This window comes from Oryctolagus cuniculus, chromosome 16, assembly GCF_964237555.1.
Source record: "Oryctolagus cuniculus chromosome 16, mOryCun1.1, whole genome shotgun sequence".
Taxonomy (NCBI): Eukaryota; Metazoa; Chordata; class Mammalia; order Lagomorpha; family Leporidae; genus Oryctolagus; species Oryctolagus cuniculus.
In genome coordinates this window covers 3076879-3221057 of record NC_091447.1, presented here as the reverse complement: position 1 = coordinate 3221057, position 144179 = coordinate 3076879, and the positions used below count along the sequence as shown (strand labels likewise).

At 45.1% G+C, this 144179-nt stretch overlaps 2 long non-coding RNA genes across 2 annotated transcripts; one reads left to right on the top strand and one right to left on the bottom strand.

Annotated features, from left to right (window-relative positions):
* Positions 1–5454: 5454 nt before the first annotated feature.
* LOC127486985 (uncharacterized) lies at positions 5455–7060 on the bottom strand. Its single transcript, XR_011382939.1, has 2 exons — positions 6302–7060; positions 5455–6094 (listed from the first exon to the last, which is right to left on the bottom strand). It is a non-coding gene; the product is annotated as an uncharacterized lncRNA (long non-coding RNA).
* A 31191-nt stretch (positions 7061–38251) lies between these two features.
* Positions 38252–131555, top strand: LOC138845845 (uncharacterized). Its single transcript, XR_011383034.1, has 3 exons — positions 38252–44858; positions 65407–65596; positions 131336–131555. It is a non-coding gene; the product is annotated as an uncharacterized lncRNA (long non-coding RNA).
* Positions 131556–144179: the final 12624 nt, after the last annotated feature.

Genomic DNA, 144179 nt, shown 5'->3' with positions numbered 1-144179 from the left:
GTGATTCTTTTTCATTTTGACTTCACAAAAGTAGACACAAGGTTTTCCATGCTTCTTAACATACAGGAATGACGCAAAGAAGCAAACATGTTAAATCAGGCCTTTGTTATGTGGTGACTTGAGGGTTATTCTTGTTTTTAAGATTTATTTCATAGGCAGAGTGAAACACACATACACACATGCCACACACACACACACACACACACATAGTGGATCTTTCATCCATTGACTCACTCCCCAAATGCCTGCAGTGGGCTTAAGCCAGGAGCCAGGAACTCCAGTTGGGTCTCCTACCTGGGTGGCAGGGGCTCTGGTACTTGAGTCCTCATCTATTACTTCCCAGGTACATTAGTATGGTGTCATCTGGAAAGTGAAGGAGCCAGGATTCTAATAGGCCCTCTGAAATGGGGTGTGAGTGTCCCAAGTGGCGGCTGAACCAGCTCCACCACAGTGCCCTCCCCTGAGGGCCATTCCTTTTTTTTCACACAGTTTTTGCAGAAATATATATATTTTTTTCACAACTGTAATTGTAGATGCAATTTTGTATTCTTTAAAAATCAGTATTTCACTCATGGATATTTTTCTGTGATGTCACTAATTATAATTTTTATTGCATGTAATCCCATCTAATTACATACCATAATTTATTTAACCATTTACCCGCTGGATAATTTAAATGAGATTCTAGTTTCTTTGTTTAGATAACTTTTATTTAATAATATAAATTTTGAAAGTACAACTTTTGGATTATAGAGGTTTTCCCCCCATAACCACCCTCTCACCCGCAAACCATCCCATCTCCTGCTCCCTCTCCCATCCCACCCTTCATTAAGATTCATTTTAAACTATCTTTATATATAGAAGATCAACTTAGTATATACTAAGTAAAGATTTCAACAGTTTGCACCCACACAGACACACAGAGTATAGAGTACTGTTTGAGTACTAGTTTTATCGTTAATTCTCATAGTACAACACATTAAGGACAGAGATCCTACATGAGGAGAAAGTGCACAGTGACTCCTGTTGTTGATTTAACAATTGACACTCTTATTTATGAAGTCAGTAATCACCCAAGGCTCTTGTCATGAGCTGCCAAGGCTGTGGAAGCCTCTTGAGTTCACAAATTCCGACCTTATTTAGACAAGGCCATAATCAAAGTGGAAGTTCTCTCCTCCCTTCAGAGAAAAGTACCTCCTTCTTTGATGGAGGGCCATTCCTAAATGTAAGCAGATGCCACATTATGATCCAGAATGGACGATTTCTTGCTATTTTTCTATTAAGATATAAAAACACCATTGTGAAATTCATACAGACTCATCATAATTGTCTAGTTTTTTCATCAGTTATCAAATTATATAGTGACTTACTGAACAGGCAGGAGTGTGCTTGTTGTGTGTTTGTCATTTTAGAACAATGATCAACAATGATGAATTACTTGAACTATGTATTATTATTATTTTTTTTTACCAGCAAGCACTTGAAAGAACACAAACACAATCTTGGTTTCTCTACTTCTTCTAGCCATGGGAAGTTAACATGTTCACATCCACGTGATCACTAGCATCACAGAAAGCAGAGCCTGAAATAATACCTTTTTGTATCTCTGGGATCTTGTTCTGTTGGGATGTCTAACACCACTTTCCATTCTAAAGCAGGGTCAGCTGAAAGGGATCAGGATGGAGTCTGGGTTGATTTTGTTAGTTTGGGAGAAGTTCCTTCGCCTCCAGGAGCCACAGTGTCAATGTCTCTGTCTCTGAGACACTGGAATGACTGCTCCTTTGTGAGGTTAAAGGAGAAGGCTTCACAAGCAGGGGCTGAGCTGTGCCGACTGCCTCTCTCTGGGAGAGGCTGTGGAAGTTCAGGAGACTGGCTTTTTCTCCAGGTCTTCCCGGCTCCTCAGTTGATTGCTCTCTCATTGTAGAGCAAGAACCACCTCTGCCAGCAGTTCCAATGCCCCACCAAGCAGGGGTCTTTCAACAGTAGCATCAGCCATGTTATAGTATTTTCTCAACCATTTTGATCAAACTACCAGCTTCATGTTCAGAGCCTCCTGGATTGACAATGAGAAGTTTCCGTGAATGGCTGATGGCTCAAATGTTTTAACTGAAATCATGGCAACATGAGAGGCCTCACAGATTTTTCAGGTCCTACTTAATTATTCAAAATGTAAAATCTGTTGTTCTTTTGTTGAATAATTTTTACTAGTATCAGTTCTCTTTGAAGCCAAGTTTACATAAAAATTTATTAATCATTTTGTTTTTATGCATATTTAAATCAGTTACTGTTGTAGGACTTTTTTGCTGTAACTTCTTTAATTATTCTGAAAATGTTACAACTCACAAAAAGCTCATAAACTCCTAAATTCATTAAGTATCATAATTATTCTGCCCCCTTACACATTTCTCTCTCCTCAAGTCTTTGAAAATAGGATGCATAATCATGATACTTGTAAATTTTATTTTATTTTTCAAAGATTTATTTATTTTAAAGAGTTACGGGGGGGGGGGAAGAGAAAGATGTTTCATCTGCCAATCCAATTCCTGGATGGCCAAAATGGCCAGGGCTGGGCCAGGACAAAGCCAGGAGACAGGAGCTTTCTCTGGGTCTTCCACATGGATGCAGGGGCCCAAACACTTGGCCCATCCTTTGCAGCTTTACCAAGGTCATCAGCAGGAAGCTGGATTGGAAGTGGAGCAGCCAGGACATGAACTGGTGCCCATGTGGGATGCTGCCTTTGTAGGTGGCAGCTTTACCTGCTATGCCGCAATGCTTGCCCCATCACATTCCATAACTTCTAATGTCATTCTTTATGTTGACATGACAGGCTGGCCTTTTTACTTTCTTGATCCTTGAGTCTCTCCCTTAATACAGTGAATGGTTTCTGAATCACATCAGCCCCGCTGAGTTCAGGGCCCATCCATAAGTCAGAGAGTGGACACAGATGCCACATGGACAGGGATCATGGCAGGTCACACCAGGAGAGGAAGCCACAGCCATGGGCACACAGAGGGATAGTGAATGTTTGCTCAAAGATGAGTGAATGAATGAGAGAAGAATGGAAGCAAGAGAAGCAGTCCTGGGTGGGGTCACAGGGCTCCCAGCACAGAGTGCACCCCAGTCTATCCCACATTAAGCCCCTTCTACTGGGGGGAGAAGGGATGTCACACTGCACCTGCTCCACTCCCCCTCCAATCATACAGAACATTCCTGGGTCAGCAGAAGGAGGAGACCCCCCTAGGGAGGGCCTTCCTTGTCCCTGGGCCCCAGAGGACCTCCAAACTGCTGCCACGTGGCTGTTCATGGGCAAATGTTACAGGGCAAGATTCCCACATCTGTTCTTAGGGAGTGCTGTGCACAGCTGAACAGGAAAGCCTGGCTGTCTCCCATTTCTCTGATGGGGAAACTGAGGCTCAGAGTCTTGTCTGTAGTCAGCAGCTTGAAAGAGTGGCCATGACCATCCTGTCTCTCTGACTCTGCATCCTGAACTCAAGGCCCTGCTGAGGTCTCCATGGGACTCGGGGTCCCAGCGTCCTTCAAGGGCTGCACCCTCCCTGCCTGCAGCCTTCCGAGAAGTCAGGAGTTAGAGGCACCCCCATCTCAGGCTGTGTGTCCATGCATGTCAGGACCAGGAGTTCCGGGAACTGTAGGCCACAGAAACCTCTCCCAAGGCATCTGGGTGCAGTCTCATTATCAAGGGAGTCCCAGGGTTTATGGCAGCTTCTTGTCTTAAACCTGGCTCTGCTGCTAAGTAGACTGCAGAGAGCAGGGCCTCTAGCCTTAGTGGGGACCTCACATGCCCATGTCACTGAGTGGTCAGGACACAGTGAGAGACCCACGTGAGGACAGAGGCCTGCAGGGGCTCACCTCTCAGCTGTTCATACTCACATCTCCCCACAACAGCCCAGAGCTCACATCTCTCTGGCCCCTGCCCCCTCTGTCCCCTGTGCTGGGGCAGCCCGCCCCTTTTGGACCCTACAGTTCATCAGGGAATCAGGCTACACCACTAGTCATGGTGAGATAACCCTCAGCTCAGCTTCCTGGGGGTGGGCTCCAGCCATTAGACCCCAGGACCTGGAACTAGACATGACCATGAGCTCATGACCTTGTGATGGGGACATTGGCTGTCCTGAGTGGCGTACACTCCACTCTGTGCATTCCCAGTGCCGGGGAGCACAGGTCTCTGGGGCTGTCCAAGCCAAGGCAGCCAAACTGAGCTGCCTGGGACTCTGCAGGGGAGGTGCACCCACTGCCACCCACTCCCTCCAGTTGGCCTGACCTGGGCTCCAGGCTGATGGGTGTGCAGGGTGCACAGGCATCAGGTGATCTGGGACATTTTCCAGAGGGACAGTCATGGGGCCAGTGCTGTCACTGGGTGTGATCCAGGCCATTCCCAGGAATACACACAAGTCAGCATTCCAGTGCCCCAGCTTCCTCCTCCACAGGCATCCCTCAGCCCTAGTGGGTCAGCTGAGAAGCCCATTAAGAAAATCCCTGTGGCTATAATCTCTTGATGAAATTCATAGCCTTCATACTCCCTCCTAGCTTTCTGTGATGTCCTTGTGTGCCCACAGGCCACACAGTCTGGCTCATGCTGGGGAGGGGAGTCCTCATCTGGGATCAGCACAGCCATGACCTGGGTGGGGCTTCCCTCTCAGGGGGTTCCTGATCTGCAAATGGGGAGTGACAGCAGTGCTTCCCCATGGCTGAGATACGGGGCCCAGTGCACCTGGCCAGGGGCCCAGAAATCGCAGGAGCTCAGGGAAAGAGCAGTCACTGTCCTTGGGGACATCCTCTGTGTCTCCATCTTCCCAGCCATGACACATCCATCTCATCTGCACACCAGACAGTCTGGATCACATGGGGTCCTGGACAAGGCTCCCCTGTCTCCTGTGCAGTGAGCCAACCCCTGCTCTGCTTCTCTGCCAGTGACCCATTGTTGAGCACAGGGACAGAGACTGTGACAGCTTCTGTGTGTGGCCCATGGCTCTGAGGCTGTGCCCTAAGAACCACCTACCCTCTCCCTGTACACCCCTCATCCCAGAAGCTGGGGGGCTCCCAGTGTGTGCAGGGAGGTGCAGTGCATCGCATTCCTTGTACCAGTGATGGCTGTGGGCAGGGCTGCCATCCCATTTCACAGATGAGGACATTGAGGCTGCAGTGAGAACACCCACTGCAGGTCAGTTCTGTCTGACCTTAGAGCCCACGTCTATGACCATGGGGAGGTGCTGCCCTATCCATAACAGTGTCCCCATGTTCATTGCTTTCCTTGGCCTTCCCATTATTTGCTGCTCTTTGTCCAAAAAGGCAACCCTGGCTCTGCCCCTGGGAGGTGTCAGTGTCGTCTTCAGAGTATCCAGAGCCTTGGCATTGGGGCCACTGTGCAGTGAGAGTGGGGAGGGGAGGGCAGGGCCTGGGGAGTTTGCACAGTGCAAATTGTACATACACACTGGGTAAGGAATTAAATTTTATTATAGTATAGGGACAATAAGGTGGAGAAAAGGAACACAATGGGGAGGAGTAAAGAGAAATACAGGATCACGGGGATGGGGAAGGACAGGTGTGGCACTGGGGCTGAAGCAGAAGGGACTGCAGGAGCTGGGGCTGAGGCCGGGGCCAGTGCTGTGTCTGGTGCACCCTGCTCAGTCCCTGGGGACACGGCTGTCCCCCGCGCATCCTTGTGCCAGTGCTCCTCCTTGGAGGGCCAGCACTGCTCCAGCAGGAATGTTGCTTGAAGGTCAGTGGTCTGTTCTGCTCCAGCCGTGAGGTCAGGTGCCGGGCCTGGCCCTTGCCTTGCTTCACTTCCAGCACAGGTGGAGCCGTCCTCAGGCCCCACTGTCCCAGCTGTGAGATGGGCATTTATGGAACCCCTGGGCTCTCTCTGGGCAACGGTTACCAAGTGACTGAGTGGGACCTCAGGTGGTTTGTGCATGCTGGGGAACATCTGTGATGGTAGCTTCAGAGCTGTGAGCATGTTTGACCTCTGCCCCACCACACAGAGCTCATCAGTTTTAGGCAACTGATGCAGGTCTGGGCTGCTGGCGATCCCCAGCCTGCTGTGCTGCTCCAGGGGCGAGGCTGACTGGTCCTGGACCTGGGGGACAAGAGCGAGAATGGCAGGGAAGAGGCAGTCCCAGAGATCCCTCCACAGCCAGCAGCTCTGGGCCTCAGGCTGCCCCCACCTCTGAACTCCAACCTCCCTCCTCCAAGGGTGAAGAGGCCCCATCCCCCCACACCCAGGGCCCATGAGGTCCCAGTGGTGTCCTGGCCAGCAGAGACCTGCCCTGGCTACCAGACTCACCCTGGCCTTTTTCTGTTTTAAGCGCCAGGTACGTCGGGAGTGAGGGTTGGCCCAATGTCCCCACCACTGGGCAAGGCGCCCACAGCAGGGTTTCTTGGGGCCTGGGCTTCGGCATCGCGGGATGCAACAAAGGAACATCTTCTTATGAGACTCTTATCCAAGTGAGCTGGCTTAGACTCAACTCTGGAATGTTGGGGTGGTTGCCGGGGCAGCCAGTTCAATAGGTCATCACCAACATAGTGAGGCCACTTCCTGTGGCTCCTAAGCTCAGCCCCCTCCTCACACAAAATATCCCCAAATTCTCAGTGGGCACTACCTATTCCACTACCCCATGCCATGTGCCCACTGTCCACAGTTGCACCAACACAGGCAGCACCTGCCACAGGGCTGGCCTGGTGGCAGACAGTGTCACCTGGCTCAGACCTGCTCTCTCATCCTTGTACAAGTTTGATCCTGCACAGATCATTGTCCCTCTCTGGACATTCTCAGTCTCTCTTCTTGTCTCTGGGGATCATTCTAGCATCTGCTTGAAGGGATGCCATCAGTGCTGTAGTGCCAAGGAACCCCTAAGCCTGGCATCACCTGTATGATGCAAACACCCTAGGTGTGGGAGATCCCAAGAAGGGCTGGACAAGGAATGGGGCATGCTTAGAGTTCTAGGAAAAGGAGGGGCTTCCCTGGCCTCTCCTGCCACATCTTAGGCACTCCATAGGTCTGGCTGTGGCATAACAGGAAATCTGATTCTCATGCCATGGTTGTCCTTTCTTCTCTCTCTCTCTCTCTCTCTCTCTCTCTTTAAGTTTATTTGAAAGAGTGAAAGAGAGAGAGGGAGAGACACAGAGCATTGTGTTACATCTGTTGGTTCACCCCTCCCCCATAAAAGGTTGTCATTCCAAAGTGAGCCTGGCAGAACTCCATCTGCATCTCTCCCATGGGTTGCAGGAGCCCACATATGGGGACAGTTTTCCACTGCTTTCCCAGTTGTCTGAGCAGGGAGCTGGGATGGAAGTGGGGAACCAGTGCTCAAACTTACACTGAGGTATGGGATGCAGGAGTTGCAGGTGATGACTTAACCTGCTGTTCCATGACACAGGCCCCAGGGAGACAATTTTACCTCCCTGTTTTTCTCTTACTCCTCACAAGTTTGTAATGCTCTTCTTTATGCTCCTTCTGATAGAGGCTGAGCTATAGCCAACACTCCAGCAATGACAATGGTGACCTACGTGGGATGGTTCCTAGCCTAGTGTTGGGGCTTCTGGGCACTGGGAGTTCAGCAGTTGGCAGTGTCAGATTAAAGAATGCCAGGCAGCTTGTGGGTAACACTTGCTGCATCCTGGGTCAAGATGTCCATCACCAAGATCTGAGCAATGGTGGCAGCAGCAGATCCAGGAGCACTTACTCTTGGGGACACTTACTCCACCTTATGGCACTCAGGTGTGGCTTGGGGCCTGGCCATTCTGAGCTGCTGATGCAGAGAGCTGAGAAGTGCATGGTCACCTGCACTCCTGTTTGTCTAGCATCTTACGGGAATCATGGCTGAGTCATTGGGGCAGCTCTGATAAGTGTCAAATACCCCAGACATGATTACCAAAACCGGAAGTTCAGCAACAGATCACAGTTGTGGAGGAGAAAGGGACAGCCTTTCCCAGGATGCCAGAATGCTGGGGTGAGGCTCTCCCCTGGGAGACAGAGGAGTGCAAAGCGAGAGGTCTGAGAAAGCCCTGAGCCTGGTCTCTGGGTTGCTGGGTCTGACCTTCCCTGCTTCACAGCATGGGGCCACTTTCTTCTGGGTTAGAGACCTCTACCTTCTATAGGTAGAAATTGAGAGGGAATTTCATGGTTCACAATGGATGACTCTGATGTTGGGTTCACCTTCCCACCACTTGATGTAAGTCTGGGATTTTATTCTTCTTGCTCCCCCAGTCCCTAGAGGCTTTCATGTTTCACCAGTTTTGTGTACCTTCCCACAGGGGGGAGGGTAGAATATCCTTTCCAAGCTGGAATCTGGACTTAAACCATCCCCCATCCGACTCCTGTAACTCTACAGTGGCCTCTACATCCCAAAGAGGATAAGGGGGTGTGTAAGACAGCAGGCTTCCTGGGACCCTGATGCCCAGGAAAGTCAGGGGTTTCTAACAGCTGCTTCCTATCTCAGAGTGTCCAGACAACCTAAACACTATCAGTCCTGAAGCTAATCCTCTTTATTGGTGGACACTGCCTTCTGTGTTTCGTGAGCCATAACATGGAGAACATCAGCATGGGGGGGGACAGAAAGATGTGGACACAGGCTACTGGCTTGCTTATTGCTCTTCAGTTTATTCCAGGGACCCCAAGAGGATGAGGGACACTGACACAGGTGGGTGACCCGGAAACCACAAAGCGCCCATCCAAATGTTAGCAGCTAAGTTAGAGCCTCGCCCATGTGCCTACAGCAAGCAGGAAGGACACTGGTGAGGAGTGGCAAAGGTGTCCCCAGACGGGAAGGGCTCAGCTCCCCTCAACAGAAGAAGACTGATGGGTTACTAGCTCTGCAGATGGCTCCTCTAGATAAAATCCAAATCCTCTGTGGTGCCCCTGGATACCCTAGAGATAGGACAAGCTGGAGAGAGAGAAGATGGACACTGGAGTCACAAAACGAGCTATTAAAGGAGTTTCAGTGAAAGCAGACACAGAGAGGGGTGGAATGTTTGCCCTGTGTCCTGGTTTTAAAGTTCTGACTCACTGATTCCCTGAGCTTCCCGTCCCACCCTTGGGAAGAGACTGGTTATGAAATCAGATGCTTCTGTTTCTAAGCCAGGATGGAGCAGCAGTGGATGTCTAAGTCATTAAAAGCCTTCTCAGGGTGGGATTTGAAGCAGGAGTTTGGACACTGTGGGGGATACACACATCCTACATGGTGGTGCTTAGATTCCAGTCCTATCTCTACTTTGATTCTAGCTTCTTGTGTATGTACTCCTGGGGAGGCAGCACATGATGGCTCAACTGGTTGGGTCCCTGCCACCCATGTGTCAGACCTCAATTGAGTGCCCAGCCCCAGTAGTGGCATTTCAGGGGTGAATCAGCAGATGTGTGATATCTGTGTCTATGTCAAATAAGTATTGTTTAAAAAAAACTGTAGAGGGAAATTTGATATTTGGTCTGCTTATGATCATCAAAGTGGTATTGGGGTAGGTTTTGGTTTCCAAGATGGCTGGAGTCCCTAAATTTTAGGCATAAGACACATATCACTTGCTGCCCGGAGACCCCAATTGTCTGGAAACCATCCAGTAAGTCCCTAAATATGAATCAGTTAGCCTTTTCCTAGAAATTCATGAAAAGTGCTTAAAGGTCTTTTCCAAATCCTTAACCTGTGTTACAGCAACCATAAAAAGAAATTAGGATTCAGCCCATGTGAATTATCTATGGAAGGCTCTTTCCCAATTGTGCTGGGCCCTTGACCTGCCAAAGGTGGAAAATGAGAACAAGAAAACACAATGAGGGCAGGTAGTGGCTGCTCTCATCTGGTGTGCAAATAAGACCTACTCTCACCTACACAGGTAGAAAGCCTACCCCCTTGATTGTAAACTGAGCTCTCTTCAGGAGCAGTTTAACCCCATCTGGGCAGGACCACACCTGGCCCTGCTAACGACTGACTGTTCTCTTAAACTACCACACGGGATTCCTTTAAGTCTCCACACCTGAGAGCAGAGAAGTTCTGTGTTTCACCTGAACCTTACATGGCTCCTTGGAGAGCCTCTGTCAGACCTCAAACTGCTGCTCTACTGGGCCCCACATATAATGTCAGGAAAGGACGCCTATAAACGCCTGCCCTGTTGCCCATAGCCTCTGGGGGCTACACCCGGTGTCTCAAGTCCTTTGTGGGTGTTGAGTAGGAGAGTCTCTCTCCACCAGCCTGGGCCATGTCCAGGATCATCAAGAAGTAGTTACAGCAGCTTGACTTCCTGCCTTACCCCTCAAGATGGGAGTGAAATGTCTTAGGGGGCATCTTGTAGCCAAATGTGTAGGATTTGGGGGAAGTGGGGAGGGGAGAAATGGACCAGGGGCTGGGAATGTAAACCGCCTAGAGCTTGTTTTCCTGATGTACCCGGGGAGCTGAAATTGTTACATTGAACTCAGAGTGTCTGGACTGCTACAAACCACCACTGAAGCAGCAGCAAGAAGCCAGTTCGAGTCAGATCTTGCAGACCTGAGCTAGGCTTTCCTCATAGCGCGGTCCGGTTCTTCACCAGGGGAGGAGACGGCCGCCATTTTCTGAACTGAGAAAGTATGAAGATTGGCCCGGGCGGAAGCAGGAGGGCCCTCCGGTCTGTGGCTGGCCTTGGCCATGCCCTTCCCCCTGCTACAGAAGCCCAGGCAGACGATGGGGTAGTTTCTTTGGGGGAACCCTTCTTCCCATGGCCTACTTTTCACTAGGTTATGTGGGGACGCCTGAAGCCAGTGGACCCTGGCAGCGGACACCCGGATGTGCGGCCTTCCCAGCGGCCCCGGCGAGGCCCGAATGGTCCACAGCTGCGGGAAACGGTAAGAGGCGGCCGCCATGACGACGGCGTCCTCTCCTCCCCCTGGGACGCCATTTTGGAAACATTTTCTTCATTCAGGCATCCTTGGAGGTATCCGAAACCCTCCCCCTAGATATTTTATTAGAAGTTTCTAACAGCAAAGTCGGCATTTGCAGCCCAAACGCAGGCCTCCTAACTGGGGCACTCCCTCTCCCCTCCCGCACAGCGCCCACAGCTGAGGGGCTGGGATTCAGGCTCCAGGTGGCTTCCAGAGCCGAGTCCGCCACTGCCGCTTGCATGGCCTCAGCACCGCCGTAGATGGGGGCTCTCCCACCCCAACCCTGCTTTGGGGACGGAGGAGGACGCGGTTTTGGACTCCTGAAACCGCTGCTTGCCCGCGGGTCTGCCTAAGGGTCAGGGGCGAGCGGGCTGCGCAAGCTTCAAAAGCAGACGCCCGGCTGGCACCGTGGCTCACTAGGCTAATCCTCCGCCTTGCGGCGGGGGCACACCGGATTCTAGTCCCGGCCGGGGCGCCGGATCCTGTCCCGGTTGCCCCTCTTCCAGGCCAGCTCTCTGCTGTGGCCAGGGAGTGCAGTGGAGGATGGCCCAGGTGCTTGGGCCCTGCACCCCATGGGAGACCAGGAGAAGCACCTGGCTCCTGCCATCGGATCAGCGCGGTGCGCCGGCCATTGGAGGGTGAACCAATGGCAAAAGGAAGACCTTTCTTGTCTCTCTCTCTCTCACTGTCCACTCTGCCTGTCAAAAAAAAAAAAAAAAAAAAGGCCGACGCCCCCTCGCGGTCGAAAGCTGGTGGCGGACGTTGGGCACAGGACCTTTATGTTATGTGCCCAGGGAGCATGGGGTTGCTCTCTTTTGGGCTCCTGGGCGCTCGAAGCCTCTGATGGCATCCCAGACGCGGAAGCCGCCATAGCACCTTTGAGTCTGCAGTGCCCGCACCTGGCACCTGTCCCTGGCCCGCGCTGCCCCCTGGACCACGGGTAAGTGCTGGCCGACCTGCTGGGCTCTTCCTGCACAGTTGTGGTGGGGCAGAGCTGGCTGCCCCTTCCCTCCAGGGATCCCTGGGGCCTTTCTCTCTGCGGGCAGGTATGGATCCCTGAGGGCTGGGAGAGAGGTGGGGTTCTCAGGTGCAACCGGAGGCTGTCTCTCCTGCCAGGTGTGCAGGGAGGAACAAATGCCAGGCTGGCTGTCTGAGGAGGGGGCTGGGTGTAGAATGAGGCCCAGGGAGAGGGTGGGGCAGGGGCTCAGCCTGGATTCCAGAAAAGCTCTGGCGCCTCTCAGCGGCAGGCGGGATTGGGTGGGCGTTGTCTTCTTTAAGGGAAGAGCAGCTGTTCCCAGAGACGTGGGGACATGCAAGCAAAATGGCCTTAGAGGTTCGGAGTGGCAAGGAGGCTAATGGGTGGTCTCCGTCAGACCTTACATTTTACAGTGGGGGAAAAGCAAGGCCGTGGGACGGAGGTTCTTTTTCTGGGTGGGAGCAGAAAGAGGCCTGCACCTGGTGGGCATCTGCCTCCCCCCACTGCAGAGCGGGGGTGATGCGGCCGGGCTGGAAGGCCTCCACGCCCCTCCTCTCTGGGCAATTGGCTGTGCTTGGGAAGGGGCTGAATTAGCCCCTCGGAGGCCCATCTGCTCCAGAGCTTCTCCCTGGGAGGGTGGGGATGAGGGGAGGGGACTACAGTTGGCTCTTTGTTTTTCTTAAAGCAATGGTAGACTTGATATTGAGTGCTGGGCCTGATTGAATAAAGAGACACAGTGAAGTGTATTTCCCTGTATACGTGGGAGACTGTGAAGTCGGTGATGAGCACTGACAGGGTGAGCTGACCGCCCTGATCCGCGGTCAGGCCATTTCGTTCTCTTGGTGGCTCCTGACTGCCCAGGGAGGACGTGGTGTTGACAGTGGGCTTGGTTGAGGCCCTGGCTGCCCCTCAAGGGTGGGTGTCTTGACCACAGCTACTTCTTCCCAAGCATCTTAGATTGAGCCCTCCACCTCCCCATTATGTTACTAAAGGATGGTCTCCTCAGTTTGGATCCTAAATATAAAAATGAACCCTTGGTTTTTTTTTTTCCAAGTAGCCTGGAGCAGTTTAGGGGACAGTGTGCCACAGCACAGCAAATGTACTTGACTTTGGAGCTCCCTTGCTGATCTTTTCTCAGCCATGGCATTGCCCTACTTTCACTTGAAGGGCTCACTTTCCTTTATAAGCAATGAAAGAGGGGGAGCAGGGCTGTGGTTGAACAGCTCATGAAAGGCAGGGAACTGGTTTCCAACAGGGCTCAGTCCATACAAGCTTTCGTTTCTAAGTGTGGCCCTTTTGGTCTTATGGCTGAGGTCACAGTGGACTCAGTGGAGAATCCCAAAGTTTGTGTTGCTAGCAACAGACATCTTTCTGTTTGTCATCTGGTAGGTATGAATTGGTTCTTAGGTTCTCCAAGGCCTGTTCAAACGTGAAGGTGTTTGCTTCTTATAGGTTCCTGGTTACAACTTGTGGTTTCAGTCGCATCTGAGTTGAAGTCTTGGCCCAGACATTTGCTAGCTGAGGTGTTGTTGGCAGGACGTTTTACCATCCATCCAGGTGAGTGGTCTTTTATTTGAGGATAAAAGTGGGGGTGTGAGCATTGTGTTTTGTGGTTGGGACATCAGAGTATCAGAGTGCCTGGGTTTAGTGCCTGTCACCTTCTTGCTAATACAGATCCTGGGGGGTTAAGGCTCAAATGCTTGGGTTACTGCCACCTGTCAGGGAGATACGGGGTGAGTTCCTGGTTCTTGGCTTCTGCCTCGGGCCATTGCAGATGTGGGGGGTGGAGCAGTGAATGAATGAGAAACTGAACTCAAACACGCGGAATGTTCCTTTGCTGGGGTATTCATCTAATGGTTTCCAGTGACTGAGGACTGAATGCTGGCATTTTCTGGTTTGCCTATTTCCCTGATGGTTGGTTTTAGACTATAGGCACAAGACAAAGGGAAGACAGACTACAAACTATGAACTCAGTAGCTAGAGCTGGTTTATTCAGAGACAGACCTGAGAAGGGCCCCCTACCAGCGAGGGTTGGGAGCATGTTCTGGTAGAGACTAGGGGCTTATCTATCCTGGGCTACTTTTGGTTCAGGGTGGACAGGGATTAGGCAGAGCTGAGCTGGTTTGCCCTGGCCTTTTCAAACTTCTAGAGGGTTGGGGCTAATGGCTGAACTCTTGAGATAGTGGTGTGGCTGTAGGAAAGCATCACTTCTGCCCATCATGTTGCTCAAGGTCCTGCATTCTGACTCTCAGGATAGATAGAAAGATGGGTGTGGTATCCTATTGGCCACTTCCTGCTGATGCAGGACTGTAGTCCAGTTTTACTGGAGAAGAAGAGCAGTCTTGTGATGTTCCTGCAGGATGTCTTGGGATACAGCAGTCACTCGTTCCTGTGAGCACTTTTGAAATATAATTATGTATCACAAGAGTAAAAACACTGTGATTATGAAGAAAAAAGGAGATGGTAGAAAAATTACCCAGAATGTCAAAGATGGCCAAAATGTGACAAGGGTCTTGTTGTAATGCATTCTTACATTTAATTAGCATGCTTTTTTTTAATGTGTTCAGTAGCATCTCTCACAGCACCTGACTCCCTGGTGTACAAGCCACACTCTTTACCCAAAGAGGCAAAGTCCTCCTTTTTTGGAGGTGAGGAAGTCTAAATCCTCAGTGATTTCAAAGGACCACTGCTGACAAGAATCTACCTGGTCTTGGAAGTGAGACAGTTGTGGTGCTGGGTCATTTATGTTTGCTTTGAGAGTGAGAGAAAATTCTTTGTATTTCTTTGTCTTGTCCCCTGAAATTTCCAGTCTTGCTGCTCTTGGCCCAATTCCTGGCAGAAAACACCCAATGAGAATAGCAAGGGGAGCTAATTCCAAGTCACTCTTGACATGGTGGGTTAGAGGGATGGGACACCAAGTCTGGTTGAGAGTATAGGACAAAGGGTGAAATAGGAATGTGAGAGGACTCGTTCCTGTCCAGTTCATGGGAAGACATTTGTACACCTGGATGCCACAGAGTAAGAACTCTCCTATTTATGGTCCCACGTGTGCTCACCAACGCATCCTTGGGCTGGGTCCTGACAGTGATGGTTCAGTTAGAGTGGTAGTATTTGCCTTTGTGGCTAATTTCACTAACTTGTGGGAGTGGTGGAAGGAAGTGGAGGAAAGGAGGGAGGCTGGGAGAGTAATTGTCCAGCTGCAGAGCACATGGGACAATGATCCTACTTTATGACAAAAGGGAAGAGAACACATAGGATGCATTTAAGGGCTTGACCTATCAGCGAGACCCCAGAGAAAATGCCATTGATAGGTGTGTAAGGTTGGTTCAATTCTTCCTGTTTTGGGGAAAGTACAGGGTATCCCTTCAGTCCTGTGGCCTTTGTCCAGACTGCCTGGGAGGTGGGAGGAGAGTGTACAGATCCCGGATGAAGCGATAGTGGGGTTATGTTCAAAGAAGAGATGAGAGAAAGCATTGATAAGAGCTGTGTAGAGGCTTTGGGAGGATGTGAGGTATATAGATTTGGGGACCACAAAACGGGGGCAGGCTAGAAGCAGCAGACCGTAGTAAAGCATGCAACCCAGAAGAGAGAAGAGGGCTCAGAGACGTCCTTTGCTATGAGTCATTCAGTTGGATCAGTTTCTGACAAAGTCTAGAGCTAATATCACAACAAAAGATAGCAACAGGGTACAGTGCATTACAGTAAGAGATGTAAACAGAGGATAAAAAGGGGTGTCTGAGTAGGATGAAGTCCTAGAGATTGCCCTGGAGCTGAGGGTCCAGGAGTTGGAAGAGTGGTCTGGTAGAGTTGAAGACCACTGCCTTTCTTTTAGAATTACTTGGAGGAGTCTGTAGAAGTGGCAGGGGTGTGCGGAGATGGTTCTTGCAGTAGTTGGGGGAGCTGTGTCCACCTGAGAGTTGTGGGACCTGTTGAGTAGGGTGTGCAGTAGAGGTGTTACTAATTGTAATGGAGCGAATGTATAGTGTGGGTGTCTCCTGAGTTTAGCAGTGGTCATTTCGACAGGGCTTAAGGGTGACATGTCGGTGCACAAGGAAGAAGGAACACATGGACACAACACTGTCTTTCCGGTGAAAGGCTTTTTATTGCTCACTCCAATTCACACTAGGGCTTTCCCACTGCATACCAATCTCTATAGTTATGTTCATTACTCCACAGATCATAACACACACCTAGCATCAAAGCAGTCTCAAAGGCAAAACAACTGTAATAAGTACAGCAAAGCATATAACGTTATTCTTAATCATAGGGTCGAGGCACATTCCTTCCTATTACATATGGCTAATATCATTATGAATGCTGTGTTCTCAGGGTTCCTATCACGGTCACGAAAAGTGAAAGTTCAAAGTCGAGAGTCTCATTACCACTCAGAGAGATGGATCTCAGAACAGTCACTTACAGGCAGGAAGTTGTGGGATGGCTGTCACTCTGGGCAGTAGGCTCAGAGTTCCCAGGGGGATGACAAGGCAAGGAGTTGGAGAGGTCCCCTGCTGAGAGGTCTGGTCCAGCTGTGTGGTCAGGTCAGGCAGCAGGCTGATAAGGGGTCCAGGCGAGGCACTGGCTCCACTGGAGTTTGGTCCTGTAGTCGCTTTGTGTCGCTTAGCAAGGGGCTAGCGAGCTGGCTCTTCAGTTCCAAGTGTGAGGAGATCCGGAGGTTCACACGCACTGGGCCCTTGATCGGTTGTTGCCTTGTGCCGTTACAGATCCATCTATAATGGGCTGCCTCTTCAGCTCTGAATGTGTGGAGATCTAGAGGTTCACAGACACCGGGACCATGATCCTTTTATCCTTGTCACTCTGAAGGGGGAGTCTCCAGGAGGAGTCCAGGTGTCACCAATCAGTTGTGCTCCCTCTCGGAGTATCCCAGGGTGCCACCAATCCATTGTTTAGGACAGTGTATCTGGAGTATTCCTTGGGTGCATCCAATCCCTGTGTGAGTAGGAAGGTAACTTGAGGTTATCATCTATAGCATACAGACTGCCCAGGGAAGTCTGTTCAGTCTGATTAGGAGCATCTTTCTGGCAAGCGCTGAGCTTGACATAAGTGATGTCATCAGCTTCTGGCTTAGCATAAGTAACTCCATTTTTATTTCTTATTTTTGCTTCTTTGTGGGAAGCAGTGAGCTATAACTCTTTTTTGGGGCTACCAGTGGATTTCTCCATGGTCCACAGCCTTTTAATCATTGGGTGGGCAGTGATCTGTGACTCATTTTTAGGAGTCCTGTGGGATTCCCCACAGTGGTAGTCCATAGCACTTCATTAGAGTCTGTTGCATTTCTGTGTGAGTGCTTGCCTCAGGGCCAGGCCATGCTAAGGGCTGTGCTGTTGTTTGCTGTGGATGTTTTGCCTGAATGGATAAGTGAGGCAGAAGGAGGTAGCAGGGCCTCTGGGAACAGCAAGCCTGGTGTTGGGGAGAGGAAGAGGAGGGGTCTCTGTTGAAGGGTGGGAGTACTCATCGGGGAAGTAGTCAGTCTGGATAGGAGCACAGGGCCATACAGGGGTGGCCTTGGGAGCTGGGCTGAAGGGGTCCACCCAGCATGCAGGGAGCCCTAGCAGGGGTCAGAAGGCAGTGAGTGCAGTAGGACGCTGGTCAGGTGTGTGTGAGTGGGGAGCAGGGCTTCACTTGTGAGCCTTGGCTCAGAATCTTCCCCCTTCAGACCTCAGACTCTTTCCCATCTCACCAGGACGGTCACTCCCCAGCCTCCACTGTGGTCCCTGCCTCCAGCCCACAGCAGGAGATTTGGGGGCCACCACCTAATAACTTGTGGGTTCTGGGTAACCAGGCTCAGTTCCTGTAGAAAGCAAGCCTCCAGGGGAGTGGAGCTGCATCTCATGTGTGGACACTCAGGGCTGCTGCCTCCTGAGTCTCTCACTGTTGTCCTGTGGGCCATTTGGCATCTTTGGCCTGGGCGTGGAGACACGGGAATGATCTGAATGTGCAGGGTTTGTGGAGAGAATGATTGGCAGAATAGACCCCAGTGTTTGGCCTTTGTCCACCTGCTGCATTACTCAGGGAAGGGCAGGTGTTGATGTTAAAGTACAGGGTGCACTTGGAGGAGCTAGGCCATGGAGGGAGCCTGCTGAGAAGGCAGGGTTGGGCGTGTAGAAGGGGCAGGGGGTGAGTGCCGGGTGTGCATTGTGTTACCAATGCCCGGCTTCCTCCCGTAGGGTTCTCCCTGAAGGGGTAACAAGAACATGGCTGCACTGCCCCTGCGCTCTGTGATTTTACATTTCCTTTTGTTGTGCTGAGAACACTGCATGAGAGATCTGTCCTCTGAGGGTTCTCTCCATTTTTAGAATTTATAATCTTATTAAAAAAAGATTTGTTTATTTTTTGAAAGTCATAGTTCCAGAAAGGGGGGAGAGACAGAGGGAGAGATCTTCCATCGGTTGCTCATTCCACAGATGGTGGCAGTGGCCTCCCTGGTCCAGGCTGAAGCCAGGAACTTCTGCCCAGTACCCTGTGTTTGTTGCAGGGGTCCAGGTACTTGGGCCATCTTCCTCTGCTTTTCCCAGACCATTTTCAGGGACCTGGATTGGAATTGGAGCAGCCAGGGCAGGAACTGGTGCCCACATGAGATGTGAGGGTTTGCAGGCTGTGGCTTTATCCACTACAGCACAACATGGGCCCATCTCTAGAACTTCTTCATCTCCCAGCCTCCTGCTTTTGCTGGACCCTGGAAGGAAGTCTTTGTTGTGTAAGACGACTGCCTCAGTCGCCTGAGCACTGGTGTTGGTTGAGTGTCCCCAGTGTGCTTTCCACGGTTGTTTTGCCAGCATGGGAGGATGGATTGCATTTGGGATTCTCTGGGAAGATTATCCAGGGTGATCTCATACCTGTGAAGGAGTGAAGTGAACGAAGGGTTAAGTCAGTCAGGCATGCAGTGAATCCTCATTTGTCCGGTGGACACCTCTAGAACATTTTGGGGGGAAAAATGACCTGATCCTTTGCAGTATTCTTAAACTCTGTGTGTGTGTGTGTAGTGATTTTTCATCTCTGTAATAGGGAAAGCGTTTATAAAGGGGCATGTATTTTTATATAAATAGATTCAAAGGTGCCCAAGTTAAGGATTGTGTATTTGTATGCAATTTATATTTAGAATGTATCTGTTGCAACTTATGTGGTTAACATTACCCATAGATGGGGCCGGCACTGTGGCACAGAGGGTTAAAGCCTTGGCCTGCAGTGCCTGCATCCCATATGGGTGTTCCACTTCCAATCCAGCTCCCTGCTAATGTGCCTGGGACAGGCAGCAGAGGATGGCAGAAGTCATTGGGCCTCTGCACCCATGTGGGAAACCTGGAGGATGCTCCTGGCTTCGGATTGGCTCAGCTCTGGCCATTGCAGCCATTTGGGGAGTGACCCAGTGGGAAGACCTCTCTCTCTTGGCCTTTGCCTCTCTTTGTAACTCTTTCAAATAAACAAAAATAAATCTTTAAAAAAATATTACCCATAGGAAAAAAGAAAAGTGGAAGCTCATTTCACCAGTGCACCTAGTAGTTTTGCATTCTTGGTCAGCCTACGAAGTAAACTGGAGACTGTCAAGGTACAGAGGGTTAAGCCTCCCCTTGGCAACCCCATTTCTTATCAGGGTGCTGGTTAAGACCTGGCTACCCTGCTTCTGATCCAGTTCCTCTTGAATGCACAGAGAGGCAGCAGACCTGCCCTGTGCCTCTGACACCCATGTGGGAGATGGAGTTTTTGGCTCACTTAATGGGAGACTTCTCTCTGTGTCTCTCTCTACCTTTCAAGTAGGTGAAAATAAGCAGACATTTCTTTGACTGTATTTTATCTTATTTTTTGGAGGCTTGCAGTTTTATTAAGCAAAAGAAGGAGGCAAGCTAAACTGAAAGGCGGCGTCTCCATTCCAGGGGCGCCTGAGTGTGCTAGGCATCCTGAGCCACACGTAGGGTTGCGGGTGGCCTCCATGCCATCCTGCGAGCATATAAGTGCCCTGACATCCTGGCCCAGCTGCTGTGTGTCCTCCCTCAGCTTGTACGGCTCATGGGGATCAAGGAGAGCAGACAGAGGGCTGAGTAGTGCACAGGCCGAGCAAGCCAGGCTGGGATTCTGACTTGAGACAGGATGGTGAGAGTTGTCCAGCCACGGGAATGTTCTTAATGTAGCTAAGCTGTGTGCTCTAAATTTAGGTGTTTTCTGGACTCTGCTCAATTAAAGGAAGCGAACAGGTGTTGTACCAGGCCTGGCCCACAGGTGCTGGGATACTGACATCTGGGTCCATCTCTGTGCCTACAGACACTCATAGGTCTGCTGAGCATCCTGGAGACGCCTGTCCAGGACCTGGGGCCTGCGGATCTGTCGCCACTGTCACTTCTGCTCCAGTCTCATTTCTCTGCCCCCTGAGCCTTGCTGTCTCACGTTGTGGCTCCCTGCCTGGAGGGCACAGCTTTGGATCTTCTTGGTGACAGCCTGAAAGGGGCTGAGTGTCGGGGAACGGGACAGCCTGGCCAGCTGTGCCCCTCCCGACATGTACAAGCACAAGAAGTTTAGTGCTGGGCTTTTTCCACCCTGCCCGTTGCTAATTGCAAGATCCTGTTTTGACTTTAAGCATCCTGTTATTGCATGTTTCCCACACTTACTCTTGCTGAGTTGGTAACATGTTTTCCGTGAATCATATATAAATAGGTGGACCGTGGGCGGGAGTGATGAATGAATGCTGGTAACAGGCAGGAGCTGTGAATGAACGCCAGTAATAAGCGGGAGTGGTGAATGAAGGAGTTGTGAATGAATGCCGGTAACAGGGTGGGATATATAAGAGGGTTGGAGGAGGCGAAGATGGCGGGTGTTCGCAACATGTAATGCGAGTCTGCTGAAAAATAAAGTTGAAGCTGAAAAGCCGATAAACGTGTCTGGTGTCTCCGAGGTCTCGCCGGCGTTAACCTATCCGGAAGGTGTATGCCTGCAACTGGTGCCGTGACTCGGATCGCTGCGATGCGGAAAGAAGGTAAGAAAAAAAAAGTCTATAGACGGGAGTCTAGGGGAAAAAGCCTAGGAATACCGCGGTACAATGGGGAACACACAGTCCACCACGAAAATGCACCTATTGATTAGCCGCCTTTTAAAGGCAATGGGGACGCCCGTAAAGAGTGTAGCTGTGTGCAATTTTATGAGGATACTATATAAAACTTGTCCTTGGTTTGTTGAAGAAGGAGATTTATCACAGGTTCGGTGGAGACGGGTGGGATGTGAATTGCGAAATGCTGGAGTCAAGGAGGGAGTGATCCGCTTGTGTTATCTGATAGATACTGCTTTACAGTCGGAGGATGACCAGATCGGGGAACTCTTAGATGAAGGCTCCGAACTACTGGAGGAGCTCAGCGAAGACTCCCATGATAGTAGCGAAAAAGGAGATAGTATAGAGGAACAAAGGATGGAAGCAAGCGGAGGAGCCCGACCAAAAGCGAAACTTCCGCAGACGCTGGGATCGCTTCCACTATACCCGGAGTTGCCCTTAATGCCCTCCGCTTCTCCTTACGAACCACCCCGTCATCCTATGCGCTGTTGCTGTTTTGCCGGCAATGCTTCCAGCGAGATGAGGCCCATAGTTTTAGAGTCTGGGCCGGAGAAACAGACTAGAAGGCAAATGCTTGAAAACGAAAGTGCTCGTAATGACGATGAAGCCGCTTTTTTTTATAAATACTGGGGATTCAACTCCCCACCCACCGCGGCGCCTGAAACCAAATTGGGCAGAGTTCTTTAACCCCCATCAGATCTTTCCAGTGACCGAAGACCGCCAAGGAAATCGCGGGTGGACTCCGGTCGACTTCACAGCATTAAAAGAGTTGCAAAAGGCAGTGACTCTCTACGGGCCACATGCTAACTTCACCAAAGCTATCCTAGGAACCTTAGGCACTCAGGGCCTAGTCCCTGAAGATTGGAGAAATGTCTGCAAGGCAGTCCTTTCAGGGGGAGATTATCTCTTATGGTCAGCTGCTTATAGGGAACTAGCTCGTACTCAGGTGGCGCAAAACCGAGCTGATGGGCAACCTGCCTGGAATGAGGACATGTTAAACGGAGAGGTAGCATTCCATGCAGAAGCGGTGCAAGCTCGGTGTCCCCGGGAGTTATTACAACAAATAAGAGATATAGCCTTGAGGGCCTGGAAGGTAGTGCAAAAAAAAAGGGGAAGTTAAACACAGTTTGACTAAGATAATACAAGGACCGACCGAGCCTTATGCAGATTTTATTAACTGCCTTTATGAAGCTGCAGGCAATCTGTTCGAGTCTTCTGAAGAGGCCGCACCCTTGCTGAGATGACTGGCATATGAAAATGCTAATAAGACATGTCGCTCCGCGCTAAGGCCTTGGCAACATAAGGACATCCCTACCTTTATGAAAATTTGCAGAGATGTCATGGATGATGTTGCCTCTGGAGCTCATGCTGCTATGGCAATGGCTAAGGCCAATAGAGCAAGTGACCGCAAATGTTTCGCTTGCGGCCAACCCGGACATGTAAAAAAGGAATGTAGACAACATAAGCCCAACAAACGACAGCCAGGATTATGCCCTAAATGTGGGAAAGGTAATCATTGGGCCAGTGATTGTTATTCTAAGACTGATAGAGCAGGAAACCCCATTCCCCAAGAGACAAAAAACGGGAGAGGGGCCCCAGCACACCAGGGCCCGAAGCAAAATTGGGTGCGCCAGCAATCAAAAAAGGGGGATCAGGAACAGTAAGCTGTTTCGAATTGCGGCCAGCGGAGTCTCAAATATTAACTCCAGCTATGGGTCCTCAAATCATTGATGTAGTCCCTACTAAAAATTCTCTTCCCAATACTCGCTTCGGACTAGTGATTGGACGAGCCACTAATTTTCAGCGCGGACTCCAAATTCAGCCAGCAATAGTAACTTTCCCCACATGCAAACCTAAAGTTATCGTTCAAGCCACCTTAGGTGCAGCTATTGTAGATAATGACAGACCCCTAGCACAACTACTATGCTGGGAAAAAATTAGAGATCAGAGAGCTAAACAAGGAAGTAATTTTGCAGCACTCTCCTTATCATTGGAAAACAGACCACTTTGGCCTCTTGTCATTCAGGGAAAAACAATACAAGGCTTGTTAGATACTGGGGCTGATGTAAATATTATAGCCGCAGATGACTGGCCTCCCTCCTGGCCAACACAAGAGTCAGAGAATACACTGGTAGGGTTGGGTACTACCCATGCTCCACCTAGGAGTGCCAGCATCCTCACTTGGACTGACAATGAAGGCCATTCTGGACAGTTCCAACCATATATCTGTAAGCTGCCAGTTACCCTGTGGGGACGAGACGTCCTACAGGAACTAAGACTTACCTTGACTAATGAAAAGGGAAAACAACAAGGATCACAGGCTGCGTGGAACATCATGACGCGAATGGGATATAAAGGTGGAGGCCTGGGAGCTAGGGAACAGGGTATTACAATGCCCATTAGTCCAAAAGGAGAAAAGGACAGGCATGGACTGGGTTTCCAGGAGGGGCCACCGCACTGCAGCCAATCCCTATAACTTGGCTCTCCTCTAAGCCAGTGTGGATTTCGCAGTGGCCCCTTACAGAAGAAAAATTGGCTGCTGTAAAAACCTTAGTAGAGGAACAATTAGGGGCAGGACATCTTCAGCCATCTACTTCTCCTTGGAATACTCCTATCTTTGTGATTAAAAAGAAATCAGGTAAATATCGCCTACTTCATGATTTAAGAGCTATAAATAAACAAATGCAACCTATGGGGGCCACTCAACCTGGCCTCCCCATTTTAACCATGCTAATCCCATTCCCAAAGCACCCATAGCTTTTACTGATGGAGCAAAAGGAGGTACCGGGGTGGCTATTTTACAAGGTCAGGTGCATCATGCAGTTACTGCATCTCCCTCACCTCAACATGCAGAGCTAGCTGTAGTGGCTAAGTTATTAAATATGGTTGAGGGTCCTCTTAATATCGTTTCTGATAGCTTATATGTTGTTAATGCTGTTAAGAGGCTAGGCTCCCCTTCGTTAATATCCAAAAGTTCTACAGTGTTTCCTTATTTTGAGCTTGTTCAGCACGCTTTATTTAGGAGATCAGATCCCATTTTTATCACCCATATTAGAGCACATACCTCCCTGCCAGGTCCTCTCACCGCGGGAAATGCCCTTGCCGATCAACATTCCCGCTTCCTTTTAGCTTGCACTGCCATGGAACAGGCAACAGAATATCACAAACTTTGGCATGTTAATAGTAAGACCTTAAGTATGAGGTTTAATATCCCTATTCGTAAAGCTAAATCTATTGTCCAAAATTGCGAAAAATGTGTTATTCATCAGCCTGTTACTATGCCCACTGGAGCTAATCCCCGGGGCCTTTATCCATGTCACATTTGGCAAATGGATGTAACGCATATCCCTGCCTTTGGCAAGCTATCCTGTGTCCATGTTACGGTGGATACTGACTCAGGAGTAGTTATGGCTACCGCCGCCGCCAAAGAGTCCACTTCCCATGTAATGCAACATATGTTACAATGTTTTGCTTCTTGGGGAATTCCTAATATAATAAAAACTGATAATGGACCTGCTTATACTTCTAAGGCTTTTGCTGAGTTTTTAGCAACTTTTCATATCTCTCATTTAACCGGCATCCCATATAACCCTACTGGACAAGCCGTTGTGGAATGCACTAATCTGTATCTGAAAAACTTTGTATTAAAACAAAAAGGGGGAATAGGGGCACTATCCCTTTCCCCTAAAGACATTCTCAACCTCGCCTTACTTACCATAAATTTTTTAAATAAAAAAGCTGATGGTCTCACCCCGGCAGAACGTCATGTAATCTTGGAACAGACCCCCAACAGTAATAAACCCCATGAACCGACAGAAGCTCAGCCACATGTTAGAAAAATGATTATGTGGAAAGACCCACAAGATAACAAATGGAAAGGCCCATACCCATTAATAAGAAGGGTACGAGGCGCTGTTTGTTTTCTCCCACAGGAAGAAAAAAATCCAATCTGGACTCCAGAAAGACGGACAAGAACAATAGAGTGGCAAGATGATCGTGATCCTACTCCTACTAATAATGACGCCACTGTCACCAACGATGGCCAAGCTGGATGAGTATTGGGGTCTCTTGAGAGCCCTACCTCTCCCTCTCCAGTTGTGTATTTGCCTGGGAAGGACTTCTCTATGGCTGTTCAACACAGGAGAGACTTTGGAGTCACCATGGTCATCGTTGCAGTAATTGCGGCGTTATCAGCTTTTAGGCCGCTATTGGCATGGCCGTGAGCCAAACCTCCACACTGGCCATACTTGATAGCATCACAAGATCTACCACCCAGGCACTTGATGATATACTGCTATTCAGCTGTTAATGAATGGATTTATTGCAAGATTAGGCCTGGTTGGCATACCCTGTGTTATTCGATCTACTGCAGTTTGTGTTACCACCTACCCCTACAACCACTTTTCATTTGCCGCTAATCAGTCCCATCTTTTGGGTAGCATGTTAAATGGTAGTTGGAATCCAATTAAACAATGGGCCACTATTATAGGGTTGGCTCTTATTGTGCTTATTTTTTTTTCTTTTTTTTTATCTTTTATTTAATGAATATAAATTTCCAAAGTATGACTCATGGGTTACAATGGCTCCCCCCCCCATACCGTCCCTCCCACCCACAACCCTCCCCTTTCCCACTCCCTCTCCCCTTCCATTCACATCAAGATTCATTTTCGATTATCTTAATACACAGAAGATCAGCTTAGTATACCTTAAGTAAGGATTTCAACAGTTTGCTCCCACACAGAAACATAAAGTGAAAAATAATAGATGATTTTTTTTTAAATGATGATGAAATCAGATCAGACCTATTGCCATGTTTAATCCCAGTGAGAGTCAAGTTGGGAATTGATAATTTTTTTTTTTTTACAGAAGATCAGTTTAGTGTACATTAAGTAAAGATTTCAATCGTTTGCACCCCCATAGAAACACAAAGTGAAATATACTGTTTGAGTACTCGTTATAGCATTAAGCCTCAGTGTACAGCACATTAAGGACAGAGATCCTACATGAGGAGTAAGTGCACAGTGACTACTGTTGTTGACTTTACAAATTGACACTCCTGTTTATGGCATCAGTAATCTCCCTATGCACCAGTCATGAGTTTCCAAGGCTATGGAAGCCCCTTGAGTTCTCCGACTCTTATCTTGTTTAGACACGGTCATAGTCAAAGTGGAGGTTCTCTCCTCCCTTCAGAGAAAGGCACCTCCCTCTTTGAAGACCTGTTCTTTCCACTGGGATCTCACTCACAGAGATCTTTTTGCCAGAGTGTCTTGGCTTTCCATGCCTGAAATACTCTCATGGGCTTTTCAGCCAGATCCGAGTGCCTTTAGGGCTGATTCTGAGGCCAGAGTGCTATTTAGGACATCCGCCATTCTATGAGTCTGCTGAGTATCTCACTTCCCATGTTGGATCACTCTCCCCTTTATTTATTCTATCGGTTAGTGTTAGCAGATACTAGACTTGTTTATGTGCTCCCTTTGACTCTTAGTCCTTTCATTATGATCAATTGTGAACTGAAATTGATCACTTGGAATAGTGAGATGGCATTGGCACATGCCACCTTGATGGGATTGAATTGGAATCCCCTGGTATGTTTCCAACTCTACCAATTGGGGCAAGTCAGCCCGAGCATGCCCCAAATTATACATCTCTTCCCTCTCTTATTCCCACTCTTATGTTTAACAGGGATCACATTTCAGTTAATTTTCAACAATTAAGAATAACTGTGTGATAATTACAGAATTAAACCAGTCATATTAAGTAGAACAGACAAAAAAAATACTATGAGGGATAATGTATTAAGTTGTCCATTAGCAGTCAGGGCTATGCTGATCAAGTCACCATTTCTCATAGTGTCCATTTCACTTCAGGAGGTTTCCTTTTTGGTGTTCAGTCAGTTGTCACCGATCAGGGAGAACATATGGTATTTGTCCCTTTGGGACTGGCTTACTTCACTCAGCATGATGTGTTCCAGATTCCTCCATTTTGTTGCAAATGACTGGATTTCGTTGTTTCTTACTGCGGTATAGTATTCTAAAGAATACATATCCCATAATTTCTTTATCCAGTCTACCATTGATGGGCATTTAGGTTGGTTCCAGGTCTTGGCTATTGTGAATTGTGCTGCAATAAACATTAGGGTGCAGACCGCTTTTTTGTTTGCCAATTTAATATCCTTTGGGTAAATTCCAAGGAGTGGGATGGCTGGGTCGAACGGTAGGGTTATCTTCAGGTTTCTGAGGAATCTCCAGACTGACTTCCATAGTGGCTTGACCAGTTTGCATTCCCACCAACAGTGGGTTAGTGTCCCTTTTTCCCCACATCCTCGCCAGCATCTGTTGTTGGTAGATTTCTGTATGTGAGCCATTCTAACCGGGGTGAGGTGAAACCTCATTGTGGTTTTGATTTGCATTTCCCTGATTGCTAGTGACCTTGAACATTTTTTCATGTGCCTGTTGGCCATTTGGATTTCCTCTTTTGAAAAATGTCTATTGAAGTCCTTGGCCCATCTCTTAAGTGGGTTGTTGGTTTTGTTTTTGTGGAGTTTCTTGATCTCTTTGTAGATTCTGGTTATCAACCCTTTATCTGTTGCATAGTTTGCAAATATTTTTTCCCATTCTGTCAGTTGTCTCTTCACTCTCCTGACTGTTTCTTTTGCAGTACAGAAACTTCTCAATTTGATGCAATCCCAATAGTTGAATTTGGCTTTGACTGTCTGTGCCTCCCGGGTCTTTTCCAGAAACTCTTTGCCTGTGCCAATATCTTGAAGGGTTTCTCCAATGTTCTCTAATAACTTAATTGTGTCAGGATGTAGATTTAGGTCTTTAATCCACGTTGAGTGGATTTTTGTGTAAGGTGTAAGGTAGGGGTCTTGCTTCATGCTTCTGCACGTGGAAATCCAATTTTCCCAGCACCATTTATTGAATAGACTGTCCTTGCTCCAGGAATTAGTTTTGGATCCTTGATCAAATATAAGTTGGCTGTAGATGTTTGGATTGATTTCTGGTGTTTCAATTCTGTTCCATTGGTCTATCCATCTGTTTCTGTACCAGTACCATGCTGTTTTGATTACAACCACCCTGTAGTATGTCCTGAAGTCTGGTATTGTGATGCCTCCGGCTTTGTTTTTGTTGTACAAGATTGCTTTAGCTATTCGAGGTCTCTTGTGCCTCCATATGAATTTCAGCATCATTTTTTCTAGATCTGCGAAGAATGTCTTTGGTATCTTGATTGGGATTGCATTGAATCTATAAATTGCTTTTGGGAGAATGGACATTTTGATGATGTTGATTCTTCCAATCCATGAGCATGGAAGATTTTTCCATTTTTTGGTATCCTTTCTATTTCTTTCTTTAAGGTTTTGTAATTTTCATCGTAGAGATCTTTAACGTCCTTGGTTAAGTTTATTCCAAGGTATTTGATTGTTTTTGTAGCTATTGTGAATGGGATTGATCTTAGCAGTTCTTCCTCAGCCGTGGCATTGCCCGTGTATACAAAGGCTGTTGATTTTTGTGCATTGATTTTATATCCTGCCACTTTGCCAAACTCCTCTATGAGTTCCAATAGTCTCTTAGTAGAGTTCTTTGGATCCTCTAAGTACAGAATCATATCGTCTGCAAAGAGGGATAGTTTGACTTCTTCCTTCTTGATTTGTATTCCTTTGATTTCTTTTTCTTGTCTGATGGCTCTGGCTAAAACTTCCAGAACTATGTTAAATAGCAGTGGTGAGAGTGGGCATCCCTGCCTGGTGCCAGATTTCAGTGGAAATGCTTCCAACTTTTCCCCATTCAATAGGATGCTGGCTGTGGGTTTTTTATAAATTGCTTTGATTATATTGAGGAATGTTCCTTCTATACCCAATTTGCTTAGAGTTTTCATCATGAAAGGGTGTTGAATTTTATCAAATGCTTTCTCTGCATCAATTGAGATAACCATATGGTTTTTCTTCTGCAGTCTGTTACTGTGGTGAATCACATTGATTGATTTGCGAATGTTGAACCATCCCTGCATACCAGGGATGAATCCCACTTGGTCTGGGTGGATGATTTTCCTGATGTGTTGTTGTATTCTATTGGCCAGAATTTTATTGAGGATTTTTGCATCTATGTTCATCAGGGATATTGGTCTGTAATTTTCTTTCAGTGCTGCATCTTTCTCTGGCTTAGGGATTAAGGTGATGCTGGCTTCATAGAAAGAATTTGGGAGGATTCCCTCTTTTTTGATTGTTCTGAATAGTTTGAGAAGAAATGGGATTAGTTCTTCTTTAAATGTCTGGTAGAATTCAGCAGTGAATCCATCTGGTCCTGGGCTTTTCTTTGTTGGGAGGGCCTTTATTACTGTTTCAATTTCTGTTTCAGTTATGGGTCTATTTAGATTTTCGATGTCTTCATGGTTCAATTTTGGTAGATTGCATGTGTCCAGGAATCTATCCATTTCTGATAGGTTTTCCTGTTTGCTGGCATACAGGTCCTTGTAGTAATATCTGATGATTCTTTTTATTTCTGTGGTGTCTGTTGTTACGTTTCCTTCTTCATCTCTGATTTTATTGATTTGGGTCTTTTCTCTTCTTTTTTTAGTTAGTTGGGCCAATGGGGAGTCAATTTTGTTTATTTTTTCAAAAAACCAGCTTCTCGCTTGGCTGATTTTTTGTAATTTTTTTTGGATTCAATCCTGTTAATTTCTTCTCTGGTTTTAATTATTTCTCTTCTCCTACTAGATTTGGGTTTGGTTTGCTGCAGTTTTTCTAGGTCTTTGAGGTGTGCTGAAAGCTCATTTATTTGGTACCTTTCCAATTTCTTGATATAGGCACCTATTGCTATAAATTTGCCTCTCAATACTGCTTTTGCTGTATCCCATAAGTTTTGATATGTTGTGTTGTAGTCTTCATTTACTTCCAGAAAGTTTTTGATTTCTCTTTTGATTTCTTGAATGACCCAGTGTTCATTCAGGAGCATGTTGTTCAGTCTCCATGTGTTTGCATACTTTCTGGGGTTTCCTGAGTTGCTAATTTCCAGCTTCATCCCGCTGTGGTCTGAGAAGCTGCATGGTATGATTCTAATTCTTTTAAATTTGCTGAGACTTGCTTTATGGCCTAGTATGTGATCAATCCTAGAGAAGGTTCCATGCGCTGCTGAGAAGAATGTGAAGTCTGTAGATGTAGGGTTGAAAGTTCTGTAGATATCTGTTAGATCCATTTGGGCAATAGTGTCAATTAAATCTGTTGTTTCCTTGTTGATCTTCTGTCCGGATGATCTATTTCTGAGAGTGGAGTATTGAAGTCCCCCAGTACTATTGTATTGGAATCTAAATCTCCCTTTAAGTCCCTTAACATATCTTTTAAATAGACCGGTGCCCTGTAATTAGGTGCATATACATTTATAATAGTTACATCTTCCTGTTGAATTGAACCCTTAATCATTATATAGTGTCCCTCTTTGTCTCTCTTAACAGTTTTTGTATTAAAGTTTATTTTGTCTGATATTAATATGGCTACACCTGCTTTTTTTTGGTTTCTGTTGGCATGGAATATCTTTTTCCAACCTTTCACTTTCAGTCTGCATGCCTCTTTGTTAGAGAGATGTGTTTCTTGTAGGCAACAAATAGTTGGGTTGTGTTCTGTGAGCCAGTCAGCCAAACGGTGTCTTTTAACTGAAGAATTCAGACCATTAATGTTCAATGTGACTATTGATACGTAGTGACTTTGCCCTGCCATTTTCCCGGAAATATTTTCTAGTATATGCTTTGAGCTTCCCATGCTCTTTTACTGGTAGGTGTTCTTCCTTTCCCTTCTTTCATATTGATGGCCGTGTTTCTGTGTTTCTGAGTGTAGCACATCTTTAAGTATCTTTTGCAGGGCCGGACGAGTGGTCACAAAGTCTTTCAATTTCTGTTTGCTATGAAAGGTCTTTATTTCACCTTCATTCACAAATGAGAGCTTGGCAGGATATAATATTCTGGGCTGGCAATTTTTCTCTCTTAGCACCTGTGCTATGTCTCGCCATTCCCTCCTAGCTTGTTGGGTTTCTGATGAGAAGTCAGCTGTGAGTCTGATTGGAGATCCTCTGAGAGTAATCTGATGTTTCTCTCTTGCACATTTTAGGATCTTTTCTTTATGTTTCACTGTGGTAAGTTTAATTACCACGTGTCGTGGTGAGGATCTCTTTTGGTCATGTTTATTGGGGGTTCTATGAGCTTCCTGTACTAAGATATCTCTGTCCTTCTCCAAACCTGGAAAGTTCTCTGCTAGTATCTCACTAAAAAGGCCTTCCAATCCTGTCTCCCTCTCCATGCCTTCAGGAACTCCTAGAACTCGAATGTTGGTTTTTTTAATAGTATCCTGTAGATTCCCAACAATATTTTTTAGGTTTCTAATTTCCTCTTCTTTTCTTTGGTTTGACTGTATGTTTTCCTGTGCTCTATCTTCTAAGTCCGATATTCTCTCTTCTGCTTCACCCATTCTGTTTTTAAGGCTTTCTAATGTGTTTGTCATTTGATCTATTGAGCTCTTCATTTCATTTTGATTTCTCTTCACTATTACACTTTCCTGTTCTACTAGTTTCTGAGTTTCATTTTGACTCTTCCTTAAAATTTCATTTTCACGAGAGAGATTTTCAATCTTGTCCATTAAGGATTTCTGTAGTTCAAGGATTTGCTTTTGAAAACTTCTAAATGTTCTTATCATAAATTTTTTGAAATCCGTATCTTGCATTTCTTCTATCTCATCATCTTCATACTCTTGGCTTGGGGTGTTTTGCTTATTTGGAGGCATCATAGTGTCATCATTGATCTTGCTCCCTCTATTTCTGTGTTTGTTACTCGGCATAGTTAATTCTTCTTGCGTCACTGTGCGTTTTTTTTTTTTCTTTCTTTTTTTTTTTTTTTATACTGTGTCCGTGTTAAGTGGACTGCCTGCTGTTGGAGGAGCCTTGGAGGCTTGAGATGGGTGCAGCCTGAGAGCTCTGCCTGGTTCTTCCTGGTTAAGGGTGTGCAAAGGTGACACCCTCAGGTTATGCGTGGTAAATCTCTCTCTTTTTATTTATTTATTTATTTTATTTATTCAGGGGGTAAGTAACACCGCAGGGCAGGGCTGTGCAGAATTGATGGTATTTAGCTTCCAGTCTTTGGCTCCTCTGGACTCCCACTGGGTTGCCTAGGCTACTGAATTGTAGTGACTCAGTTCCTTAACTCTCCCCCATTGATATGTAAATCCAGAGAGGAGGCCTGTTCTTTGTCTCTTGGGAATTCTTCAAGCCTTGCAGCCTTGTAACCTTTGCAAGGTTAGGGGAAAGAGAAACCCTGAAGCTTTTTTTTTTCCTTCTTTCCAGTAGTGAGTTTGCTGCACTTTCCGGCCCCCCTCTAGATTCTGACCCCCGTTTTCCCACCAATGTCTCGGGTTATTGAGCTCACCTCCCCTTCCAGCGCCGATGTGTGGACTCGGAGCCCTGAGCGTCCCAAGTCTCCCCGCTGTTGTCTGTGTGGCATGCACTCCCCTTGGAGCACTGGCGCACAGACCCTGGGGCTTCTGCGGCTCGGTCCCGCGACTTGGCTTCCGCGCGGTGGGCGACCTTGTTCTCCCAGTAGGTCCTCCGATTCACGGCTGCTCCATCCAGAAGGGTTTCCCCTGCAATTTTTTTTTTTTTTTGGTTCTATTTTCTGCAGCTACCGTAACTCCCCTTTTATTAAACTAAATTTTCCCGGACTATCAGTGCGCGCCCTCACTATTCCGCCATCTTGGCTCCGCCCCTCTTATTGTGCTTATAACAGGATCAATTATTGTTTGGATCTTGCAAGGGCTATTAATATGCAAATGGTGGTTAAACAAGCCAGCTAACATTCAATAACCAGTACCCCATGCAAAATGGACAGATTCAGGTGTGGCTGAATCTGCTGGAATGGTAGTCAGAGACGGGTAAGTTCTGAGAGGTCTTCAAGGCAACCTAAGACAGGGCATGAACGCTCCCTCCACACCTCATGTTCATGTGCCAATGACGGGTAAGCCCGATAGATGCTCTTGGTCACCTAAGACAGGCACAGTACCACTCCATTTTGCAAAGAAATAAGGGGGAGATGTCAGGGATCCGGACATCCTGGCCAGCTGTGCCCCTCCCGACATGTACAAGCACAAGAAGTTTAGTGCTGGGCTTTTTCCACCCTGCCCGTTGCTAATTGCAAGATCCTGTTTTGACTTTAAGCATCCTGTTATTGCATGTTTCCCACACTTACTCTTGCTGAGTTGGTAACATGTTTTCCGTGAATCATATATAAATAGGTGGACCGTGGGCGGGAGTGATGAATGAACGCCAGTAATAAGTGGGAGTGGTGAATGAAGGAGTTGTGAATGAATGCCGGTAACAGGGCGGGATATATAAGAGGGTTGGAGGAGGCAAAGACGGCGGGTGTTCGCGACATGTAATGCGAGTCTGCTGAAAAATAAAGTGGAAGCTGAAAAGCCGATAAACGTGTCTGGTGTCTCCGAGGTCTCGCCGGCGTTAACCTATCCGGAAGGTGTACGCCTGCAGCTGAGCTGTCTTGCATCCTGGGAGATGTCTCCATCCAGTCTCTCTGTGCCCTGGCTGCACTGTCTGCCTGCCAGCTGGGGGCTCCCTACTGCTGATCCCTGGAGAGCCTGCCCTGCCCTCCTTCTGGCTCACTGTCCAACCTTCTCCCCTAGGATGCCTGCCCATGCCCCACGGGTACCACCTGATTCTGGGTCTCACCCCATGGTGTCATTCTCCTGTGGTACCCCATTGTGGGACAGACTCTGCAGCTTAGGTGGAGGTCCCTGAATCAGTGACCATGTCAGTATAAATGGAGATGATGTGTGTGACACTGAGTGAGTCAGCCAGGGCCTAAGAAGACCAGACAGTCCTCCTGGACCTGACCCGAGAACCTGACCTTGCATCAGCTCACCCCACATGAGGATCCAAGCAAACCACCTAGGCAAGGCAGGAAACAGGGATGCAGCCCTACAGCAACAAGGAACTGAGGCCACAGCATCCCAGATGGCCCCTTGTAACCTCAGGAGAGACCTTGAGCCTGAAGCATGCAGGCTCCTGACCTGCAGATGTGGCGAGATGATGCATCTGTGTCATAGAACCAGTTGTGCAGGGCAGGCACCACTGCAGGCACCTTCAGGATGGAGAGTCGTGCCTCACACAGTGTGGAGTGAGATGAGCAAGCATCACCTGTTCCCGCTTCTGCGGGGCACCCAGATTTTCCAGCTGTCTGCTCTTGGCGATACTGATGCCAACCAACTGGGAATATCTTTTTTTTTTTTTCCTAATATGGCAAAAAAAAAAAAATCAAAGAGACTGTTGAGTATCCGAACTCCCTAGGAGCTGCATCAAGTACTGTGCAGCCCTTCCATTCTCTGTGTCCTGATGGTGTGGAGTGAGCCCATTTGATAAGTGAGGAAAGGGAGGCTCAGAGCCGGGTAGGAGGTGCTTGCTCCATGGCGCCTGCCCAACGAGTGGAAGGGCCAGGGCTCTAACCCAAGATGGTTAGTTCTAAAGCCAGGCTGTTACCACCAGACATGGGCACAGAAGCTCTTGTTCCCACCCCTCATTAAAGGCACATGGCAGACTGTGACAGGAGCTCCAGGGGACTTGATGATAGAAGGCTGGAGCTGAGGTGGGGGTGTTTGGGAGCTTGTGCCTCTGGGAGTCCCCTGGGAGTAACATTGCGGGGTTGGGGGGAACTGGTGCCTGGCAGCCTCTGGGCAATCAAGAAGTCCAGGCCTTATTCAGAGGGAGAGGTTTTGTGTTTTAACCTGGAGCCAAGGGGAGCCACTGAGGGTCTCAGGAAACCTTTCTTTTTCCCCCTAAAAGAGGGAGATGAGATACAGAGGGAGATCTTTCATTTACTGGTTCACTCCCCAGATGGCATGAAGGGCTGGGGCTGGGCCAGGCTGAAGTGAGAAGCTGGGACATCCAAGTACTTGGGCCATTTTCTGCTGCCTACAGACACATCAGCAAGGAGCTGGATCAGAAGTGGAGCATTAGGGACTTGAATTTGTGCCCATTTGGGATGTTTGCCTGGCATGTGTTGGCTTTACCTGCCATGTCACAGCATTGGCTCCTTGATTTTTTTTTAAAGTGCGTGTGTTAGGTATTTTTTTTTTAAGATTTATTTATTTATTTGAACGGCAGAGTTACAGAGAGGCAGAGGCAGAGAGAGAGGTCTTCCGTCCACTGGTTCAGTCCTCAGAAAGCTCCAATGGCTGGAGCTGGGCCAATTGGAAGCTAGGAACCAGGAGCTTTCTCTCTGTATCCCATGCAGGTGAGGGGCACAAGGACTTGAGCCATCTTCTGCTTTTCCAGAGAGCTTTATTGGAAGTGGAGCAGCTGGGACTTGAACTGGTGCCCATAAGGGATGGTGGCACTACAGACAGTGGTGCCAGCCATGGATTTTTTTTTTGACAGGCAAAGTTAGAGAGAGACAGAGAGAAAGGTCTTCCTTTTTCTGTTGGTTCACCCCCCAAGTGGCCCCTGTGGCTGGCATGTTGGGGCCAGCGTGCTGTGCCAATCTGAAGCCAGGAGCCAGATGCTTCCTCCTGGGCTCCCATGTGGTGAAGGACCCAAGGACCTGGGCCATCCTCCACTGCACTCCCAGGCCACAGCAGAGAGCTGGACTGGAAGAGGAGTGACCAGGACAGAATCTGGCGCCCAGACAGGGACTAGAACCCAGGGTGCCGGTGCTGCAAGCAATGGATTAGCCTAGTGAGCCACTGTGCCGGCCTCGATTTTTTTAAAAAGCTTTGTTACAGGAGGGATTTGTGGCACAGGAGGTCAAATTGCCAGCTTGGATGCCTGTTTCCCCATGAGGGTGCTGGTTTTGGCTGCCAGTATTCCACTTCCAATTAGCTTCCCACTGATGTGTCTCTGGGGGGCACAGGCAGTGGCTCAAGTACTTGAGTCACTGCCACCGGATGGGAGCTCTGCCTCTCTTTCTGCTTTTCAAATCAAATGAAAATTGATGAAAAAAATTAAAAAATATATATATTTTGTCCACTGAGTGGAGATTGACCATGGGGCCCCGGTTCCTAGCTATGGAGATTATGCCTCCCTAAGGGACACTGTGGTTGGCACAACTGGGAGGTGCTCCTGGCTTGGGTCATGTGGGGGCCAGAGATGCTGCCCCACACCCTGCAGTGCCGAGGGTTCCCCGGACCAAGATTGATCTGGGTCCAGTGTCCACGGTGCCAAGGGGAGAGCCCCTGGCGCAGGGGTACAGGAGTGGAAACCCAGAGAACACTGAAGTCCTGGAGAGAAAGGGCTGTTCAGTAAGCAAAGTCATACATCTGGACTCTGCTGTATAGAGGTAACTTGGGTTATGTGGATTCCCTGCCTTGTGCCTCAGTTTCCCTGCCTACAGTGTGGGCACAGTTGTCCCTTCTTCGAGTTATCAGGATTGCAGAAGGTGGTCCTTGTCAAACCCTGAAACCTGAGCCTCTGCACCTTCACCCTCCTAGCTGCTGTGGACACCATTACTGTGTGTCACTTGTGAGGAGAGGGAGCTGGGGTGGGATCTCCCTTCCCAGCATCCCTGGAACTTCACCCAGGTCATCTTATCCAGGTCCTTGGTTTTTAAGGCTTAGAATTGCATGATTTCAGACCTGAGCGTAACCTGAGCTTGTGGGGAATTGCAGGGTCAGGACTGGGCGTGTCCATGGTGAGATCACCCTGGACTTTCCCCTTAGTTGGTTGACCCTGCAGGAAGTGAGCAGAGAGGTGGAAAGCCCTTGCTCCCCACCTCCTCCTCTTCTGTCACCTGAGTTCACTGGGCTTGTTCCTGTGGGGAAGCAAACGCCACACTGCAGGGCTGTGTCTGCATTCCTAGGGAGATACACAGGGCATCAGCCTTGTCCTCTGCCGTGCAGTCCCGTCCTGTGCAGCAGAAGCACAGAGACCCCTGCTCCGTCAGCTGTGACTCACACTAGTCCGTCCCTGCCCACTGCCCTTGTCCCTGCCTCCCGGCCTCTGACAACTGCCGTTGTACTCTTATCCTCCAGGGCATCACCACTTTCCAGATTCCACGTGTGAGTGAGGTCATGTGGTGTTTCTCTTTCTGTGCTTGGCTTATTTCACTTAACTCAGTGACTTCCAGATCCTCCCATGTTATCACAAATGACAAGATTTCAACCTTTTTTATAGCTGAGTAGTATTCCTATGTGTACATGTACTCCCCCCACCCTTTTTTTTCTTTTTCCATCTTTTGGTGGGTGGATGTGTAGGTTGTTTGCATTTCTTAGCTACTGGGAACAGGACTGCAGTAAACATGGGGGCACAGATCTCTCATCCACAGACTGACTTCCTTCCCCTTGGATGTACACCTGGTAGTGGGGTTGCTGAACTGGATGGTAGGTGTAGTTTCTCTTTTTTGAGCAACTTCCTTACTGCTTTACTAGATATACATTCTCACCCACAGAGTGCCAAGTGTTCCCTCCCCTCCACAGACATCCTCACTTGTTATCTTTCGTCCCTTTGGTATCCCATTGTGGTTTTGCTTTGCATCTCTCAGAGATAGTGATGAGCATTTCTGTCCAGTACTTCACAGTTTCTGTAGTTCCCTCCTGTGCCATGGAACAGGAGAACCACTTACATATCTTTAAGCAATGTCTATTTCTATCTACAGCCATTTTTAAGTCTGAATTACTTGGTTTTTTTTGCTTTTGCTGTTGGGTTGTGTTTTATATCGACTTTACTATCTGCTATGTCAGATGTATGGCTTGCAGATATTGTTTCCATTGCTCTACAAAAGCTATTTAATTTGGTGAAATTCCACTTGTCTGCTAGTTGGCTTGGTATCCTGTGCTCTTGGGATCTGATCTAAGAAATCCTTGCCCATTGCACTGTCCTGAAGCAGTTCCCCTGTGCTTTCTTTTATTTGTTTCAAAGGCTCAGATCTTACATTTCAGTCTTTCTTTCTTTTTGATATCTTTTTTGATACCAATATTAATCACCCACAGCATTGATGAGTATGTTCTGTGCTCATTATGACCAGGTTTCCTTCTAGGTTCTTTTCATTTAATCAATTTGTTCTTCCCAACAGTGATATAGAGTTAGGTCCTGTGGTTAACCACTGTCTTGCAGTTGAGGATCCAGAGGCAGCGTTCCACAAATGATAAGTCTGTTTGGTTTGTAGCACTCCTTAAGTCTAGTGTTTCTAGACTGCCTAGATGATCTGTCCATTGACAGGTGGGATGTTGAAGTCCCCAGCTCCTATTGCTGTAGGGTCTCTACCTCCCTTTAGATCCAATGTTGTTTGCATTACATGCTTAGGTGGTCTAGTTTTCAGGTGCATGTATGTATTTACAGTTGTTATATCCTCTTTTTGACTGATTCTTTTATCATTATATAATGTGTCTGAAATGGATTTCTTCCAGGCAGTATATTTTGTGTTGGTATTTATCCATTCAGCCAGTCTGTATCCTTTAAGTGGAGAATTTAACCCATTTATATGCTAGGTTCCTTTTTTTTATTTTTTGACAGGCAGAGTGGACAGTGAGAGAGAGAGACAGAGAGAAAGGTCTTCCTTTTCCATTGGTTCACCCTCCAATGGCCGCCACAGCCGGTGCACTGTGGCCGGCGCACAGCGCTTATCCGATGGCAGGAGCCAGGTACTTATCCTGGTCTCCCATGGGGTGCAGGGCCCAAGTACTTGGGCCATCCTCCACTGCGCTCCCGGGCCACAGCAGAGAGCTGGCCTGGAAGAGGGGCAACTGGGACAGAATCTGGCGCCCCGACTGGGACTAGAACCTGGTGTGCTGGCGCCGCAAGGCGGAGGATTAGCCTAGTGAGCCACGGCGCCGGCCCAGATACATGATTTTAAAATATTTTGTCTGAATCTCTGTGTTCTTTTTTCACTTTGAAAATGCGTTTCTTGAATTAAAATTGTTTGAGATTTGGAGAAATTATCATTTATCTTTTTATTATGTATCATAGTTGTGATGTACTCATAATCTGCGAGTCACTCCAAGTTAGAAAGATTTTGTAAATTGTCTAATTGATTTATATTTTTGACTCTTAACATTTATGTTTTAGATGCTTTATTTTAGGTTTCATTTTGGAATTCATGAGGTGAAAAACTACATGAGAGGCATGGAGGATCATTTTCTGCCAGGGCCACTGGGTGTGTAGAGCATCATTTGCTGTGTTTGTAAGTCTGCCCAGATGCTCCCTTCTCTAGGCCTGCTCAAGTCTCCTGCATAGATGCACAAGTCTAATCAGGGGTGAGTAGACAGAAAGGACTTTCTCTTTGTTTACTGATGTAGCACAGGCCCCCACGTGCACAACAACCTCTAGATCACCAGGGAAATTCAGAAGACTTTCCAGGTCCAGACATCTGTCTTCCTGGTTCTGCTCTGTGAAATTGAGGGTAGCACGCTGGGTTTTGGGAAAGTCCTGGGTGCCAGAGCTCTTGCTGGTGCACATATGTCTGTTGGGACCACTTCAGTCCACCTGTAGGTAGGGGAGCTGGTCTCCAGAGGTCAAAAGTGTCCCTCAGTACATGTGTATCACTGTGTTCTACCTGTGTGCTCTCTGGGACTGACAGGTTCTTCGTCTGTAAGCCAGAACCACACAGCAGTGGAAGATTATGAAAGTGTGGGGTGCACTTCCTGTATGGAAACAGAGCCTGTTCCAGTGGAACGTGGTCACTGTCCTTGGGACATCCTTGTCTCCATCTTTCCAGCCAAGACCACCCATCTCACCTGCACAATAGACCATCTGGGTCATATGGGGTCCTGGACTAGGCCCCCTCGGTCTCCAGTGCAGTGAACAAATCCCTCCACTGCTTCTTGTACCTGTGACCCATTGTTGAGCACAGGGACAGAGACTGTGATTGCTTCTGTGTGTGTGTGTGGCCCCTGGACCCAATCCCGTGCCCTCAGTTAAGAACTCCTTACCCATTCTCTGTGCACCCCTCATACTGGAAGCTGGGAGCTCCCAGTGTGTGCAGGGAGGTGCAGTGCATCGCATTCCCTGTCCCGGTGATGGCTGTGGTCAGGACTGCCATTTCATTTCACAGATGAGGACACTGAAGCTCAATGAGAACACCCACTGCAGTGCTGATCGTTGGAGGGCCAGCACTGCTCCAGTGGGGGTATTGCTTGAAAGTCAGGACTCTGCTCCACCGCAGCGTGAGGTCAGGTTCCAGGCCTGGCCCTGACCTTTCTTCATGACTGATATAGCCAAAGTCATCAGGCCCCACTGCCTCCACTGTGAGATGGTTATTTGCGGACCCCCTGGGGTCTATCTGGGCCTTTACCAACAGTGTGTTCCTGAGGGGGACAACAGGTGGTTTGTGCATGCTGGGAAATGCCCAATACTAATGGCTATTTCCCTGTTGTGGGAATGTCCTTCCGTGAAGGATTAGGGACAAGCTCATCTGCTGGGGTTGGTGCTGACGGTTGCAGCACTGGTGATGTAGAGTGGTTTAGATTGCACAGGCCAGTGCCTCTCACCTGTGGGGAGCTCTCCTGTCCCCCATCTAAAGCCTGGAAAGATGCTATTTTAGTGTACTCTGTATAGTAAAGACATCATGTGAGAAGTTTCTGGGGGGAGTTAAGCTGCATCTGCTGCTGCTTTAATATTTTATTTATTTATTTGAGAAGTAGAGTACAGACCTAGAGAGGGAGAGACAGGTGTTCCATGTGCTTGTTCACTCTCCAGATGGTCACAGCATCCTTACTTGGTTAATTGGAGGCCAGGGGCCAGGAGCTTCTACCAGGTCTCCTATGTAGGTGCAGAGGTCCAAGGACCTGTGCCATCTTCACTGCTTTCCCAGGCCATCAACAGGGAGCTGGATGGAAGTGGAGCAGCCAGGACACAAGCCAGTGCCCATATGGGATGCTGGTGCCACAGGTGGAAGCTTTACCTACTACTCTACAGTGCCGACCCAGTAGTTAAGCCACTTTCATCTAAGTTTGGGGTCAAGTTTTTTTTTTTTTTTTTTTTAAGATTTATTTACTTCACTGGCAGAATTACGGTAGAGAAAGAGTAGAGAGAGAGACAGGGAGAGAAGGCTTTGATCCACTGGTTCAGTCCCCAAATGGCCATTATAGCTGGTGCTAAGCCGATCCAAAGCCAGGAGCTAGGAGCTTCTTCCAGGTCTGCCACATGGGTAAAGGGTTCAAGCACAAGGCCCATGTTCCATTGCCTTCCTAGGCCTTAGCATAGAGCTGGATCGGAAGTGGAGTAGCTGGGACTCAAACCGGTGCCCATATGGTATCTCGGTGCCATAGGCGGATGCTTAACCTACTGTGCCACAATGCCAGCCCTGGATTTCTTTTATTTTCTTGTCGGTTTTTTATTTGAAAGGCAGAGTTAGAGGGAGGGATAGGGAGAGAGATACAGAAGGACGACTCTGATCAGCCGATTTAATCTCCAAAATGCCCTCGCTGGCTGGGGCTGAGTCAGGCTGAAGCCAGGAGCCTGGAACATCTCTGGGCCTTGCACACAGGTGGCAGGCACCTGAGCACTTGGGTCAACTTCCGCTGCTCTCCCAGGTATGTTAGCAGGGAGCTGGAATGAAAGCAGGGCAGCCAAGACCGGAACTGGGGTTCTGAAGTGGGATGCCGGCCCTACAGGTGGGGCTTTACCCTGTGGGCCCCAATGCCAGCCCCGTAGGCCTAGGTGTCTAAAACCTTCCAGGGGTTCTTGTTAAAGGATGGAACTGCCTCTTGGGACCCCTGTATCAGAGAGAGGGGAAACCACGTTGGAACTGGTCCCCGAGTCTACCTTCCCGACCTGCATCAGAACTCAGGATCCCTGTTTTAGTTTTTTTTCCCATGATTTAGGTGGAATTGAGCTGTCCCAAGGGTATGTGCAGGTAGGGAGGTGACACTCAGAAGGAGAGGATGTGTAGGACTCGGGCGATGGGGAAAAGCAGGCAGAAGCAAGGAATGACGGGAACGAGCCAGGCTGGTACTGGAGGAGCCTGTCCTGTGTCATGGTTGGCATGTGACACTGGGAAGGTCTTGCGGGCATTTGTGAAGTGCGGGGCGGGTGAATACAGCAGAACATGAACCCTGAGAGTGCAGATGACCCGGAGGGGAGGGGCCTGAGTGGGTCCCCTAGTCAGCATGTGGGGCAGTAGCTGGGCACAGGGCAAGAATGCTCAGGATGAGAGATGACTCTGAACTTTCTTAAAGCACTTTTGCATGGTGACACAGGAGAACATGAATGTAACTGGGAAAAGCCAAGCTGTCAACATAGGCTTACCACACACAGAACATAAAAACTGGGACAGGAACCTAGCTGTGTGCTGTAACATCCTGTGTGGCAGGTTGCTGCCAGGAAGAGCCTCCTGCAGTCCTGAATGCCCCAAGGGTGGTTGTGATCTGGCCTTGGGGTCTGGGCCTGCAAGGAGCCTGACCTCATGTCCTCTGCTGTTCTGAATGTTGATGTCTCAGATCTGAGTGCCCTCCCATGTGTCATCTGCAGCAGGCCAGTGTGGGGAGCACAGTTCCCTTGACCTCTCCATGCTAGAGCTGCGAACCTGAGCTACTAGGAACTCTCATGTCACGTGCACCTAAGACTACTCACTATTCCAGGTGGACTGCACCTGGGTTCCATTGAAGTGTGCAGGGCACAGACTGGTGGTGATCTGTGACATTTTCCAGAAGGACTGTGGGGGGACAATGATATCACTGGGTGTGATGCAGGCCATTCCCAGGAACACACACACAGGTCAGCATTCCTGTGCCCCGGCTTCCTCCTCCACAGGCACCCCTCAGCCCTAGTGGATCAGCGGACAAACTGGATACAAAAATCCCCAGCTTGTGAACTGTTGGGGAAACTCACACCCTTCCTGATCCCTGTGCTCCCTGCTGTGCTGCCCTCTTGTTTGCCCACAGGGTCATGGGGGCCCACAGGCCGGGCTCACGTTGGGGAAGGGAGTCCTAATCTGGGTTCAAAACAACCCTGACCGGGGTGAGGCTTCCTTCTCTGGGGGTTCCTCATCTACAAAGGGGAGAATGCAGTACCTCCACATGGCTGAGACATGAGGCCCAGTGCTCCTGGCCAGGGGCCCGGAAATCCCAGGAGCTCAGGGAAGGAGCAGTCCTTGGGGACTGCTTGGGGACATCCTCTGTGTCATCAACCCAGCCAAGACCCACCCATGTCCCCTGCACACCAGGCAGTCTGGGTCACATGGGGTCCTGGACAAGGCCCCCTCTGTCACCTGTGCAGTGAGCAAATCCCTGCTCTGCTGCCACTGGCAGACCCATTGTTGATCACAGGGACAGAGACTGTGACAGATGTTGTTTGAGTGTGCCCCTGGACCTGATTCTGTTCCCTCAATTGAAGCCCCAACCCACTCCCTGTGCACCCCTCATCCCGGAAGCTGGGGGCTCCCAGTGTGTGCAGGGAGGTGAAGTGTATCGCATTCCCTGTCCCAGTGATGGCTGTGGGCAGGGCTGCCATCCCATTTCACAGATGAGGACACTGAGGCTGCAGTGAGAACACCCACTGCAGGTCAGTTCTGTCTGACCTTATGGTCCATGTCCCTGACCATGAGGAGATGCTGCCCCAGCCATGACAGTGTCTCCCTGTTCATTGCTTACTTGGCCTTCCCAGCGTTTGGTGCTCTTTGTCTGATGGACAACCCTGGCTCTGCCCTGGGGAGGTGCCAGTGTCCTCTCCAGAGACTCTCGGTCCTTGGCATTGGGGCCATTGTGCAGTGAGATTTGGGTGGGGAGGGCATAGCCTGGGGAGCTCGCACGGTGTGAATTGTACATTTCACAGTGGGTAACAAATTAAATTTCATTGAGGTACAGGGGCAATAAGGTAGAGAAAAGGAACACAATGGGGAGGAGTAAAGAGAAATAAAGGATCACGGGGGCAGGGAAGGGCAGGTGTGGCACTGGGGCTGAAGCAGAAGGGACTGCAGGAGCTGGGACTGAGGCTGGGGCCAGTGCTGCGTCTGGTGCCCCTGCAGCTTCCTTGTCTGTAGCTCGGGACACGGGGCCCCTGGGCTCCACTGCCCCACACACCCCTGGCTCCAGGCCCACCATCCCCAGAGACTCTTGTGTCAGGGCCTCCACTGAGCCCTGCTCAGCCCCCGGGGACACAGCTGTCCCCCATGCATCCTTGTGCCAGGGCTCATTGTTGGAGGGCCAGCACTGTTCCAGCGGGGGTGTTGCTTGAAGATCAGGGCACTGCTCCGCCACAGCCGTGAGGTCAGGTGCCAGGCTTGGCCCTGACCTTGCTTCCCATCTGGAACAGACAGATCCATTGGGCCCCACTGCCTCCGCTGTGAGATGGGCATTTGTGGACCCCCTGGGCTCTATCTGGGCCTTTACCAAGATTAAGTGACTGAGGGGGTCCTCAGGTGGTTTGTGTGCCTGGGGGAATGCCTGATACGGGGGCTTCGGAGCTGTGGGCGAGTTTGACCACTCCCCCACCACACACAGGTCATCGATGAAAGGGGGCTGACACACGTCCAGGCTGCTGGCGATCCCTAGCCTGCTGTGGTGTGCCAGTCACGAGGCTGACCTGTCCTGGACCTAGTAGACAAGAGCAGAGATTGGCAGGAAAGAGGGAGTCCCAGAGATCCCTACAGAGCCAGCAGCTCTGGGCTTCAGGCTGCCTCTGCCTCTGAAGTCCAGCCTCCCTCCTCTGAGGGTGAAGTGGCCCCTTGCCCCCCCACACCCAGGGGCCTATGGGCTCCCAGTGGGGTCTCAGTGGCTGGTCTTTTGGCTGGCCTCAGGTTTTCTTGGCTGGCAGAGACCTGTCCTGCTTCCGGACTCACCCTGGACTTTTTCTGTTTGACGCGCCAGGTGCATCGGGGGTGATGGCTGTCCCAGTGTCCCCACCACTGGGCAAGGCACGTGCAGCAGGGTTTCTTGGGACCTGGGCTTCGGCATCGTGGGAGACAACACAGGAACATCTTCCTATGATACTCTTATCCAAGTGAGCTGGCTCAGACTCAACTCTGGAATGTTGGGGTTGTTGCTGGGCCCCCCAGGTCTCCAGGTGAGGTAAATTCCTGTGGCTCCTCAACTGAGTCCCCTCCTCTCACACAAGATGTCTGCAGAATCCCAGTGGGTGCTGCCTGCTGCACTTCTAAGCCATGCCCTGTGCACACTGTAGCCCTGTTGGCCCTGTAGCACAAACAGAGGGAACGCTTGCCACAGCAGGTACAAAGGTACAGCCTTCATCACAGCTGGGCTAGTCCTGCTCCCCCGTCCTTGCAGGCTTCTGTCCCTGCAAGGTCATTGTCCCTCTCAGGGCACCCCATCCTCCTGTCTGGTCCCTGGGGATCGTGTCCCAGTGAAGCTGGCGCCCTCGCCTGCCCAGATGTGGACAATGAGAAGCAATAGCTCCCATCATACCCTGGGTCCATGAGCCGCTCCCTGTGCATTGGGTGCCCTGTACCAGCCCCTGAAGTGTGGCTCCTCCCACCCACAGGCACCTGGAGAGTGGTTCCTCTCTTAAGCCCAAAACTGGGATACAGATGCCCAGACTCAGTGGCCTCATGTGTAGCTCTTTGTAGCTGATGGTGGCTGACTCCCCGAGTACCCATCTCACAGCTCTGATGTGCACACTGAAGGAAGCCCATGTGTGTCCCTGATGGTACTGCAATATCTAAGGCTTGACCCGTGCAGAGTGGCTCTGAGACACAGCCTGACTTCTGGGGAAGCTGGGGACAGGGCCATGCTCTCTGAGGACCAGAGGTCCTCAGCCTGGATTCTCCCCATCAGGGTGATGACTCTTTCAATCCCTGCCCTTTTTGATTGTTCCCCAGACTCCTGGTGTTGCACGTGTTCTGTGTGCACCACTGATCTGAGCCCCTCATGCCACTGGTCACGCCATTCAGCCCTTGCTAGGTTTGTGGTGACATGCAGAGTGACCGAGGGACAGGACTCCACCCATGAGTCCTTGGGGCACTCCTGAACCTCCTATTGTCTGCTTGTCCTGCCCTGTGTCTCAGTGGGCCGAACCCTGTGGAGTCTCCAGCTCTGTTCTTCCTAGATTGCCTGCCTTCAGCTGGTTGTAGATACCGGGGGTGGGGTTGGAGCAGGGTGGGGTGGCAGGGAGATGGTAAGCAGTAGGGTATGGTCACCCCAATGTTGAAAGCTAGGGTTGGACATGGGGTCAGCTCCTTATTGAACACCTTGAGAGCTGAGCAGGGAGCCCACCTCCCTTACTGCCAGCTCCATGGCCTGGGGCATTTCATTGTCAGTCTGTTCTCTTTGTCCTTTTTTAATCCATGTGAATAAAACAGCCTTCCTCCTGGAGCCTGCCCCAGGAATCCTGTGGGAGAAGCAGCTTCCCAGTGCCCTTGAGCTGTCAATCAGAGCAGCTGCCACAGGGAGGGGTGCAGAGCCCTCACTGTGCACAGGAGAAGGGAAGGCCCTTGCAGGTAGCAGGAGGGCCTGCAGAACTCGTCTGAGCACAGTACTGAACACAGAGACTCAAGTCCCCGTCCCCACCTGTGCCCAGCAGCACTCTCACATAAATTAATAAAATCCTAAGGAAAAAAAAAGAATTGGAGAAGTGGCTTAACTTTACCCAGAGATGTATGTATTTGAAAGGCAAGGAGGCTAAGAGAGACAGATCATCTCCCATTACCAGTTCACTCCCCACATGCCTGCAACCTTTGGGCCTGAGCTATGGCACAGAAGAAGCCAGGACCTCAGCCTGGGTCTCCCCGTGGGTGGCAGGGTCCCACGTACTTGTGCCGTCATCCACTGCCTCCAAAGTTGTGCATCAGCAGGAAGCTGATTTGGAAGGAGAGCTAGGACTTGAACCCAGCTCACTGATGTAGAATGTGGGCATCCACGTGGCGTCTTTTTATTTTATTTTATTTAGTGAATATAAATTTCCAAAATACAGCTTATGTATTACAGTGGCTTTCCCCCCCATAACTTCCCTCCCACCCGCAACTCTCCCCTTTCCCACTCTCTCTCCCCTTCCTTTCATATCAAGATTCATTTTCAATTCTCTTTATATACAAAAGATCAGTTTAGTATACATTAAGTAAAGGTTTCAACAGTTTGCATCCACATAGAAACACAAAGTGAAAAATACTGTTGAGTACTCGTTATAGCATTAAATCACAATGTACAGCACATTAAGGACAGAGATTCTACATGAGGAGTAAGTGCACAGTGACTCCTGTTGTTGACTTTACAAATTGACACTCCTGTTTATAGCATCTGTAATCTCCCTATGCTCCAGTCATGAGTTTCCAAGGCTATGGAAGCCTTTTGAGTTCACCGACTCTTATCATATTTAGACAAGGTCATAGTCAAAGTGGAAGTTCTCTCCTCCCTTCAGAGAAAGGAACCTCCTTCTTTGAAGACCCGTTCTTTCCACTGGGATCTCACAGAGATCTTTCATTTAGGTCATTTGTTTATTTTTTTGCCAGAGTGTCTTGGCTTTCCATGACAGAAATACTCTCATGGGCTTTTCAGCCAGATCCGAATGCCTTTAGGGCTGATTCTGAGGCCAGAGTGCTGTTTAGGACATCCGCCATTCTATGAGTCTGCTGAGTATCTCGCTTCTCATGTTGGATCGTTCTCTCCCTTTTTTATTCTATCAGTTAGTATTAGCAGACACTAGTCTTGTTTATATGATCCCTTTGACTCTTAGTCCTTTCATTATGATCAATTGTGAACAGAAATTGATCAATTGGACTAGTGAGATGGCATTGGTACATGCCGTCTTGATGGGATTGTATTGGAATCCCCTGACAAGTTTCTAACTCCACCATTTGGGGCAAGTCCAATTTAGCATGTCCCAAATTGTACATCTCTTCCCTCTCTTATTCCCACTCTTATATTTAACAGAGATCACTTTTCAGTTAAATTTCAACACTTAAGAATAACTGTGTATTAATTACAGAATTCAACCAATAGTATTAAGTAGAACAGACAAAAAAAATACTAAGAGGGATAACATATTAAGTTGTTCATCAACAGTCAGGGCTATGGCTGATCAAGTCACCGTATCTCATAGTGTCCATTTCACTTCAACAGGTTTCCTTTTTGGTGTTCAGTCAGTTGTCACTGATCAGGGAGAACATATGATATTTGTCCCTTTGGGACTGGCTTATTTCACTCAGCATGATGTGTTCCAGATTCCTCCATTTTGTTGCAAATGAACGGATTTCATTGTTTTTGACTGCTGTATAGTATTCTATAGAATACATATCCTATAATTTCTTTCCAGTCTACTGTTGATGGGCATTTAGGTTGACTCCAGGTCTTAGCTATTGTGAATTGAGCTGCAATAAACATTAAGGTGCAGACCGTTTTTTTTGTTTGCCAATTTAATATCCTTTGGGTAAATTCCAAGGAGTGGGATGGCTGGGTTGAATGGTAGGGTTATATTCAGGTTTCTGAGGAATCTCCAGACTGACTTCCATAGTGGCTTCACCAGTTTGCATTCCCACCAACAGTGGGTTAGTGTCCCTTTTTCCCCACATCCTCTCCAGCATCTATTGTTGGTAGATTTCTGAATGTGAGTCATTCTCACCGGGGTGAGGTGAAACCTCGTTGTGGTTTTGATTTGCATTTCCCTGATTGCTAGTGATCTTGAACATTTTTCCATGTGTCTGTTGGCCATTTAGATTTCCTCTTTTGAAAAATGTCTATTGAGGTCCTTGGCCCATCTCTTGAGTGGGTTGTTTGTTTTGATGTTGTGGAGTTTCTTGATTTCTTTGTAGATTCTGGTTATCAACCCTTTATCTGTTGCACAGTTTGCAAATATTTTTTCCCATTCTGTCGGTTGTCTCTTCACTTTCCTGACTGTTTCTATTGAAGTACAGAAACTTCTCAATTTGATGCAATCCCAAATGTTAATTTTGGCTTTGACTGCCTGTGCTTCTGGGATGTATTCCAAGAAGTCATTGCCGGTACCTATATCTTGCAGGGTTTTTCCAATGCTCTCTAATAATTTGATGGTGTCAGGTCATCGCTTTAAGTCTTTAATCCATGTTGAGTGGATTTTTGTGTAAGGTGAAAGGTAGGGGTCTTGCTTCATGCTTCTGCATGTGGAAATCCAGTTTTCCCAGCACCATTTATTGAATAGACTGTCCTTACTCCAGGGATTGGTTTTGGATCCTTGATCAAATATAAGTTGGCTGTAGATGTTTGGGTTGATTTCTGGTGTTTCAATTCTGTTCCATTGGTCTATCCATCTGTTTCTGTACCAGTACCATGTTGTTTTGATTACCACTCCCCTGTAGTATGTCCTGAAATCTGGTATTGTTATGCCTCCAGCTTTGTTTTTGTTGTACATGATTGCTTTAGCTATTCGAGGTCTCCTGTTTCTCCATATGAATTTCAGCATTATTTTTTCCAGATCTGAGAAGAAGGTCTTTGGTATCTTGATTGGTATTGCATTGAATGTATAAATTGATTTTGGGAGAATGGACATTTAGATGATATTGATTCTTCCAATCCATGAGCATGGAAGATTTTCCCATTTTTTTGGTATCCTCTCCTATTTCTTTCTTTAAGATTTTGTAATTCTCATTGTAGAAATCTTTAACATCCCTGGTTAAGTTTATTCCAAGGTATTTGATTGTTTTTGTAGCTATTGTGAATGGGATTGATCTTAGAAGTTCTTCCTCAGCCATGGCATTGCCTGTGTATACAAAGGCTGTTGATTTTTGTGCATTGATTTTATATCCTGCTACTTTGCCAAACTCTTCTATGAGTTTCAATAGTCTCTTAGTAGAGTTCTTTGGGTCCCCTAAATAATCATGTCATCTGCAAAGAGGGATAGTTTGAGTTCTTCCTTCCCAATTTGTATCCCTTTAATTTCTTTTTCTTGCCTAATAGCTCTGGCTAGAACCTCCAGAACTATATTGAATAGCAGTGGTGAGAGTGGACATCCCTGTCTGGTACCAGATCTCAGTGGAAATGCTTCCAACTTTTCCCCATTCAATAGGATGTTGGCCATGGGTTTTTCATAAATTGCTTTAATTGTATTGAGGAATGTTCCTTCCATACCCAGTTTGCTTAGAGTTTTCATCATGAAAGGGTGTTGTATTTTATCAAATGCTTTCTCGGCATCTATTGAGATAATCATATGGTTTTCCTTCTGCAGTCTGTTAATGTGGTGTATCACATTGATTGTTTTGTGCACATTGAACCATCCCTGCATACCAGGGATAAATCCCACTTGGTCTTGTTGGATGATCTTTCTGATGTGTTGTTGCATTCTATTGGCCAGAATTTTATTGAGGATTTTTGCATCTATGTTCATCAGGGATATTGGTCTACAATATCCCTTTTCTCTTTCAATGCTGCATCTTTTTCTGGCTTAGGAATTAAGGTGATGCTGGCTTCATAGAAAGAATTTGGAAGGATTCCCTCTTTTTTTGATTGTTCTGAATAGTTTGAGAATTGGCGTTAGTTCTCCTTTAAATGTCTGGTAGAATTCAGCAATGAATCCATCTGGTCCTGGGCTTTTCTTTGTTGGGAGGGCCTTTTTACTGTTTCAATTTCCATCTCAGTTATGTGTCTGTTTAGGTTTTCTATGTCTTCCTGGTTCAGTTTAGGTAGGTTGCATGTGTCCAGGAATCTATCCATTTCTGATAGATTTTCCTGTTTGCTGGCATACAAGTCCTTGTAGTAATTTCTGATGATTCTTTTAATTTCTGTGGTGTCTGTTGTTATGTTTCCTTTTTCATCTCTGATTTTATTGATTTGGGTCTTTTCTTTTTTTAGTTAGTTGGGACAATGGGGTGTCAATTTTGTTTATTTTTTCAAAAAACCAGCTCCTCATTTGGCTGATTTTTTGTAATGTTTTTTTGGATTCAATCCTGTTGATTTCTTCTCTGATTTTAATTATTTCTCTTCTCCTACTAGATTTGGGTCTGGTTTGCTGCAGATTTTCTAGATCCTTGAGATGCAGTGAAAGCTCATCTATTTGGTGCCTTTCCAATTTCTTGATGTAGGCACCTATTGATATAAACTTTCCTCTTAACACTGCTTTTGCTGTATCCCATAAGTTTTGGTATATTGTGCTGTTATCCTCATTTACTTCCAGAAAATTTTTGATTTCTCTTTTGATTTCTTCTATGACCCATTGTTCATTCAGGAGCATGTTGTTCAGTCTCCATGTGTTTGCATATGCTCTAGGGATTCCTGAGTTGCTAATTTCTAACTTCATTCCACTGTGGTCTGAGAAGCTGCATGGTATGATTCTAATTCTTTTGAATTTGCTGAGACTTGCTTTATGGCCTAGTATTGTTGGATTCTTTATTCAGTGGGGGATTAAGCCTCTGTTTATAAAGTAGATTGAAAGTATGTCAACACAGAAATTAAAAGAAAAAAAGGAGAGGAGGGAAGTATCAGCATTGCTTAAAGTTGTATATAAAATATAAAAAATCTGTTCTGTTTATATAAACAAATAGAAATCTTAAAGTAGTGAAAGTTATTAAACTACAGTGGTATATAATTCCCATCAATTAGTTTAATAAAGATTTAAGTTTAGCAAAACACTGTATTTGTCCTAGGCACATATCTACAGAAGTTATTTGGGGGTTGACTTCAGCCTAAGAAGCTGAAAACCAAGGAAGAAGATGACACAGAGGGAAATGCAGAAGAATAAACCTCAGTGTCCAAACGAGGAGGAGAACTGGGAAGCTAGTAGCTCAGATTACAATGTGGGACAATCATAATATAGGTCAGCAAGGCTGTTAATATTTGGGGTTAAAGGAGAAAACAGAAACAACTAAGGGCAAGGGTGCAAAACGAGTTAGCAAAATTGTAGGAAATGAGCTACAGTTCATTCAGATCACATGTTCACATGTGATTTTTATTAGACAAGATAGAGCTGGAAATTGTTGGTAGCTAAGACTATGTATGGATTAGATCTGAGCTTCAAAGCACATGACAGCAAATAATACCAATGATTTAAAAACATAAGGCTTTATTCTCTTCGACAAATGAAGTTGCATGTTCAGAGTTCCCTAGAATTTTTTAGAATTCACTGAGGCTGGATCCACCCAGCTTTCTTTGCTATCCCCACCGCATGGCCCTTCTTTCATTCCACCCAGCAGGAAGGAGAAAGTGGAAGCAGAGTACACAGCCATTCTCTCATGGACATTGCTCATACCATTTCCTTGTCTTGTTAAAATTTTTATTTAAGAGACAGAGCATGAGGACTTCCATTCTTTGACTCACTCCTCAAATGCTTCTGATGGCCCTAGACCAAAGAGTGAAGCCTGGAGCTGAAAATTCAATCTGGGTCTCTCGCACGGGTGGCAGGGCCCCACTTGAACCATCACTGCTTCCTGCCAAAGTGCATATTAGCAGGGAGCTAGAACCAAAAGCAGAGGCAGATGTCAAAGCCAAGCAGTCCAACATGAAACCTGGGTGTCTTAACCAGTGTCTTGATCACTGGACAGAACAACTGCCCTGCTCACTCCATTTCTATGTACCTCTCATTGAAGGAAAGGCATGACTGCACCTAAGGGAACTCAGCACATTGTGATTGCTAGGAAAGATTTAGGGAGGGGAATATTTGTGAAGAAAAATGGGACAGTGAACTGGGGACTACAGGAAGCTTTGTTGATAGACCCCAAAGAGAAGACATTTTGGTAGTAATTCTTACAGGCCTACATGGCCATCTTTTATCATGTATTGTGTTTTCTATTAGAACTTCCATGGTATGTGTAGTCTTTGAAAAGCTTGGGAAATGTATAGTATGATACACTATAGATGAATTTTTTTTTGCATGAAAGCATGTTAAAATTCCATTTTTCTGTGAACTTTTGAAGTTCCTTTGTATTTGGGAAGATGGAAAGCAAAGATCTTCAGAAAATAGATTTTCTTTTTCTTTCTTTCTTTTTTTTTTTTTTTGACAGGCAGAGTGGACAGTGAGAGAGACAGAGAGAAAGGTCTTCCTTTTCCGTTGGTTCACCCCACAATAGCCGCTGCAGCTGGCACGCTGTGGCCAGCACACCACACTGATCCAAAGCCACGAACCAGGTGCTTCTCCTGGTTTCCCATGCAGGTGCAGGGCCCAAGCACTTGGGCCATCCTCCACTGCCTTCCTGGGCCACAGCAGAGAGCTGGGCTGGAAGAGGAGCAACAGGGGCAGAATCCGGCACCCCGACTAGGACTAGAACCTGGTGTGCCGGTGCTGCAGGCGGAGGATTAGCCTATTGAGCTGCAGCGCCGGCCAAGAAAATAGATTTTCTAAGGACATTAGATTTTTGTAAGGGCTCATCAGTATATATGCATACATATTAGTATATAAAATACTTATACATTTGTATATTACTATTCATTAATGCACTTTTAATTTTTTTAAAGATTTTATTCATTTATTTGAGAGGTAGAGTTACAAGGAGAGGGAGAGACAGAGAGAAAGATTTTCTATCCACTGGTTTGCTCCCCAATTGGCTGTTTTAGCTGGAGCTGGGCCGATCCAAAGCCAGGAGCTTCTTTGGGGTCTTCCATGCAGAGGCAAGGGCCCTTGCAAGCACTTGGACCATCTTCCTTTGCTTTCCCAGGCACATTAGCAGAGAGCTGGATTGGAAGAGGAGCAGCTGGGACACAAATAGGTGCCTGTATGGGATGCCATCACTGCAGGTGGAGGCTTAGCCCACTGCACCACAGCGCCAGCCCCATTAATGCACTTCTGATTTGTGAAGTACAATTTCATAAAACTAAATTCGTTCTAGCCCATTGCCTGCTTCATCAAGTTATGTGCAAGTGTAACTGTCCTGGTTTGCAGAAGATTGTAGTTTGAGATGGTCTATAGTAACTTCTAATTTAAGAAAATGCAACCTAATAAAAGGCTTGTAACCATCACCATATTTTATTGAAAAGATTTGTGTCGTTCATTCTTGACTTTCTTTCATAAGCTCTAACTTGTTTTCTTTCTGCTTGAATTCTTCAATTTTATTACAATATTATCCTGCAGTGTTTTTACTTCATTTTTTTTTACAAGGCACTTTATTATTGTGTTTGAGGCAGAATGGGTAGAACCAGGAAATCCAATAACAGCTTTCTCTCTGTGCAGCCAGGTAGGAGTTAGTGGGGGTTAATCACTATGATATTTAGGAAGTGTAAAAATGCCTCAAATATAGGTATGAAAGGGCTTCCAGGTTGCATTGGTAGTGGACTTTATATATTTATTTGTTCTTTGACTATATATTTCATTTTGCGTTCTTCCTTGAAATGACAGGAAACTTATCAGTTTCTAGCTGGTTTCTGTTTTGTAGTTTCCTTGAAATACTAGTTTCTTTTTTACCCCTTTATAATCTGCTGTCATACATTTCTGGATTCCAGACTATTTTAAATTTTGGGCTAACATGAAATACCTGTACATTTTTATAGGATACAGTGTGGTTTTCCCATAGATACACACAGCCTAAACCAATCGCATCAGGCAATTAGTCCTTCCATTTCCATCATCAGGCATGAACTATGGTTACCCTGCTCTTCTGTGGAACACAAGAACCTCTTCCCTTCACCTGGCTGCATTTAGGAACTCGTCCAATCTTCAGTTATTCACTGTTTTACTGATGATTTCTTTAGAATATTTGGTTTCCCTTCTTGTTTTTTCCCCTCTGGATACTTAACATTTTAGTTATCTGTGGTCAACTCTTTGAATCTGGAATGGTACTGTTTTCCTCTTGTTTCTTCTCATTCTATGATGAATAGGACATTCTGAGTGCTTCCCCAGGCATTTTTTTCAGTTTTCTTTTACATTTATTTTTAGCCTGCTATGGGGCCATTAAATCGAGACTTCCTCTGAGTTAATCCTGAGTTTCTGTGGATTATCTCATCATCATATACAAACATAACTGCTAAACAGAGAGTCCCCATCTTGGCTTGGGTCACTCTCCCTGATCTTTCATGAACCGCACGGAGAACTTTGAAGTGCTGGTTCTTCTCCCCACTGATGGCCTGTGGCAGGAATGTAGGCAACCAGAGGTTGGGCGAGGGGTGTTGATGGTCAGGCATCATTGCTAAATAGCTGTGGCATTGTAACCAATGCGGAGTGCCCCACCAAAGATGAAATACTAACTTTGTTTGGTGCCAAGTGTGATGAGGTAAGGCTACTGAAATAAGTTCAAGATTGCAAAACATTAGACTACCTTCTGACACCTAGGAGCATGATAATCTTAGAATAGGCAAGCTTTTCCTTTAAGATTATATTTATTTATTTAAGAGGTAGAGACAGAGAGAAAGGTCTTCTGTCCGCTGGTTTACTCTCCAAATGGCCGCAACAGCCAGAGCTGCTCTGACCCGAAGTCAGGAGCTTCTTCCTGGTCTCCCACGCGGGTGCAGGGTCCCAAGGACTTGGGCCATCTTCTACTGCTTTCCCAGGCCATAGCAGAGAGCTGGACAGGAAGTGGAGTAGCCAGATCTCAAACCAGCGCCCATATGGGATGCTGGCGCCGCAGGTGGAGGATTAACCTACTGCGCCACAGCGCCGACCCCTAGGCAAGCCTTTTTTTATAAGGAGAAGTAATTGACACTCTGTAGTCTGTGGGTTTCCTTTGGGCCGGGAAAATTTGATATGTACTATGATTTACCAGAATTAGTGTTTCTGGACCCAATATGAATGTAACCTCAACTGTGGATACAGAGAAGACAAAGCAGAACTTCCAGTCTCTACAGGAATACAGAACGAGTAGGAGATGCAAGAGAAAGGAGAGAAAACATAGATGCTGCTAAATATCTATAATTCTCTTTATATACAGTGTGCAGTTTGCTTTAGATTAAGCTATAACCCAGATGTTAATAAACAGTGCAAAAGTCCAGAGATAGCCAGCTGGAGATTGGATCAGGAAGTCCATAGATGGCTAAACAAGTGCTTCTGTTTGTTATATCTTGATTGGCAGCCAATAGGGGGGAATTAGAATATCAATGATCAGAAGTTAACATTTAAAAAAAATGCTCCCAGGTTTTAATAACCTTATTAATTTTCATTTACTTAGAAGGCAGAGAGAGATACATGGACACAGATTTTTCCATCTGCTGGTTCATTCTCCAAAGGGCTGCAACAGCCAGGGCAGGCTGGGACAGGTTGAAGCCAGAAACATAATCCAGGTCTCCTAAGTGAGTATCAGGGACCCAGGAACAAGCACTTGGTACCGGCATGGGTATGCATTAGTAGGAAGCTGGAATCGGAAGTGGAGTTGGGACTTGAACCCACACATGGAAGTCACAGCTGCTTCATGAAATTAGTTTTCAAGAAAACTGATTTCATTGAAAACGTGCCAGACATACTCTACAGACTTACATGCAAGTAGAATAAGAAACTCTTTTCCTTCACTTAGTTCCCAAGCCTTGGCCCCTACATGGTCCTTCTGGCCAGTGATTGATTTGGGAAGATTTCAGTTTGTCCAGAGCTGACTACTGCACTAGGCCCTGCTTCTGGAAGTCTGTTGTAACAGGTATCATCAAGGGGGTCTGATGACTTGACAGAACTGCATTTCTGTGAAAATACATACAGATCGTATATTCTGCTTATTTTTTTGTGACTGCTTAATCATTGATAAGTGCAGATGGATTTTGTATAAGACACTCATGACTTGATCAGTTCTTATTCAATGGTTAACTTCCAAACTGACTGCAGAAAACATGACAAAGTGTGCAGCAGTGCCCATTCCTGTTGTTTAACATTTCTGGTTTGAAGAAAGAAAAGCACGTTACTTTAAGTTTTTCCCCCTTTGATTATTAAGGGTGAATCTAAGTTTTCAGTGTTTGGCTGTGTGTACTTCTGGTTTTGTTAACATTCTTTGTTGATTTATCTTGGAAATAATTTTTTGAGCTTGTTTTTTACTCAGGAAAGTTTTTAGTCGATTTGTTTCTTTGTACTTGCCAAGTTAAAAAAAATTTAGATTTGTTCCTTTGCTTTTGAGCTTAGACTTCTTTTTTTCTCCTGTAATTGGCAATTTTGCCTATTTAATACTGCTTTTTTATTATGTAATTTATAAGGGTTTTGTGTGTGTGTGTGTGTGTGTGTTTTGTGTATGTTATGGCATTTAAGATTCTGGAATTGTTTCTGAACTATGCATCAGACAAATATTGTCCCCTGTTCATTCTCTTAGAAGACCTTATTTATTACATACTTAATTCCTAGGCATTTGAGAATGCTTTGCTCTTCACATCATCAGACCTTCATAGCATGTTTCTTTTTTTTCCCCATTGTTTTTAAAAGATTATTTAATTATTTGAAAGTCAGAGTCAAAGCGAGAGTGGGAGAAAGACAGAGACAGAGAGAAAGATCCTCCATCTACTGATTCACTCCCCAGATATCCACAACAACCAGGGCTGGGCCAGGCTGAAGCCAGGGGTTTTATCTGGGTCTCCTATGTGCGGTACAGGGTCCCAGACACTTTAGCCATCTTCTGCTGCTTTCCAGGCCATCAGCAGGAAGCTGGATCAGAAATAGAGCAGCCTGGACACAAATCGGCACACCCATGGGATTTCAGTGCCACAGGCAGCTTTACCTGTTACTCCACAATGCCATCCCCCTTTTGCCTATTTTTAAATTTGGTTGTTCGGTTCTTTTGTTGAATTGTAGAAGCTGCTAATATATTCTGAATATTGATCATATATATTTGTCATATATATGATTTGCAGATATTTTCTCACATTCCATAGTGGCCTTTTTACTCTTTATGTGGTCACACATGTTTCAATATTTGGTAGCATACAGACTTTTTACACCCATTACTTTTCTTTTTCAAACTTTTCTTTTTCATCTGTTATGTTAAATCTGGAAGTAGTTTTTGTCTACTTTCAAAAGAAGAACCTCTTGAATTTTCATGTAATAGTTTTATATTTATAAATGTTAACAGGACTAACATTTCAATAATATTCCATTTCCTTTTCCATGAACATGAAATATTTTACCATATATTCAAATTGTTTAATAACTGAGGAAAGAGTCATGGTTCTTGGGTATTTGTTTAAAATGTTACTTCTACATATTTTATCTTTTATTTTAAATATCTACTGCTGACGTGACAAATACTGATCTTTTTTCTGTTTTGTGTGTATCTGATTTACAGCAGGACTTTCTTATGATATCTAGCAACCTTCCTATTATAAATTTTCTAGATAGATTTTTTTTTACAGGCAGAGTGGACAGTGAGAGAGAGAGAGACAGAGAGAAAGGTCTTCCTTTGCTGTGGGTTCACCCTCCAATGGCCGCTGCGGCTGGCGCGCTGCGGCCTGCGCACCACGCTGATCTGATGGCAGGAGCCAGGTACTTCTCCTGGTCTCCCTTGGTGTGCAGGACCCAAGGACTTGGGCCATCCTCCACTGCACCCCCGGGCCATAGCAGAGAGCTGGCCTGGAAGAGGGGCAACCGGGACAGAATCCGGCGCCCCAACTGGGACTAGAACCCGTTGTGCCGGCACTGCAAGGCTAGCCTATTGAGCCACAGCGCCAGCCCTCTAGATAGAACTTTATCCCTCTTTTTCATTGCAGACAACTCCATGCTTTGCTTCAGATTTTATGTACTTTGCCAGAACTCCTAGAAAAATTCTGAGATTGTGAACATACTTTGTCTGCTCTAGAATTCTAGACTTTATGCATGGGAGTGCCTCATAGTTTCTGTAAGGACATGGCTACTGACTTTAGACAAGTTGATATTTTTGCATAAAAATAGAATGCCATTTTATTTTAGTTTTTTTTTTTTTTTTTTTTTTTTTTTTTTTTTTGACAGGCGGAGTGGACAGTGAGAGAGAGAGACAGAGAGAAAGGTCTTCCTTTGCCATGGGGTCACCCTCCAATGGCTGCCGCGGCCGGCGCACCACGCTGATCTGAAGCCAGGAGCCAGGTGCTTCTCCTGGTCTCCCATGGTGTGCAGGGCCCAAGGACGGGCCATCCTCCACTGCACTCCCGGGCCACAGCAGAGAGCTGGCCTGGAAGAGGGGCAACCGGAAAAAAATCCGGCACCCTGACCGGGACTAGAACCCATGTGCCAGTGCTGCTAGACAGAGGATTAGCCTAGTGAGCCGCGGTGCCGGCCTTTATTTTAGTTTTTAAAAAATATTTAAAACCAAGAACTGGACTGAATTATCAAAATGATTATTTGCAGCTGTTGGGATGATCAAATGTTTTGCATTTTTTGATGTAATATTTCACATGAAAAGAGTCCCAGCTATTAAACTTCATTTTCCAAGGAGATATTTTCAACATGAACACTCACTGAACTCCAGAATGTGTAATACTCCATTAAATCTCTTGTACTGAGAGCATAATAGAGCATATTTTAAAAGGGAATTTCACCTTTTTGCTTTTATTAAAGAATTTCTGATTCAGATTGTAGATCTAGAAAGCAAGCTTAAGCAGTTACTAAGGTTGTGCATTCCCCACGCTTTATTTATTTATTTGTTGCCTTAGGCTCAGAAACGGATATTTAGTTTGGAAAGATTTTTTCTCTTTTCAATTCAATTATATTTGGAAATTTTATTGTTTCACAAAATGACTTACAAATATTTTTCTTTTGCATAGCTGATTCCTTCTCATACTGGTTTCAGGAAATTACCTGTGGCCAACAGTGTTGTTGGTATTGTTAGCATGTGACTCACGTCCTTCTGTCTTCCTTCCTTCTTTTAGTTTTAAACATGCTTAAAGGAGAAAAGACCAAAGGATTGAATCCTGGAAGCAGTCACCACAGTTAAATAAGAAGTGTATAAACATGGCCGGCGCCGCGGCTCAATAGTCTAATCCTCCGCCTAGCGGCGCCAGCACACCGGGTTCTAGTCCCGGTCAGGGCCCCGGATTCTGTCCCGGTTGCCCCTCTTCCAGGCCAGCTCTCTGTTATGGCCCGGGGGTGCAGTGGAGGATGGCCCAAGTCCTTGGGTCCTGCACACCAAGGGAGACCAGGAGAAGCACCTGGCTCCTGGCTTGCTGCAGCGTGCCAGCGGCGGCAGCCATTGGAGGGTGACCCCACGGCAAAGGAAGACCTTTCTCTCTGTCTCTCTCTCTCTCTCACTGTCCACTCTGCCTGTTAAAAAAAAAAATTAAAGGTTTAAAAAAAAAGAAGTGTATAAACACTGATATATTGAAGGAATCACTATTTCACCAATAATTCTGTCATTTGTATGAGTGAGCTGTAGGTGAGCAAGGCATCTTGGGAGCTGTCAGGGACTTAATGCCTGTTACCATGTTAGACTGATGTTTGTAGAAAAAGGGGATTAATACCACCTTTTGGTAAAACTACTACTCAAACAGTACTTTATACTTTGCGTATCTGTGTGGGTGCAAACTGTTGAAATCTTTACTTGGTATAGAGTTGATCTTCTGTATATAAAGATAATTGAAAATGAATCTTGATGAAAAATGGGATGGGGGAGGGAGTGGGAGATGGGATGGTTGTGGGTGGGAGGGAGGTTATGGGGGGAAAGCCGCTATAATCCAAAAGTTGTACTTTGGAAATTCATATTTATTAAATAAAAGTTGAAAAAAATACCACCTTTTGAAGGGAAGTTGCCTTGAATCACAGTTTTTCCTGGGGCTTGGCTTTTGTGTCTTTTGGTTAGCATTTTGTACAGATTCAATGTCAGCAAATGAGGTGAGCAGAAATGAAGCGTTTTAGAAAATATGTTTATTCCAGTTGACAAAGGGACAGCTGCTTATTAGATAGCACAGCTGGAATTACCTAAGGATCCATGGCTATATCTTTATACATTATAAAATACCTGTCTTTAATATAGATATTTGTACCATTTAGACATGCTCCAACATGTAGTAGACAATCACTGGGTACCCTAAACAAATAAAGGAATAACTAGCATTGAATATAATTTTGATTTAATCCATTATAGTTCTGGGCTATGAAATATGAGAATCTCAATGCTTACTTTAAAAAAAAAAGAATATTAGGTTGGCATTTGACACAGCAGTCAAGATACCTCTTGGGACACTTGAATCCATATTGGAGTGCTGGCTCTGGCTCTGCTTTTTCTTTTCTTTTTCTTTTTTTTTTTTTTTTTTAAAGATTTATTTGTTTATTTGAAAGGCAGATTGCAGAGAGGCAGAGATAGAGAGAGAGGCCTTCCATCCACTTGTTCACTCTCCAGATGCCTGCAACAGTCAGAGCTGTGCTGATCTGAAGCCAGAAGCCAGGAGCTTCTTCCAGATCTCCCACAGAGGTGCAGGGGCTGAAGGACTTGGGCCATCCTTCACTGTCTTCCCAGGCCATAGCAGAGAGCTGGATCGGAAGAGGAGCAACCTGGAGTTGAGCTGGCACCCATAAGGGGATGCTGGCTGGCACTGTAGGTCGCAGCTTTACCCATTACACCACAGTACCAGCCCCTGCTTCTGATTCTAACTTCATACTAATGTGTACCCTGGAAGGCAGCAGGTGATGGCTCAAGTACTTAAATTCCTACCACTCATGAGTGAGACATGGATAGAGTTCCTGGCTCCTGGTTTCAGCCTGGGGGCAGCCCTGACTACTGTGGGCATTTGGGGAGTGAACTAGTAGATGGAAGATCTGTCTCTTTCTCTGTTGTTCTACTTTTCAAATACAAATTTTAAAAATGGTAAAATTAAACATAGGGAATTAGTCATATGGAGAAAATAGATTCAACACTTTTAAAAAAAATCAGTAAAGTTTACAGTCTGAAATAAAAACAGTAATAACTTAAGTGATGCTGTGCCACCCCATGTAAAGAGTGAGGAAAAAATACAAAAGCACTTCGAATCTCTTGTGCTGCTTGCCTGTGTGGTTGTACAAGTTGATCTCATTCGGCTTCAGCTTTTTTATTAATGAAAGAGATAATAATCATGTCACAGAATTATGTCATGAGTCTCTACATACATGTATATGAATGGTTATACATGTGTGTATTATCTAGTACTTTGGTATGCAAGTAGTTCCAGATCAGTAGCATGAGCATGACCTTGAATCTCAGCTTCATGGAGACTTCTTGGATTGGAGTCCGCATTTTAACAAGAGTCCTTGGAAGATTCCTTTGCACATTACATATAAAGTACTTCCCGGTCTAACACAGTAATTTGTGCAATCATGTTTAGTCAATTCAGTGTTTTTTCTTTCAAATAACTTTTTAAAGAATTTATTTTCATTCTTTAAATTCAAAGGCTGGGAGGGAGCAAGGGCGAGGGCGGGGGCGGGGCGGGGCGGGGCCAGGGCGGGGGCCGGGGCCGGGGATCTTCATAGGCTGGTGTACTCTCTAAATGCCCACAACAGCCGAGACTGGGCTAGCCAAAGCCAGCAGCACAGAACTCAATCTGACTCTCCGGCGTAGGCAGCAGGGACCCAGCCACTTGAGCTAGCACCTGCTGCCTCTCTGGGTGCATGTTTGCAGGAAGTTAGAATAGAGCACAGCTAGAACTGGAACCCAGAAACTCTGATATGGGACATGGGCACTCCGAGCATCATCTTAACTGCTGTACCCTTTAAATTAGGTAAGTTTTAACTCAGAAATCTGCCTCCCTTCACATAAAAATATAAAGAACCCACCAGTAACTACAACCACAAAATATGGGATTGGCATGTTTCTCAGTGGGTCTTCTATCAAGTAATCCTTGCCAACAGAATATATGATAGAGATTTCCTCCTCTTTTTTCATTAGTTATGTTCGCTTCTTGAAACAGTATGCTAAAATAGAGTTTTGAGCAAGACTCCAAGACCAAAGACATGTGAGTTTATAAAGACAGAAGCAAGCCAAAGAGTGGATTTTGGACAGAGGATGTCTTGGGAGAAGGTTTTGCTGTGAGCCATGCCTGGAGTGCCAGGCACCTGCTCCTCTTCATCAAGCCCAAGGATGAAGAGGCTTCCAGGGGTGTGTGGGAAGCTTAATTAATGACTCCCGCAGGAGGTTTTGTGTGATCCAGCTCTTACCAAGTATATTTAGAAGTCAAAAATAAATGCAAGTTGTTGCCTTGGTTTTGGGGCCAGTAGAAGAGACAACATTGGGGTTTACCAAAAGGTTTCTCTCCATGCATAGTTTTTTCATAATGCATATTTTCCTTTCACCTTTTGGAGACCTGATATATTTATAGGTTATCATGGACCTAGTCAGTGTTATGCTGAAAAACGAATCCTCCAAGAAAAATGAAACATCAAAATGACAAAAACAGGTTTTCTCCCACCACTACTTTGTAGCAATAGTCAGCTTTCATGGTGGAAACATGGCTACGTGGCTCTTAGGTCTATTAGTAGCTATCAGCTTGACATCATTGAACACGGAGTTGGGAACAAGCACACACAGGTCACTCTCATGGGGCTGGCTGCAGCACACCATTGGAGAGAGAGGGAGGCAGGGGAGGAAAGAGAATATAGCAACCATGGCAGGGGGATCCTTGCTTCAGTAAAATGGAAAATTCATAGGCTACCACTTAGATTAAAAGCACACACCTTCACAGCAAGTTGACGGCAATTAGAACAGCTAATCAAAGATTCTTTGGAAGCCCCAGTAAAGTATTTTTTTTTGGGACAGAGTCAGCTTTAAGCATCTGCAGGTGGGTTCAGGGGCTGTGAAGACTGATGGCCTCAGGGCATTGTCTCACCTGTCCCCCTTCCTTGCCAACAAACTGGGGGAAACTGACCTACACTGGTGGAGGGAGAAGAGTTGGTGTTAAATCTATTTTACAAAAAAACGATTCCCATCTCAGACATTATGTGGTAAATGCGAATCGAGGTTGTGTTTGCCTTAAAGTGATTGTAGTTCTGTTTATTATCTGACAGTGAGCCTGGAGTTCTTCATTTGATGCTAGTGGAAATTGCTCCTAATCAATAAGGCTTACAGAATAATTATAGGAATAAAAATAATATTTTTCAATTAAGTCACAGATTGTGCTAATTCAGTACAGCAATTACACAAATAACCTTTAAGTTCCATTTTCTAACTAAGTCTTAAGCTAGAGGCCTAACCACAAAACACAGCGAATACTCCCTGCTACTGTCCTCCCAATTCCTGTGTACTTGATAGTATGTTGTATAGTAAATTGTTAATAGGCTCTTGTGAATCTTTGAAGGTTTTCTTACTGTTACATGAATATTCTTGTGAGGTTAAAGATTATTTCTGCTTCTCTAACTTTGCCTTTGCTAAAACCTAACTCTTATTGTCTAGTAGAGAGCACAGTTGATAAGTGCTTATTGAAAAAATAGAATAATATTTTACTTTTAGTAATTTTTTTAATAAAGCAGAAGTAAATGATACTGTACATCAAAAGGAGAAATTACTGTGTAACTTTCTTATTTAAGCCTGAGAAATTTGATCCTTTAACATGAAGGGTATTATAGGAAAAAGAATTTTTAAAAGGTTTTTTCATGTTGTATTTTTGAAAATGTCATGTTTGCAATGGACATGACTACTGAAGCTAGACTTTAGATTTTATTACCTTTTAGGTTTACAAACTATAATGTTTCCTTTCATTGGCATGCAGTAATATCATATCTCCTAAATGAACAAGGTAATTTCACATCAGTCATAGTGATTGACTATGCTATATTGCAGAATCTATGTTAAAAAGTCATTTTTTAGAAAATGCCATGTCCTAACATACTTAACAATATTTTAGTGGCTTCATATTATTTTTATTAAATTTTAATTTTAAATTTTAGTATGTTTTTATTATGTTACAAACTGTTAGATATGTTCAGCTGCCTTCATGGTTGTATCCAGGTCGGTGCTCTGTGCCTGATTTGTGCATAGTAGGTGCTTAACAGGGTTGGATAGTACTGTCTTGGCTCTTCCATAACTAGACCGAGAATATGATCAAATGACATGAACTCTAAAGTTTTTTTAAAGATTTATTTATTTATTTGAAAGTTAGAGTTACGCAGAGAGAGAGAGGAAAGGCAGAGAGAGAGAGAGAGAGAAAGGTTTTCCATCTGATGGTTCACTCCCCAATTGGCCGCAACAGCCGGACCTGCACCAATCTGAAGCCAGGAGCCAGGAGCCCCTTCCAAGTCTCCAACATGGGTGCAGGGGCCCAAGGACTTGGGCATCTTCTGCTGCCTTCCCAGGCCTAACAGTGAGCCAGATCGGAAGTGGAGCAGCTGGATCTCGAACTGGCACCCATATGGGATGCTGGCACAGCAGGCTGTGACTTTACCCACTATGCCACAGTGCTGGCCACTGAAAATCAACATTTTGAGTAACTCTCACCAGAATTCCTTGTAGAAGTAGAATTGGAAATGAGATATAAGGGGCTCTGCAAGCAGGAGGTTAGATCCCACAAACCCAAGGACTTGGGTCTTAGATGGTATTGGCGCACAAGAAAAAGGCAGACGATGATGATGCTAGAGAAAGACCAGAAAAGGATCTGTTAGTTCTGCAGAGGAGAGGAGAGGTGAGAGGAAACATGGGATGGAGCTGGAAAGAGGAACCTACAGGTTGAAGAGTACCCAGAGTGCATGAAGGAGAAAACTAGTGTGGTCCCCCTTAGGGAAGTCCACAGAGGAAATCCTCAGGTGGGTGGCTCTTGCTGCTCAGTTTCAACTTCATGTTAGGTCTTCAACATGAACTTTTTTTCCCTCTCCACTCCAGGAATCATTTCACAAAGCCTATTCTGCTCTGAGTCTTAACTGTGTTTGCTTATTTGTTTTGTAGAAATCAAAAAAGACGATTTCAAGCTTGGATTGGAACGGAAGAGAGAGAGCAAGAGTGAAAGCAGAATTCTGAATCCAGAAGCCACAAAAATGAAGATCTTAACTTTTCCTCAGCATGCCTTATCAATTTGTAGAGAACATGAAAGGTTTTTATATTTGCAAGACCCATGGAATTACCTGGAGGTGAACTGGTAAGTCAAACTAATGGGCTGTTGCGTAACTGATATTTGGGAAACAGGAAGAAACATGTATTGTCTTCATTTATATTTTGGTTTGTGTTTTGACATTTCTCCCGTTTGAAGAAGACATATGACAGATTTACTGCAAATCCATGCATACATCATAGCAGTCTTTTTCTTAAATATTCTTGAGGGCAATTAGGAATTAGAAAATAATTTCCTTGGAAAAAGCTTCTTTCAACATCCTGCCTCATCAACTTCAGTGGGAAAGCATTGGAGCAGAAGTTTAATGGTGGTGAATAATTATAATCAGCTGTCCAAATTAGCAAGCCATCTGTATGTCAGTCTCCTCACACACAAAACTTGAGGGACTGGTGGGCCAGAAAATGTCCAGTGTTACTGTGCATATTCAATGCAGTGTGCTTATTCTCATATATACAGAATAGTCACTATGAATAAAGAAAAGCTTTGTAAAAAATAAGCTACTCATTGTTTTATGGTTAAAATGGATTTTCTGGATTAAGTATGCTACCTTTTTAAAATTTTCCTTTCAATCTTTTCTTGGAAAGGCATCTCTATCTTCATTTAATTCCCTTTGGTCATGGTCAGTGTCATCCAGTAGAATGCAGAAGCAATAAGTTATTAGAAACAAGGTATGGAAAAATTTGGCTTCTCGAGTGTTTGATGATTATGTTTTTTCCTTCCGTAGTCAATTTTTAAAAGGTTTTTAGTCATGAAAGGGTGTTGTATTTCATCAACATCTTCTTTCTCTGCATCTATTGAAATAATCATACTTTTTTGTTTGTCCTTCAGTTTTTTGAAGGGATGTTTGACATTTATTGATTTGCATATGTTGTGCCGTCCCTGCATTCCTGGGATAAATCTGACTTAGTCCAGGTGGATGATCTTTTTGATGTGTTGTTGGATTCAATTTTCTAGTACTTCGCTGAGGATTTTTGCATCTGTGTACAAGAGAGATATTGGTGTATAATTCTCTTTTTTTGTTGCACTTCTGATTATGGGATTAAGGTGGTGCTGGCCTCTTTGAATAAGTTTGGAAGGGTCCCCCACCCCTGCCTTTAGTTGCTTCATATATTACCAACAATATGCATTAAAGTTTTCCACGTGTCTCTTTGTGGCTTGATAGCTTATTTACTTGTAGTGCTGCTTAACAGTGCATTGTCTGGAAGTCTCCTGGTTTAGCTCTCTGCTCCTTCACCGAGGGATATCTTGGTTGGTTACAGGTTTTGACAAGTATGCATAAAGCTTCCACCAGTACTTGTGACACTCTTACGTGCCTAACTCCTTCATGTAAGTATGAAGGAGAGCGACTGTGGAGTTGTATGGTGAGACTATGTTTAGTTTTATAAGAAATGGCCAGACACTTCCAAATTGGGTACCAGTGTTCATTCCCTCCAGCAATGATGAAATTTTCTGTTGCTTCGCTTCCTTGTTGTCGTTCAGTGTTGTCAGTATCCTGAATTTTGGCCATTCTCACAGGTGTGTAGTAATGTCTCATTGTTTTGGTTGCATTTCCCCAATGACGTACGATGTGGGGCAACTTTGCATTGCTTTGCCATTTGTGTATCTATGTTGATGAGATGTTTCTAAAGACCTTTGCTCCACCTTTTAATTAAATTGTTTATTTTCTTAGTGTTTAGTTCTTGGTATATTTTGTATAGCAATCCTTTATCTATGTCTTTAGAAAATATTTTCTTGTACCCTGTGGCTTGTCTCTTCATTCTATTTGAACTCGTTCAGAAAGCAGAGACTTTGAATTTCAATGAAGTTGAGCTTGGTGTTATATTCAAGTCACAGCAAACTCAGGCCATCATAGATTTTCTCCTGTTATCTTCCAGGGGGGTTACAGTTTTGTGTTTAACATTCAGGCCTATGGTCCATTTTAAAAGTCAGTTTCTGTGAAGGGTACGAGGTATGTGTTAGATTCATTTTTTATTATATGTGGATGTCTACTTGTGCTAATAGCATTTTTTGAAAACACTCCTTTTTGGCATAGTGGGTAAAGCTACTGCCTGTGATGCCAGCATCCCAGTGGGTGCCAGGTTGAGTCCTGGCTGCTACTTCAAATCCAGCTGCCTGCTAAGTGCCTGGGAAAGCAGAGAAGATGGCCCAAGTGCTTGGGCCCCTGCCACCTATGAGGAAGACTCAGATGAAACTCCTCACTCCTGGTTTTGGCCTGGCCCAGCCCCAGCCATTGCACCCAACTGGGGATTAAACCAGCTGATGAAAGACCTCCCTCTCTCTCTCTGCCTTTCAAATAAACAAATACATCTTTTGAAAATGATTCTTTTCTCCATTGTATTCGATTTGCTCCAATGCCAAAGGTCAGCAGACTATATATGTGTGTGTGTGTGTGTGTGTGTGTGTGTATGATTTATTTACTTGAAACAGAGTTAGAGAGAGGGAGATAGAGAGATCTTCCATCTATTGGTTCACTCCCCAGATGGCTGCAACAGTTGGGAATGAGCCAGGCTGAAGTCAGGAGCTAGGAGCTTCTTACTGGTCTCCCACCTGGGTACGGAGCCCAAGCACTTGGGCTATCTTCTGCTGATTTCCTACACACATTAGCAGGGAGTTAGATTGGAAGTGGAATAGCTGGGACTCAAAATGGCACCCATATGGGATGTTGGCATTGCAGGCTATGGCTTAGCCTGTGACACCACAACACTGGCCCCAAGCAGACTATATTTATTTGTGTCTGTATTGGGACTCACTATTTTATTTCACTGATCTATTTGTCTATACTTCACCACTACTGTCTTGATTACTGTAGGTTTACAGTAAGCTCTAAAGTCAGGTAGTAGCAGTCTTTTAACTTTATTCTTATCTTTCAATATTATGTTGCCTGAGATTTTTACCTCTCTGAACAAACTTTGAAATTCGTTTGTCAATATTCACAAAATTAGCTGCTGGGATTTTTTGTATTTATACTTAAGTATTTTCTTCTTCCTTGGTACTAACTGCTGGTTCTCTGCTCAGTTGCTTGCAGTGGTTAGGGTTTTGCCAGAGCCAAAGCCAGGAGCTGGGGGCTCAATCCACGTCTCCCATGTGAATGGCAGGAACTTGGTCCCTTGAAGCATTATTTCTGCCTCCCTGGGTGCACATTAACCAGAAGCTGGAATTGGGAGCTGAGCCAGGACTCAAACTCAGACACTGATGTGGTATGGCAGCTTAACTACTAACTCAAATGTCTGCCCTTAGATAATTTTTTTAACAAGTTGAAGGAATTCCTTTGTACTGCTACTTTTATTTTTTTTAAAAGGCAGAGTGGACAGTGAGAGAGACAGACAGAGAGAAAGGTCTTCCTTTGCCGTTGGTTCACCCTCCAATGGCCACCGTGGCGAGCGCACTGCGTCTAGCACACCGCGCTGATCCAAAGGCAGGAGCCAGGTGTTTATCCTGGTCTCCCATGGGGTGCAGGGCCCAAGCACCTGGGCCATCCTCCACTGCACTCCCGGGCCATAGCAGAGAGCTGGCCTGGAAGAGGGGCAACTGGGACAGGATCTGGTGCCCCGACCAGGACTAGAACCCGGTGTGCTGGCGCTGCTAGGCGGAGGATTAACCTATTGAGCCGCAGCGCCGGCCTGTACTGCTACTTTTATTGAGAGTTTATTTTCCTGCCATGAATACATGTTGGATTTTGTCAAATGCTTTTTCTATTGATAAATACATGCTTTTCAAGTGCAAATGCCACATTACCAACATAATCTCTGTACTGAGTTCTAAAATACTGTAACACTTATAAGAGGATTGAAATCATATAATTTGTTCTCTGATCACAAAAATGAAATTGAAAAACAGCCAAAAGATATTCGCAATATTTTCAGATACTTGGTGATTAACACTTGGGATTAACACTACAGAAGCTCTATGAAATAATCACTAGTAGAACTAGGAAATATTTTAAATAAAGTGACTGAAGATAAGCATAGCAAAATTGGTGAGATGTAACTAAAGCAGTGACTGAAATTTATAGTTTTAAATGTGTTACAGAAGGGAGTGTAAAACAAACTCTCTAAGCTCCCTCTTTCAAATGCTAAAAAGAATGAGCTAAACTCCAAGTAAAAGGGTGAAAATTAAAATAAATTTGCAATCAATGAAACAAAATCATATGCTTTGCAGACCCATAGAATGCCAGATGTCCTAAACAGCACTCTGGCCTCAGAATCAGCCCTTAAGGCATTTGGATCTGGCTAAAAAGCCCATGAGAGTATTTCAGGCATGGAAAGCCAAGACAGTGTGGCAAAAAAAAAAAAAAAAAAAAAACCTAAATGAAAGATCTTTGTGAGTGAGATCCCAGCAGAAAGAACGGGCCATCAAAGAAGGAGGTACCTTTCTCTGAAAGGAAGAGAGAACTTCCACTTTGACTACGACCTTGTCTAAATAAGATCAGAGTTGGCGAACTCAAAAGGCTTCCATAGCCTTGGCAACTCATGACAAGATCCTAGGGTTGGATGAATGGGATTCCCACTGTCCCTACCTACTATCCAGTGAAACCACAGCCAAGGGTACGGGCTGTGGGGAAAGAAGACCCTGTAGAGCTTGACTATAGTCTGGCATGGTGAAGAGACATGAGAGGTGTAGAATAAGTGGAAAAAAAAGATCCTAGGGTGATTACTGATGCCATAAACAAGAGTGTCAATTGTTAAATCAACAACAGGAGTTACTGTGCACTTTCTCCCCATGTAGGATCTCTGTCCTTAATGTGTTGTACTGTGTGAATCAATGGTATAACTAGTAATCAAACAGTACTTTACACTTTGTGTTTCTGTGTGAGTGTGAACTGTTGAAATATTTACTTAATACATACTAAATTGATCTTCTGTATATAAAGATAATCGAAAATGAATCTTGATGTGAATGGGATGGGAGAGGGAGTGGGAGATGGGGTGGTTGCAGGTGGGAGGGAAGTTATGGGGGAGAAAAGCCACTGTAACCCAAAAGCTGTACTTAGGAAATTTATATTTATTAAATAAACGTTAAAAAACATATGATTTGAAAAGATCAGTATAATTAAAGATCTCTAGGGAGATAAAGAAAATATGGGAGTAGACTTTTGCTCTTATTTACATAAAAACCTATTAATATTAGAAATAAAAAAGAATCATTATAGCTCCTATTTACATAAAAAAGGATAAATAAGGAAAGCCAGAATTCTCCTCCTGCCACAGCCAAATACATATTAGAAAACTATAGAACATTCTTTATGAAAATAGGCACAGACCTTCTTAGCAAAGAACTCAGATATATCTACATAGGGTGATACACCATGATCAAGTTGAATTTATTTTTGAAATGCAAAATTGGTTTCTCATCTGCAAATCAGTCAAATTCACAAATTTCTAAAGATAGAAAAAGAACCCAGAAGATTATCTCAATATGTGTAGAGAACAACATTTGGTTAAATTTAACACTTTTTTTCTTTAAATAAAAACTAGGGATTGATGGGGACATCACCTATCCAATAAAGCATCTGTGAAACACATATAGCTCACAGCGTTTTGGATGATGGTGCTCTATGAGCATCATCGTACGTGTGGCTATGGAGCTGATAACCAACATCCATATCCTTCTATAGTCAGGGAGGCAAAGAGGTGAAATCTCACCACAACTAGTCAACACTGTACTGAGCTCTGCTGTGCTTTGGGTGTTGTTTGTCTGCCCTCCGCCTACCCCAAAGGTCCATGTGCTGGGTCCTTGGCCTGTAGGGTGGCAGCATTGGGAGAGAGTATGGAATCTTTAGGAGGTGGGAATCTAGTTCTGAGGTCATTTGGGGGCATCCTCTGAAGGGCAGTATTTCTCATGGGACCTGAGTGAGTTCTTGAGACAGCACTGTTGTAAGAGCCTGAGCCTGGCCCCACCCAGCCCCTCTCCAGCTTCCTGTTTAGAGATTTGATTGTAGTCTTCCGCATGCTCCTGTCAGCTGCCTCAGAGCCCTTACAAGAGCTTGGGCAGTGCTGTTTGAACTTTCAGCCCCCAAAACTGAGGCAAATAAATCTCCTTGCTATGTAAAGTTAGCCTGTCTAGGTACTTTGTTATAGCAAGGAAGGGCTCACTCATACAAGGTCTTATCCAGTTTAAATGAAACAAAATGAACCAAGAGCACTTTAGTTGGAAAAGCAGTAAAATTGCCTTTATTTGTCAATAATATGACCAATTACGTATAATATCCAACCAAATATACAAAAATGCTATTAAAAGTAATAAATGGGTTTAGGTACCTGTAAACCACAGTGGCAACTGACTAGAACTGTCATTTGTAAATTGAAATGATAGGGGAGGGCACTGTTGGCACAGTGAGGAAATGTCCATATCGGATTGCTTGATTTGAGTCCGGGCTACTTCCTGCTTCCAATCCGGCTTCCAATTCAGGCCCCACTCGGCTGTCAACCCATGGGTCTGAAGGGGACTCAGGAGCAGCAGAGCGAAGTCGCATAAGCTTCTCTGGTAGAAGTACTAATGCACCTATGAGGCAGCAGACGATGGCCCAGGTGCTTGGGTATCTGCCACCCACCTGGGAGACTTGGACTGAGTTCCAGGCTCCTGCCTTTGGCCTGGCCCAGCCCCAGGAATGTCTATTTGGGAAGTGAATCAGTGGATGGAGGAGATTTCTGTCTCTCTTTCTCACTCTCCCCTCTGACTCTTCCCTACTCACCTCCTTTTGTTGCTTTGCCTCATCAATCAATAAATCTGTCAGCATTAAAAGTAATGTAGACATACAATGAAAAAATTGAAGTAACAGAATCCAGATTATTTGGAGACTGGTTCTCCAGACACAGCTACCCCTTTCCATCTGAGTGTCTAATTGTAACTGTGTTATACCCATGAACACCACAATTGAATTAGTTTTATCTCACTATAAAATCTCAACAACCTGGCTTAAATTCTTGTGTATTTTGTTAGCTGCAAACATTAATTAGTCAATAAAAACATTTTGGGGAAAGAGTGATGAATATATATTGGATTTGTTTATGAAATTTAGTCCACATAATACTTCTAATCCCAGAACTCTGTTAATTCATGTCATGTTTGAGGGAAAATTCTGGTGGGACATTGTTCCATTGTAGGTAGAATTACTCTCCGATATATTTCACTATCCTCCATTTTAGAAAACATGGACTAAGCATTATATGTTGGTACTAAAATCAACATATTGATGTTAATTTTTAGTAAGCAGCATTTGCATTTATTACTTCAGCCAATGTCATATCTGGGAGTTAATGCATTTAAAAGACACAGTTTAGGAGAACACTGTATAGTGTTGTGATAACCAACAGAAAAATGTCCTCATTGGTTTGTTATATATTAGTTCATTAGCAAAATGCAACTTTTTAGGAGACTAAAATCCAAACATCTGAGGACATTTCTTTCATCTGTTTCTGAGAATAACCCCTTATGCATTGGTACTTCCCTGAAGTTTCACTCCCTCGGGATTCACATATTGTAAATCTGCCAAACTGCCTTAAGAGTATATGATCCTTGGTATTTGAAGGGTTGAAGAACTAAAGATGAGAGTTAGTGGCTAGAAATTGGTAATGAGTTAAAAGCTTTCTTCTTGGAACGAGAGGAAGGATTTTAGAACCTATCAACAAAAAGAGAGTCAGGTTGGTGCCTTGTCATTTCATTCCATTTTATTGCAGAAATATCTGTATATCTATGAAAATATGAACCAAGTTTCAAGGCAAGGAATTAAGTGCATATTTGCGGTGTATAAATATTTTAAAAGTATAAATAGCAGGAACAAGCAGGTTTTCATGTGGAACTTGAAACAGAGCTATAAACTGAAAGCAAACAAAAATGTCACTCAAGTATGTAGAAGAAATGTTTTTCCATGGATAATAGTTTCTAGTAACTATTTTGATATGAAATACCTAGTGGTTTTTTTGTGTATCCCTAAAGTTTTAATTAGCATTGGCCCACTTGGAAACAGAGGAGCTAAGTGAGTTAGACGTTTTGGATCTCAGGAAACCGAACTAGAGCAGGTTAACTGGGCTTCTAACCATAAAACATCCCACACGGATAGGAGAAACTTTTGGAGATGAAGTTCTGGTGCTGTCGTCAATGAGATGTTGGAATATTTACAGGAGAGAGTGGCAATTTAAAATGTTTGAGAACTGGATCAAGCCTTTTTCATTACTATAGCAAAAGCAAAGGAATAAGGCATTGTTTTTATACACAGTCAGAAAAATTGGTCTACATGCACCTTGATTAGAGGGCTTTTTGTGTCCACTAATTTTTTTTCAGAGTTGTTAGTTGTTTGTGTGGCTCTTCTTCCTGAACCCCACTCCTTACCCTCATTTCACTGTAGCTTCCGGTGAACCACAACCCCACTAAGATGCCTTGTCTCTTGCTTTATCTCTAAAAAAATTATGGAACAAGTGAATGCACAAATTGAATAAAAATTCTGTGGGGATTTACAAGGATCTTTCTCCAAGATTTTCTCTCATATGGTAATTCATCAGGTTGGGACTCATGGCAACAGCCAATGTGAATCACATTCTATGTAAGATCATCTCATCGCAGCGGGCCAAGGGGAAGGGCCCAGCATGCGGCGTCAGTTCAGCCGTGTCTCGAGTCTATAACTGTGCTTCATTTCTCGAAGTTTCCATGAAACTGAAAAGGAACTTGATATGAAGAAAAGATTCTTAGATTGCTTCAGAATATATATATATATATATATATATATATATATATATATATATAATTTGGTTACTAAACATGAAAGGTTAGACCCCTTTGTTTTTCAATACTAACCCTCTATGATTTCTTTCTTATGAAATCGTGTGGGTTTCAGTGTGTTTATGATACTGCTAAGTGGTAATATGAGTGCTTGGAATTGGAGGATATAGAGTTCCTGGCCAGCATTTTGACTAACAGTATTTTGGTGATGAATAACTGTACAAGCCACCTGCACACCTGTTTTTTTTTTTTAACTTAAAAGACACCTGTATTTTTTAAGTTAATATTTTATTATTTTTGAGATAATATATTTTTAATTTGTTGTATAGTCAAAGCTCAGTGCTCTACTAAATAAAGAGTTCAATAGATAAAAAGTAAAATGGCTGTAGTCCAGCAAGAATATAGGCAGGGGCTATAAGCAATAATCAAATGAAACAATGTTCAATGACACTCATATAAAGTAAATTTTAAAGTAGTCAGATAATTAAAACTATAGTAGTACATAATTCTTAACAACTTGACAGAGATTTGAAACCAAGTTGAACAAAACTGTGTAGTTTAGCAGAACTGCTATACCCAGACATTTCTATTTTATTTTATTAAAAAAAAATTTTTTTAAAAGGCTTTACCTTCCACATGTAAGGGAGAAGATGCAGTATTTTTCGGTGTCTGGTTTATTTTATTCAACATGATGTCCTGCAGTGGCAACCATTTGGATTCAGTTTGAATGATGGTACTATCTCATCACAGGTATTTGAGATAAGATACACATACAAATTGGAGGGTATAGGCACAGGTTTTCTAAGGTGGGGGTGTACAGATTACTGCTGGTGGGTCACATCTGGATTGCCAATTTGATGGTGAATTCTATCAGAGTACAGCTATGCCTTTTTGTTTCAATATTATTTATGATTGCTTTCATAGACAGAGTTGAGTGTTTCAACAGAGGCAGTATTGCTTGCAAAGCTCAAAATGATTACTGCACCTCTAATAAGAAAATATGTCAACTTATGCTCTAAATTATATTAGAATATTTTAATTGATATATAACAATTGTGCATGTTTATGAGGTACCATCTGATGTCTCAACACATGTATTCATGGTACAGTGTTCAATACAGGACAAATATAAACATTTTCTCCAAAAATTTGTGATCTCATATTTTGGTAAGGACCTTCAAAATTCCTCTCTTGAGTTGTGTGTGTGTGTGTGTGTGTGTGTGAGAGAGAGAGAGAGAGAGAGAGAGAGAGAGAGTGTGTCACCCTACTGTATAATAGAACACCAGAACTTCTTCCTCCTAACAATAATATAATATTTGTTAACAACATTTTCCCATCCCTCCCACCACTTCTTGCCCTAACTTCCATCATTCTACTCTCAAATTCTATCAGATTAATTTTTCTAGATCCTACGTATGAGTGAGTTCATGCAGTACTTGTCTTTCTTTGCCTGGCTTAGTTCACTTAGCATAATGATTTCCATGTTCTTGCCAATGAGAAGACTTAATGCATCCATATTATGGATGAGTTATATTCCATGGTGTTTATGTATCACATTTTCACTGTGCATCCATCAGTTGATGGACACAGGTTGTTTCTACTAGTTGGCTATTTGGAGTAGTGCTACAATGACCAGGGGAGTGCAGATGTCTCTCTCAGCATGATTTCATTATTCTTGTATATATACCCAGTAGTGGGATTGCTGGACCATATGGTGGTTCTAATTTGAGTTTATAGGGTGTTTTTTTTAGGAGCTTGCATGCTCTTTTTTCATAGAGGCTGTCCCTCCAGCAGTACTTGCCAGTACTTGTTATCTTTTGTCTTTTTCACAATAGCTAATATAGCTGTAGTGAGGTGATATGTCATTTTCTTTAAATTTATTTTTCTTTACACTTATTTACTTATTTGAAAGGCATAGTTATAGAGAGAGGGGGAGAGACAGAGAGATTGTCCATCTGCTGGTTGACTTCCCATATGGCCATAATGGCCAGAACTGGACCAGGCCAAAACCAGGAGCCAGGAGCTTCATCTGGGTCTCCCATATGGATGGGAGAGGTGCAAGCAGTTGGGCCATCTTCTACTGCTTTCCCAGGCCATTACCAGGGAGCTGGATCAGAAGTGGAGCAGCCGGGATTTGAACTGGCACTCATGTGGGATGTTGGCCTTGTAAGCTGTGGGCTAATCTGTGCCACAATTCAGGCCCTTTCTTGGCGGTTTTTATTTTTATACACCTGTTGGCCATTTGTATGTCTTTCTTTGAAAAATGTCTATTCAGATTTATTTCTATTTTCAAAAATTGGGTCATTTGTTTCTGTGCTTCATGGTTGAATCTTTTATATATTCTTGTTGTTAATGCTTTATCAGATGTGTAGTTTACAAATGTTTTCTCCCATTGTGTACTTTGTCTTTTCACTCTGTTGATCATTTTATTTGCTGTGTGAAGCCTTTTAGCTTGATGAAATTTCATATATCTATTTTTGCTTTTCTGTTCTTTTGGGGTAAGTTTCAAAAACATTCTTGCCCATTCCAATGTCCTAAAGCATTTATCCTATGTTAGTTTCATAGTTTCAGGTCTCAGATTTAGGTCTTTCATTCACGTTGTTAGCTCTTATATATGGTGAAAGATAGGAACCAAGTTTCATTCTTCAAGTGGATGTCCAGTTTTCTTGGCACCACTTGTTGAAAAGATTGTCCTATCTTCCACGTGTGTTCTTAGTGTGTTTGCCAAAGGTAAGTTGGCTATAAATGCATACGTTTGTTCCTAGGATTTTTATTCAGTGAGTTTTGTCCTTCTGATATTTTCTTTTCACTTTTTGACCATCTGTTTCATTTCAGTTTGAAGAACTTCCTTTAGCCTGTCTTAGAGGGCAGACAGAGTAGTGAGACTTTCTCAGTTTTTGTCTGTGTGGAAATGTCCTTATCTCTCCTTATCTAAAGGGTACCTTTGCTCCATGTTGGCAGTTATTTTCCTTTGGTACTGTGACAGTTTCATCCCATTCTCTTGGCCTGCAAGATTTTGGTCAGGAAGTCTGTGGTTAGGCAAATTGGGACAGCATCAAGTGTTCTGGTTTCTTTTGTCTCGCAGCTTTGAGAATCCTCTCTTAGTGTTTATCCTTGAAGGACTTGGTTATAATATGTCTTGGGGTACATTGGTTGATTTGATTCTGGTGACCTCTGAAATTCCTGTATCTGGATAGTTGTATCTTTGTCTAGGTTTGGGACGTTTTCTGCTATTGTCATTTGGAATACAGTTCTACACCTTAGGCCTTTTAGGTCTCAGTAACTTAGATATTTAAAAAAGTTTCTGTAAGATTCAGTCCTCTTCTCTCTTTTGTCTTCTCTGTATTTTCAAATATCTTGTCTTTTGGTTTTTAGTATTCTGTTTGAGCTGTTTTTTTGTTTGTTTGTTTGTTTTGTTTTGTTTTGTTTTGTTTTGTTTTGACAGGCAGAGTGGACAGTGAGAGAGACAGAAAAGTCTTCCTTTGCCGTTGGTTCACTCTCCAATGGCCGCCCTGGCTGGCGTGATGTGGCCGGCGCACCTCGCTGATCTGAAGGCAGGAGCCAGGTGCTTCTCCTGGTCTCCCATGGGGTGCAGGGCCCAAGCACTTGAGCCATCCTCCACTGTACTCCCAGGCCTCAGCAGAGAGCTGGCCTGGAAGAGGGGCAACCAGGACAGAATCCAGCGCCCCGACTGGGACTAGAATCCGGTGTGCTGGCTCTGCAAGGCAGAAGATTAGCCTATTGAGCCACAGCGCCAGCCCTGATCTGTTCTGCTACTGTTTGATTCGGCTACGGTTTGATCTATTCTGCCTTCTATTTTTTTAAAAGATTTATTTATTTATTTGAAAGGCAGAGTTACAGAGAGGCAGAGGCAGAGAGAGAGGGGTCTTCCATCCACTGGTTCATTTTCTTTCTTTTTTTTTTTTTTTTTTTTTGACAGGCAGAGTGGACAGTGAGAGAGAGAGAGACAGAGAGAAAGGTCTTCCTTTTGCCGTTGGTTCACCCTCCAATGGCCGCCGCGGCCAGCGCGCTGCGGCCGGCGCACCGTGCTGATCTGATGGCAGGAGCCAGGAGCCAGGTGCTTTTCCTGGTCTCCCATGGGGTGCAGGGCCCAAGCACCTGGGCCATCCCCCACTGCACTCCCTGGCCACAGCAGAGAGCTGGCCTGGAAGAGGGGCAACCGGGACAGAATCCGGCACCCCGACCGGGACTAGAACCGGTGTGCCAGCGCCGCTAGGCGGAGGATTAGCCTAGTGAGCCGTGGCGCCGGCCTACCACTGGTTCATTTTCCAGATGGCCACAACAGATGGAGCTAGGCTGATTCGAGCCAGGAGCTTCTTCCCAGTCTCCCCTGCAGGTGCAGGGGCCCAAGGACTTGGGCCATTTTCCACTGATTTCCCAGGCCATAACAGGGAGCTGGATCAGATGTGGAGCAGCCAGGACCTGAACTGGGGCCCATTCGGGATGCCAGCACTGCAGGCAGCAGCTTTACCTGCTATGCCATAGCACCAGCCCCAACTTTCTATTGCTTTTATTTCCACTTAAGACTCTTTAGCTGAACGACCTTTGAGTTTTCAAATTATTTCCACATCTCTGTTAGGTTTATGTTAAGAGTGCTTAACTATTTCTCTGTTTTCCTGACGCTCACTGAGTTTCCTTCAGACAGCCATTTTGAATTCTGCAGCTGATAATTTCCATACATCAGTTGGGATCTAATCGGTTCCTGACACCTCATTTTGTTCATGTGGTGAGGCCATGTATCTCTCCAAGTTCTTGATTTTTGTTGGCATATGATAGTGTGGTTCATCAAAGCATTTGCAATTTTTCCCCAATCTTTGTAATCTGGCTTTGTCTCTGCCTGTCTTCTTTTTTTTTTTCTGTCTCTCTCTCTTTTTTTTTTTATCTTTTATTTAATGAATATAAATTTCCAAAGTACGACTCATGGGTTACAATGGCTTCCCCCCCATACCGTCCCTCCCACCCACAACCCTCCCCTTTCCCACTCCCTCTCCCCTTCCATTCACATCAAGATTCATTTTCGATTATCTTAATATACAGAAGATCAGCTTAGTATACCTTAAGTAAGGATTTCAACAGTTTGCTCCCACACAGAAACATAAAGTGAAAAATAATAGATGATTTTTTTTAAATGATGATGAAATCAGATCAGACCTATTGTCATGTTTAATCCCAGTGAGAGTCAAGTTGGGAATTGATAATTTCTTTTTTTTTTTTTACAGAAGATCAGTTTAGTGTACATTAAGTAAAGATTTCAATCGTTTGCACCCCCATAGAAACACAAAGTGAAATATACTGTTTGAGTACTCGTTATAGCATTAAGCCTCAGTGTACAGCACATTAAGGACAGAGATCCTACATGAGGAGTAAGTGCACAGAGACTCCTGTTGTTGACTTTACAAATTGACACTCCTGTTTATGGCATCAGTAATCTCCCTATGCACCAGTCATGAGTTTCCAAGGCTATGGAAGCCCCTTGAGTTCTCCGACTCTTATCTTGTTTAGACACGGTCATAGTCAAAGTGGAGGTTCTCTCCTCCCTTCAGAGAAAGGCACCTCCCTCTTTGAAGACCTGTTCTTTCCACTGGGATCTCACTCACAGAGATCTTTTTGCCAGAGTGTCTTGGCTTTCCATGCCTGAAATACTCTCATGGGCTTTTCAGCCAGATCCGAGTGCCTTTAGGGCTGATTCTGAGGCCAGAGTGCTATTTAGGACATCCGCCATTCTATGAGTCTGCTGAGTATCTCACTTCCCATGTTGGATCACTCTCCCCTTTATTTATTCTATCGGTTAGTGTTAGCAGATACTAGACTTGTTTATGTGCTCCCTTTGACTCTTAGTCCTTTCATTATGATCAATTGTGAACTGAAATTGATCACTTGGAATAGTGAGATGGCATTGGCACATGCCACCTTGATGGGATTGAATTGGAATCCCCTGGTATGTTTCCAACTCTGTCTTCTAACACTTCTAAGAGGCCTGCTCATTATCTCTGAAGCTGTGGACAGTTCTCCTATTTTGGCACTAGGTGGCTCCCTAGGATGGGGTCTACGGAAAGTCTCTGTCGCTCTGTTGTCACTGTTTGAGCACTACAGGGCATCCCTGCTTGGTTTGTCTGAATCAGCAGCTGGTGTGTTGATCAGATGAAACTACCAGAAGCTCCATCTGTGAGCACTGGCTTGGGCACAGTGGCTTTTGGGCTTTCTCTGATGCTGGGTGTCGTTGTGGCAGGCCCAACACAGAGTTGAAAGGCCAAGTCCTGTGCTGATTTTCCTGTCCTAGTACCTAGTAGCTGGAATCTTGTCTCAGAGTTTGATGGTGGGGAGGCGAAGGCTGTGCCTTTGCCCCTTGACCAAGTAACTTCAGGCTCAGTCTGCAGGTGTGGACTTGGAGGCAGCAGGCATGGGGCCCTGTCCAACCCTAGGTTTTATAATAGTGGGTCTGGTACCGGTTTTCAAGGCTGTATTCTGTGCTTAATTTCTTCTCCCTGTGCCAAATAAGAGGTGTGGACTCTGTCCAGCCTCTGTGGCTTGGAGCTGGAGAGCTCTTAGAGGGGTGACAAGGGCATCTCTTCTTGACTTCTTCCCAGTGCTGCTGCTTCTTTCTGGTCTCTCCTGGATTCCTCAGCTCTTCTGAGGGTGGCTTGGTTTTGAATAACTTTTAAATCAGTGTCTCTGTGGTGAGATGATCACTGGAATGTCTTACTCAGCTACCATCTGGCTCTGCCTCTGCATTAGTTTTTTTAAAATGCAAATTTTGCCAAGGCACTGATAGCCAGGTCTGATGTTCAGCCCCTTATAAATTGTCCCATACTCAGTGTATGTTCCTGTAATCAAATCTGATAGTAGAGAAATGCAAACTGAAAGCAGTCTTACATGTGTTACACGGCTCCTGGAAGAATTTTCTACAAGCCGCATGTGTAAAGCAGTATGACAGTTATACTACAAACCTACCTGATTCTAGTGAGAGCAGAAAACCCTCAATAAGTCACACCGGAAGTCACTGAACATCCAGAGGTAATTTATGAAAGTTCGGTGCCCCATCACAGCCATATTAATCCTTATGATCTAGGCATCTTAGTTCTGTGCCTGGTCAGACTTGAAGGTGGCCTTGGTGACATTCATTGAGTGAGAACTTTTCACAGTAGTGAAACAGTAGTGAACTTTCACAGTAGTGAAACACATAAAGGATGGTAGTAAACAAAGAGAGGTTCATTATTGAGCTATGCTGTAGCCCAACTTAAAAATTTTAATTTAACTGAAGTTTTATAGTTGGCTTTTTAAACTGTTATACTTCTGAGCCTTACAAATTAATGTTTCTCTAATTAATTCATGTAGTTCTATGAAAATTACCCAAAATAAAAAGCTCAAATCATGTAGGTCATTTGTGTGGATAAATTTGAAAAATGTCATTAATGATTCCATTGAGTTTCTTTTTTTTTTTTTTTTTTTTTTAAGAAGTCAGTGTTTAGATTGGTGCTATTGAAAGCTATTTGGACTACTTGGACAAATCAAAGTTAGCAGTCTAGTTGAACAAAGAAAGACTCCTGAATTGGTCAGTCCTTGGGACCAGTGTAGATGAAAGAGCCTCCCACCGCAACGTGATCTGAAAAGCATTTATGGGCAGGAAAGGGGAAGTGTAGCACAGAAAACAGAAGTGTGGTCCAGAGAGAGCTGGATTGGTTTCAACTTGATATTTGCTTTGTTTGAACGTGATTTGAATAGTTGGCCACCTGCAATTGACTGAACTTGACTATTGTGATTGGATGGGACTCAGCTATTTGTTATAAGGGCAAATTCCTAAGATAGGTTTTCAATCAACTTACAGATGAAAGCCAGGTCTCAGTCTTTGCCTAAAAGATTCAAGCATGGGAGTAAGAAGGCTCTCAAGGACCACAGCAGTTCTATTGAACAGTGTCTCATACCTGTAGAACTTATGAGAGTATTCACTTGACGTCAAACTTCAAGGCGATCTTCAAGAGCCATCATAGAGGGAGTGTGACTATTAAGACAATGAAGTCCTTGCAGGAAAGACAGGAATGGTAGAGGGCACTGTGGAACAAGAAGTTTAAGCTGCCACTGGGGACACTCACATATGCCCTATCAGGGTTCCTGGGATCAACTCCCCAACCCTGCATCTGATCCACCTTCCTGCTAATACTCCAGGGAGGCCAGCAGAAGATGGCCCAAGTATCTTCCACATTGGAGACCTAGAGGGAGTCCCTGGCTCCTGCATTGGCCTGGATCAGCCCCACTCATTGTGGGCCTCTGGGTGTCGCTCCCCCTCTTCGTGGAGGAACGACACAGGACCCTGCCTAGGCTTCATATCCGAGTCACGGCACCATTATATCGCTCCCCGTCTTCGAGGAGGAACGACACAGGACCCTGCGCTGTTCTTTTGTCTGCTCGGCCCTCCCCGGGTTTGCTGCTGGTTCTTCCCGGGTTGGCTACCAACCCTTCCACCTCCGTGGAAGGGCGGTTCCCCCTGCCACTTTCCCCACTTCTGCGGGGGAGCGGCACACCGCCGGCCGGCTCTCTCGGGGGCTGCTCAGGTGTTATTCGGATAGATGTTCCTGGTGCATGTTGTCTCTCTCCTCCTTTATAGTCCTCTTCCACCAATCCCAACTCTGCTACCCACACGCCGAGTACGCTGCTCTCCTCCAATCAGGAGCAGGTCCTGCTGTTTATTGGTTGAACTGGAGGCAGCTGTGTAGAAGCTGTTTCCTCCTCTCCCAGCGCCATATTGTGGGAGAGCAGATGCATAGAATAAGTCTTAATTCCAGTAACTTAGTCTAGTCCGAGTTGCTCCCCACATCTGGGGACTGAATTAGTGGATATAAGATCTCTCTCCCTGTCTCTCTTTTTCTTTCTTTTCTGTTTCTCTTTCTCCATCACTCTGACTTTCAAATAAATAAATATTAAAAAAGAATAAAAATAAGAAAGCAGAAAATTCAGTTTTGAAATGGGAGCTTAGTTCGTATCTTATAGCCACTCCTGAAAATTTTATAACCATGTGTGTGACCCAGTTGCACAGAGCTCTAGGGTATGCAGGTTAAAAAAAATTCTTATTTATTTGGGAGGGAGACAGAGTGAGAAATTGAATGCTGTGGTAAGGCTGAAGCTGAGACAGGCCCATGTGGGTGACAGGAACACAATTACTTGAGCTGTCACCTCTACCTCCAAGGGACTGTGCTAGCAGAAAGCTAAATAGGCATTTTGATGGGTGACATGTGTGCATTAACTGCTAGACTAAATGACCACTGTTGGTATGAAAATATTTATTTATATAATTTATGCTTTTTTTTTTGACAGGCAGAGTGGACAGTGAGAGAGAGAGACAGAGAGAAAGGTCTTCCTTTGCCGTTGGTTCACCCTCCAATGGCCGCCGCGGCCGGCGCGCTGCGGCCGGCGCACCGTGCTGATCCGATGGCAGGAGCCAGGAGCCAGGTGCTTTTCCTGGTCTCCCATGGGGTGCAGGGCCCAAGCACCTGGGCCATCCCCCACTGCACTCCCTGGCCACAGCAGAGGGCTGGCCTGGAAGAGGGGCAACCGGGACAGAATCCGGCGCCCCGACCGGGACTAGAACCCGGTGTGCCGGCGCCGCTAGGCGGAGGATTAGCCTAGTGAGCTGCGGCGCCGGCCTATAATTTATGCTTTAATGTGATCTTTTCAATGTCCCTTTTTTCCTTAAAAATCTTTTTCTATTTTGTTATGTTGTATTTCATGGATTTTTGAAAGCTGCCTATGCATTTTTTGGAAAAGGTGAAAATTTTATTCTTCATAATGGTAAAAATGGTTTTAAAAATAGCTACCCTAATCTGCTGTGATTTTCATTCATGGAGCCAGAAATATTAGGAAACTCAACAACTAAGATACAGTGCACTCAATTTTCTAATGGCAGATTGTTCTACATAGCCTAATAGCACAGGCACTTTTCATTGCTAACTCCATCACTTTAGATTATAGGAGATGGAAAATACCATTTATGAAAACTAACATATAACACTTATCATGTGCCCAAGGCATGTTAAATAGTCATTTACATTGTATTATTAAATTGTGCCAATAACACTATTATTACTCCAACTTTATGAGTAAAGAAATTGAGGATTAAGGAGGTTACATAATATATAAATTAGAGGAATGGGATTCACATTTCCAAAGTCAGCCCTCCATATTTAGAGCTGTGGCATAAATCTATCCTCTAGCACTTAGATCTTTTTTTTAAAAAGATTGGTTTATTTTTTGAAATAATTACACAGAGAGAGGAGAGGCAGAGAGAGAGAGAGAGAGAGAGAGAGTGCAAGAGGTCTTCCATGTGCTGGTTCACTCCTCAATTGGCCACAATGGCTGGAGCTGCACCTATCTGAAGCCAGGAGCCAAGAGCTTCTTCTGGGTCTCCCATGTGGATGCAGGAGCCCAAGCACTTGGGCCATCTTCTACTGCTTTCCCAGGCCATAGCAGAGAGCTGGATTGGAAGTGGAACAGCTGGGACTCGAACCAGTGTCCATATGGGCTGCCGGCACTGCAGGTGGCAGCTTTACCCAATACACCAAATTGCCGACCCCTAGCATTTAGATCCTTAAAAAAAAAATTGATAATGTGTCACAGTTTCTGACATGAAAATCCTTTGGTTCTCAAACCAACAGCTGTAATATGGATATTGTGATCATTTAACTTAAACATTTCTCATGTAGATCTTTAAATTTCAAATTATTTTTAATGTGTAATACTGTTCCTTTATATGTGGTATTATATAACACTTCAACACACACATGCATTATAAGTCAATCAGACTGGGCAAGTGGCCTTTGCGTCTTTATCTCCTTGGTGTTTGGAGCCCAGGAGTTCCTCTTGCCTGGTTCCTCATTCAGCATACAATGCGTTGTTGTGAACTACAGTCACCCCACTGTGGTGTCGTGCACTTGACCTTGTTCCTTCTAACTGGGTTTTGATATCCATTATCCAACCCCTCTCTTCCACGCAACCCTAGTCGCACAGCCCTACCCCCACTTCCCAGCCTCTGGTATTGACTATTCTAAGTTCACATGAGCATTTTTTCCCCTCCACATATAAGAGAAAACATTCAGTAATCGTCTCTCTTTCTAGCTTCCTCGCTGCCCCCCCAACCTAGTGACCTCCATTTCCATCTACTTTGCTGTAAATGTCAGGTTTCATTATTTTTCTGGATCAGTAGTATTCTGTTGTGTACTGACACCAGTTTTTCATCCATTCATCCACTGAGGGACTCACAGGCTGACCCCATAGGCTGGCTTTTGGGAATAGCACTGCAGAAAACATGAGAAGTCAGAGATCTCTTGAGAAATTTATGGCTTTCATGAACAATCTCTAGCAGGTTTTAAGTATTAACATAATGCTGAGCTCCCCGATCTGCTGGTTCATTCCCCAAGTAATTTTATAAAAATTGACATTTCCATTTTGATGACCTGGAGTGATTAAGTGGCATTTGAATTGTCTCTTTATTTTTTGAAGTGTAGCTAGAACTGTCATAAAGTCACGTGGTTCTGGTGTCTTTATAATGGAAGAACTTTATCAATTATCTAACATCTTCTTTAATAATTAGTCAGAATTTTTAACAACAGGAAACTTGTCAGTACAGTTCATTACAATAAATAAAGGTTAAACAAATTGTCCAGCTCTTACACTTGAATGTTTAGCCTTTATTTATTGTAATGAACTGTACTGACAAGTTTCCTAGATCCTGGAACCTGCAGCAGAGTCTAGATTGGGATGGAAGCAGGCACATAGTCTCACAGTGGACATGACCCCTGGCTCTTCAGACTCCTTGCCCATTAGGAGGCACATGGCCAGAGCAAGGCCAGAGTAGTGGCTTGTAAGAAGTATAGACTAGAGCCACATCCCTTTCTCTTAGTGCAGTGGTGCAAACATATTCTTTTGCCCTCTACCACCATTACAACAGCCTCTCCGCCTGCCAGAACATAGGAGTAAAGATTAATTACTTTCAGTTCAAATGCAACTGACCTAAGATAGAGATATCATAATATTTGTATTTTGGGGGGTCATTTGTTAGAACAGCATGGACTGGCCTTTCCTTACCAATACACCTATAAGGATGTGTGTGTATGTGTGTGTGTGTGTGTACCACATGTCTCTACATGTTAATGGCCACCTATGTGGACATGGATGCTTATCACTAATGCAGATTACTAGACAGGGATGATATGTGGAGAGCTTGGGGAAGTAGAATAAAATGAGAAGGGTAAGGAAAAATAAAATGAAAAGAGGAAAAATGGTAAGACCACAGACTACATTAAAAAGTATATATTTATTTGAAAGTAGAGAGAGCTCTCCCATCTGCTGGTTCATTCCCCAAATGTTTCCAAGAGCCAGGGCTCGGCTAGGCTGTCTCCAGGAGCCAGGAACTTAATTGAGGCTTCTCATATGGATAGCTGGAACTCACCTACTTGAGCCATCGCCTGCTGCCATCCAGGCTGGGATTGAAACCTCAGCATCCAGATATGCGATGGGGACATCCCAAGCTGGTGGCTTAACTGCACCAAACACCCACCCTCACGTTAAAAACAAAACAAAACAAAACAAACAAAAAAAACAACAAAACCTGTAAGACATAATGTCCTTTCTCTAAAATGCCATAGGTGTGTCGGTGTTTGTACATGAAGATTACATGAAAAGATGGACACCCACATATTAATGGGGACTATTTCAGGGATATTGTGGAAGTTTTATTTTCTTAGTACTCTGTGCCATTTGGCTTTTTTAAATGATGCTGTTATTTAAGGAGCAAGAGGGAGACAAGGAAGCCATTTTCATTGTAGAGGAGAAAACAGGAGCCAGCTTCTTCCCTTGAAACTGACTTCCTTCTGCGGATCCCTGGCTGTGACCTTCCTCCTTCTGCTGAACTGTGGTTTGTTCCCAGAGTTTTCCCAGGATGCAACACTTGGGTAGATCCAAAATCATGAAGTTTTTTTTTGCCAGTTTCTACCAATGGATTGGCTAGTTCCCGAGGGAGGGTAGCCCCTGAAATTCAGCTGTCCTTTGGGGGATGTTCTCCCTGAGCTGAGGGTGTTCTTTTGACTTGGGTATGCATTGGGTTGCTTAGGGTAAAGCGTTCTTGCTGGTAGTCAGACCCTTGTTTGACACTGATTTCATCATCAGATGATTGCAGAGACAGAATGTAGGAATCACACTGGAGATCTGGAAGAGATGCTATAAAACCCTTAAGAAGAAAAGAAAGTCTTCCAAAGTTTCTTGCTTAGGGTCTAAACTGACCTCCCCAATACCTTCTTCTGGCCCATATTTCTGCTTGCCCTTTACAAAAGTTGGGCAACATTTAAACAAATCACGAATTATATCTGAAAGTCGAAGATGAAAATAACCGAGATAACGTTAACAAAATAACATAGTGAGATAAAGTGATCTAAAACAAGCACTGTAAACTAAAAGCCAAGAATTAATAACAGAACATAAAAATTAGGGGAAAATGAAAATGAGAAACTGGAAGATTAAAGAAAATTTCAGAGTTAAAAATCATTTGTTAGCCAGAAGAGCAAACTACCTAAGGTCATATAATAGAATACATAAATGAAGAGTTAGAATGTTAGAATAATAAATGAGGACAAAAATCAAGGGACTGTTTGGGTTCAGTCTGCTTGGAACAGCTTCTGAGTTTCCTCCATGGTGGTTCTTCCTGGAAGTCTGTTGGTGGGGATTTCAGGGCTCTGAGGCTCCCAGATGGACAATATCAGTAGAGCAGAGCTTGGCGATTTGGTGGTGAAGGTCTCTTCTTTATTTGATCTGTCATGACCCCATCCATCATTTCCAGTCAGGCAAAGTTGACCCCGATACCTCTGCACCTCTCCAAACACAGGATTGATGCAATCTTTATTTTAACACACATTCAAATATTTGTATTTCTCTTTATTAGTTTATTTGGACAAAGGGAAAAATGAAAATAAATGCAGCAAAAGCCCCTACATTTTCCACATAGCTCTTACACAAAAGAGATTACTTTACACATGAGAGTTTCCCCATCTTTAGGGGTGGATTAAATCACCTCTGTGCCAATACCAATTCATAGTACGAAATTAGAATGTTTATCTCATTTCACATGAATGGAGTACTTGCAGATCTGCCTCCCCTGCCTTTCCCCCATTATCTATATCTAATGCAAGTGGCCCAGAGTCCTTGGGTCTCAAAGAGTAACCAAGGTTTTTACCATGGTTTCATTTCAGTCTCCTACATAAAAGAAAAAAATTTTCTTAAGCAGAATTGATGTTACAATGAACAGCGTTTTTCTTAGTTGGAATTGCTTGAGACCATTTTATTTGATCAACCTGTGATGATTTTCAGAAACAAAATGACTTGAACAAAATGTCCTTGAATAGAATTTCAGCTTGGCTGGATTCCCATTTGGCTAAATCTATTGTAAAAAAAAAAAAAAAAAAGTTGCATCTTATACATTAATAATACCGCATGCGTATATTCTCTATATGGAGGTAACATGTTGGAAATAGTCTACAAAAATGGACACACCAAGACAACTGTGGTTCAGAAAGATCATGAAATTGGAGAAAATTTCAGGCCACAAAGAAGAGCCTCATCAGTAGTTTTTTTTTTTTTTTTTTTTTTTTTTTTTTTTTTTTTTTGACAGGCAGAGTTAGAGAGAGACAGAGAAAAGGGTCTTCCTTCCATTGGTTCACTCCACAAATGGTTGCTACAGCCGGCGCTGTGCCGATCAGAAACAGGAGCCAGGCTCTTCTTCCTGGTCTCCCATGTGGGTGCAGGGCCCAAGGACTTGGGCCATCCTCCACTGCCTTCCCGGTCCACAGCAGAGAGCTGGGCTGGAAGAGGAGCAACCGGGGCAGAATCCGGCGCCCCAACTGGGACTAGAAGCTGGGGTACCGGTGCTGCAGGTGGAGGATTAGCCTAGTGAGCTGCGGCGCCGGCCTATCAGTAGTTTTGAGCAGGCAAAAGCCATCAATAAGACTTTTTGGAAAATTTGCCATGTTCTGTTTCTCTTCTTTGTTTCAGAATTAGCGAGTGCCCTTCTTGAGATAGGATTTGAGCAGTGTGATCAACAGAACCTCTTCAAAGGTGCATATTCAGAGTCCCTTTGCTTGAATCATGCTAATCTGGATTTTAGGTGCTTCTGGACCAAGCATGCTTGAAAAAACATACATAGATGACTGATTCTCAAGCAGTTTTGGGGGATGGTACTGCTAGAATGTATTTCTAAGTCCCTTCTATCACAAGTTCTGGTGATAGACTGGCCAAGAAGTTTCAGTTGACTCCTTTTATAGAACATTGTTGATCTCAGACAAATACATCACAGTTCCTACAGGCAACATTTGGCTGTACACCATATGCAGAACAATTATTTGAGATCCTGGGATCCTGGTCATGTCTTCATTTCAGAAGAACTTTGTTAAACTATTTAAAGGCATTTGCATGGTTCCTTACAAATCCTGTACCCTCAAGAACAGACCATCTTGCTGGGATTAAAGAAGTTATAGATACTACCTGCAACTTCCCTGCTTTGCTCAGTAAATCCAGATTTTTGTCCAGTGCTTAGAGAAATATCCGTGAAATCTCTAAGTTTACCACACTGGGGAGAAAGCATTGCATCTCTGGCAAGGTATACACATGTCATATATCATTTGTACAGCTCAAGCCAGCCACAATGTTCAGAACAGGTACTGAGGCCTGTATCTGCTTTTAATTTTAAGATAGATTTACTTGCTAAGTAGAAAAAGAGGAAAAGGAGAGAGAGAATGCATGCAAGATAGTTCCCATCTACTGGCTTATTTTCCAGATGGCTGAAACAGCCCCTGGCCAAAGCTGGGAGCCAAGACTCCATCTGGGTCTCCCATATGGATGGCAGGCACCCAACTACTTGAGCCATCACCTGGAGGAAGCTGGAATCGGGAGCTAGAGCTGGGAATTGAACATGAGTGTCTTAACCAGCATCTTAATCATTAGGCCAAGGACCCCCCCTTGGCTTGCTTCCTGTTGACCCATTCACTATTATCCTCTTGACTTCATTGTGCCCAACAGGATCCTTTGCTGTAGCTGCAAACTTGTTACCTGCCACAATAAGTAAGTGAGAAATGAGAATGTTTAGGACAAGCTGCATGGCTTCCAAGGCTGGATAGGTAGAGTATCTGGGAAAGAAGATGAAAACTGAACACAGGAAGTCATATGTTCAGTCAGGACCTACAGTTGATTTCCTGCCAGTAAGCCTCTACAGGTTGTTGCCCAGCCCCAGTACAAGGATTCTGTTTTAGTTCAGTTGGCTCTGTCCTTCCTGTTCCACAGGTAGCCTGCTGGTAGAACAACAGCCCAGTGGGTGCTCAGCTTTTACCAACAAAACTTCCCCATTCGTATTTTCTTCCACCTCTCGGATTTACTATGTTGATATTTGTCTCAAATCCTATGCACAAATGGGGTTTTTCTGACTTGACTTTGGTCCCAGGGTTCTGGCTCTTTCTTGCAAGTCGCACAGCCTCTCTACAAAACAATATGTGATGCTGACCTTCGCTGCTGTCTCTGGATCACCTGTATGTTTGGATGCCAGTGCAACCTTTCTGCAGATAGTTCATTCTAGGAATGACGCATTCTACGGGGAGGCACCAGGCAAGGCTGAGAGCAAGTGGGTGAGAGTAGTTCAACCTGTCAGTTAATTTGAATTAGTTATGACTTGAACATATCAGGTTCAAAGGGATTCAAGTAAAGTTTATAGTAGTTCAAATCTGTCTTTTAACAATGACTGCATCTCTAGGGCGGTGTTTGGTCTAGCATTGCAGCTGCCACTTGGGATGCCTTAATCGCATATCAGAGTGCCCAAGTTCGAGTCCTAGCTCCATTCCCTATTCCAGCTTCTTGCTGTTTTGAGCCCTGGGAGGCAGCAGGTGATGGCTCACAGAGTTGGGCCCCTGTCTCCCACTGGGGAGACCCACACTGAGGTCCCTGCTGCTGGCTTCAGCTTGGCCTACCTAGCTATTGCGGTCATTTGCAGAGTCAACCATTGGATGGGAATTCTGTCTCTGTCCAAAAAAAAAAACAAAAAAAAAAAAAAACAAAAAAACACAAACAAACAAACAAAAAAAACAACCAAACAAAAAAACAATGACAACATCTTAAATTGGAGATCTGATTCTACTTTGTTTAGTTCCAGGGCTATTTAATATGCAATGAGAGTAAATTGAAAGACTTATTTTCTTTACTCAACATATTAAGTTTATTGACTCTGAAAGAATTATTCACTCAGATATAATTACACCATTCTATTTTGAGCCTAGAGAAGTAGTTTCATCTTGAGAAACATTCAATGAAATAATTTAATCTCTTAAATGGGAATAAGTTTCTTGTACTATGAGAAAAAATATAGATTATTTTCAAGATTGTTTCACCGAATTTCTAAATGGAAAAATTATCCATGTCTGATATTAAGACAGAAAAAAGCCTAACTTTTAATTCCAATATTATTAGGGGAAATGGGAAAAGAAAAGAGAATGTAAAAACTATGTAAACTATTTCCATTGGAAATATAGTTATTAACATTCCAAACTTTGACCTACACTTCTCAAACTATTGAGTCAATACCAAAAAGAATGTATTTTTAGGCACCAAGTTGCTCCAAAATAAAAAGAAATGAGTCTTTTTCTATTAAAAGCACTAAAAAGTATGTTGTAAAAGTCATTTTTCTTTGAAGCAGTGTTCATATCCAGGTTTTTTTTTAATGTACCTACACATCTTACTCATGCACCATATTTTTTAGATCAGTTTTTGACAACATATCTTAAATTGGAGGATGGCCCAGGTGCTTGGGCCCTGCACCCCATGGGAGACCAGGAAAAAAGCACCTGGCTCCTGCCATTGGATCAGCGCAGTGTGCTGGCCGTGGCGGCCATTGGAGGGTGAACCAATGGCAAAGGAAGACCTTTCTCTCTGTCTCTCTCTCTCTCACTGTCCACTCTGCCTGTCAAAAAAAAAAAAATTTAGAATTGAAACTGTTCCATTGAAGGCTCCCAGAGAAGAGAAAATGAAAAATTAAGTGCTGACTTTAGGCTTATTGAAGTCTCTGCCTAAATCTGCTTTTGAGAATTATTAGTGCCAAAGTTATTTCATTTGTGACTTATTTACCACTTGGCTAAAGTGAAAGAATAGAAGTCATTATCTTACCACATTTTTGCTTCTAGGGCCAGCAATTTCCCTTCCATAAGTGCCTCTTAGGACCTTTTTTTTTTTTAAAGAAAAGTTGTGTTTGTATTAAAAAAAAAATCACATATTCTCTTGGTCTTCTTTGGATGTGTTCCTTCACCTTTGATGGATGGGTGATGCTGTTTGGGTTGGTCCTTATGAAACAACAGGACTTTTGGTACTTACTGTATACCAAGCAACCAACTTGAGGTGCAGCTCTTTGCCATTCAGAAAGGTCTCTGTGGAAAAAAATAAATGGTATCACCATATGAGTCTAAGCTATTTGAGGGCAAATGCTTCAGGAAGTGGGAGAAAACTATTATTGAATCAGGAAATGAAGAGATAGGGAAGATCTTTGAGATCATCCAGTCCCAACTTATTTTACTAACAGTTGACAGAATTAACATCTCAATAGTTTTGGCTTGTTCTGCAAATCCAACAGGTTGTTTAAGGCAAGAATCAAGCTCAATCGCCAGCGCCCTGTTCTGGAAATGTATAAAATAAATGTCCACCATACATTTTTAAGTGAAAAGGAATCTCAAAATCTGTTCAGTTGCCCACAACACTGTCAGTCAAGATATATATTGTGAATACTGTGACTGAGTTACCAAAAAAAAAAAAAAAAAAGCACGTCTGTTTTCATTTGAAGTTGAGCCACAAATACTCAAACATACTGTTGGCAGAAAGCTAAGATGAATTTCCATCAAAGGATTCTGTTTTGTTTAGCTAATTTTCCCCATGTGATCCAGTGTCCAAGCCAGCCAATTTCAAACTTAAGAGCAGTATTGTATAGCCCTAGGTGATAATGATGATAATTATGCCACTAGATTGTGTAGCTTACTTAGAGTTCTTTGGGTTAAGTTTCACTTCTGGGATATGGCCAAGGTGGTATTTACAACATTGCCTGAACACCGGAATTACCAAGGGGCCTTAAAAACTCCTAATGCCTGGGTCCCAACTACAGAGATTTTTATTTAATTGATTGGGAGTACCAATCCGGTTGGATATTGATTTTATTTTGAAAGCTCATAGTAGCTTATTCTAATATGGAGCTACCCTGAAAATCACTGGGTAAGGAAAAGTGGTTACTATCCTCATTAGCTGATTGGAGGCCCTTGGACATCTCCCCTGCTGCTGCCTCCTCTTTGAAATCTGGTTCCTGCTCTTGTTTTTCAATGCCAATGTGCTGGGCTGCTGTGTTAGTTCTCTGTAATACATGAGGTGATCCATTTCTTCTTTTGGCCCTTACCAGCCTTGTTCCTGAAGAGTTTCTGTTTGGATTCTGGTATTTTCCTTCAGAAACATGACAAAGGCATGAGAATATAAGTGCATCCAAGTTCACTACTACATTACCAATTCACAGAATTCTCTGTGCCAGGCTTTCTGGCCGTGAAGTGTCAGGTGCAGTGGCATTCTCCAGTGTCAGGATTCATTCCTTTTTGATTTTTTCTTTTTAGACCTTGCATACAGCTTGATTAATGTCCTGGATATTTTTATTTTGCGTGATTAAGTTACTCAACAGGAGAAATATAAATGGCAAAAAGAAACAAAAATGGATAGGATGATAATATAAAAATATTTGCCAACTCTCTAAGTTAGAGAAGATGCTTGATAAATTTTTCTCTATCCTGCAGACCAGGATACCTGATTTACAAAATGCAGATGCTAGACAAGCACTCCTGCAGATGGTTTGAACCTCTGGAGATGGGACCTGGGAGTGGGAATTGTCATCTCTCCAGGGGAATTATGATGCATAACACAATTTGGAATCCACTGATAATAAGCATTAAAAATAGCATTTATTTAAGAACTAATTTGGCAAGTGCTGGCTCAGACAGATTCATATTGTTTTATTCCAATACCCTTGCAAGATCGAGTGGCGTCTTATTTTACTCTGAAGGAGTTGAGGCTCTGAGAGTTGGATATCTTGTCAAACTCATCTGGCTCTTAAGTGGCATGCCTGGGATTTCTTCCAGGAACTCACTCCAGCCATTTGCCTTCCTTGGCACCAGCCTCAGGATGATGGGCATAGTCTGTGCCATTTTTCTTAAATCCCATGTGAGAGCCCACTTAAGTGGCATTTCTGCATCCATAATAAAATTGAGTCTGTGGTTAGAAAGATACAGAGGCAAACCCTATGGTGGAGTGAATTGAAGGAAAAGATTCTCAGGTGGAAAGAGCTCTCAGATTTTTCCGTATTTTTTTTAAAGATTTATTTGAGAGGTAGAATTATAGATGGGGCGGAGGGAGAGAGAGAGAGGGAAAGAGGTCTTTGATCCGTTGGTTCACTCCCCAAGTGGCCACAGTGGCTAGAGCTGGGCCAGTCTACAGCCAGGATCCAGGAGCTTCTTCTGGGTCTCCTACATGGGTGCAGGGACCCAACGACTTGGGCCATCTTCTACTGCTTTCCTAGGCCATAGCAGAGAGCTGGATTGGAAGTGGAGCAGCTGGGACTTGATCTGGCATTGATATGGGATGCTGGCTCCACAGGTGGAAGCTAAATCTATTAGGCTACAGTGCTGGTCCACTGTTTTTCCATATGCTAAATTTGGGGTAATGGCAGAGGTCTGTTAACCTTGGTGCTATTGATATTTGGGGCTGAATAACTCTTTGTTGTGGGGCCTGTATTGTGTATTGTGAGATGTTTAAAACCATTCTCAGCCTCTACCTATGAGACGCAACCTTCCCCATCAAGTGTGACAATCATAGGTGTCTGTAGAAATGGCCAAATGAGTGCCAGGGGCAAAATTGCCCCTGATGGTGATCCTTTGGTTTGCAGTATGGACCTGGTAAAATGCCATCCTGGCTGAGAGAGAATCCTGCCTGTGCCTAGAGCCAGGACCCAAGGTGTTTGGAGATCTGGAGGGGATCGGCCAGTGTGTTCCCATCTGCTTTGACTTCAGCCCTGAGAGTGCATGGGAATTGAAGCCCTGTTCCTGTAGTTGGGGAGGGGAGAAGATGATAACAGTAATATCTGCCCTTGGGTCAGGGCTGAAACAGGGCAACAAAAGGAAGCAGCAAGAGAAGACTCGCTGGAGTGCTCTTGCACTGGCATTTGGTCTTTGCTTTTCTGGGAATCCTAAAAAAACAAATAGAATCATTTCATCTGAGTTGGGAAAGCCGTAAATAATTAAGCTAATTTGTTTGTAAATGTGTCACCAAAGAGCCTCTAGGAATTTGAAAGTGGCATAGTTGAGTGCAAGAGCGAACTGTTAGCCCTCACAAAGCACACCAAACACCGGAATAAGGGAAAGAGTTTATTGAGGAAAACTCAGCAGACCGGAGGGAAGGGGCGAAGAGGGAAAAAGAGAGTAAGAGAGAAAGAGGAGAGAGGAGACTAGAGAGAATGAGCGGGAGAGAAGAGAGAAGCCAAGAGAGCCACGTGTTCAGGAACAGGCCCTTTTAAAACTTTGCCAGAGGGCTGGCAGGGAAACAGGAGCTGCAAATCCCATTAGGATGGGGATGGAGCTTGACAACAATGTGGCCACCTGGCTTCCAGCAATGGTGGCGGGGGCTAGAGCATAGGATGTAAATCAGGGTGTAGATCACGCCAAAGATAAAACTGTTTCCTAACACAAACCCTCATCAGTGTAGTGTGCGGGTGGTGGGGCTGTGGCAGAACTGACTTTCATTATCCTTGACATCTGGAAGTTCAATTTGGCTTTTACACTTCGATTCTATTGAGGACTAGGGGACACTTTGTTGTTCCGTGTTCCTAAGGCCCCGATGAACTGTTTAAACATTGTGAACGTTATTGGAATCTATGGCTAATGTCAACTTGGGTGAGCAACACTGCCTAAAAAGGAGTCCCTATTTCTCACATAGTCCCTCTGGCCAAACCAAGTCACATCTTTCAGTTTTATTCCTTTTTTCATTTACTTCTTTTACGTAATTATTTTTACCCGTTTGGTCCTTGGCCTCCTGCCCTCTTGGTTCCTGTTATTTTCTGAGCTTACTTTCCCTGCTTCTCATTAGGAATTCTGTGTAGTCCTGGGGTTCCTAACCATCCATTGGCAGAATCCTGGGTGGTCCATCTAGATATTCATATCATGACTATGATAGCAAAAGGAGGCCTAAAACCATGGACACCAGATTCCACATAACAGTTTTAATTTTTTACCTTTAGCAAGTGACAAGTCAACAGTTAAACAGTTGAGACTTGCTACTGTTTGTTTGAGAGCTGGTTGTTAAACCCATACTGGCCCACCATTGTCAATGTGCATCAGTTCCTGCAAGACCAAACTTTACTATTATTCAGAACCTCATTGGAGACTTCAATACCCCAGCTAGTAGTAGTCATAGTCAATACCCCGGGTACTCATAGTCCCCCATTACTATTGTATTGGAGTCTGTGTCTCACTTTAGATCTCTTAATATTTCTTTTAAATAGCCTGGTGCTCTGTAATTAAGCGCATATGCATTTATAATAGTCACATAGTCACATCTTCCTGTTGAATTGATCCCTTAATCATTGCACAGTGCCCTTGTTTGTTTCTGTTAACAGTTTTTGTGTTAAAGTCTATTTTGTCTGGTATTAGGATGGCTACACCAGGTCTTTTTTTGGTTTCTGTTGGCATGGAATATCTTTGTCCATCCATTCACTTTCAGTCTGCTTGTATCTTTGTGGGTGAGATGTGTTTCTAACAGGCAGCAAATAGATGTTTTTCTGCTTGTTTTTTTCATTTAGACAGTCTATATCATTTAACTTGAGAATTAAGGCTATTTACATTCAAGGTGACTATTGATTAGTAACGACTTGGCCCTGCCATTTTTCCATAAATATTCTTATTGTTTACTTTGATTTTCCTTTGTGTTTTTACTGGGAGATTTTCTGTCTTCACCTTCTTTCATAGTGATAACTGTGTTTCTGTGTGTAGCACATCCTTAGATATCTTTTGTAAGGCTAGATGAGTGGTGACCAATTCTTTTAATTTGTTTGTTATGGAAGGTCTTTATTCTGCCTTCATTCATAAATGAGAGCTTTTCAGGGTACAGTATTCTGGGTTGACAGTTTTTTCTTTTAATATTTGGAATATATCTCACCATTTTCTTCTTGCCTGTAGGGTTTCTGATGAGATGTCAGCTGTGAGTCTAATTGGAGATCCTATGAAAGTAATCTGATGCTTCTCTGGTTCACATATTAGAATCTTTTCCTTTTATTTTACTGTGAGAAGTTTGAATACAATGTGTTGTGGTGAAGATCTTTTCTGATCATGTGTATTAGGAGTTCTATGAAGTTTTCTGTAATTATTTTACTAAGAAGGTTTCTACACCTTCAGGAACTCCTAAGACCCATATGTCGGGTCATTTGATAGTATCTCATGAGTCTCCAACATTTTTTTTTTTAGTTTTCTGATTTTTTTTTCTTTTTATTTTTTTGGTTTGACTAAAATTTACAGAGAATTTGTCTTCTAACTCAGATATTCTTTCTTCTGCTTCACCAATTCTGTTGTTAAGGCTTTCCACTGCATTTTTTTAATTTGTTCTGTTGAATTCTTCATTTCTAAAATTTTGTTTTGATTTCTTTTTAAAAAAATCTCAATTTCAGGAGAAAAAATTTCTTTCATGTGATGTACGGATTTCTTTAGTTAATGGATTTGCTTCTGACTACTTCTATGTAATCCTACAATCAACTTTTTAAATTCTGTTTATGACATTTCATCAGTCTCTTCATTTTTACATTCTGGTATTGAAGTGTTGTTGTGTTCCTTTGGAGGCATCATGTTGTCTTTCTTATTCTTGTTTCTTGAATTGCTTTATTTATTTTTAGGCATTTGTGTGGATACTTTTATATTTTTAAAGATTTATTTATTTATTTGAAAGTCAGAGATACATAGAGATAACAGAGGCAGAGAGAGAGGTCCTCTATCTGCTGGTTCACTCCCCAATTGGCCGCAATGGCCAGAGCTGTGCCAATCCGAAGTCAGGAGCCAGGAGCTTCTTCTGGGTCTCCCATGCAGGTGCAGAGGCCCAAGGACTTGGGCCATCTTCCACTGCTTTCCCAGGCCATAGTAGAGAGCTGGATTGGAAGTGGAGCAGCCAGCACTCAAACCGGTGCCCATGTGCATTAACCCACTGTGCCACAGCTCTGGCCCCTTGTGTAGATACTTGTTGGTTTATTTCTTTTTTCCCCTGTGATGGCTTTTATCTTTGGACTATGCCTCTGGTTTTCAGGCACTGCAGGCGGTGGCTTTACCCACCGTGCCTCAGCGCCAGCCCCCTCCATCAACTTTAAGTGTGAGTTAGAACACGTAGCTGAGGTGTGGTGCCTGGATACCTGCCATTCGCCAGTTACTCTGCTGTGTACTTTGCATACTTCAAGAACACAATTAGACTTGTGTTTCTTTTATCTGGGTAATGAGTTCTATGTCTTTCTTCTCTTCCTTCAGATGAACTGAAGCACATTATTGGGGCTGAGACGACACAGAAAGGTATTCTTCGTGTTTTTGAAGTGTTTTGGCACAACCAGTTAAATCAGAGAATGGTTTATGTCTTCTTGGAAGGTTTCTAAAACCTTATTTCCACAGTACAAATTCCGTGAACTTTTCAACTAACTGCATTCCCGGTCAAAGCAGATACAGAAATACAAACAGAAACTTCAGACTCCTCAAGCGCCTTCTTTATAGAGAAGGTGACACTTCAGTCTGTGAAGCTGGGGTCCGCTTCTCCAGGACTGATGGTCTGGACAGATCTTCTGGGGCTTAACTCATATACGGTCGTGTCTGCACCAGTCTTGTAGTGTCTCCAAATAGATTATTAATACATCCATAATACTGTGGTTCTTCTCATCCTCATCTGGAATGTAGCCACTGCCAAGAGAGGTTTCTGTCTCAGATGATTTGGTGCAAGTTTGCAACAGTGACAGATACATTGGCTGGTTTGTTTAACAGCTGGAGAATGCAGTGTATGCTTTGAAGGGATTTGCTCTGCATAAGAATTGTGTGGGTCTCTGTCAGTGTTTTGATATAGGGTAGATTAGCCAGGTAGCCGATCTTTAAGTTGTCTACTGGCATTCTGTGTGCAAAAGGAAGCAAGGCGTGGCTGTCCTTTCAGGTTCAGAATGACTCGTTTTGTCTCTAACAGATTACTGGTTATGCAGGAGGGGGAATTTGTTGGAAGAACTGCCAAATACGTTTTGTCCTTCTAAAAATATGGAAATTAAAAGACAACAGTACTCTATTGAAAGTTTCGATATGATAATTTAAAATTGTGTGATTTACACATGCCTTAGGTAACTGCAAACTTGGCAAATTAGAGGATTAATGAGCTTATTAGTCATATGTAAACATACAAATTCCTAATTCTGTTACAGTGTACATATATCAAAATAAATAATGAAGACAACTATAGTTTTTAAAAATATGCTTTTATTTATATTTCACATAATGTAAGATTCTACTAAATAAAGCTAATAGGCAAAATTCCTTGGTGTATACGTTTAAGTCCCTAAAATAACTTTATACCAAGAAAGCAAAATACCATTCCAGTTTTGAAGACTGCATTTCCTGTAGTTTTTTCACTCTCCATTTCGTCCACCTTGGAAGTCTTCATATCCCTTTTATGCAGGATTTCTGCATAATTTTAACACTTCCATTGACGAGGGATTTGAATGTGCCAGCTATTTTTGTTTTAAAAATAATTAACACTAAAACCTTAAAATAGTGAAGCTACTTTTCAGACCACTGAGCCAAGATCCTGGTATTAAATGAGCGTATCGGTGCTTAAGATAAAGGGACAGAGTATTGGTATCCCAGTTATTTGGGATTTTTTTTAATGTTAGGGTGTGCACTTTTATTTATTTATTTTTTAAACTTTTATTTAAAGAATATAAATTTCCAAAGTACAGCTTATGGATTACAATGGCTCCCCCCCCCATAACGTCCCTCCCACCCGCTACCCTCGCCTTTCCCACTCCCTCTCCCCTTCCATTCACATCAAGATTCATTTTCGATTCTCTTTATATACAGAAGATCTTAAAGATTGGAACAAGATTTACTGTCTTGTTTTCACTTAGATCCTACTTACAAAATGAAGCCTATTAACAGAATAAAGCCTTCCTTTAAAGCTGTATAATAGTCGTATTTATTAATAGTGCTGTTGTGCATACTTGTATGCATATATTCAGCATGTGTTGCGTGTCTTCAGAATTATAGAAATGAAATCCCTTTCAGTGCAACTTGTGAGAAAAGATCCCTCGTGGCTCTGATGAAAGAAAATAATATTTCTTCTTAGGGCCGGTGCCATGGCTCACTTGGTTAATCGTCTGCCTGTGGCACCAGCATCCCATATGGGTGCCAGGTTTTAGTCCCAGTTGCTCTTATTCCAGTCCAGCTCTCTGCTGTGGCCAGGGAGTGCAGTGGAGGATGGCCCAAGTGCTTGGGCCCTGCACCCACATGGGAGTCCAGGGAGAAGCACCTGGCTCTTGGCTTTGGATTGGTGCAGCGCCGGCTGTGGCGCCATTTGGGGAGTGAAGCAATGGAAAGAAGACCTTTCTCTGTCTCTCTTTCTCACTGTCTATTGTCGCTCCCCCTCTTCGTGGAGGAACGACACAGGACCCTGCGCTGTTCTTTCGTCTGCTCGGCCCTCCCCGGGTTTGCTGCTGGTTCTTCCCGGGTTGGCTACTATCCCTTCCACCTCCGTGGAAGGGCGGTTCCCCCCCGGCCACATTCCCCACTTCCGCAGGGGAGCGGCACACCGCCGGCCGGCTTTCTCGGGGGCTGCACAGGTGTTCCCCTTAGATGTTCCCCTTAGATGTTCCTGGTGCATGCCGTCTCTCTCCTCCTTTATAGTCCTCCTCCGCCAATCCCAACTCGGCTGCCCACACGCCGAGTACGCTGCTCTCCTCCAATCAGTAGCAAGTCCTACAGTTTATTGGTTGAACTGGAGGCAGCTGTGCGGAAGCTGTTTACTTCTCTCCCAGCGCCATATTGTGGGAGAGCAGATGCATAGAATAAGTCTTAATTCCAGTAACTCAGTCTAGTCCTGTTTGCTCCCCACATCTATAACTCTACCTGTCAAATAAATTTTAAAAATATATATTTCTTAGTGTGTCTCCCCACCCCACACTGCCCCGCACCCCAGCTTAGAGCTGGGGATGTGTGAAACATGTCTGTAGGAAGCCATAGTGTGGCTGTAAGTGCAAGGATTTCTGTATGTGCCACTGCCCAATTCAACTATATTTTTGACGTGAATAAGTCTAAAAATGTAGAGAATTCCTATAAGAGCCTAGTGTGTAACCGGTGAGAAAGCATTTCTGTACAGTGTGAGGAACAGTGTCTCTCAACCAGGGAAAGAAAGGTCATGTAAGATTCCAGATTTCCCCAGCAGAGCCCTACAAGATATCTGCAGTCATATAAAAAACTATTTGAATATGTGGGTTTTTTAAAAATAACTTTTCTTTAAAAGTTTATATTTCAGAAGCAGACATGCCAGATAGTAGTCTATCTAAATGGTGGTGCATCTTCTCTATGCACATCTGTGTTCTGCATCAGAGAGAGCCGGTGGTTATGCTAAAGTTAGAGATACTCCTTAAATGACTCGGTCAAGATGTGTGTAAAATATATAACCCATACATCAAGTACAGTGTACTATGTTTAATAAAGTTATTATACTTAGTGCATTTATTGCATATATGAATATAAACATGAAGAGGCTTTATGTCTTCTGATATTTGATTTTTGAATGTGTTTTTGTCAGTAGTGCCTTTAGGCAAGAAACTTCAAAATTAATCATTCTTTGGGTTTTCTGATTCTTCAGGTAACGTGAACTATTTAGAAGCCACCATAGTTTATTCACCCCTAAAATTGATTTTATGATTTAAATATAGTACTTAGATGAGCGTTTCCTATAGTTATGATGTTTAGTATAGTTGCTGAAAACAGTTGTGCCATTGATTGATGGATGCACTTGGTTAGTCTTAATTTTTTTTTCAAAGAAAAAACGGTAAACTCTCTTGAGTATTTGAGTTCACTTATTTTACATTTGTGCTGCTGATGTTTGGAAAAAAATCAAAAAGTTAAGTGCTACCGGAAAGTGTACCAATTTAAAAAAAAATAAGAACAAGATAAATTTCACAATCTGAAATTTTAATTTTGTGCAATATTTTCATTTAGTGCGCGTGTATTTGATTGATTGTAAAATAAATGAATTTTTAATGTTTTGAGATGTAGTTTTAACTGTCTTCTTAACCCAACAACTGACGTTCCATTGTCGCTGCATCCTTTTAATTAGGGACTTATTTTAAAAGTCTTTTTGTCACTCCTTGTAAAATTCTTGGATTAGTAGTAAATTTTGCTTTTAGGAGCATGGCTCTTATATTACAAGGGAAAAATACGAAGAGCACATTTTAGGATTCTAATTGTTAAAAGATCAGTTGTGCATATCATTTTACAGTAAGTGTCAACTGTGTGCCTAACTTCTACCAGTGCTTTCCTTCTTCAACAAAGAAGAAACAACAATTAGCATGTCAGTTATTTTTATTGTATTAAAAAAGATTAAACTTTTATTTGGCTTGCTGTATGTTCTAGTCCATTAGAAAATACTAACAAATATTAACAAACATTTTTGTTGACTTTATTTAGTAATGATCTATTTTTGTTGCTTTAGAAAATGCTTGCTCAGTAGCCTTATTTTAGTAGCTGTGTGTATTCCATTTTATTTTTCCATTTCAGAAATTAAGCTTAAATTCAAGTTCCATGATGATAGATGAGCAGCTGAGTGATTATTCACTGAAATTAATTTTTCACTTTATAGGGCAAGTCATTCACCACCCCAGAGTTAAACAGACTTCATACTGACCTATCAATAGAAAACTTGTATTTTCCCATAGGCCAAAAGAGCTATACGTAGTAATTTATTCATAATTTCAATTAGATCTCATTTTTACTTACTGTTTTGACTAATATTTTGCATATTTTGAGTATTCAAGAATGTAGTTATCCCTGGTTATTTACAGTATTCGGATCCTTCTCAGAGCTGTAACTGAAGATTTCTCAGTTATCAGGTGTGAGTAACTGCTGCCGCACCGGGGGAGTGACGTTGCATTGATTTAAATGAGACTAAAATATTAGTCCTCTAACATAGTCCTGTGTGAAGAGTTTTGTATCTTTATGTAATTTAGAGCTACCTACATGCTGTGCGAAGCCCCAAAATGTTCCTTCAGTATCAAGTGATGACTTCAAAGACTCCAGAAGCTCAGCAAGAAATCTGTTTCTTTGCTTACCTAATTTCCAAAACTTCGTTAACCACAGACTCCTGTTTCATAAACAGCATGAAGACCAAGTTCCCAAGGAATGCAGTTTAATCATGGAGGAGAGAAAGAAATGATGAGGTACCTCTAGTTAGGGACTACAGACTGGGCTGAAAAAGCAGTGGATTTGGGACATGATTTTTTAGCCTACCATCCCAATGGTTGGTAGTTAGTATTCGGAAGAACAATGAGAATATAGAAAGTTAATAGCTGATTATATATCACATGTTAAAGAGTTGAACTTAGCTCTGAATATCTGAATAATGAATTCAATGAGGGATAATAGAGTGTATTTCTTTCTTTTCTTTTTATTTATTCATCTGAAAGGCAAAGCAATAAACAGGGAGGGAGAGCCAGGAGCAAGAGATTTTCCATCTGCTGATGTACTACCCAAATGGGTGCAATGGCCAGTGCTGGTCAAGGCTAAAGCCAGGATCCAGAAACTCCATCCATGTTTCCCACTCAGATGGTATGGGCCCAAGTAATTGGTCCATCTGCTGCTGCTGTCCAGCTGAATTAGCAGGAAGCTGGATCAGAAGCAGAGCTACCAGGATTTGAACCAGCATCCAGATAATTGGATGCTGCCATTAAGAAGCAGTGACTTAACCTGCTGCACCACAGTGCTGGCCCCTAGAGTGTATTTCTTGAGCGTTTGGAAAAAGCTTGCCAAGGATTTTGCTGATGTGATCAAAAGAGTAGTAACTAGAAAATGGAAGAGGAAGAAATATTATACAGTTCAGTTTCTAAAATGTGTCAAATCTTGACCTGTATGTGTAGCAGCAGATCATATGTTTGATTTGGGGAAATGTACAGCAGCTAAGAATGAAAATTATACATAGTTGTCTCATTTGTTTATCAGGGTATGACAAATGTTTAAAATGTATTATTTGGGGCCAGTGCTGTGGTGCAGCAGGTTAAAGCCCTGGCCTGAAGCGCCAGCATCACATATGGGTGCTGGTTCTATTCCCAGCTGCACCTCTACCGATCCAGCTCTCTGCTATAGCCTAGGAAAGCAGTAGAAAATGGCCCAAGCCCTTGGGCCCCTGCACCCAAGTGGGAGACCCGGAAGAAGTTCCTGGCTCCTGGCTTCGGATCAGCGCAGCTCCGGCCATTGCAGCCAATTGGGGAGTGAACCAGTGGTTGAAAGCCCCTCTCCCTCCCCCTTCCCCTGTGTAACTGACTTTTGAGTAAATAAGTCTTTAAAAAATAAAATGTACTATTTTAAGTTGGTAAATATAACCACTTAGGTTGAGTGAAACTGTATAGAACTATATGTTCAAAGCCCCCAAGAACTCCCTGATGGAGTTCACTAGGAGGGCTTGCAGAACTCAGCATATTGTCACATAGCTAAGATACATTACAGCAAAAGGGTATAGAACAAGATCAAAGGGAAAGGTGCATGAGACAAAGTCTGCGGGAAAACAGGCTCAGGCTTCCAGCTGCTGTCTCCCAGTGGCATCAGACAAGTCACACTTGATCCCCTCAACATGGAGTTGGGACAATGTGTGCAATGTGTTGCCAACCAGGGCAGCTCATTTAAGACTTGGTGCCTGTGGTTTGTATCAGGGCCAGGTCATGTGGGCACCCTTGGCCTGGCCAGCACTGAGAGTCTAAGGGAAAGTATGTATTCGTCATAAACCCGATTTTTGTTTGGTACAGTTTGGGTTTACTGGGCTATTTTTAGCAGTTTGGAGAAAGGGGTGGGGGGACTCCTAAAATCTAAGTTCTTAGACATCTGAGAAAAGAGCTAAACTTGCAAGGAGCCTTCCAAAGAAAAGCGGTCAAGCCTGCTGTGTTAAACCTTGGGCATGACTAGATACCTCAGTCCAAAGAAATGGCTCAGAGAAAGTGATGAGTCAGGTTGATGTTTAGGACTTGTCCTTGCATTGAAGCTGTCATACATAAAAGGGGAACTATGACAGAGAATTCAGATGTAGGTCAGAAGAGAAAGTTCGAGTGATATTGCTAGGAGCATACATTGCAATCCAAGAAACTGAGGTAATCTGTATTTCCAATAAAGATTACCATAGCAAAGTCATGTGGCACTTAATAGTCACAACCTTGTAAGGTGCAGGTACTATCCCAACAAGTTACAGGTGGGAAAGTTCAGGTATAGGGTGGTAGTGTTTCCAGAGTTTACGGCTGTTAAATGGTCTACCTGGAAACTCAACCCAGGTGCTCTGGCTTGCTAGTCTTTGCTTTGGTTTCTCAATAGTGGCATGATTGACATTTGGGGCTGCATAGTTGTTTGTTGTGGGAGCTTTTCTGGGCACTATAGGATATTAAATAGCCCAAGCTTGCCTGGTTATGTTGGAGTGGGGGCAAAACTGCCACTGGTCTTACCTCTCAGCCCAGACAAGGTAAAGTAGGGACAAAGACTGACACATGTGTGATTTGACTCACAGGGAGAATGTAAAGGGTAGTCCTAACTCTGCCTTAAGGGAACACCTTGGCGGGGGTCAGCAGAACCAAAGGTTGTACCCTGCCTTTAAGTTTCCCATACTTAGACACGGGAGGTGCTTTGCAAACCTGACATGAACCAGAAAGGCAGTGGTTTTCAATGTATTTGAAGATGTGAGATGAATGATTATATTAAAAAACTGCTATTTTGCTTACTGACAAAGCTATTTTTTTTAAAGAGTTATTTTATTTATTTGAAAGAGAAGCAGAGCCAGAGAGGGAGAGAGATCTTCCACCCTCTGGGTCATTCCCCAAATGACCGTAACAGCCAGAGCTGAGCTGATCTGAAACCAGTAGCCAGGAGCGTTTTCCTGGTCTCCCACATGGGTGCAGGGGCCCAAGGACTTGGGCCATCTTCTACTGCTTTCCCTGGCCATAGCTTAGCACTGGATTGGAAGTAGAGCAGCCGGGACTAGAACTGGCAACCATATGGGATGCCAGCACTGCAGGCTGGGGCTTTAACCCACTATGCCACAGCGCCAGACCCCAGGCTAACTATTAATAGTAATGCTGGTACTACTGTTTAACACAGATAATTGTGAAAGTATTTTTTATTTTTCATATAACTTTTATAAGCCAATCCTTCAAAAGCCTGACAGTTTTCTTGCAGTCTTCTCTTTAAGTAAGTTCCCTTCCTAAATGCTCTTGCCTCTGAGTTTTCCTCTGACAGGTGGATGTTTTCCAGGATACCCAGCTGAACCAGGTTGGCTGGGGGCATGTGCCTATCTGTCCACAACTGATCCTCATACAGCCGCTGAGGATTTACCCCCTTGCCGAGTGCTTCCCTGCTGCTTTTTCTGGGACTTGGCCAAGTCTGGTCCTAGTTTTGCTGAGGGCAGGGGCTGCTTTGTTTCCTGAACGGCTGAGGCCATGTTGGGAAGCTGATTTTTGTGGTCTGACCGGATTCTTTGTCCAGCTACCATTTATCTGCTCCTTTATCTTTCCGTCTGAATAGCTATTGGCATTTCAGTTAGCCACTGTCTTATCCGTAGGATTAAGAAGCTGTTCATATTGCAACCCCTGCCACTTGTTCTCTGCCTGAGGCACCACCCTCCTCCATGTTGGTCCTCTTTATGCAGTTCTGTGAGCTTGAAACCATCAGCCAGGAAAAATGCTTCCATGCTTGCTGGGAAGAAAGCAGCTGGGTGCAGTACTTTGTCTCTGTCCTCCCTCCTAAAACAAATTGGTGAGTTTTATTCTTATTTATATGCATTTTTTTAAATCTGAGCGACAAGAGAGCTCTTACCTGCTGCTTCACTCCCCCAAATGCCTGCAACAAAGAACCCAGTCCTGGTTTCTCCATGTGAGTGGCAGGAACCCAATTACTTGAACCATCACTGCTACTTCCTAGCACCTGAATTAGAGAGCTAGTCACAGGAGCTGGAGCCAGGGTTTAAACCCAGGTATTTGGATGTGGGGTGTGAGCGTCCTAAGCAGAGACTTAACCACTGTGCCAAATACCTGTTCTGTTCCTGGTGTGTTTTTGTTTAGCTTTTTTTTTTTTTTTAATTTGAAAGAGGGAGACAGACGGAGAGACACTGAGAGAGATCTTCATGTACTGCTTCCCTCCCCAAATGGCTGCAATGTCTGGGGCTGGGCCAGGCTGAAGCCAGGAGCCTAGAACCCCATCTGAGTCTTCCACATGGGTATCTGGGACCCAAGTACTTGGACCATCGTCTGGTGCCTTCCCAGAGAGCTGGGTTGGAAAGATAATCAAAACGTGAACCAGCACTCTAACATGGGATGCCAGTGTCATAAGTTTCCTCACTATACCACTGCGCTGGCTCCCAGCTCTTTATTAAAGAAACTCAAATTCATGCTAAAGATGGTAGGTGGGAAAAGTTAGCTGTGATTCAAATGAATGGCCTTGATTGCTGTGCTAACATGAAACAATATACATACAGTGTCAGATAGCAAGAAGAGTACTACCACCTTCAGTGTTTTTAACATTTTTATTATTAGGTATGCAAATATAGGAAAGTTCAGGTACTGTTACAAACAGTGAATATTTGGAGAAATTAGGTTTAAATTTATTTAAAATAACTGTCATCTTAGTGATCATGTTATTGCTTTTCAGTTTGTTGATTGAGTTATGTTGATGATTTCCCCATTATTAAATAAACCTTGAATTTCTGGGATTAATCCCAGTGGGTCTTTATTTATGATCTTCTTAATAGATCGATGGATTTGAATCACTATTCAAGATTTTTGTGTCTGTGATCATAAGGGATATAGTCACTGGATTTCTTGTCATGTCTGCTTTGGGTAACATGGTAGCAACTTAATAAAATGGCGTGGGGGCTGGCGTTGTGGTGTAGCGGGTAAAGCCACTGCCTGCGGTGCCGGCATCCCTTATGGGCGCTAGTTTGAGACCAGCTGCTCCACTTCCGATCCAGCTCTCTGCTGTGGCCTGGGAAAGCAGTAGAAAATGGCCCAAGTCTTGGGCCCCTGCACCCACGTGAGAGACCTGGATCAAGCTCCTGGCTTCGTTGTGGCCATCTGAGGAGTGAACCAGTGGATGGAAGACCTTTCTGTCTGTCTCTGACTCTGCCTTTCAAATAAATAAATCTTTAAAAAATAAAAAATAAAATGGCTTGGGAGATAGTCCCTCTGTTTTACATTCTGGAAGAATCTCTGTGATACATTTTTTTAAAAGATTTTTTTCCATTATTTGAAAGAATTAAACAGAGAGAGGAGAGGCAGAGAGAGAGAGAGAGAGAGAGAGAGAGAGAAATAGAGAGAGGTCTTCCATTTGCTGGTTTACTCCTCAGTTGCCCTCGAGGCCGGAGCTGCTCTGGTCCAAAGCCAGGAGCCAGGAGCTTCTTCCAGGGCTTCCACATGGATGCAGGGTCCCAAGGACATGGGCCATCTTCCACTGCTTTCCCAGGCCATAGCAGAGAGCTGGATCGGAAGTGGAGCAGCTGGAGCCCGAACTGGCACCCATAAGGGATCCCAGCACTGCAGGCAGCAGCTTTACCCACTATATCACAGTGCTGGCCCTGTGATATATTACTCTTTCCTATTTGTTACAATTTGCCTGTGAGGCTGTGGGAGTTTGGAGTTCTCGTTTATGGAACGTTTTGAACTATGATAGTTCATGTCTTATAGGTAGGGATTGTTTGAGTTACTTATTTCTTAAGAAAGCTTCTGGGCAGGCCTTGGGTGGAGCACTGAAGGCCCCTCACCCCATGTTGCAGGACCTGCATTCAAGCCCTGTCTCTGCTCTGATTCCTGCTTCTTGCTGATGCACACCCTAGGAGGCAGCAGGTGATGGCTCAGGTACCCACGGAGGAGGACCTGGGTTGAGTTCCCTGATCTTGGCTTCAACTAAGGCAAAGAGGGAGTGAACCAGCAGATAGGAGCCATCCCTGTATCTCTGTACTTTTCAAGTAAACTTAAAAAACAGCCCCCGCCCCCCCCCACCAAAAAAAAGACTTTTGGAAGTTGGAATCTTTCAAGGAATTTCATCTAAATCACAGGTTCTTAACCAAACTTGCAAGCAGGGTCATTCCTTGTAGTGGGAGGGTATGAATGACAGGACTTGCATCTCCAGGTGTTTGGCCAGGTGTCCCCTGTTAAGAGAACCACTGATGCAAGGTATCAGACTCATTGACTTGTTGCCTGAATTAATCTTCTACCCTTTAATGTAAGAGAGAGCTGTAAGGATGTTCTGTCATCTCTGATATTGGCCACTTGATTCTCTTTCTCTTCTGCCTTCTCTCTCCTGTGTCTCAGGATTGCCTTGAGCCTAATAAATTGTATTTTTGTGAAGAACTATTTGTTATTGATTTTTGTCTGTTTTTCTATTGTCAGTTTTATTTATACTCTTTACTGTTTATTTTCTTAGTTGTGACTTAGGTTTAATTCTTTTTTAATTTCTTAAAGTGGATGTTTATTGAGTTGAGACTTTTTAATTAGTTTATTTGAGCAGCAGAGTTACAGAGAGAGAGAGGGAGTGCGAGAGAGGTCTTCCATCCACTGGTTCACTCCCCAGTTGGCCACATTGGCCAGAGCTGCGCCAATCCGAAGCCAGGAGTCAGAACTTCCTCTGGGTTTCCCACATGGGTACAGGGGCCCAAGGACTTGGGCCATCTTCCTCCACTGCTTTCCCAGGCCTTAGCAGAGAGCTGGATCGGAAGAGGAGCAGCCAGGACTTGAACTGGCGCCCATAACAGATTCCAGTGCCACAGGCAGTGTCTTAAGCCACACCCCTGATCCCTGTTGGTTTCTAATATTACCATTGGAGTCTGTCACGTTGTGTGAAGTAAGCCAGTCCCCAAAAGACAAATATCCTATGTTTTCTCTGATTGGTGGTAACTAATATAGAGAGCATAAAGAAAGTAATGTACATGAGTGAAATTGGCATTTTGAGATTTGATTATTGTTTAAGCCCTTGTCTATACTCTTGAGGAACAGTGGGTTTTCTCCTTACTACTTGTTGAATTCTCTATTTGCTGGAAGGTTAAGCTTGTGATTATAAAATAAGTCAAAAGTTTGTAATTGCAAAAATTAAAAATGGAGGAGGGAGGGAATAAAGGGGAAGGCGAGGTAGTATGGGAAGTCATGTTCTTAAAACTGTATGTATGAAATAAAGGACGTTTGTATACAAAAACCATTTATTACTATAAATTTCCCTCTAAAAATAATTGAGTCATCAAATTTGGGATTCTTTTTTTTCCCCCCAGGGTTATTCGAGAAGTATGTCAATTTCTGATTCTTGAGATTTTTCCCTGTATCTGCTGTTGATTTCCAGTGTAATTTCATGTAGGTTAGTGTGCAGACCGCGTGTGGCTTCTCAGTTTGTTGAGGTTTGCTCACAGCCAGTGAGAGTATGTGTGTCCTGTCTTGGTGAGGGCTGTGTTGAGTGTGTGCTGCTCTGGTCCAGCGTTTGACTTCACTTTTCAAATCTGCGTCTCTACCAGTTGTGTTTCTGCTTCATCTTTCAGTAACAGAGCAGTGTTGAAGTTTACAAGTAAAATCATGATTCTGTGTTTCCTTTTAATTCAGTCAGGTTTGGCATTGTGTTTTTGAAGCTTTGTTTTAAGATGTGCATGTGTTTAAGATATGTGCATCTTTATCAGGAATTGACACATTTATCATTGCCTATTCATATGTGTCATGATTTGACCTATTTATTGTCCCTTTTATCCAAGGTAATATTCTTTGCTCTGAAGCCTACTCTTGTGCAGGCCAGCTGCACCAGTCGAACAGAACCTAAAGGGGGGCATGGGAATGAAAAGAGTGACAAGGGAGCGGAGAATGGAGCCAAGACAACAAGGCTGATCAAGGCTTGTTTATTCCTGCGTCTCAGCAATATTTATACATAACCAGCTATAGCTCAAGGCAACACAGAGGATAACAACATGCACAAGCAACTTATCAGGCTTTCTGCAACACAGGCATAACATAGTTTTAACAGAGTGCTCTTGTTTAATCATCCTGCTTCAACATGGGAGTATATGACTTTCTCATCCCAGGAATTCTACAAGCCAAGACTGACCTTGACTCGTCTATGGGCTGCCTACATACTCTTAATAAAGCCACTCCAACTGTCTTTTGGGTAGTGCTTGAACAGTGTATCTTTATTTTTTATCTTTAATTCACTGTGTCTATATATATATATTGGGGAAGGGTTTGGAAAATGTTTTCATAAATAAGCTGATAAGAGAGTACTCCAGAAAGTTTATAGAAAACATTGAGTTGAGATAGTGTGCATTGTTCATGGACTTCCTGAAGTATCCTTGTTAATTTTAGGATTTCTAGGTCACTAAATACACGTTTATTTTTCAAACATTATAAAACTGTTTGCTGTCACCTTTGTAAGACAAGCAGCAGGCTTGGTTCAGCTCACAGTTATGTGATTCTTTGTAACGGACTTCTTGTTGACGAGTTATAGCTGGCTGTTTGTTTTTATTTTTGTAAATGTTCATTTTCATTTACTTGAAAGGCAGTGGGAAAGAGAAGAGGTATCGCTCTTTATCTGCTGATTGGTTGGTTCTGCGCGCGCTCACAACAGGCAGGCTGAGCCCAGAAGCTCAGAACTGCATTTCAGGCCTTCCACGTGGGCGGCAGGCAGGGCAGTCCTCTGCTGCCCCTTAGCGGGCGTTAGCAGGATGCTGGATTGGAAGCAGGGCGGCTCAACCCGCTATGCCGCAATGCCTGTCCCTGTGTGTTTTTATAATACCTGCCTACTAATTTGAGTAAGCTAATTTGAACTTGTTGATACATTTGGATTTACTTTTAAAAATTTTTTAAGATCATTTATTAACTTGGAAGGCAGAGTGACAAAGAGAGGGGGAGACAGACACCTGTCTGCTGGTTCACTCCACAAATGCCTGGGACAGCTGGAGCTGGACCAGGCCAAAGCCAGGGGGTAAGAGTTCCATCTGGGACTCCCACATGGGTAGCAGGATCCCAATACTAGGACAATAGTCCACTGTCTCCCAGACACATTAGCAGGAAGCTGGAATGGAAGTGGAAGCAAGATCAAACTGGGGACTCTGATATGGGACGTGGGAGCTCCAAGTGGTGTCTTTAACATGCTGTACCAACTGCACTGATGCAAGATGTTCATGCTAGGAAAAGCTGCGTCGGGAAGGGATGTGGATTGGGATTATGGAACTCTGTACCCTCTCTCTTCTGTGTATCCTTAACGCTGCACTAAACAATAAAATCTTAGTGATTTTTTAAAAATATAACACTCTCTTGCCTGCCTTCCATGGTTTTCAGTAAGTCTGCTGTGATCTTGATTGTATGCTTTGTATCATCTTGTCTCTCTTTGCTAGCTGTCTTCAGGATATTTTCTTCACCTTTGGTTTACTATGGCCTGGCTGGTGGGTCTGGGTCTGGGTCTGGGTCTGGGTATAGATGTGGGTGCAAGTGTATGTTTTCCTCTTTGCTAAAGTGAAATGGGCTTCACTTGCCTCTGCCCTGGGTGATGGAGTGGCCCAAAGATGCCCTCTTACATGGTGAACTGTAACCTAGCTGTATGTTTAAACAGACTGCAACCTCACCTCAGTCCAGCCTTATAACCCAATAATTGATTCTCAACCAATTACAGCAGTTGAGCTTCAGCCAGGCCGTTTAAGGCAAGTACCCTCTGTAGACACTCAACGCTGTTTGTGTCGCTTCCTTTTCTCTTGCTGTAGTTAGAACCATCAGGTGCATTTCTGAACCGTCTTGGCTCTAGAATGTTGCCCTGTCGTGAACATTTTTCTTGGCTCAGCTAAACTTTATTAGATTGAACTGCTCTCAGTTCTCCTTTTAGCATCTTGTTCAAGGTTCTTTGAGTTTCTTGGATGTGAAGCATTGTCTCATTATTTGGGGGGAAATTGTATGTCTTGCTTCTTGTTCCTTTCCTGGAACTCTGCCACCCCTGTGTGAGGTCTATCGATGGTCTCTTCCATGTCTTGGATTTGTTTTTCTTTGTGTTCACTTCAGGATGATGATTGATTGTGATGAGTTCCTGCCATCACCATTCAGTGGGGCGTATTCCAATCTCAGAAGTCGTCGTCAGGTCAGGAGCCACTCAGTACCCAGGCACAACAGGGCTTTGTGCATGGTGCATGGTGCCTACAGCTAGTGCTCAGCCAGGGCATCCAGGCAAAGAGATTTCCCATGCAGATGTTGCTTTAGCATGACCCATGTCCAGACCAACACCAGAGTCGGGGAGGAAAACAGGAGAAGCAGGATCATCCCTTGCGAGGGGGAACTCAAGATGGTTTTCAGCTCATGCCATAAAGCTGCAGCCATCCCATCCATGCACTTTGGGAGCAGACTGTCACTTCGGTTTTGCCTAGAATAGATTTGAGGTAAAATTACAGTGTCCCCTCCGAGGAGACAGAATAAGTTCAGATGCTACGTGCCATCAACGTAGATAACAACACACTGAAGATTATACGGCAGATCTGAGTTCCCACTAGAACAGCGTCCCACATTCCATGCGACGGCACGTGTCCATAGTGGACACGTGAACAGCAGCTTGGAAGGAATTCACTAACTCCTTCTGCTTAAGGGTCATCTGGGGACAGTGGTGAGACCCTGTCCCTCAAGGGTGACTGCTCTCTACCTGTCTTTGACTTGAGCTGTGTTGCAGAGTGAGGCAACGGGAACGGAGGGAAGCAGAAGGAAAGGGGGCATTCAGGTAGGGCTCCGCTGGCTGAAACAGTGGCTCTGTGGCCCTGGGCACTGACAGGACCATCCCAGGGCAGAGGCTGTGCTCGTTCCAGACTTAGGATGCTTCCAGCTGTCTATAATTGACCTGGGGCCGGCATTGTGGCATAGCAGGTAGAGCTGCTACCTGTGACATCATCCCATATAGGCGCTGGTTCATGTCCCAACCACCCCACTCCACTTTTCAGTTCCCTGCTCGTGGCCTGTGAAAAGCAATGGGAGGTGGCCTAAGTGTTTGTGCCTCTGCCACCCATATGGGAGACCTGGAAAAAGCTCTTGGCTCCTAGTTTTGGCCTGGCCCAGCCCTGGCCATTGATGCCATCTAGGAAGTGAACCAGCAGGTGGATGATATTTCTCTTTCTCTCTCTCTCTCTTTCTCTCTTTTTTTCTCCACCTCCCTGCCTCTCTCCCACTCCTCCCACCTCCCTGTAACTCCTCCCACCTCCCTGTAACTCTTTCAAATAAATTAACACATCTTTATATAGATTTCATATATATATCTATATATAATATAGATATCTATATATGATATATATATATATATTCTCTCTCTCTGTCTCTCTCTCTCTGCAAAGAGGCTCTGAGAACCCTCCAGAAGAGCATGTGTCTTAAGGAAAGTGAGGAGTTAAGTCACACTGCTCCAGTGATCAGAAAGGAGTAAGACAAGGCAGGGTCTCAAGAAGGGCCTATCCTTAAAGCTCTGCAGAATTTGGAGGCACAGAGCAGTCCCTTGGGTGCCATGGCCTCTCTTCCCCTTCAGTGTAACAGCCATCGTGCACCAGGCATCTGGAACACAGAGCAGCTGGGGGACCCCTGGGAGGCCCTGGCAAGCACAGCTCTTAGGGACCGGAGGCCTCATGGCCTGGGCTCCTCTCCCCATGCAGGTTCCTTTGCAAATTCTTTTGACATCAGCCCAAGTTGTTTTTCTCATGAGACTTTTCACCTGGTGTGAGTTCAAGCTTCGTAAATGAGTCCACACATCCATTCAGGTTCGTTGAACGATCGTTCTGGAGGATTTTCTAGATAGATACATTAGTAAGTGGTAAAATAGAACAGTGGATGGCTGGCGCAGAGGCTCAACAGGCTAATCCTCCGCCTAGCAGTGCCAGCACACCGGGTTCTAGTCCCAGTCAGGGCGCCAGATTCTGATGTGGTTGTCCCTCTTCCAGGCCAGCTCTCTCCTGTGGCCAGGGAGTGCAGTGGAGGATGGCTCAAGTGCATGGGCCCTGCACCCCATGGGAGACCAGGAGAAGCACCTGGCTCCTGCCTTCGGATCAGCGCGGTGCGCCGGCCACAGCGCACCGGCTGTGGCGGTCATTGGAGGGTAAACCAACGGCAAAAGGAAGACCTTTCTCTCTGTCTCTCTCTCTCACTGTCCTCTCTGCCTGTCAAAAAAAAAAAATAGAACAGTGGAGATTCTGTTCTTCCAGGCCGTCTACCCGCTGGTCCCCTGGTCTTGGTGCTCCGAAGGGTGTGGACATTTGATGGCGTTTCTATTGAGATGTACCAGGAGTCAGTTTGCAACTTAGGGAAAAGGATCAGGTTCTTCCAACTCTGCACTTCAGAGGGGCCTTCAGAGTTTGGGTCACAAGGCTGTTCTTTAGTTTCTGGCAATGCTGTGCCTTATCCAGAATAGTAACAATCTTAGGAAATATTTGGTGAGTGCCTGACATTCTATTCTCTGTACATTTTCTTTCCTGTAATTCTTACAAACCCATGGTGCAGGAAGTTAACATTTTCTCCCTCCTGTGGAAACAGGTGAAGGGGCCAGGCTCACGGTCAGTGCAAGGCCACACAGGTGAGATGTGTTGCAGCCAGAGTCCAGAGGTCCCCTGCACCACTCTGCATCTGGGTAGTGAGGGACATGACAGTTGGTGGAAAACTAGGCTTGCAAAGCATAGAGACTGGATTGTGAAGCACAGTAGGTACAGATGACTGGGACAGTAAACTCAGGGACCCTGAAATGCAGGCATGTTGGGTGGTTCATGAATCTGCAAGCCCTGAGTACATAATTATTGTGTAGTGGAGGCCTCTTTGAAAAAAACTACTGGATGTGGGACATGGAAGATGTGATTGATGCATCATACCAAGTATCAGGCCCAATGCTAGCCAGGGATTCAGAGCCTTTCCTTCATCTGCCCCCCAGAGATTTGGAAGGAAATACAGGTAGCTTCCGATATTGAAAAATGAAGCTATCGATCCATACCTACAAGGCTATATATTAAAAATGCAAATTTCAAGAAATGAAATTTTCAAGGTTGTTTTAGCTCAATGTTGCTTTGATTCTAATAGCAAGAGACTCACAGAAGTTTCTCTGAGGACTTAGCGGTGCCTTAAAATGCCCCTGCTGGAGGGATTGAGAAACTATTTGGGATAGAATGCTCCTGTAGGAAGAGGGGTCCAGAAAGGCCACAAGGGAGGTGGCACCTCTGTCACTTGCCCAGGTAGTCCTCAGGTCTTGTTCCTGCTTTGAGTGCAGAGGTGAAGATTATAGAAAATCACGTTAAAAATGAATCAGTTTGGGGCCAGCGCTGTGGCACAGTGGGTTAAGCCACTGCCTGAGTGCCGGCATCCCATATGGGTGCTGGTTCAAGTCCCAGCTGCTCCACTTCCAGTCCAGCTCTCTGCTAAGGCCTGGAAAAGCAGTAGAAGATGGCCCAAGTCCTTGGGCCCCTGCACCTGCAGGGGAGACCCTGAAGAACCTCCTGGCTCCTGGCTTCAGATCAGCACAGTTCCAGCCATTGCAGCCAACTGGGGAGTGAACCAGTGGATGGAAGACCTCTCTCTCCTTCTTCTCTCTCTGTGTAACTCTGACTTTCAAATAAATAAATAAATCTTTAAAAAATGAATCAGTTCAGGACCTGGGGAACACAAGGTGTGAAGAACGCACGTGGATGCTGGTGCTGAGACACAGCCCTGAACGTGCACTCAGGGGGTCGCAGTCTGGGTGGAGAAAAGTGCCAATGAGGACCTCGGTAGCCATGGTGATACCTTCTGTGGGCCTCTGTCATTACACAGTGAGCCAGAGCTGGTGAGGAAGGAGAGGCTGTGAAGGCTAAAGCACAGCCAAGACCAGGCCAGGGAACACAGGTGCACGTGAGGCCTCCCACAACAGTGGAGGGGGAATTTGGAGCATCTGTGGGATCCACAGGACAGGTGCATGGAGCCCTGGTAGCAGTCCCTCGTAGTGCTGTCACAGCCCAGCTGTCACAGCCCAGTGTTTATCTGCGGGATGCACTGGCAAAGCTTATTGTGCAATGGGGTTGTGTGGTGGCTGTCATCTTCAGAACTGTTGCCTGTTTGGTCGCTTGGAGTTTCTGAATCAGCAGGGCATTTGAGAGATACTTGGGACCGTCTTGAAAGCTTGAAGCTTCCTGAAGTCCTGCTAACCAAAGGCAGAGGCTAGAGAATCGAGAATCCTCGGACAGTCGGTTGGAAAGTTGCAATAAAGGGATAGGGATTTTATACTATGGTTAGTCCTTGAAGATTTTGATCTCTGAAAAACCAGATCTTGAAATCCATCCACAGAGTGCCATAGCTGAACGCGTGTGCTTGCTGAGAAACCGTGCAGCTGCGGGAGCCATGAACAAAGGCCCCTTGGCACCTGCTTTTGTCATCTCAGTGTGTTTTTCTTCCTGCTGCATTTCACACCTCGTAATTTCTCTCTTGGCCCCTCTCTCTCCTCGGCTGTCCAGGCCTACAGAGCACATGCACACACATTCCAGCTGCGGTTATTGCAGCTTAACTTGGGGGCAGGGGTGGAGCCAAGAGAACTGGTGGCTGAGTCACACGCAGGCCTTGAGACCTCATACTCGTAATGTAAAACCCTGGGTACATCTGCAAAGTTGAGAAACTCTCAGCATGTATGTCCTCTTCAAACAGGGCTTTCTGGGGGAAACTTAAAAGGACTTTAGGTCACAGTGCAGGGGCTTTGCAACATGAAATGTGACTTTGTTGGGCTGGTCCCTATGACATTCCTGCTATATGTCCAAGTTGAACTGCCATTTAGATGTGGTTTCTGGAGAATGCAGATGGATCGTGGGAGCCAGCAGTGGCCTGGCCTAGGAGTCTGGATGATTGAAAAGCCTGGCTCTGGCCCTGCACTTCCACACAAACACAACATCAAGGAGATGTGAACAGACCTCAGTAGGACACAGATGCTCACATCGAGTTGTGGCCTAAGAAATCCATCATAGGTTGGAAATTCTGTGAATGCACTTAATACATCCAACCCCCTGAACATCACAGTCTAGCAACTCGGTGCACTGTGGCATGCTAATGGTTTCCCTTTGGGATCCTGTGGCTGCCTGGGGTTTGCACTCTGTGCTACTATCCTGCATCGTGAGAGTAAGGACTACATCTTGCGAGCCTGGGAAAGGACCAAAATTCACAGTGTACTTTCTGGTGAATGTGTGTCCTTTTTAACAGGTGAAAAAAATTGTGAGTCAAAAAGCATCATAAATCGGGAACTACATGTAGCCTGTCCCTTGGGCCATGGCCAGGATGAATTTAATCCTAAACTTCACTGCTGCTGTTCTCCAAATGGGGATGCGAGGTGCCTGTCCATGTCGGCAGCTAAGCAGCCAGCAAGATGAGAGTGTGCACATCTCACTCAGTGCCTGTCGCAGTCTCCCATGGACAGGGACTGTTGATTCTCAGGATCTGTTTGCTGCTGGAATCATGGTTGTACAGGTTGTTCATTACCTCTGCAATGTCCCCAGGATGATGAGGGGCATTATCAATAACATGGGACATTAAACAGGCCACAATTTTATCTCCAGAACATTCATAGTAGCTGAGCGGAATGGCAAAGTCCTCTGGCCACCTCGCAGAACATAATCCCCAGAGGGAGAAAGTCCAGAAGTAACCCCAAATCTGTAGGAGGATTTCCTTTATGATAAAGAAAGCCTCTCTGGCTGGTAGGACACAGGAGGCAACTCGCTAAAGAGTATTGTTGGGGTGAGGGTTGGAGTGTCTAGGTTCAAATCACAGCTCTGCTTCCAATTCAAGCTGGTTGGGCACCCTGGAGGCAATAGACTATCGCTCAAGTATTTGGGTCCCTGCCATCTACATGTGAATCCTGAATTGAGTTCCTGGTTCCTGGGTTCAGCCTGGCTCTTGATGGGTATTTGGGCAGTAAACTAGCAGGTGAAAAATCTCTGTCTCCCTCTGTATGTGTGGCGTAGCAGGTTAACGTCCTGGCCTGGGGCACCGACATCCCATATGGGCACCGGTTTGAGATCTGGCTGCTCCACTTCCCATCCAGCTCTCTGCTTATAGCTTAGGAAAAAAGTAGAGGATGGCCCAAGTGCTTGGGCCCCTGCACCCATGTGGGAGGTCCAGAGGAAGCTCCTGGCTTTGGATCTGTGCAGCTCTAGCTGTGGTGGACAATTGAGTGAACCAGTGGATGGAAAACTCTCTCTCTGTGTAACTCTGACTTTTGAATAAATGAATACATCTTTAAAAAATAAAATAAAAATTTTTTATGTAGTGGAAATCACAAATAATTCATTCCATACCTCAGCTGTGTGTTAAGAGAAAATATTTTAAAAACGAAACCCTAAAAATCAAACCCTAAAATCACCAGAAGGAAAAATATATTGCAAGGATTCCTTTACATCCCTGATGTGGGGGAGGGTGTTTTTCGTGATGACTCCAAATCCAAAAGCCATAACATAAAAGATTAATTCGAATACATAAAGCAAAAATAACTTCTATGAAAATTATAAGCATATCAAAGTCAAACGACAAATTGAGAAAAAAAATTGTCAACTCATATGACAAGGGCTCACCTCTCAGTACATACCGAGCTCCCCAAAGTAATTTTTTATAGAAAACTTTAATATAAATTTCAAAAGTACAACTTTTGGATTATAGTGGTTTTTCTCCCCGTAACCACCCTCCCACCCACAAACCATCCCATCTCCCTTCTCCCTCTCCCATCCCATTCCTCATTAAGATTTATTTTTAATTCTATACAGAAAATCAACTTAGTATACTAAGTGAAGACCCAAAATCAATTTTTAAAAGGAGTTTGATTTTTAATATTCTGCACCATGACTTTCAGCTCAGAGCTTCCAACTTTTCTACAGCTGTGCTGCCGTGGAGGAATCAGGATTCCTTTAACCAGTCCCCTATTGATGGACACATGAGTTTGTTTTTTCTGGCCTTTTGGTATTAGGGTATTTTTTGAAAGAATTGTGTTGTTTGACTTCAAAGTTAGGTTGTCTGTCGACTTGAATTTGGGCTGCATCAATGATAAGCTGCATGACCTTGACCTTGTGCAAGTTATTTAAGCTCTGTTTCCTCTTCTGTGTTATAGGTCTGAAATTAGCAGTGGCAACAACTTGAGATGGTTATGAGGATTCAGTGTTATGTAAAGGACTTAGAATAGTCCCTGACCCCACGTTAAGTGAGATGGAAGTATTAGCCACCATAATTTAAAATTTATTTTTATTGGCCGGCGCCGCGGCTCACTAGGCTAATCCTCCGCCTAGCGGCGCCGGCACACCGGGTTCTAGTCCCGGTTGGGGCGCCGGATTCTGTCCCGGCTGCCCCTCTTCCAGGCCAGCTCTCTGCTGTGGCCCGGGAGTGCAGTGGAGGATGGCCCAAGTGCTTGGGCCCTGCACCCCATGGGAGACCAGGAAAAGCACCTGGCTCCTGGCTCCTGCCATCAGATCAGCGCGGTGCGCCGGCCGCAGCACGCTGGCCGCGGCGGCCATTGGAGGGTGAACCAACGGCAAAGGAAGACCTTTCTCTATATCTCTCTCTCTCACTGTCCACTCTGCCTGTCAAAAAAAAAATTTTGTTTTTATTTACTTGAAAGCCAGAGAGTCAGCGGTAGGAGTCGTCCATCTGCTGTGTGCACTCCCCAAATGCCTGCCAGGGCTGGGCCAGGCTGAAGCCAGGAACCTGTCATCTGGGTCTCCCACATGAGTGGCAGGGATCCAACTACTTGAGCTCCAACACTGGCTCACAGGATATGTGTTAGTAGGAAACTGGAATCAAGGTCAGAGCCAGACTCAACCGCAGGTGCAGCCTGCCAAAGGGAAGCTTAACCACTTGGCAAAACAGCCACCTCGGCTGTTAGAATTATTACCATGTGCCAAAGTAAAGAAATTTTACTACCTTTATCAATTTCTGCTTTAATAATTTAATAACTCAGAATCAGTGAGCAGGAGTTCGAAAGAGAGATGGTGTTTCTTAAAGATAAGAAGTGAGGTCCAGGGTGGGGCCGGCCCTGTGGTGCAGTGGGTTGAGCTGCTGCCTGCAACACCAGCATCCCAAATGAGTCCTGGCTGCTCCACTTTCGGTCCAGCTCCCTACGAACACACCTGGAAAAGCAGCAGAAGATGGCCCAAGTGCTTGGTCCCCTGCCACCCACCTGGGAGACCTGGAAGAAGCTCCTGGCTCCTGGCCCAGCCTGGAAGAAGCTCTTTGGCCTGGCCCAGCCCTGGCTGTTGCTGCCATTTGGGAGTGAACCAGTGGATGGAATGATCCTGTCTTTCTCTTTCTCTCTCTCTCTTTTATAAATAAAAAGAAGTGAGGTGCAATGGTGAGGCAGTAACCAACCCTCTTACCATTCCTTGCTTTTTCGTGTGGAGCTCCCTAGAAGTGCAGCTTGGGGGCCAGCGCCTGTGGCTCTGGCATCCCATGAGAGCCAGTTCGAGTCCTGGCTGCTCCACTTCAATCCAGCGCCCTGTTAATGTTCCTGGGAAAGCAGTGGAAGATGACCCAAGTGCTTGGGCTCCTATACCTGTGTGGGAGACTTGGAGGAAGCTCCTGGCTCCTGGCTTCAGATCAGCCCAGCTCTGGCTGTTTTGGCCATTTGGGAAATGTACCAGCAGATAGAAGACCTTTTACACTCTAACTCCTTCTCTCTGCCCGTAATTGTACCTCTCAAATAAAAAAAAAAATAGAAATGCAGTTGCCAGGCACCAAGACTGGATGTCAATCTGGTGATTTGCACTGGGGTCTGCATTTTAATAATCTCACTGCAAGGGGACCCAAAGAACATTTTGAGAAAGTACTGTCCATTGGGTGGGTGATGCTCCAATTCTAAGTCTAGTGCCTTAGGGGAATTGATCAGGTTCAAGTTCCCCTAAAGTAAGCCATGGTTTAGCTGTTATCAACATTGTACTCCAGGCCAGGGCGGAACATGTGACTAAGGTAACAGAATGTTGAAGTTGACTTTATTGAGGCATTACGACTTCTTTCCTGCCTCTGCACCTGCTGCCTCTTGTGCCTTCCGCATTCATCTCGTAGGTGCTTAGAGTCAGGGGTGTGACTTGCAGCGTGTCCCCTTTGTCCGGGACACTGTTTCTTAACACAATTCTGTTCATGTGTTGATGCTGTCCAGAGCTACTAAAGAAGAGGAAGTCGGAACTCTTGCTTCTTGTTGCCCACCATCCCCAGGTGAGGATGGGCAACATAGAAAAGGAATGTAAGTTTTGGAGTCCAAGCCCAGTTCCTTCATTGCTACACTGAACCAGGAAATGCTGGAAAAGTTACAAAACATCTCTGAAACCTCTTTTGTAACATGGAGGTGCTATCAGTTCATGCCTGCAGCTACTCCAGGGACTAGCAATAGTGTTCACACAAAGGATGCCAGGCAGCTGGCGCTCACACAACAGTAGACACTGTTGGATGAATGCTTGCTTTTCTGAAAAGGGGATTCTCCCCTGGTTCTCTGACGCCCCCTGCTGGGCAGTCCTGAAACTGGATGAAGCACTAGTCTGCACCACTGGCTTGAAACTGAGGATCCTGGGACACCCAGAGGCAGTGTATGAGGAAGAATCTGCAATGAAGGCCAGAGCCCGTCCAAGTGAAAGGAAACTCTTGGAAGGTGGAGAGCAGGGAAATCTGATAAGGGCAGAAGGTAGAGCCTGGACAACTTTTCTCACTAATAATCCATTATTATCATCATTTCTGCTGATATTTACATGTCCAGAATTTTCATACGTTAATCTTTTACTAAAAATTCTCTTAAGCACAGGAGTAAATCTAAATGCCCAAAGCACAAGGAAACAAAGGGGGGAGGGTAAATAGATTAATTGGAGGTCATCAAAATGAAATATTTCTGTTTTTTTTTTTTTTTTTTTTTTTAATGTTTTGAGAGGTAGAGTTACAGAGGGAGAGCCAAAGAGAAAGGTGTTCCATCTGCTGGTTCACTCCCCAAATGGCCTCAACAGCTGGGGCTGGGCCAATCTGATGCCAGGAATCAGAAGCTTCTTCCAGGTCTCCCACGTGGGTACAGGGGCCCAAGCACTTGGGCCATCTTCTACCGGTTTGGCAGGCCATAGCAGAGAGCTGGATCAGAAGAGGAGCAGCCGGAACTCGAACTGGCACCTACCTGGGATGCTGGTGCCACAGGTGAAGACTTAACCCAATACACCACAGCACCTGCCCCAAGATGTTTCTGTTTGAAAGAACACTTACCAGTTAAGTGAAAACACAGTTCCCAAGGGAAAAAATTGCATATCACAAATATGATTATAGACCTGTATCTAGAATATATAAAGAACTCTTACAACTCAATAATAAAAAGACAAACAGCTCAGTTAAAAAAATGTGCAAATGATCAGAATAGACATTCCTCCGAAGAAGATACACAGTGATCCTGTGGCATGTGAAAAGATGTGAGACATCGTTAATTATTAGGGAAATAATAAAAACCATGGGTCAGGTGTTGTGAAACAGGCTAAGCTGCCTCTTGGGTCACATTCCATATCAAAGGGCTGCTTCAAGTCCCAGCTCTTCAATTCTGATCCAGCTCCCTGCTAATGTGCATCCTGGAAGGCATCCGATGATGGCTCAAGTATTCGAGCCCCTGCCACCCAGGGGAGAGACCTAGATGGAGTTCTGGGTTCCTGGCTTTGACCTGGCCCGACCCTGGCTGTTGCAGGCATTTGGGGAGTGAACCAGCACATAGAAGTCTTTAGGGCTGGCGCTGTGGCTCAACAGGCTAATCCTCCACCTTGCAGCACTGGCACACCGGGTTCTAGTCCCAGTCAGGGCGCCGGATTCTGTCCCGGTTGTCCCTCTTCCAGGCCAGCTCTCTGCTGTGGCCAGGGAGTGCAGTGGAGCATGGCCCAAGTACTTGGGCCCTACACCCCATGGGAGACCAGGAGAAGTACCTGGCTCCTGCCATCGGATCAGCGCAGTGCGCCAGCTGCAGCGCGCCAGCCGCAGCGGCCATTGGAGGGTGAACCAACGGCAAAGGAAGACCTTTCTCTCTGTCTCTCTCTCTCACTGTCCATTCTGCCTGTCAAAAAAAGCAAAAACAAAACAAAAAAACAAACAAAAAAAATTCTTTAAATGTGTGTGTTTTATGCCTGTGAATTATTCTGTCCATAAAGATAGTGAGAATGAAAGTTTAAAATATCCTATGAAGAAGGTTATGCCTGAGGGTAGCCAGGCAATGTTTGAGCTAGGGAGGGAGCCAAGATTCAAAAGCTGATTGTCAACACTAGAACCTGGGATAATGACTCCTAATTTTCCAACATTTTTTTTTCTTTTTAAATTTATTTATTTGAAAGTCAGAGTTACACACAGAGAGAGAGAGAGGTCTTTCAACTATTAGTTCACTCCCAGGATGGCCACAATGGCCGGAGCTGCACCAATCCGAAGCTAGGAGCCAGGAGCTTCTTCTGGGTTTCCCACACGGGAGCAGGGGCCCAAGCACTTGGCCATCTTCTATAGCTTTCCCAGGCCATAGCAGAGAGCTGGGTGGAAGTACAGCAGCTGGAACTCAAACCAGCACCCATATGGGATGCAGGCACTGCAGGCGGTGGCTTTACCCGCTACACCACAGTGCTGCCCCCTTTTTTTTTAAATTTATTTTTATTTTATTTTATTTTAAGTGCTGCCCTATAAGGTATAGCCTGAGATGTGAGAGTGAAGTACAGAGGCCTGGGTCATGGACTCTGCAGCAAGGGCCTAAGGGTCAGGGCTGGCTTCTGAGAAACCTGGTTCTGACATGGATTTGGTTCCCTGGCTGCTGAGGCTTTGAGGAGACAGACTGCTCTGTAGGGCACAGGGACATGCTGAGTCCGGATGCTCTGACATTTCGTTGTGTTTGAGCATCTTGCAACATGACTGAATCAAAAACTGAGCGTGGCAGCCTGGGGATTTTGTGAGGGGTGTGATGAGGGTGCAGCACGTGGTGATTACTTGCGGAGTTTGGCAAGCTGGCGTTGTTGATAGTCATGGACAATTTTACATAAATATATAGCAGTATCTGATAAACTTGCTATAAATCTCTTCAGAACCCCCTTGTTTCAGGGAGAAAATATTTCTTTAAAATATTTTTACATTTATTTATTTCAGAGGCAGACAGAGACATACAGAGAGCGATTTTCTGTCTGTTGGTTCTTTGCCCTAAATACCTGCAAATACTGCCAAGGCTGGGTCAGGCCGGAGCCAGGAGCCAGGAGCTCAGCCTGGATCTCCCACGGGGTAGAAGCGACCCATCCACTTGCTGCATCACACCGCCTCCCAGTATGCATGTAGCAGAAAGCTGGAAGCAGGAACCAGAGTGAGGCATCAAGCCCAGGTACTTTCGTGTGGTATGAGGACGCCTTAACTGCTAAGGCTTACACTGGTCCCAGTAGTTCTCTCTTAAAGGAAGAAAAGGGGCCAGTGTTGTTATGCAGAGTTTTAAACCATGGCTTTGCCATGCTGGCATCCCATCCCATACTGGGGCACCAGCTGGAGTTCGGGCTGCTCGGTGTCCCATACAGCTCCCTGCTAATGCACCTGGGAAGACAGCAGATGGCCCAAGTGCATGAGCCCCTGCTACCCACATGGGAGACCCAGATGGAGTTCCTGGCTCCTGGCTTTTCCTTGCTCGGCCTTAGCCTGTGTGGCCATTTGGGGAGTGAACCAGAGGATGGAAGATATCTCTCTCTCTCTCTCTCTCTCTCTCTCTCTCTCTCTCTCTCTCTTCTCTCTCCCACACCCCCCACACCCCCTTAATTCTGCCTTTCAAATAAATAAATCCTCAAAGGAAGAAAAATCAGTTGGACTTTGGTTTTCTAGTTTCTGACCATCACCATTTTAGAAAACATAGAAACAAACCCAGGCTTAAAGTATACATCTCAGTTCAACAAATCACAAAGAATCATTGTTATTCATATCAGTTCCATTTTACCCTGTATACTGCAAGACAAATACAGATAACAAACTGTTCATTTCTACAGTAAATTTGTAGCAGTGCTGGAAATATTAATGGTCAAAAAATGTGTGAGTGTATTCTAGAAGCATAAATATAACATCTTTAGAAATGAAGATTGTGTTTGAGAGCCTATATATTTTAAATTAATTTTTTATAGCTAGGACAGAATATTTTTTTTCTCCATTGAGTTTTCTTGCTATTCTCTAATCCTACTGGGCATAAGCTGTTCTATAGACTTCATTGTACTTTGTAATAAACACACACATCGAGAACATATCAAGTAAATATTTACTGACACACAATTCTGGAATTTTTTGAAGCCAACCTTTCTGTCCTGATCACCCTTTTGGCTGTCTTCAGGAAATACAACAGAGTGTTCTGCTGTTCCACTGGGAGGCTCCCACACGAGGCCGCTACTCTTGATTCTGAGAAAAAGAAGTAATTTGATCCACACAAGAAATTAGGTAGAAGCAATCTTGTTTTCAAATATGTTTTGTTTTGAAGTGTGTCCTAAAAACCTGAGTTGTTTCTCCAAAGAAGTGTTCAACCTGGCCAGCAAAAATAATGGGACATAGCAAATCTTCTTTCTTCCTGCTAAGTGGGTTTACTTAGAGTAAGGATTAAGGAACTATCTTGAACAAAAGTCAGGATATTTAAATTAATGATATGTGTGTGACAGTTTCCCCACACTGAAATGCCTTGTCTCTTTTTTATAAATCCAAACTTGTAGAGCTCCAATTCCTCCCTTTAGAAAATATTCAAATTCTCTTGGGATATCCAAAAATAAGCAAAAAAAAAAAAAAAAAAAAAAAGGTTTTTTTTTCTTCAATTCCACAGGATTTTACTTTTCTTCTTGTTACCATCTCCACTCTTGTAATTGCAGGGTTTGCTAAAAGTGAAAATTGATTGATTTTTCTAAAAAGAACACAGACATGGCAGTCACATGTCCCCAGGGAACTTTTGGTATACAAGGTCTAGAAGCCAGTGTGTGTTTTTCTTTTTTGCTGAACTCCTGGCAATGTCTGAGGCTTGTGGTAGGAGACTGAGGGCCATGGTTTCTAGTTTTTGAAGGGTTAATGTTAGGAGCTTAATCATATGTTTGATCATAGACCATTTAGGGTACTGACTCACCAAATGATTACATATGGATTGTAAAGGAGCAATGAAATCAAAGAAAGAAGGGGCTGGTGCTGTGGTACAGTGGGTTAAAGCCCTAGCCTGCAGTGCCAGCATCCTATATGGGCACTGGTTCAAGTCCCAGCTGTTCCTCTTCTGATCCAGCTCTCTGCTATGGCCTGGGAAAACAGCGGAAGATGGCCCAGGTCCTTAGGCCCCTGCACCCTCGTGGGAGACCTGGAAGAAGCTCCTGGCTCCTGGCTTCGGATCAGATCAGCTCTGGACGTTGCAGACATTTGGGGAATGAACCAGTGGAATGGAAGATTCTCTCTCTCTCTCTCTCTCTCTCTCTCTCTCTCTCGGGCTCTACCTCTTTCTGTAACTCTGTCTTTCAAATAATAAGAATAAAATAATTCTAAAAAGAAACCAAAGAAGATGTTGAAAAATCAAAGTGCTGGGCTTGACCTAATTCCCCACAAAAAAGGTGTCCCATGGCCTGGAGAGTGCTTTTGCATGTGGGCACCCATGAGTGGACAGCACAAGTAAGCAAAAGCTCCGGCTGAGGCAAAGAATTATTGAGGTCACCAAAGCTTGGAGTGACAATTCTGGGCTTAATCACCTCTCCCACAGATGTGAATGGAGGCAGGGGGTGGGGTGGGGTAACTGAATTGAAACCCAAGGAAGGCTGCTCAGTTTTTCTTGGATGTTCATTCATTGGGTGGCAGGGGAGGTGCTCCCTTTACTGGGAACTGTCAACTAAGTTTACCTGGTAGAGAGGCAGGGGCACCTGCACTGGCCACTGAGTTGCATCCAAAAGGAGCAGAGGGCAGTAAGCCTGGTGCATGGTGCTTTCTGGGGCATTAGCTTCCACTCTGAGACTATGGCCAGAGGCAAGTCCATCCCTTCCAATAATGGGGGCACTGCAGAGAGGAAAAGAAAGTGTTGGGGTTAAATAAAATCAGGAAATCATAGGGAATGGGCTTTGCCCCTTTCCACTAGAATGTCAACTGCATCAGAGCTGCAGAGGCTCCAGATGGGGTAGGAATCACAAAGGGAATAAAGGCTGATGTGTGAGAGCCACCTGGCCACTTGGTGAGGCCTCCTTAGGTGATTGCCCTTGGATAGTAAGCATTAGAGACCTTTTGTTTGGCTTTATTCATATGGGAAATCAGAAACTATCCACTTGTTCCAGTCCCAGACATACAGTATAGTTGGGTGTTGTGGAAGATAAAACTATATATTAAGATGAATTTTGGGGGGGGGGGGCAGTGCAGTGGTGTAGTGGGTAAAGCCACCACCTGCAGTGCCAGCATCCCCTCTGGGCATGTTTGAGTCCTGGCTGCTCCACTTTTGATCAAGCTCTCTGCTATGGCCTGGGAAAACAATAGAAGATGGCCCAAGTCCTTGGCCTCCTGCACCCACATGGGAGACCTAGAAGAAGCTCCTGGCTCCTGGCTTCAGATCTGTGGAGCTCCTGCCATTGTGGCCATTTGGGGATTGAACTAGTGGGTGGAAGACTGTCTTTCTCTCTCTCTCTCTGCCTCTGCTCTCTGTAACTCTGTCTTTCAGATAAATAAATCTTTTAACAAAAAAAAATGATGGCTTTTGCTAACAAGCCTTGTGACCAGAAAATTGCCTCTCTGTGTCTGTTTTGTTCTTTAAGGAATTTGTGTAAAAATAAATGAGAAAGGCCGGCACTGCAGCTCACTAGGCTAATCCTCTGCCTGCGGCACTGGTACTCCACGTTCTTGTCCCTGTCGGGGCGCCGGTTCTGTCCCAGTTGCTCCCCTTCCAGTCCAGCTCTCTGCTGTGGCCCAGGAAGGCAGTGGAGGATGGCCCAGGTGCTTGGGCCCTGCACCCACATGGGAAACCAGGAGGAAGCGCCTGGCTCCTGGCTTCAGATCGGCGCAGCGTGCCTTCCGTAGAGGCTCTTTGGGGGGTGAACCAACAGAAAAGGAAGACCTTTCTCTCTGTCTCTCTCACTAACTCTGCCTGTCAAAAAAAAAAAAAAATGAGAAAGCAATTCCAAATGACAGAGTTCCACTCAAATGCATGATCATTACAGTTGTGGTAGCTCTGTGAGCTGGACGGAGGGGATCTTTGATAACCTTCAGACTTCCCGAGCTATTTCAACAGGAATATTCATTACGAATCTTAGTATCTGATGCAAGATGGGATCTTGAATTAGAACCTGAATGGAAACACTTTGATGCCACCGCTGCTACAGCATTATTCGCTGAAGCCCCCTCCCAAAGTATAAGAGCCAGGAAGACGATGGGTAGATTGAGGAAGCAGTGGGAGCTGAGAAACTACTGATGAAGCATGTGTGTAGGGTCCTGGTGCACATTCCTTTCAGACAAGGTCAAGAACGGAGGACTCTGTCCTGCACCTCTGTATGCTAAATGGTAGTATCTAGAATAACCAGACTGGTCTTGGACTTCTAGAAATGACAGTGTATTGAAGACTAAGCCTCCCCCTGGGTGTGTCTAGCAATACTAGACAAATGAATGTTGTAGTTAAGACATTGGGTGAACTGCAAAGGCAAAGGAAAACCAAAGCAGGCAGATCCCAGACAGATGGGATGTCCCTAAAGTGTGTGTGTGCTGCAAAGTAGCTGGGAAGCCAAATGGAGCTCTGAGCTGTCTCCTAAGGAAAGGGGACCAATACAGGATCTCTAGGTCCAGCAGAGCTGGTGGGGGTGGAGGTGGAGTGCAGTGTTGGGAACATTCACAACTTCTAGCAGAAGGGGCTGTACCTCAGCAATAAGGGCAAGTTGTAAAAGTACCTGAGAAGCCGGTGCTGTGGCATAGGGGGTTAAGCCACTGCCTGCAGTGCCGGTATCCCATATGGGTGCTGGTTCGAGACCCGGCTTCTCCACTTTTGATCCAGCTCTCTGCTATGGCCTGGGAAAGTAGTGGAAGATGGCCCAGGTCCTTGGACCCCTGCACTTGCGTGGGAGACCCAGAAGTGGCTCCTGGCTCCTGGCTTCAGATTGGCGCAGCTCTGGCCATTGCAGCCATTTGGGGAGTGAACCAGTGGATGGAAGACCGACCTCCCTCCCTCCCTCTCTCCCTCCCTCCTTCCCTCTCTCTGCCTCTCCTTCTCTTTCTGCGTAACTCTTTCAAATAAATAAATAAATAAATCTTTCTAAAAAGGTATCTGAAAGACTGAAACTCTGCTTTGAAAAGTTCAAGCCCAGATTGGATTATGTTGAGTGCTGGTACTCTGACTGGCTAGCCTTGCTCCTCTGACCAAAAATGGTAAAAAAAAAAAAAAAAAAAAAAAAAAAAAAAAAAAAAAAAAGAAAGAAAGAAAGAAAGAAAGAAAAAAATCTTGGGAAGAATGTGACATCACATGGAATCTGTCATTCAATTTATTTTATTATGTAAGAAAATAGAAACAAAGGAAGAAAAAGATATTAGAAATCAATCCACAACAGTTCACTTACTGGAGTTTTCAGGCATGGGGTTAAAAATGACTACAGGTGTTATTTCAGTAAAATAGTTAAGATGAGAAACTAACCTTTGTGAAAATAGTAAGATGGAAATTCAAGCACAAAAAATAGAATATTTTAAAAATCTTAATAAGACAATGATTTCCCCAAATTTCATGTTTATCTGCTAATTTAATAATATTTGTTGGGGTATGTGTTTTGGTGCAGTGGCTTGAACTGCTGCTTGGAAAATCTGCATCCCATATTGGAGTGAAGTTGGAGTCCTGGCTCTTGATGCTTCCAATCTAGCTTCCTGTTGGTGACTCCTGGGAGGCAGAAGAGAATGGCTCAAGTATTTGGCCGCCGCAAACCACATGGGAGACCCAGATGGGTTTCTGGCCTTGCCTAGTCCTGGCTGTTGGAGCTGCTTGGTGAGTGAATCAATGGATAGAATATTCTCTCTCTCTCTTTCAAGTATGTAAAAATATTTGATGGATCCAAGCTTTTTGTAGTTACAAGGATTAATTTATGTTTGACTCTCAAAGTCATTTTTGAGCTTAATTAACTTCATGAAAATGCTGGCTAGCATGTTCATTTTTTTTAAAAAAAGAATAAATTATGGAAAATGGTATTGTAAAGATTTTATATATCTCTAAATGTCATCATCAAATCTTTGTAACAGTGTAAAGCTGAGAGTGTGTATTTTCAGATCAGAAGCTTAAGTCAATCATTATATAATTAGTGCAAAAGCAAAAAATCTGAGAATTCTGTAGGCAAGATTACTTTAAAATCATGTAAAACCCTCTATAACTCTCATTAAGCCTTATTTTATGTCAATAAACTCATTTCTTCCAGCTAAAGGATTTATTTAACCTGTTAAATATATTTGAAAGGAGTTCGTATAACTTCATAATATTTTAATTTTATTTCTTAGTTTTCAATTTTTTAAAATAAAAAAAATTAATAGTAGTGTTTGAAAGTCTCACATATTAAGTAAAAATTTCAAATGATAGAATTGAAATTCAGCAGTAGTGTTCAACAGTCTCAAATATCAAATTAAGGGGCCGGCGCTGTGGCGCAGTGGGTTAACGCCCTGGTCTGAAACGCCGGCATTCCATATGGACGCTAGATCTGGTCGTGGCTGCTCCTCTTCCGATCCAGCTCTTTTCTGTGGCCTGGGAAAGCAGTAGAAGATGGCCCAAATCCTTGGGCCCCTGCACCCAAGTGGGAGACCTGGAAGACGCTCCTGGCTCCTGGCTTCGGATTGGCACAGCTCCGGCCATTGCGGCCAATTGGGGAGTGAACCATTGGATGGAAGATTCTCTCTCTCTCTCTCTCTGCCTCTCCTCTCTGTGTAGCTCTGACTATCAAATAAGTAAATAAATTTTTAAAAAATCACACTACAAAAAATTCAGTAATTTCAACTCATTTCCTTGAGAGTCAACTTACCTCCTTTCACAGGATAAGATAAACGAAGTCTTCTTCCGGTTATTGAGCATTTTATAAAATAGTCTGCCAATAATGGGATTACTCTTAATTTTATGAATAAAAATAAGAACATCTGTTGCTTACTGAGTCTTTCACTATAATTCTAAGTAATTAATTGTCAGGAATAATATGAATTTCTAAAACATTTGGTGCTCCATTTTTTTTTTTGACAAGCAGAGTGGACAGTGAGAGAGAGAGACAGAGAGAAATGGTGCTCCATTTTTAAACCTACTGTAAACCTATGTTGCTATAAACCAATCATAGTTGCAGCTTCATCTTTTGAATAAGCAATAATAATAGAAAAGTTAACACTTTTTCCATTTATTGTTGAGTTTCAAATATAGACAACTCTTTTATATAATGAATAAACTCTTGTATTTTTTAAACATCTATTTTTATTTATTTGAGATACAGAGTTACAGAGTCAGAGACTGGGGTGGGGTGGGGTTTTCCATCTGCTGGTTCACTCCCCAAATGACTGAGTTTCTGTCTGACCCAGGGCCAGACATTGTGGGCATTTGGGGAATGAGCTACTGTATGGGAAATTTCTCTCTCTCTTTCTGCCTTTCAAATAACATAAAATACAGATTAGGAACACATACAATGGGTATGCCACAGCCCAGCAATGGGGAAAAAAAATCCATCAAGACTAGAGAATGTTAGAAAATAAAATGACCTCTCTCTTTGGGTCTGGATCCAGAAAAATACTACTTTGTTTCCTAGACTGCCCCTAAATTATTTAATATATGTAGCCTTACCTGTAAAGCTGTCAGATACACATGAAAATACTACAACATTTAAATTTAGAGGAAAGATGTGGGCTAAGAGTGAAACATAAGAGGATGATCAGAAACCAGTGATATATTTTAAATGTCAGGGTTCTATCAGAGCAGCTTCTGCAGCAAACAGAGGCAATAAAATCTTCTGTTCAAATCCATTCTCAGGGAGTGCAGTCCCAGGGAAGTGGAAGTAAGGAAATAGGAATGAAACTGAGAAGGAACCAGGGCAAGTACAAGCGCTATAGAGTTGGCTGCCATTAGCTTTCCAGGCAACTGTCTCACAAGACCATTTTTGGAGAGGCCACATGAACAGAATTTCTGGAAAGTCTTTCTGGGGACAGCAAAGAGAAGAATTTATCTGGAAGCCACCATTTCCTACTGGTCAAAGATCTACCCATCAGGGGGATAACTTCACAGGAAATAATTCCATATTCCCAGGTGCATACAGTTGGTCATTAAGAGTCTACAGCTTCTCATGCCCTCACAGCAGTGGAGAGGAGACGCTGGGGAGGAGGAAGAGGCGGGGCACTATGGGTTTGTGCCATGGAAACTGGGCAAAAACAAGTGGCCGAGGACCCAGGAGGTGGGAGTCCCTGAGTGGATCTAAGGAAGTGAGTGTGAGACTCTTGCCTGGGCAGCCCAGTGTTGGAATGCCTGGCCCCTAAAATAACTCACCCGCCCATAGGGAATCGATGAGGCTCCCTTTTTTGCTTCCTTTTAGGCACCAGGACACATACAGATCCTCCTCCTCCTTGAGCAGATGAGGACCCAAGTTCCTTGGTAAACCTGTAAGATAGATTTGATAGAAAGTAACTGACAGGTTCAACCAACAAATCAAGGAAATGTACTAGTTCAGATAAGAGGAAGTCCAGGTGGTGGTGGTTCCAACGGCTTAGTCATGCTTAAACTTCCAACTTTGAAGTGATCTACCACCTGCCCAGATAGATTTATTTGCCTCCCTCCCTGCCTTCCTCCCTGCCTTCCTCCCTCCCTCCCCCTAGCTTGCTCACTTTCCCTCCCTCCCTCTCTTCCTTCCTTCCTTCCTTCCTTCCTTCCTTCCTTCCTTCCTTCCTTCCTTCCTTCCTTCCTTTTTTTGTACAATGAAATAGTCATATGTAGTATGTTCCAACATCATTAATTTTTCTGAGTTCCCTTTACGTGCCAGCTTCAGCACTCTGCAGTATAGAAGCCAACTGCTTTGTCAGCTATTTCACACTACCTATGAAAAGTTGCCAATTTCTCAGCTAGAAAAATTAGTGGGATTCTTATTTATTTCTTCTCCATCTCTGGCACCTGAACAAATCAAAAATTTCCTGTTCCCTTATGTACTGTAGCTCCTCTTCCTTAATCATGTTTTGTAGTTTTAGGATTTCTGCTTGCTAGCAAAGCCAACATGGCTAACTGAAGCAGAAGTTCATCTATTGAACAGGTACCTAGGCTGACAGAATCTATGGACAAGAGGGTAAACAACTCGAGCAGAAACCAGAACAGGATAGGCAGAGTCCACATTGCTGTTGGCAGCACAGTCACTCTACAGCTGGATCTATCATCCCTGGCTCAGTGCACCTGCCCTGCCCAGCCCTGGCATACAACCTCACCCATCCGTTTGGTGATGACTTCTCATCACAGGTCTTTGCTGAAAATCACAGACAATTAATGGTACTTGAATTTCAGAAGTGGAGACTGTTATAAATGACTTGTTTCAGTTATTATCCCTAAAGACCTGGTTTTTCAAATAATGTATTTAAAAACGCTGTCCAATAGCAAATTTAATTATTATGCAGTCTAGATTTCTCTGTTGGAGCTTCACTATAAATGACTGATGTTGTCTCCCCATTGGTTTTACTTCAGTTTTAGTCAAAAATATCAGGTAATTTAAATTTTCTGACAGACTATTTGCTATGGTTTTTGGCAGCTAAAGGAATAAGCGTATTCAGCATGCATAGCTTGAAATTAATTGTAATTAAATCAAATCAGCTAACATCTCTAGGTACTCAGCCAGAGAGAAAGTGACTTAACCACTTATTAGATTGTATTTGTTATTTTGTGACATTGTGCTGATGGACACCCTGAGAAATCCAAGATGAGATATGTAATGTAATAAACCTCACGTGATTATCCACAGAGCAAAATCTACTTTTATCTAAGCTGTCCAGATTTTTTAGTACCAGCTAAGGAGGTGGCTTGTGTTATCCATGCTAGTGTGATTATAGATAGGTAAAAAAGGGGGCTCATTTCAGCCTGGAGGGTCTCTCTTCCAAGGAACCCCCAAACTGTGACTACATTTTATGTATGTTTTTGATGTATTTAGTTAAATACTCATTCAGAAAACTTAATTTTGCAACTCACAAAAAGCTCATAAACTCCTAAATTCATTAAGTATCATAATTGTTCTGCCCCCTTACACATTTCTCTCTCCTCAAGTCTTTGAAAATAGGATGCATAATCATGATACTTGGAAATTTTATTTTTCAAAGATTTATTTATTTTAAAGAGTTACGGGGGGCGGGGAGAGGGAGAGAAAGATGTTTCATCTGCCAATCCAATTCCTGGATGGCCAAAATGGCCAGGGCTGGGCCAGGACAAAGCCAGGAGATAGGAGCTGTCTCCAGGTCTCCCACATGGATGCAGGGGCCCAAACACTTGGCCCATTCTTTGCAGCTTTACCAAGTGCATCAGCAGGAAGCTGGATTGGAAGTGGAGCAGCCAGGACATGAACTGCTGCCCATGTGGGATGCTGCCTTTGTAGGTGGCAGCTTTACCTGCTATGCCGCAATGCTTGCCCCATCACATTCCATAACTTCTAATGTCATTCTTTATGTTAACATGACAGGCTGGCCCTTTTACTTTCTTGATCCTTGAGTCTCTCCTTTAATACAGTGAATGGTTCCTGAATCCCATCAGTCCCGCTGAGTTCAGGGCCCATCCATAAGTCAGAGAGTGGACATAGATGCCACATGGACAGGGATCATGGCAGGTCACACCAGGAGAGGAAGCCACAGCCATGGGCACACAGAGGGATAGTGAATGTTTGCTCAAAGATGAGTGAATGAATGAGAGAAGAATGAAAGCAAGAGAAGCAGTCCTGGGTGGGGTCACAGGGCTCCCAGCACAGAGTGCACCCCAGTCTATCCCACATTAAGCCCCTTCTACTGGGGGGAGAAGGGATGTCACACTGCACCTGCTCCACTTCCCCTCCAATCATACAGAACATTCCTGGGTCAGCAGAAGGATGAGACCCCCCTAGGGAGGGCCTTCCTTGTCCCTGGGCCCCAGAGGACCTCCAAACTGCTGCTACGTGGCTGTTCATGGGCAAATGTTACAGGGCAAGATTCCCACATCTGTTCTTAGGGAGTGCAATGCACAGCTGAACAAGAAAGCCTGGCTGTCTCCCATTTCTCTGATGGGGAAACTGAGGCTCAGAGTCTTGTCTGGGGTCAGCATCTGGAACGAGAATGGGCATGACTGTGACTGTCTCTCTGATTCTGTACCCTGAACTCAAGGCCCTGCTCTGGGCTCCATGGGACTCGGGGTCCCAGCGTCCTTCAGGGGTTGTACCCTCCTGGCCTGCAGCCTTCTGAGAAGTCAGGAGTTAGAGGCACCCCCATCTCAGGCTGTGTGTCCATCCTGCTCTGGCCCTCAGCTCTCTTGGTATGGGAACAGCCCATGCATGTCAGGACCAGGAGTTCCGGGAACTGCAGGCCACAGAAACCTCTCCCAAGGCATCTGGGTGCAGCCTCATTATCAAGGGAGTCCCAGGGTTTATGGCAGTTTCTTGTCTTCAACCTGGCTCTGCTGCTAAGTAGACTGCAGAGAGCAGGGCCTCTAGCCTCCGTGGGGACCTCACACGCCCATGTCACTGAGTGGTCAGGACACAGTGAGAGTCCCACATGAGGACAGAGGCCTGCAGGGGCTCAGCCCCCTCAGCTGTTTATACTCACATCTCCCCACAACAGCCCAGGGCTCTCATCTCTCTGGCCCCTGCCTCCTCTGTCCCCTGTGCTGGGGCAGTCCGCCTCTTTTGGACCCTACAGTTCATCAGGGAATCAGGGTGCACCACTAGTCATGGTGAGATGACCCTCAGCTCAGCTTCCTGGGGGTGGGCTCCAGCCATTAGACCCCAGGACCTGGAACTAGACATGACCATGAGCTCATGACCTTGTGATGGGGACATCGGCTGTCCTGAGTGGTGTACACTCCACTCTGTGCATTCCCAGTGCCGGGGAGCACAGGTCTCTGGGGCTGTCCAAGCCAAGGCAGCCAAACTGAGCTGCCTGGGACTCTGCAGGGGAGGTGCACCCACTGCCACCCACTCCCTCCAGTTGGCCTGACCTGGGCTCCAGGCTGATGGGTGTTCGGGTGCACAGGCATCAGGTGATCTGGGACATTTTCCAGAGGGACAGTCATGGGGCCAGTGCTGTCACTGGGTGTGATCCAGGCCATTCCCAGGAATACACACAGGTCAGCATTCCAGTGCCCCAGCTTCCTCCTCCACAGGCATCCCTCAGCCCTAGTGGATCAGCTGAGAAGCCCATTAAGAAAATCCCTGTGGCTATAATCTCTTGATGAAATTCATAGCCTTCATACTCCCTCCTAGCTTTCTGTGATGTCCTTGTGTGCCCACAGGCCACACAGTCTGGCTCATGCTGGGGAGGGGAGTCCTCATGTGGGATCAGCACAGCCGTGACCTGGGTGGGGCCTCCCTCTCAGGGGGTTCCTCATCTGCAAATGGGGAGTGACAGCAGTGCTTCCCCATGGCTGAGATACGGGGCCCAGTGCACCTGGCCAGGGGCCCAGAAATCGCAGGAGCTCAGGGAAAGAGCAGTCACTGTCCTTGGGGACATCCTCTGTGTCTCCATCTTCCCAGCCATGACCAACCCATCTCATCTGCACACCAGACAGTCTGGATCACATGGGGTCCTGGACAAGGCTCCCCTGTCTCCTGTGTTGTGAGCAAACCCCTGCTCTGCTTCTCTGCCAGTGACCCATTGTTGAGCACAGGGACAGAGACTGTGACAGCTTCTGTGTGGCCCATGGCTCTGAGGCTGTGCCCTAAGAACCACCTACCCTCTCCCTGTGCGCCCCTCATCCCAGAAGCTGGGGGGCTCCCAGTGTGTGCAGGGAGGTGCAGTGCATCGCATTCCCTGTACCAGTGATGGCTGTGGGCCGGGCTGCCATCCCATTTCACAGATGAGGACATTGAGGCTGCAGTGAAAACATCCACTGCAGGTCAGTTCTGTGTGACCTTAGAGCCCACGTCTACGACCATGAGGAGGTGCTGCCCCATCCATGACAGTGTCCCCATGTTCATTGCTTTCCTTGGCCTTCCCATTATTTGCTGCTCTTTGTCCAAAAAGGCAACCCTGGCTCTGCCCCTGGGAGGTGTCAGTGTCGTCTCCAGAGGATCCAGAGCCTTGGCATTGGGGCCACTGTGCAGTGAGAGTGGGGAGGGGAGGGCAGGGCCTGGGGAGTTTGCACAGTGCAAATTGTACATACACACTGGGTAAGGAATTAAATTTTATTATAGTACAGGGACAATAAGGTGGAGAAAAGGAACACAATGGGGAGGAGTAAAGAGAAATACAGGATCACGGGGATGGGGAAGGACAGGTGTGGCACTGGGGCTGAAGCAGAAGGGACTGCAGGAGCTGGGGCTGAGGCCGGGGCCAGTGCTGTGTCTGGTGCACCCTGCTCGATCCCTGGGGACACGGCTGTCCCCCGCGCATCCTTGTGCCAGTGCTCCTCCTTGGAGGGCCAGCACTGCTCCAGCAGGAATGTTGCTTGAAGGTCAGTGGTCTGTTCCGCTCCAGCCGTGAAGTCAGGTGCTGGGCCCGGCCCTTGCCTTGCTTCACTTCCAGCACAGGTGGAGCCGTCCTCAGGCCCCACTGTCCCGGCTGTGAGATGGGCATTTATGGAACCCCTGGGCTCTCTCTGGGCAACGGTTACCAACAGTAAGTGACTGAGCGGGACCTCAGGTGGTTTGTGCATGCTGGGGAACACCTGTGATGGTAGCTTCAAAGCTGTGGGCATGTTTGACCTCTGCCCCACCACACAGAGCTCATCAGTTTTAGGCAACTGATGCAGGTCTGGGCTGCTGGCGATCCCCAGCCTGCTGTGCTGCTCCAGGGGCGAGGCTGACTTGTCCTGGACCTGGGGGACAAGAGCGAGAATGGCAGGGAAGAGGCAGTCCCAGAGATCCCTCCACAGCCAGCAGCTCTGGGCCTCAGGCTGCCCCCACCTCTGAACTCCAACCTCCCTCCTCCAAGGGTGAAGAGGCCCCGTTCCCCCACACCCAGGGCCCATGAGGTCCCAGTGGTGTCCTGGCCAGCAGAGACCTGCCCTGGCTACCAGACTCACCCTGGCCTTTTTCTGTTTTAAGCGCCAGGTACGTCGGGGGTGAGGGTTGGCCCAATGTTCCCACCACTGGGCAAGGCGCCCACAGCAGGGTTTCTTGGGGCCTGGGCTTCGGCATCGCGGGATGCAACACAGGAACATCTTCTTATGAGACTCTTATCCAAGTGAGCTGGCTCAGGCTCAACTCTGGAATGTGGGGGTGGTTGCCGGGGCAGCCAGTTCAACAGGTCATCACCAACATAGTGAGGTCACTTCCTGTGGCTCCTAAGCTCAGCCCCCTCCTCACACAAAATATCCCCAAATTCTCAGTGGGCACTACCTATTCCACTACCCCATGCCATGTGCCCACTGTCCACAGTTGCACCAACACAGGCAGCACCTGCCACAGGGCTGGCCTGGTGGCAGACAGTGTCACCTGGCTCAGACCTGCTCTCTCATCCTTGTACAAGTTTGATCCTGCACAGATCATTGTCCCTCTCTGGACATTCTCAGTCTCTCTTCTTGTCTCTGGGGATCATTCTAGCATCTGCTTGAAGGGATGCCATCAGTGCTGTAGTGCCAAGGAACCCCTAAGCCTGGCATCACCTGTATGACGCAAACACCCTAGATGTGGGAGATCCCAAGAAGGGCTGGACAAGGAATGGGGCATGCTTAGAGTTCTAGGAAAAGGAGGGGCTTCCCTGGCCTCTCCTGCCACATCTTAGGCACTCCATAGGTCTGGCTGTGGCATAACAGGAAATCTGATTCTCATGCCATGGTTGTCCTTTCTCTCTCTCTCTCTCTCTCTCTCTCTCTCTCTCTCTAAGTTTATTTGAAAGAGGGAGAGAGGGAGAGGGAGAGACACAGAGCATTGTGTTACATCTGCTGGTTCACCCCTCCCCCATAAAAGGTTGTCATTCCAAAGTGAGCCTGGCAGAACTCCATCTGCATCTCTCCCATGGGTTGCAGGAGCCCACATATGGGGACAGTTTTCCACTGCTTTCCCAGTTGTCTGAGCAGGGAGCTGGGATGGAAGTGGGGAACCAGTGCTCAAACTTACACTGAGGTATGGGATGCTGGAGTTGCAGGTGATGACTTAACCTGCTGTTCCATGACACAGGCCCCAGGGAGACAATTTTACCTCCCCGTTTTTCTCTTACTCCTCACAAGTTTGTAATGCTCTTCTTTATGCTCCTTCTGCTAGAGGCTGAGCTATAGCCAACACTCCAGCAATGACAATGGTGACCTACGTGGGATGGTTCCTAGCCTAGGGTTGGGGCTTCTGGGAACTGGGAGTTCAGCAGTTGGCAGTGTCAGATTAAAGAATGCCAGGCAGCTTGTGGGTAACACTTGCTGCATCCTGGGTCAAGATGTCCATCACCAAGATCTGAGCAATGGTGGCAGCAGCACATCCAGGAGCACTTACTCTTGGGGACACTTACTCCATCCTGTGCCACTCAGGTGTGGCTTGGGACCTGGCCATCCTGAGTTGCTGATGCAGAGAGCTGCGAAGTGCATGGTCACCTGCACTCCTGTTTGTCTAGCATCTTACGGGAATCATGGCTGAGTCATTGGGGCAGCTCTGATAAGTGTCAAATATCCCAGACATGATTACGAAAACCGGAAGTTCAGCAACATATCACAATTGTGGAGGAGAAAGGGACAGCCTTTCCCAGGATGCCAGAATGCTGGTGTCAGGTTCTCCCCCGGGAGACAGAGGAGTGCAAAGCGAGAGGTCTGAGAAAGCCCTGAGCCTGGTCTCTGGGTTGCTGGGTCTGACCTTCCCTGCTTCACAGCATGGGGCCACTTTCTTCCGGGTTAGAGACCACTGCCTTCCATAGGTAGAAATTGAGAAGGAATGTCATGGTTCACCGTGGATGACTCTGATGTTGGGTTCACCTTCCCACCACTTGATGTAAGTCTGGGATTTTATTCTTCTTGCTCCCCCAGTCCCTAGAGGCTTTCATGTTTCACCAGTTTTGTGTACCTTCCCACAGGGGGGAGGGTAGAATATCCTTTCCAAGCTGGAATCTGGACTTAAACCATCCCCTATCCGACTCCTGTAACTCTACAGTGGCCTCTACATCCCAAAGAGGATAAGGGGGTGTGTAAGACAGCAGGCTTCCTGGGACCCTGATGCCCAGGGAAGTCAGGTGGTTCTAACAGCTGCTTCCTATCTCAGAGTGTCCAGACAACTTAAACACTATCAGTCTTGAAGCTAATCCTCTTTATTGGTGGACACTGCCTTCTGTGTTTCGTGAGCCATAACATGGAGAACATCAGCATGGGGCCAGAAAGATGTGGACACAGGCTACTGGCTTGCTTATTGCTCTTCAGTTTATTCCAGGGACCCCAAGAGGATGAGGGACACTGACACAGGTGGGTGACCCGGAAACCACAAAGTGCCCATCCATATATTAGCAGCTAAGTTAGAGCCTCGCCCATGTGCCTACAGCAAGCAGGAAGGACACTGGTGATGAGTGGCCAAGGTGTCCCCAGACGGGAAGGGCTCAGCTCCTTCAACAGAAGAAGACTGATGGGTTACTGGCTCTGCAGATGGCTTCTCTGGATAAAATCCAAATCCCCTGTGGAGCCTCTGGCTATCCTAGAGGTAGAAGAGGACAAGCTAGAGAGATAGAGATGGACACTGGAGTCACAAAATAAGCTATTAAAGGAGTTTCAGTGACAGGAAACACAGTGACGGGTGGAAGCTCTGCCCTGTAACCCGGTTTTAAGGTTCTGACTCATTGATTTCCTGAGCTTCCCATCCCACCCTTGGGAAGAGACTGGTTATGAAATCAGATGCTTCTGTTTATAAGCCAGGATGGAGCAGCAGCAGATGTCTAAGTCATTAAAAGCCTTCTCAGGGTGGGACTTGAAGCAGGAGTTTGGACACTGTGGGGGATACACACATCCTATATGGCGGTGCTTAGGTTCCAGTCCTATCTCTACTTTGATTCTAGCTTCTTATGTATGTACTCCTAGGGAGGCAGTGCATGATGGCTTAACTGGTTGGGTCCCTGCCACCCATGTGTCAGACCTCAATTGAGTGCCCTGCCCCAGTAGTGGGCATTTCAGGAGTGAATCAGCAGATGTGAGATATCTGTCTCTTTCAAATAAATAATGTTTTAAAAAATCTATAGAGGGAAATTTGATATTTGGTCTGCTTATGATCGTCAAAGTGGTAATGGGTAGGTATTGGTTTCAATGATTGCTGGAGTCCCTCAGGTTTTAGGCGTAAGGTTCATATGACTTGCTGCCTGCAGACCCCAATTGTCTGGAAACCATCCAATCAGACCCTAAATACAAACTCAGTTAACCTTTACTAAGAAATTCATGAAAATCGCTTAAAGGTCTTTACCAAGTCTTAACCTGTTACAGCAACCACAAAAAGGAATTAGGATTCAGCCCATGTGAATTATCTATGGAAGGCTCTTTCCCAATTGTGCTGGCCCTTTAACCTGCCAAAGGTGGAAAATGAGAACAAGAAAACACAATGAGGGCAGGTAGTGGCTGCTCTCATCTGGTGTGCAAATAAGACCTACTCTCACCTACACAGGTAGGAAGCCTACCTGCTTGATCGTAAACTGAGCTCCCTTCAGGAGCAGTTTAACCCCATCTGGGCAGGACCACACTTGGCCCTGTTTACCACTGACTGTTCTCCTAAACTACCACACGGGACTCCTTGCAGTCACCACACCTGAGAGCAGAGATGTTCCTTGTCTCTCCTGAACCCCTGCATGGCTCCTTGGAGAGCCCCTGTCAGACCTCAAACTGCTGCTGTATAGGGCCCCACATTGAATGTCAGGTAAGGAAGCCTCTAAATGGCTGCCCTGTTGCCCACAGCCTCTGGGGGCTACACCTGGTGTCTCGACTCCTTTGTTGATCTTGAGTACGAGTCTCACTCCACCAACATGAGCCATGTCTAGGTTCAGCAAGAAGTAATTACAGAAGCATGACTTCCTGCCTTACCCCTCCAGAGTGGGAGTGAAATGTCTCAGGGGGCATCTTGTAGCCAAATGTATAGGATTTGGGGAAGAACTGGAACAGGGCAGGGAGTGTAAACTGCCTAGAGCTTGTTTTCCAGATGTACCCGGAGAGCTGAATTTGTTACACTAAACTGAGAGTAGCTGGGCCACAAGAACCGAGCTTGAGTCTGATCTTGCTGACCTGAGCTAGGCTTTCCTCATAATGCTATCCAGTTCTCCACCAGGGGAGGAGACGGCCGCCATTTTCTGAACACAGAAAGTATGAAGATTTCGCCCAGGCTGAAGCAAGAGGGGCCCTCTGGTCTGTGGTTGGCCTTGGCCATGCCCTTCCCCCTGCTACAGAAGCCCAGGCAGACGATGGAGGCAGTTTCTTCGGGGAACTCCTCCCTCCCACGGTCTACTTTGTCACTAGGTTATGTGGGGACGCCTGAAGCCAGAGAACCCTGACTGCGGACACCCGGACGTGCAGCCCTCCCAGCGGAA